General features: G+C 39.1%; 3 protein-coding genes across 9 annotated transcripts; 2 read left to right on the forward strand and 1 right to left on the reverse strand.

The window, feature by feature from the left end:
• The first annotated feature begins 4,239 nt into the window (after positions 1–4,239).
• On the forward strand, positions 4,240–90,114 carry LOC116257349 (alpha-aminoadipic semialdehyde synthase). 7 transcript variants are annotated; one of them, XM_031633990.2, is made up of 26 exons: positions 4,240–4,396; positions 5,396–5,550; positions 6,343–6,592; positions 6,671–6,757; positions 6,861–6,990; positions 7,376–7,549; positions 18,917–18,999; positions 20,572–20,682; positions 22,008–22,083; positions 25,967–26,138; positions 27,318–27,414; positions 27,592–27,758; positions 43,836–43,893; positions 44,112–44,252; positions 48,048–48,377; positions 51,129–51,209; positions 60,744–60,809; positions 70,382–70,499; positions 76,380–76,509; positions 77,406–77,485; positions 87,413–87,571; positions 87,649–87,907; positions 88,281–88,389; positions 89,047–89,208; positions 89,449–89,518; positions 89,749–90,113. In XM_031633990.2, exons 3-26 carry the CDS (start codon positions 6,344–6,346, stop codon positions 89,805–89,807), a joined length of 3,168 nt encoding a protein of 1,055 aa, XP_031489850.1. In that variant the 5' UTR covers positions 4,240–4,396; positions 5,396–5,550; position 6,343; the 3' UTR covers positions 89,808–90,113. The 7 variants fall into 7 exon arrangements, with proteins under 7 accessions (XP_031489850.1, XP_031489846.1, XP_049934665.1 ...); XM_031633986.2 differs by lacking the exon at positions 5,396–5,550; XM_050078707.1 differs by lacking the exon at positions 5,396–5,550 and having other exon boundaries at positions 4,241–4,395; positions 6,333–6,592.
• On the forward strand, positions 63,111–64,344 carry LOC126410216 (uncharacterized). The gene is made up of 2 exons (XM_050078710.1): positions 63,111–63,957; positions 64,238–64,344. The coding sequence occupies exons 1-2, from the start codon at positions 63,111–63,113 to the stop codon at positions 64,273–64,275; spliced, it is 885 nt and encodes a 294-aa protein (XP_049934667.1). The 3' UTR covers positions 64,276–64,344.
• A 5,396-nt stretch (positions 90,115–95,510) lies between the features above and the next one.
• Positions 95,511–96,976, reverse strand: LOC116256984 (uncharacterized). The gene has a single exon (XM_031633548.2). It carries the CDS (start codon positions 96,912–96,914, stop codon positions 95,820–95,822), a length of 1,095 nt encoding a protein of 364 aa, XP_031489408.1. The 5' UTR covers positions 96,915–96,976; the 3' UTR covers positions 95,511–95,819.
• Positions 96,977–106,414: the final 9,438 nt, after the last annotated feature.

A 106,414-nucleotide genomic window follows, 5' to 3' on the forward strand; every position in this document is an offset into this window, starting at 1 on the left:
GCTAGCTCAGTTGTGACACAAAGAAAAATGCAGAAATCTTGACCTGCTCTCTGATACACATCTGAAACAAGAAATTAAGGTAAGGGTCGATTAGCTGTTGTGGATTTTTTTATTGCAGAACTACAGTTGAAAATTTATTGGACTTATTGAAATTCCTAACATGTTCACTGATTATGAGCAGTTGTTTGTTCATGATGCGAAACCTAAAGAGATCTATGATCTAAAATACAAATATCGAGATACAAATTTGAGTTTAAGATGTGATTCATGAATGATCTAAATCTATACTTTATGATCTAATTCGGAGATCTAAATCTGAGTGTTGAAACTGGAGTTTCGGATATATGGAGCCAACTAAAATTGAAAGCTGAGTTTAATTCTGAAATCCAAACTTCTGTCATAGGGAACAAGTACACGCCCTCAAATATGAAATTTGGATTAAGCAAGACCAATCAATTGTAGTCTTTACTACATATACTTTTCATTAAAGTTGTTTGTCATGAGTTTTAGTAAGCATTTAATAAAAGAATTATGAAATAACTTGGTGAAGACTTGCAAATTTCAAAGGCTATAATTTCTTTTATTTACTGAGAATTTCACACCAAAAAATTCATGTTGACAGTGAATATTGAAGTATTACAACTAATAATTTAAGTCAGTTGGTGTTTTGGACATAAGGCGCCAAATAGGATAAGGATAGAAAATCCTTGAATGGTCTAGCCCACAATATCTTGTGCTTCTACTTCATTATTGTGTTTGATAGATTTATTGCCTTTTCAGTATCTGCAACCCCAAACAACTCTCACAAAGAAGAATAAAGCCCTCAAAAATGAGAATGCACAAAACAAATCGGGTTCCCTTTTTCTTTAAACTCATCTTTTGAAAATTTTCAAAAACAGTACACAACATTTAAATCGCTTTTTTTAAGCTCCTGAAACAAGTACCAGTGGTTTTTTCATTTCTTTTTTATTTGGGTTTAGAATCCTCCACTTCAAGGAACCCAATCCAATGCAGCTCTTCATCACTGACTATGTGGAGGATCTCACTAAATCAGCAATAGAGCATGACACTTCATGCTTTGAATGAGACAACTCTTTGGTCATCATATCGACACCATAGTCACTATATGAATATTTTTAAACTTAAGTTGTTTTGCTTTTAATACATTGTCTATCCAATGATACCTCACATCAATGTACTTTGATCTTGAATGAGAAGTAAAATTTTTGTCCAGAAAAATCACTCTTATTGTCACAAAATTAAGTTCTTGCATAAATTTCATCAACAACAACAATTTTCTAGCGTCTGTCATTGCAATAAAATCTACCTTTGTGATAGAAAATGTCACATACTTCTGAACTCCATGCTATCATAACACTGTGCCACCTGTTAAGTGATTATGTAGCTAGAAATGTACTTTTTAGGATCTATATCACATGTCATATCTAAATTTGTGTAACCTACCAAAGTAGGTTTCTGCTTTCCAAAATAAAGACAAATCTGCTAGTGTCTTGAAAATATCTCAAAATTCATTTTATAGCATTTCATTGTTTTTTATCAAGATTTAAGAGAAATCTACTGGCAATTCTACTGCATCAGCAATATCTAGACTCATACACACATAATATATATCAAAATACTAATAGCTGTGTGTCCTTGTTCTCTTTATTAGTAAAAGAACTCTATTTAAATTGTACTTCAAGTGACACACTCACTTCATTAGTCTTGTCCCTTTTGAATCTTTAAAGTACCTTTTTAGTGTGCGCCTCTTTTGTGATAGCAACAACTTATTTGTTTTTCTATCATGAATAATCTTCATGCTCAAAATCTGATTTGTGAGTCCCAAGTACTTCATGGTAAATGTTTTGCCTCATTCTTTCTTCAAATTTACAATCGTTGAAGTATTCTTACCAACAATGAGCATGCCATCACATATAACAACAAAATAAAAAAATCATCATTTGAAAATTTCTTAACAAAAATGTAGTTATCTAAAGTAGTTTTCTTATACCTATACTTTCCCATGAAAGACTCACTTAATTCCTCTACTCGAACTTAACAAGAAAACCCATGACCATCCAATGGATCTCACAACATATAAATTTTGATGCACACAAATGCGGCAAACAACAAATAATAATAAGCTCAAGAAAGATAAGAGAAAGACACCAATTTTGACATGGAAAACCCTTTCAAAATGAGAGGCAAAAATCATAAGATTGAAAGCAACCCAACAACAATCCACTATCCAATAGAACATAACTACAAGATGACAATAGATAGTGTCTACACTCTCAAAACCAAATAATCAGCAAAATAGAGAGAACAATGCAAAATGAAGTGGCAGAAGATAAGCTAATCGAGAGTGACATCGAACCCTCTTTCTTTTACCCTAATTTATACTAAACAAAAACAAAGGAATGAAACAAAAATCTCAAACAACAATGGAAGCTTCCACCTGCTCAATGTGTCACCTTTTAATCTTTCTAATGGCTTGAAAAACAGGAACTCTTCCCTTCTGTTTCTCACTTTTTTCCAAAGAAGAACTCCCAAGGAAGAAGATAGCCCTCAATGATGAGAACACACAAAAAGTCGGGCTGCCCTTTTCTTCAACTCCATCTTTTGAAACTTTTCAAAAATAGTCCACAACATTTTTTGAAATTTCTTCCTTTCAGACTCCCAAAACTAATGGGGCGATTCTTTCTTCTTCTTTCCTTCTTTGAATTGGGTTTGGATCATCCACATGAGGGGACCCAACCCAACATTCTTCAGCTTAATTTTGGTAATATCTAATTTAGTGGGATGTAAATGGAATCAAATGAAAGCAAATGCAACCTATTTTGTTTATAAAAAAACTACCTACCTAATGTGGGGGGCAAAGACTAAGTCCATCCCCATATTTGTGGCATTTGAAGAGCTTGGTCCAACAACCTAGGCATCACACATTTTATACATTATCTGAAGCTATTGTAGACGTAGAAGATGCCATTGAAGACGATCTTGAGGATTGGCATTAGAAAACGTGCCCAAATGCTTCCACCATGTGGCCCAGCAAGGTTCGACCCATCTACATCAATAGTCCACACATTTCCTTGTTCAATATGAAGACGCACTTCTTGACGTTCCGCAATGTATGACTACTAACTTGGACGCCTCCTTAGATACAATTTCTAGATTGCTTGGCATATTTATTACACTAGTCTATGCACTCCTCACAACCACTACATTATTTATTCTCTTTTTTGTGGTTTTGGGCAACTTCTTCAAAGTCGGCTGTTGAGGACAACTAGGGGTGGAGTCAGGATAGGGCTCGCAGGGGCCTTGGCCCTACCTTAAAAAAAAAAAAATTAAAATGTTCATGTAAATTTTAAAAAATTTCACTTGTTTTATATAAAAAATTTTAAAAATGATATTTCCACTTATTTTCAAATTTAAAAACTTTAATGTCAAAATTTGAAAACTTTAATTTGTCCCTTGTCATAAAAAAATTCTAGCTCTACATGTTGCATCTCAACTGTATTCATGCAAAACAACCAAATATATGGGCAGGGCCTGCATCAATGCCATCTCAACGGCCTCCTCTTAAGCTCAAAGAAAGGCTACTCGTTTAGTTTGTACGGCCACTCTGAGTGCCAAAATGAGGGATGTAGACTATTTATAGTTTCAACTCATACTTAGCTCTGTTTTTCTAAAACCAAATTGAAATCTAACCAGCATATGATATGATCTTTATGTGTAATTATCAGACTCAAATTCAAATTCAAATGCAATTATGAATCTACATCAAATCTGAAACTCATCAGTCATTGGTTCTGAATTTCTTTGCTAAATTCAACTAGATGGATTCAAAATGAAATTCGTAGTCGAGGCTACAAGGTACGTTTACATCCTGAACAAAAAAAAATGATATGCCACAGCCAAATCAATCGGCCGGTACTACGGGGCCTCTCAATCTGGACAAGATGCTCTATAATATATCACAAGTGGTAAGCCAAGAAAATTGAAGAAAGAATACTGTCATTAAATGTCGGATTTGGATCTCAATCTAAATCAGTCGCTTTCGCTAGATAAAGGTTAGGTCGTGGATAGAACAAGCACGAGTTCTTAAATTAGGCTGTTTTTTTGTTTTTGTCTACCAAATTAACCAAAGACAGAAGGGAAGCAATCAATTGCCGCCACGTTGTGGGCAAAGTTGTCATTACAACAGCATGTAACCGTAAAAGCCTGCAACTTGGGGTGCGTTAGGCTCCCGATGAACCTTCCGTGCAGTGTTTCTCTTCCTCCCTGCTCAACCTTCTCTTCCTGAAGGGTGAACTGCTGAAAGCTCGAACTGTTTATGCTTTCTCTGATATTCTTCTTCCCTATCAAATTGTTCCTCAAGATCAGGGGTTTCAAGGTGCTGATCTCTCGAATGTTTTAGAAATTATTTCCTTTCGTAACTGAACGTCTCATCTTTACTTTCCGCTGGTGGTGTCTCCCTCATTTTTTTGCTCTCTTTCAAGAAGTATCGACGTCGCGAATGAGGTTCCGTCGTTTTAGGAAGGCTTTCTTTTGATTCTGGTTGGTTGATCCATTAGAGTTTTACGTTTTGGTCCCATGCATGACGATCTAGATTGATGCTACTTTTCTTTAAAAAGAATTACATTTGCCCGATTGCTGTATGCAATCTGTTTTACCAGTTGACTGTAATTGTTCACGATTACTAATTCACTGACAATTATTCCGTTCTCCTCCCTTATAAAATAAAACGCATTTACCATCTTAATCATGTTTTAGTTTTCCTTTTACTATGTTCTGTGAACTGAATCTCGAAAATTTCGTTCTGAAAACAACGCAAGGGGCCTTACTGATTTCAGCATTATGTTGATCTTTTTTCGGCTCTAGTAACTCAGAATTTCTTAAGCCGTTTAGCAGAAGATGATAGTGGTCTCCACGATCGGAATTGTCAGACACATGAGTTTCTGCTATACGTCAATGTTTTGATTTAATACCGGTGCTTTTCTAACGGGAATTTCCTTTTGTAGTACGGACGTACAATTTTAGTTTATTATACCTCTTGGTACCAGATTAACACTCATCGATCATAATGATTTTTTATGCTAGGCTGCAATGCCATTTTAGTTATGTTGAAGTGCCTTTTAGCTGTTTGATGAAAGGAAGCTAACCAAAATACATTCTGCCTGAATTTTATGCGTGAAAATTCATGACAATGAAGATGTTGCATCTGCTTTCTGTCAGCAGTAGACCTTGTCTTGACTCATTAAGGAGTGATGCTCCTGAAAATTGAACATGGCTTCCTATTCAACCAACTCCAACTCCTGTTTTTTTTTTCTTTTTTTTTTATAAGATTATGTGGTGGGCAAAAGAATCAAATTGAGTTACTGGTTTTCTGCAGATGTCTCTTTCTAGTTGACTAAAGGATTAAATTTGAAACCTTCAAGCTGAAGAAAGTAGACAGTGTAAGATGTACCCTTGGTATTCAACCTTAAATGAGAGTGTAGTGTACCTAATCCAGGGTCCCAGACTTGCTCCTTAAGAAAAATGCTTTAGGTACAATTTCTTTTTCATTATTTTTGGGTTTTCTTCCGATTTGAGATTCATGGATTACATATTAAACTGCCCTTTACAGTTAAATGCAGATATCCCTGTCTTCCTGTTATAAAACACAATATCAATCTCAAATACGAATTATCCATGGATTTGGATTTATAGATTGATTGTACATTTCTCCACTCTCGTGTTTGCCTGTTTGGATGACATTGTGATTGCTTGTTAAGCACGGGCCCATATTTTACACATTTACAACTCAAATGCTATTTTCAAGTCAGTCTCACATATGTGATGTTGCAGGCTTCCTTCATTAAAAAATACATATCGTTGCTGTCTGACCCAGGCTTAAGAGCTGCTTATGACTTTTGATAAGATTTTTGACAAATCAACCCAAAACTGTCCTGAATGAAAGTACCTTGATTTGAGAAACCCAAAAATGTTATTAAGTAGGTTGCAAAGTGGAATATTCGGTATCCATTCTTCACAAGTTTCTAGGTACAAGATTGCTCCCTAGCTGTCCCGACAAATGAAATGTTACAACTTTTCATATATTTGTACGACGCTCGAAACTGAAAAGTTCTTTTAGAAGTGCATTACTAAGGAAAAGCTTCATACTTTAAAATTGCTTTGGTCCTTGCATCAACTTTGACTTCATTAGGATGGAAATAGTGAAACTCCTTATGCCTTCATTGGTAAATTTTGAATTATTTATTTCAACTTCTGCAGTAATCATTCTGTTACTTTTACGTTGTCGTATTTGGATGACACTAAGGTGACATGTGGATAGTGCAGGATGAATGGAAATGGAGTGGTTGGGATACTCTCCGAGTCATGTAACATATGGGAAAGGAGAGCACCTCTTACTCCATCGCACTGTGCCCGACTTCTCTGTGGTGGTACAACCAGAAGTGGAGCCAGTCGCATAATTGTACAACCATGCACGAAGCGCATCTATCATGATTCCCAGTATGAGGACATAGGTTGTGAAATCTCTGATGATTTGTCAGAATGTGGCCTTATACTGGGTGTAAAGCAGCCTAAGGTGCTGATGCGAGCCTTCTTTTGAAATGACGCTGATATAATGAGAAAAAATGGTGTTAATTTTTTCCGATTCTTGCAGTTGGAGATGATCTTACCTGATAGAGCATATGCATTTTTCTCCCATACACACAAAGCTCAGAAAGAAAATATGCCTTTGTTAGACAAGGTACTGTACTTGAACCACTTGCAACTATTTTATGTGAATTTCCTGTTCATCTGACTCAATCATGAATCTGGGAATGACCTTTAGAGTATTTTATGCTATGCAGATTCTTACAGAGCGGGTTACATTATTTGATTATGAGCTTATTGTGGGTGAAAATGGGAAAAGGTTGTTAGCATTTGGCAAGTATGCTGGAAGAGCAGGAATGATAGACTTTTTAAGTGGACTTGGAAAAAGTGAGGATAAATAACAAACTAGAAAAATTTTCTTCTTAACAATATTTCCCTTTTAAGAGGTGAAAATATGCATCATTGTCCAACTTTGGCAACAAAGTACCCACTAATTTTAGTCTGAGTTTCCATTTCAAGAAGATGGGTGGACGACGTCATCATTTTTCTGCCTTTGCCCCTACAAATTTAGAGGTTGTTTTGAGGCACTGTGGTATACTCTGAATGAAGGAATTAATAACTTACAGAATGCAGAAGTACTTAGAAACATTTGGAATGAAGTTTGCACTTTACAGAAGCTCAGACATGATTTGAGGGCAAAGTACTTCATTTTATAAGTTTTTTAGTCTCTACTATGTCAAATGCTTGTTGAGGGCTACTTTTTTTTTCCCAGGATATTTGAATCTTGGATATTCAACACCTTTCCTTTCCCTCGGAGCATCTTACACTTATCCTACCTTATCTGCTGCTAAGGCTGCAATTATTGCTGTTGGTGAAGAAATTGCAACATTTGGACTGCCATCTGCTGTCACTCCTATAGTCTTTGTTTTTACAGGCTCTGGCAATGGTAAGAAGTGTAGCCGTAAATGTTTCTTAATAATTATGCATTTTTTTATGTTAAAGGTAAGCTGATTAGGACCTGTAGTCTTCACCCTTTCTTTTTTGGTTTTGTTTCTACAACTTTTTTTTTCTATTTTCAAAATCAGGAAAGACTTTACCTTGATATTTTAGATGAAAGAAGCATGTGACACTTTATTGTCGTTATTTTCTAGAGAGCTTCCCATCAGCCCAAATTGAAGTTTTGATACATGCTGATTCATTGAAATGTTTGACCAGCTTCTGTTATGTCTAAGGCTGACTTTTCTTATTTTTCATATTTATTGATGATTTTACTAGGCATGTGTGAATGTATTTCTTGAAGCATCAATGTAAAGCATTTTCATACTTCAATTTTTTTTTTTCAACTAGGAGAAGTTAATTTGAAACAAACATCAAAATTTTTACAACTGACTCTGAAGGAGTATATATGTCAAACTTATTGAAGAACTATTTACAGGAAAATGAAATCTTTTTGTCCAGAAACCCAGAAAAATTGGTGTTTCAGAAACAAAGCATCGTCATATCATCAAAACCACAAGAAAATACTTTTGTTTTCTAAAAATATTACCAAGAATTTTTTGGCTGAGGCAGCACGTACTTCTATTAACTTAATCAACAAGATGCCTTCTAGAACCTTATGCAAGATATCATCCTTCCGAAAACATTATGATATTGAACCAAACAACGACAAAATTGAAACTCTTTGGTCGTAAATGTTACATTTTTTTTAAGTCATTGGAAATTCTGAAAGTCAAAAAGGTTATAGATGTTATGACATGGACAAAGATAAACCTTATGTCTCCTGCAAGTTATTTTTGTTGAAAATAAAAAAGGATTTGAGGAAAAGGAACCCAAACATAATATAGAGTGTTCTTTCCTACATGAACTATTACATTGGCATAATGAGGATGATCAAGCAGTACTCCATGATAATTATCCAATTTATCAAGATACTCCCAATGATATTGAGCCATTTTTAATTACCTGTAACAGGAGAGAACAGTGTTATAGAACATGTGTTTTATTTGAAAAAGAACATGAAACAAAAACATTAAAACAGGTTGGCTGAAGCGAGTGGGAAAAACACATTTTTTTTTGGAAAAAATGCTAAAATGAAAAAACACGTTCTTTTTAAATTTTTCTCGTTTTTTCCATTTTTTGTGTTTTTTTATATTTTTTACATTTTTTAGCTACCGGATTTTTATTTTCACATTTTTAACGCACTACTTTTAGGGTCTAATCTTTTGTGACTTTTTTAAAATTTTCCAAGATTTTCCCAAGAAAAATAATTTTTCCATATTATATTTGAGAAAAACCTCACTATTTAATACTAGACTTGGGCATCGGGTCAGCCCGGCACCCGAAAACCCGAGCCCAGGTCAGCCCGGCACCCGAAAACCCGAGCCCGGGCCTAGGCTCGATACTTGAGCTCAGGCCTGGCCTGATTAAAATAAAAAGTATTTTTTAAATATAAAAAATTTAAAATTTAAATATAAAATATATTTTTAATAATACAATATATATTGTTATTAAATAAAAAATAATAAATAAATTAAAAGAAAAAAAAAACTAATCGGGCTGAAGGCCCCATTGGGCCGACCCGGACGTGCTTTTTGGGCCTGGGCTCAGGCCCGATCGGGCCGGGTACTGGGTACCTGTCAGGTACCCGGGCCTGGGACCAGGCTTATTTAATACCAGAGAACGATATTTGTGCCAATGGGAGAGAGACATCCAACAATGGTTGTATAGAAAACGCTAGCCCTAGGCCCATTATTGGAAGATCAATAATATGTAAATAAAGCTATTACATAGTTATGCAACTCAAGGCCTGTAAAATATCACAGGACTGGATAAGAAGAGAACGAAAACCTCAAGCAGCAATAGGGAGCAGCATATAAATGACTGGGATTAAGATGCTATTTATATACAAGAGAAATAAGAAGAAATGAGAAAAAGGGAGCCAAGATCTAGCCATTCGGCTAGCTCCTCCTCTGTCAAAGGTTAACTTTGAACTAGTAGAATCCAAACATAAAAACAAAAAAAATTAAAAATAATTTAGTATAAACAAAAGAATAAAAATACAAAAAAGCTATATACAATTATATATGTTACAATTATATATGTTAAATGTATATATACACATATAAATATGTAGTCATACATGCATTAAACATATACGATTATAGATGAATTGCACGCACACACACACACACATATATGTATAGATATGTAGTCATACATGTAAATCAGGCCCAAAACTTGACAAGGTAAGTACTTCAAGAGATAAACTCTTGTGGCTTCCAACAACTTCAATAAGTAAGTCAAAATAAACCTCAACCTTGAGGAAAAGATAATATATATTAAACCCATACTAAAACCCACATCTTGTCATGAAGCTGTTCAAAGTCCTCAATGAATAGAAACCAGAATGCTGAATTGAATGCCATAGAAAATGCAAGGTTTGGGAAATTCGCTCCCTGCCTTTAGGTAAGAAAACCATAGGGCGTATGTGGGTTTTCAAAGTCAAAATCCAAAGTGATTTTCTCAAAGATTCAAAGCAAGTTTATTTGCTGAAGCTTATTCTTAAGAATATGAAACAAATTATGAGGAAAAATTTGCCCATGTTTCTTGTGCGATGTCTATCAGAACTCTTTATATTGGTATGTCCTCCTATTAAGCAATGGGCTCCTATGTTAAATAAATTTTACAAAAGCATGTTTAAATGGAAAATTACATGAGCAAGTGGTTTTGGAACCTCTCCCTGGACAAAGTTGATTGGTTAAAAAGGCTCTTTATGTGTTGAAACAAGCTCCCAAGGCTGGGTACGATAAATTTATTAGTGTCACGATTGAGCATGGTTTAGATCATGCTATTTAGACATTCCTCTTTTCATTAAAAATTCAACTAATGGATTGCTTTGCTCTTTAAATTGATGATATGATCATCACAAAAAGTTTCAAAATAGAGTGAAACAAATCAAAAAACTTTTGAAAGGTATGGTTCAGATGTCTGATTTGCATTTCCTCAAATATTTTCTCAGTATTGCACCTACTAATGCTGATTGAGGAGGTGATCCTAATAATTAGTGTCCCACTACTCTTGGGGATTCCAACTGACCTCTCTTGGCTCGATAGAGGGACTAATATGTCTGTTTTGATGTGTGCTTCCTAGAAGCTTTTCAGCCATTGTGAGTACATTCTTTGATGCCTATTCTTCACATTTTTGTTGGTTGATCTTGTGAGCTTTGAGTGCTTCTCCTCTTTATGGAAGATTTCAGATATTTTGATACTTATTGACATCTATATCTTGTGTGTGTGTGTGTGTGTGCGTGCATAGAGGGCTGAGTTTAATGTTGCAGACCATGAGTATATTTCATGCTGAAGGCTCTCTTTCCAGTTAGAATAGAACAATATGACATGCGTTTATTGTTACAGCCGGCAGCCTTAGGGAGAGACACGTTAATCCATTTACTAACCCTAATCTCCATAATAAAGAGATTAGGGTTGAAGAGAGATTTACAAAGTACATCAACAGAAAATAGAGGAATGTATAAAGAGACCTCCTAACTATTAAATATTGCAAAGAACCACCTACAAACATAAACTCTTATAATTCAACACTCCCCCTCAAGCTGGAGCATACATATTAATCATGCTCAACTTGTCACAACGTCTAGAATAATCACCAATAGGAAGAGCTTTAGTGAAGACATCTGCAGCTTGATCTTTTGATGATACATGAATGGTGGCTATGGTTCCTCCTTGAACAAGATCCCGAATGTAATGGCAGTCCATTTCAATATGTTTAGTTCTCTCATGGAAAACAAGATTGTTCGCAGTATGTGGCTGCTCGATTGTCACAATATATCTTCATGGGAAGCGGAATCGACACACTTAGGCTAGATAACATGGATTTAGCCCAAGTCATTTTAGCGGCAGTTTGAGCCATAACTTTGTATTCAGATTCTGCACTAGATCTTGACACCACACCTTGCTTTTTGCTTCTCCAGGATATAAGGTTGCCTCCTACAAATACACAGAATCCTGTGGTATGATTTCCTGTCTTCGACTGAGCCAGCATAATCAGCATCACTATAGGTTTCCACTTCCAGGGTCTTGCCTTTTGTGAACAAAAGTCCTTTGCCAGGAGATGATTTCAGATATTTTACCACCATTAAAGCAGCATCCCAATGAACTTTCCTGGGTCTTTCCATAAATTGACTTAGTTTCCCCACTGCAAAGCTAATATCTGGTCTGGTCACGGTAACATAGAGGAGCTTTCCAATAAGACCTGTATGATCGAGAATCCACTAATTCTAATTGCTCATCATGAAGATGTATGTGTGGATTCATAGGTAGATTGGCTGGTTTAGCTCCTAGCATCCCGATGTCCTGCAATAAATCAAGAACATACTTTCGTTGAGAGAGAACTACACCTTCTCTGTTGCGAGCCACCTCTATTCCCAAGAAATATCGTAGATGACCAAGATCTTTCGTCACAAAATGTTTTTGAAGAAACAACTTTGTATCAGAAATTTCTTGATCGGAGTCACCTGTCAGGATAATATCATCAACATAAACCACTAGAACAGTCATACCCCTGGAGTTCTTCTTGATAAACAAAGAATGATCAAGAGGGGATCTCGCAAAGCCACACTTTGAGACTACCTCAGAGAACTTGTGAAACCACGCACGAGGACTCTGCTTTAGTCCATAAATAGCTTTCTTCAGTTTGCACACTTTTTCACACTCCCCCTGTCGTTCAAACCCTGGTGGTTGTTGCATATAGACAGTCTCATCAAGATCACCGTAGAAAAATACATTTTTTACATTGTTGAGAAAACGTTATGTTTATGTTTATGTCTGCCAAATTTTGGGGAGATGCAATCTTAACCGCATGTTACCTAATAAATAGAATGTCTTCCTCTTCAATAGACAACAAGATACCCATTCAGATCCTTTACCCAAATAAGGCCTTGTTCTCTTTACCTCCACGGGTATTTGGATGCACATGCTTTGTACATCAACTTGGACCTAATCGAGATAAACTTGCTGCACAAGCAACTAAGTCTGTCTTTGTGGGATACTCTCGAAATCAATAAGGGTATCGATGCTTAAATCCTATATCTAATCGAGAGTTTGTCAGTGCTGATGTAACCTTCCACGAGTCTTCTCCGTTCTTTGCTGCTAGCTCTTCAGATTCTCAGTCTGAGATGCCCTCCTCTTTTCCACTTCCAATTTCTCCTATTCCACTTGAGTCCATTTCGTTTATTTCACCTCCTACTTGTCCCAATTCCTCCAGTCCACGGTTTAAGGACCCTCCTCTTATATATTCAAGAAGAAATCCATCATCTAATGACCTTGCACCGTCTTGCTCTCGAGAGGTACGTAATTATGTTTTACACAATATGCCTGAGTGTTCCATTGATGCTTCTCATCCTGATGATTTACCTATTGCACTACGTAAAGGGATCAGACAATGTAGTACATCTCATTTGGGAAATCATATATGCAAATTTATTGATGCCTTGTCAACTACTTCAGTTCCTATATCTCATGAACAAGCTCTTTTGGATTCTAAGTGATACCAAGCGATGAAGGAGGAGATGGACTCTCTTGTATCTCGCCGTACTTGGGATCTTGTCGAACCTCCATCTGGGGCAGATATTGTCGGCTCAAAATGGGTCTTCATTATCAAGTATAATTCTGACGGTACAGTTGAGCGATACAAGGCACGGTTGGTTGCAAAAGGGTACACACAGACGTATGGTATTGATTTCTTTGAAACCTTCTCTCTTGTGGCATGTTTGGGTACTATACGACTCATTATATCTGTTGATGTTCATCATGGATGGAATATGTACCAATTAGATGTCAAAAATGTCTTTTTATATGGGGATCTATCTGAAGTAATATATATGCAGCAACCACCAGGTTTTGAAAAACAGGGGGAGTGTACCAAGGTATGTTTATTAAAGAAGACTATATACGGTTTGAAGCATAGTCCTAGAGCATGGTTTCAAAAATTGTCTGTTGTTGTATCCAAGTTCGGGTTTCATAGATCTCCTTTAGATCATTCATTGTTTATAAAAAGGTCTTCACAAGGTATGGTGGTTATGGTGATATATGTGGATGACATCATTTTAACTGGTGACAGCGAGCAAAAAATACAAGATACAAAAGCGTATCTCCAACAGCACTTTGTCACTAATGATCTCGGATCCCTACGTTACTTCTTGGGGATAGAAGTAGCAAGAAGTAAAGAAGGTTTAGTTCTTTCCCAAAGAAAATATGTTCTTGATTTGCTCCAAGTGACAGGTATGACTGGAACCAAACCTGCATCTATTCCTATGAACTCTCGTATTCACTTATATGATGATAAATCCGAGCCTGTGGATAGCAAGTCATATAGATCACTGATTGGAAAGCTACTATATGTAACCGTAACTCGGCCTGATATATCCTTTGCTGTGGAAAAATTGAGTCAGTTTATGGACAAACCAAGAAAAGCACATTGGGATGCAGCCATGCTTCTATTGAAATTTCTAAAGGGTTCTCCTGGAAAAGGTCTATTATTTAAAAAGGGTTCATCACTCCAGATAGAAGCTTATTCTGATGCAGATTATGCAGACTCTATTGATGACAGAAAATCTACTACGGGATTCTGCATTTTTGTTGGAGGTAACTTAGTTTCTTGGTGAAGCAAGAAACAAGCTGTTGTGGCTCGATCTAGTGCAGAGTCAGAATACCGAGCCATGGCTCAAACGACAACTGAAATTACTTGAGTGAGAGCCATGTTAGAAGGCCTTGGAATTCAAATACAACTGCCTATTAAAATGCACTATGACAATAAAGCAGCTACTCATATAGCCAATAATCCTGTCTTTCACGAACGGACCAAACATATCGAGGTGGATTGTCACTATATTAGAGACTTAGTTCAAACAGGGATTATTTCTACTGAATATGTTGCTTCTCAAGATCAAGCTGCAGATATATTTACTAAAGCTCTTCCTATATCTGATTTTACAAAGTGTTGTAACAAGCTGAGCATGATAGACATCTATGCTCCAGCTTGAGGGGGAGTGTTGAAAAAACGTTATGTTTATGTTTTGAGGTTTTTTGCAGTGTTCAAACTTTTATTAGGTAGTTCTTTGAATTTTTAAAAAACTTTATTGGACTCTTTATGTAAAGGGTTAAACTTAACCCTAATTACTTTTTTTTATTATATGAGAAGAGTGGGAGCCGTAAGAAACTAACGAGCTCTCTTCTCTCTCTCATTCTTCTCTCTTGTTCTCTTTTCTCTACCTTCTCTCAACGGTTCTATCCTCTACGTCTTCGTTCTTACGGACTCAACAATGAAGTTCAACAGACATCAAGCTGGTACATGTGCCAGTCATGGTATACAACCACAGAGATGATAAGACAAATGGTCCCCAACCGAACAACAGGAGAGAAAGTCTCGAAGAAATCAACCCCGTAAGTTTGTGTGTAGCCCATAGCAACCAACCGAGCTTTGTATCTTTCCATAGAACCATCAGAATTATATTTCAGTGTGAATACCCACTTGGAGCCAACAATGTCACAATTAGGAGGAGGATCAACAAGTTCCCAAGTGTCTCGCTGAACTAATGCATCCATCTCATCTTGCATAGCCTGTCTCCATTGAGTATCTAATAAGGCCTGTTGGTGACAAGTAGGAACTGCATGGGCCGCCAGAGCTTGAATAAATTGTTGCATACTTTTACCAACACCGTCAGTAGAAACAACATGAGATATAGGATGCAGAGTACATTGTCGCTTGCCTTTGCGAAGAACAATAAGTAAGTCCTGATAGGGATCAGATGGACTAGGTATACTCACTTCAGATGTACTTACCTCCTGAGAAGCGGTTGGGAAAGGATCATGAGAAGGGTCTTGTCGATGTGTGTAGACTAGCGGAGGATCATGAAACTTAGACAGTACAACGGGAGAATCCCCAGATGGAGACTCGTAAGGGAATGACTCCAAAGGAATAGGAGGAATAGGTGGTGGGTTAGATGACAGTGGCATCTCAGTAGAGGGAGGTGAGGAACTATAATAAGGTTGAGGGTCAAAGCATTTGTAACCTTTATGATTCCTGGAATAACCAATAAATATACACTTAATGGCTTGGGCATCCAATTTATCACATGTGGGTCCAAGTATGTGAACGAAGCATGTGCAACCAAATACTTTGGGAGCTACTGGAAACAAGGGTCGTTGTGGGTACACAAGTTTAATGGGAAACTTATTTTCAATGGAGGATGAGGGTAAACGGTTGGTCAAGTAACAGGCAGTGAGGATGGCATCTCCCAAAAAATATGCAGGTAGATTAGTATGAAGGGAGTGTGCCATATTTAAAAGTTGGCGATGTTTCCACTCAGCTACGCCATTTTGTTGGGAGGTATAGGGACAAGTAAACTGAGGAGAAATGTCATTATCAAAGTAAAATTTCATTAAGGTAGATGTCTTAAACTCAAGAGCGTTATCAGTGCGAATGCTTTTAACAAGAATACCAAACTGAGTCTTTTTTTTCAACAATAAGGTTCTTGAGAGTAAATATGACTTCAGACCTTTCTTTCAAAAGAAAAACCCAAGTGATTCGAGAATAATCATTAACAACGATAAAGAAATAACGAAATCTAGACCTACTAGCAACTCTGCTAGGACCCCACACATCAACATGAAGAAGATCAAAATTGTCCACAACTGGATGGACTAAGTCTTAATGAATAACTGCTATGGGTGTGCTTGCCAAGTTGACAAGCCTCACACTAGAACGACTCTGGAACTGATAGATGAGGAAGTAGGTGGCGGAGCTTGGAGACAGATGGATGACCAAGTCTGAGATGCCACTGGAAGGAGGAGGACAATGAAGAAGTCGAGACAGCTACAATACCCACAGAATCAGACAGGAAGTAGATGCCTCCTTATAGCTTTCACCAATCGTCTTCCCAGTTTGCGAGTCCTGAAATGAACATACACCAGAGTCAAATGTAACACAACAATGTAAATCATTAATCAATTGTCCAACTGATAAAAGATTAGTGGGAAACTTAGGAGCATATAACATATTAGGAATTGTCATAGACTGAGAAATCTTAATATCTCCATAACCCATAATAGGAGACCATCTACCATCTGCAAGTCTCACATGACGTGTCTGAGGTAATGACTGCAGCACGATAAACATAAAAGTCTACTACAAAAGTGCATCGATGCTCCTGAATCAATAATCCAAGTATTACCTGTATCATGTGGAGTAGTATCAACGGACATACCACTGTTTATCATAATTGTAGAGGCCGGCGGTTGAGTAGATCTCTGTGCTAAGAACTCCTCATACTCTGACTTGTTGATATTCACAGTCACAGTCTCAGGATTGGAAGAAGATAAAGACCCCTCTACTACTGATGAAGCTGCCTGGATAGATCCAATAGAAGACTGTAATGAATTTTTGCCCTGCTTAGATGCAACACCTCTTCCTATGGGTATAGCGGAAGGACGACCAAGCTTATCCCAATATCTATCTTCCAACTTAGGAGCATCTAACTTTATAGTAGAGCCATAAGAAAAGAGATTGGCTCATATTGCATGTCTGTCTTACCTTCAGTGGCCATAGTGCACGACTTGACAATGTGATCTTAATATGGTGGCACTATGATACAATCAAGAGTATAGCGTGCAACAATCAACTTGAGAAAACTTAGGCAGCAGATATATATATATATATATATATATATATATATATATATATATATATATATATATATATTTTTTTTTTTTTTTTTCTCGCACCAAAAGCAGTCCTTAAAAAAAATTTCTGTGAACTTGCTGCTCAATAAATCAGTCCACCAATCACAGCAATCAATAAATGAACAAGGATATATGAACTAGTTATTCAAAACAGGCCACAGGCTTCTACGTATCCACATATGCATATAAAAAAAAACTTTGCTATTCAAATCAGTCCACCAATCACAACAATCAATAAATGAACAGGAATATATGAACTTGCTGTTCAAAACAGTCCACCTGGCTTCTACGTATCCACGTAGGCATAAAAAAAAACTTTGTTGTTCCAAATCAGTCCACCCGATTATAAAACAGACATTCAATCTGAAAAAAAATACCCAATGTGCGGCTACTCCACTTGCAGCCACTTTTCCACAGTCAACAAAAATATGATAAGAATATGGTCCACGTGCATTAAATCTTCCACGAGCCCAGATCTGAACAAGAATTCACATGCAACTACTTTTCCACGAGCCTAGATCTGAATAATAATGGAGTCCCTGTGCTGCTATTCATCAACGAAGCTAGATTTGACTTACAACTTTCCACTGCAACTCCCACGCAGTTGCTTATGCTCCACTACATCCACGATGGGGACCTAATCACACATTCTTCACACATGTGATTAGGTTCCCCTTCCACGCTGCTTCACTATCTTTCGATCAGCAGAGAGAAGAGAGAAAGGAAGGATAGAGGAAGAGAAGAAGTGGGAAGAGATGGGAGAGGAAGAGGAGAAGGGTCGCCGGAAAATCACAACAGCCATTGGCGGAGAAGGGTGGAGATCGCCGGCTCTGATACCATGTTACAGCCGGCAGCCTTAGAGAGAGAAGCGTTAATCCATTTACTAACCCTAATCTCCATAATAAAGAGATTAGGGTTGAAGAGAGATTTACAAAGTACATCAACAGAAAATAGATGAATGTTTAAAGAGACCTCCTAACTATTAAATATTGCCAAGAACCACCTAGAAACATAAACTCTTCTAATTCAACATTTATGTTATTGCAAGCTACCGTGTGAGTCAGCTTATTGTTATCTATTCTAAGTTGAAACAGAAGATTAAAAATGGTTTTACCGATTTTTTGTTAGAGTCCACATTCATTTGAGTTAGTGCTCCTTAAGCATTTGACATTATTTTGGACTTCTCTACTACTTCTAGAGTCATCAGACTTTGAACATGAACAATATGACGCCTCATATGTGCAACATAGGCCCGAGAGCATGAATGGTGCTTTTGAAATGGATCTACTTCATTTTTTGATAGATTTCTGAATACTTACATTTCATGAATTAGTAGCTACTTCTACTAAATCATGGTGAATTCCCTATGAATTTCAGATGTATTGTGTTTTATGATGTCCTGCATTTCTTTATTAATAGGAAGCCTCATCACTCTTTTTCTTTTTGAATCTCCGGTTCTACCAATAGTATTCCAAAATTTACTGATTGTTTCATGATTTGGTATGTCCAATATCCGAACATTGTCTTCTTACATGTTTAATGTATTTGGCTTATTTTAGTTTCTCAAGGGGCACAAGAAATTTTTAATCTGTTACCTCATTCATATGTGGATCCGTGCCAGCTTCCAGAGGTTGTTGAAATGGTAATTACGTGCACATTTCCTATGATTTTTCCACTGTTAGCGGTACCTGTAAATTAAACTATGACATGCGATTTTATGTGCATTGTTCTATTTCGAACTTAGGAATTTCAGCATAGGCATTCCTAGTTCCCTTTGTTTCACCAGGGTTCCCAATGGGATTGCGCTTATGAGCAAATACCTTTTGAGTACATACATCGTTGGGCTCATGCTTCATGTGCTAACTTGAATTTGTCCAAGTTCTCAACAATAGTTGAATCAGCACATGTGTTGGTTGGTTTCCCAATACTCCACTTCTCCACAAACGCCAACATAGTTTCTTGGTTGCTTCCACATAGAGTAGTCAGGGTATAGTAGCTCCACCTCTTCATGTTTGAAAGATAAACAACTGAAAACAATGAAAATGGACCTTTCAAAAAAGTAGCCCAATAGCTAGTTCATGGGTTTTGTCAATGTATTTTGACCAAAACCTGATGAAGAAAAGGACATAAAATAAAAATAAAAACAAAAACTTGAAGGGGACATCACTGAACACAAAAATAAATATTGGCATATTCATACATGTATATACATGTATGTCTCTATTTGTTTTTCTGTTTTCCTTTTTTATGAGCTTATTGCCTTGCCTTATATATATTTTGTATTTTTTCAGTTTTCTTCTTCTGTACTTTTGTGATTTTTTTCTTCCTAAGGTAGCAATGACTGGCTCCCACTAGCTAGTTCCTCCTCTCATTTGATTACATATTAAGGAATGAGACTTCCTTGCCTGGTGAGGCTTTGAATTATATTTTACTAATAGAGAATCAGAGATAATTTTCTCCATTCTTTCTTTTGGGGCCTTAGTGCACCACTTGGTTTTGTTTAGCATGTTTTAGAGCATTCATCAGTGCCGCTTGTGCTTTTGGAGGTTGGACATATATGCAACATCCTTCATAGTGTGAGTTTTCTTGAAGATATCGAAGCCTTATTTGCATAATTGTGTTTAGCTACTTGACCCTGGTTGAGACATTGATGCAAGCAAGAATGTGAGTTATGATAACATCATATCCTACCTTCCACTTTTCCCATTTTTTCTCATACTTAACTACAACTTTGTTTCTTCCAGCTCCTTCTAGTCCCTTTTTTTTTTTCCATCTATAGTTTTGGTTAGGAGTAGTTTAGGTTCCTTTTTGTAACCAGCAACAAGTCCCTGTAAGCCTTTTACTCCTAATGAAATGTTCCCTAGCCCATTGAACTTAGTTGTATAACCCACTTATATTCATAGCCCACCTGTTGCAATATTAAACTTCCTAGCTTATTTCCATAATAGGCCCTGACAGCCAGACTGACAAAAAGTTCCTTCTTTTATACAGTATTTAATAGAAGAAGCTTGTAAGTTTTAGATAAATAAATTAGGAATCTAAGAGGTTTTCTGCTATTCTTAGGTTTAAGTTGTTCTAAGTAATTGTCATTTTTTTTTAGTTTATAACTTTATTGTATTGGAAGCTACCATTTTTTGTGATGGTTCTCACATCTTATGAATTAATCTTCTTTAGCACATATAGCTGGTCATGTTGCGTAGATGCCTTTTTTTAGGACAAAAAGACTAGACTGCATGCATCAAGGGGAAGCTTCCAATTGTATGGATGTGTTGTAACCTGTAAAGATATTGTTGCACCCAAGGACACATCAAAATCTTTCAACAAGGTAATCTATCTGATCGACCTTTATTTTCTTTAGGATTCAGTAAAAGCATGAGTATATTTCCTTATGTTATTGAAAATCAATATGTATAAACTGCACTAACCGTGGTTCCCGTATTTTTATTCTTTTGCTTCTGAAGATATTTATATCTTAATCAGTTAATCTTATATTAAGCATGACGTGGACCTCTTCATCTTATTGTGGCGAACCCTCAACACCTGAACGCCTTTGTTTCTCTTGCCCGCAGGTAGCAGGGGCAGAACTATAAACTTCAACTGCAGGGGTTTTGGGTTTTCTTGTGGGCCGGGGGTGGGGGGGGGGGGGGTTGTGGAAGAGGCATTATGGGTTAAAGTCTTTTCAGTATTTCTGGGAGAGGCAGGGTTCCACCTTAAGAGAAATGCTTTCTCCAATGGAAATTGGCATCTATGCTTTAATATACTGGTTAATGAAAACTTCCAAGCTGGAAAGTTTCATGACTGGCTGTTAATTTTCCGTTTTCTTGTTTCTATTCTCTTTCATGTTCTCTTCCTCTCAAGCAGTGGTTCGGTTGCTGATAGGTCCTGATTTCTATTATTAACAATGGTGGAATTCTTAGTTACCATCTTGGTTTTCCATTGCTTTAGTTTATTTAATGCATTGAGTAGCAAAGCATGAAAATTTTACTTTTTTGTTTTGGAAAAACTGTTATACATAATGTTCCATTGGAAAATTGTGGTTTACATCCACTCGGCAATGAAAACTGCACCTGTTGAAGAAATCACATTATCACATACGAGCCTTCTAACATGTAATTTTATCTTTTCCAGCATTCCATCCATGTATCTCTTCCGTTATATAATCAACCCAGTGATTGAAAATATTGAATATCTTGTTTCAATCAATTACAAGAAGCCCTTGTTTGGTCCACCGTTTGCATAATTCTTGCCTCGATAACATCTTCATTGTTGTTTTCGTTGTTGTAAATGTCATCAGAGCCATAAATCTCACTTTTAGAATAAGGATTGGAGTTGTCATAATATTATTCTCTATTTGGACTTTCAAATACTGATCGAAGTACTGCTTGACTCACATCAGCATCGTGGCATTCTAATCATTCTGCATAAATCAAAAGCTGCTTCTATAATTTCCATGGAACAAGTATTAACATTTTTATTTTCTGTTTCTTCAATTTAACATCATTTTTCCATGTGCACTTATTTTTTCTTTTCATGATTTTAATCTCATTATTGAACAAACTTCAGTTTTTGCATTTTGTGGTCACAACATACATGCATATTGTACTCGACATTTGATCTGTTGGCATGCTAATTTGACATGCTCTTCTGTAGGTTGATTATTATTCACATCCAGACAACTACAATCCTATTTTCCATGAAACCATAGCTCCTTATGCCTCTGTAATAGGTATGTAAATGGTTACAAGTAGAAGATATAAATCATGAGTAAACCTTGCTACAGCAACTTTTATCTCCCCATTAATGTGTATTATTAATCTTTCCATGTGAATTTTTTGTATTAAATTTATTTTCCTTTCATATCTTCAGTTTATTGTGAAATTGGTGAAACTTATAGATGATAGGAACTTTGACAAATTCATGTTAAGTACTTGCAAATGTATATTCCAATTCATTTTTTCAGGACAGTTCTCATCATTCCTTGCCCTTTCCCATTACTTTACATGAATGTTAAAATGAGCCTTTCCTTTCATGCAATTTTGACACCTTGAAACTCTCATCCATGATGCAGCCTTCTCTTAGTGCAAACTCTGTTCTATGTTAAACTTAAGACTGTGGTCCGCCTCAGAAGTGTTAGACTCAGACAGCACGTTCAGATTCATCACAGATCAAGCATGTTGTTCAATAAAGTTTACAACTCAAATTATAACGTTCAAAGAATGCAAATCTGAGCTCCCAATATTCCTCAAGTAATGAATCTTTGCCATGCACCTCACATGCCCTATTATCCATTCCTTCATGTTCAAAAACCAAAATAATATCACCTAAAAATTTTAAATTTTTTGTTGGGGTGACAATAGTCATGGTTCTCGGTGTAAGTGAACCTGAAAAAACAGATAAATACAAAAGGAACTCACGGTATATACATTCATAAAAATAAATGTTCAAGTGATAAGCGAAGCTCATAAAGAAGTGCCAACTAATCGTGCAAAATAAATAAGATAGGATGGGTATGGTTTTTCCAATATAATTTCCACGTAGTAGGCTTGATATCGTTGATTACTAGAATCCATGTATCCATATAAGAAAGACATTCAATCTGATAAGAGTACACCCAACTTGCAGCCACTTTTCCACAGTCAGACACAAAAAGAAAAAAAATGATAAGAATATGGTCCATGTGCAGCTACTCTTCCACGAGCCCAGATCTGACTTAGAACTTTCCAATGCAACTATCACGCAGTTGCTCACGCTCCACTACATGCACATTGGGAACCTAATCACACATACCTCTCACGTGTGATAGGTTCCCCTTCCACGCTGCTCCACTATCTCGCGATCAGCAGAGAGAAGAGAGAATGGAAGGGTAGAGGAAGAAAAAAGGTGGGGAGAGATTGATAGAGAAGAGGTCGCCAGAAAGTCACGTCAGCCGCTGGTGGAGAAGGGTGGAGATCGTCGGCTTTGATGCCATGTTACAGTCGGCAGTCTTAGAGAGACAAAAACATCTTCTTTACTAACCCTAATCTCAATAATAAATAGATTAGGGCAAAGGTAGAGACTTACAAATAACATCAACCAAAAATAAAGAAATGTTCTAAGGGAACTCCTAACTATTAAATATTGCAAAGGACCACCTAGAAACTTAAAGTCTTCTAATTCAACAGAGAGGAAATACGATGAATGATGATTGGAGAGAGAAAAAGTAGGTGAGAGAAAAGAAAGGTGAAAAGCAACTTTCAAAGTATATAGACGTCGAGTAAATATGTGGGCTGATGTAGGAGCTGTCATATAAACTTGATTGATGGTTTAGAAAGTGCTGCACATAAAGTTACTTTTCCAAGGTAAAAGTACGTTTTTTTTACTTATCCTTCTGAAAAAAATAACTTTACATGTAAAACAGTGCAATCCATCAATCAAGTTAATAAGATGACTCACAATTAGTCCACATAGTCCTCATATTTACTTAGTCAACCTATTTCATGAATTATATGTGTGCATGAGTTCGTATATTGAAATATCATTGACATTTGAAAACAACTTGTAAACTTTATTGAAACCGTATCTTATTGGTTGTCCACGGATTTCATTATTAAGAACTGTGTCTACAGCTTCTTCTACCCATTTTTCCTGACATATTACTTGACTAATGTCAATTCGATGCCTAATCATTAAAATAGTCTATCTCAAATAGGTGGACAGTGAGATTTTTCCCTCTCTTCCATCTTTTTCTTTAGTGGTGTTTTTTAATGGTCATGGATTAACATGGAGAGGGAGAGAGAGAGAGAGAGAGAAAGTCGTGTGTCAAAGCTTCGTGTTGAGAAAACTTACTGTTTTGCATTTGAGGTTTTCTGTATTTTGGAAGTTTAGTATTAGGTAGTTTTCTGAATTTTAAAGTTTTGTTGGACTCTTTATGTAAAGGGTTAAACATAACCCTAATCATTTATTATTTAAAGGAAAGGGAGAGCCGTAACAAGTAGATTGCTCCTTACTCTCTTTCCTCCTCACGTTTTCTTCTTCTCCTTCTTCTCTACCTCTCTAAACAACACTTTGAAGTGAATTGGAGTTGAAAACAACAACTTCACTATATGATGGTAGCTAAGTCACACAGATGCTGCAAAATGACTGCCGCACCCGTGTCGACACGACTTGGGTGCGGGTGTGGCCCGGATTTATGCACAACACAAGTCAACAAGAGTCGTGTGCGGCTGACTGCACCCGGCCATTTTCGTCCATTTTGGACACGCACCCAACTCGCATTTGACTCGAGTTGGGTGCGGTCAAACCGCTTCAAGCCTATTGTTGGCCTTTTTCAATCTTTTTATTTAAAAAATTTTTTAACGTTAAAAAGAGGGTTTAAGGCACGATCCTGTACCCTCTTCCTCTCCTCGTGTGTACTTCTCCCATGTGTGGGTTTTGCTGGTTTTATTGAATCATCCAGCGGAATGGAAGGTCATTTCCTGTGACTGAGTGGGTTGAACGACTGCTAGCGGCGATGTGCGACAGGGGCGGAACAGAAGATATTTCATAAGTATTATCGTCTGCATTTTTCTCACCCTTATTTCTGGCAAAATGGCGGCTTTTCTAGCTGTCTCTGGTTTTTGCCATATGCACTTCTTCATGGCATTCTTTAGTTTGTATTTAATTTTGTTGTGTCACCGATTCAATTCATGGCTCACAGCACAGGTGCTTCTATTTTTTTCTTTTATGCTTAAATCAATAAATGTTCACATTTGACTGTTAGTTTTTTCACTTTCTCAGTTTTGTGTTTTGTTGCAATGACTGTTATTTCTTGTTTAGCATTTTTTTTCCATTTCTGTGTTCTGTCCTGTTTTTGTTGTTTTTCGTTAACTTGATTTGTGAAAGACTGAAAGTTTGCATGTTTATTTTTTTGGTTTTCACTTGTCTATGTTCTGTCCTGTTTTTGTTGTTTTTTGTTTACTTGTTTAATGTTTGTACTTTGTACTTTGTAAGCATGTGGATGCTTTGTTTAGTGTTTGTACTTTGTACTTTGTAAGCATGTGGATGCTTTGTTTAATGTTTGTACTTTGTACTTTGTAAGCATGTGGATGCTTAACATGTTACATTCATATCCACAATACATTATGACTTATAAATATATCCACAATACATTATGACTTATAAGTATGTAATATATTATATTCAAGTAGACTATAGTGTATACTCTTAATTTCTTAATATATATATATATATTTATATATAACTATAATAAATTAATAATAATAATAATAATACTTTCGCCACACCGCCGCACCTAAATTTTTGGGGATGTGCCGCTTCGGCACCTGCACCCACATCCCGCGCCTATGTGACATAGGATGGTAGACATAAACAAGATGCAGTCACTACCCTTAGTTCACATTCCCTGGTTTTTCACAATTATAGTACATATGCATGAGTATGCAAAAAAGTGGCCATCCTTTCTGTATATTCCTAAAGTTCTTTTATTTAACCCATGGTTACAAATGATGCTTTGCCTGGGTTGGGCATGTAGTATATTTTTCCATTAATGAAGCACACTTGCATGTATAGTAGACAGAAACATCTCATGGTCCTGTCATGGAATACTTATTCTTACAAATTATGTATGGCAGTCAATTGCATGTACTGGGAGAAAAGATTTCCCCGACTCCTCACTACTGAACAGTTCCAAGATCTAATGCAACAAGGTAGCCCGCTTGTTGGGGTTTGTGATATCACATGTGATATCAGTGGTTCACTTGAATTTATTAATCAAACCACTACAATAGAGAAGCCTTTCTTCAGGTATCGTATAAAACAGCCTTTTGGAAATATTACTTGCATATATTCAGTTTTTATTTCTGTTCTCACTTGACATGTTTCTGCAACACCTATCTTTATTTTCTATTCTCGAAGGACTTGAGGGATTTTGATATTCCACATATCAAACAATTCACATAGATCTCAAAATATTTTACATGAACGATTTGAAGAATCTCAGCTGCGGAACCTTCTTAAGTCCACTAGTTAAAAAAGCAGGAAACCAGACTTAGAAGAGTTCCACTGTCCTTTATGAGTGGATGCTTGAAAACCCACTGCTGAGACTAGTTTCAATTTTGAATGTTTCACAAAACCAAAGTTGACTTTCTAAATAATAAAAGAAGCATGCGAATTTTTTTGTTATTTTACACCTAGAAAGTATGATTTCCTGATCTAAGTTGCAAAGGTTTTACCAAAAAAAAAAAATCTTGTTCTCATCTAAATCTCTTGTCTCCATCTTTTGGGATTCCATACATGGTTGGTGGCTGACTGAAAATTCTTGAAACTTGACCATACTTCTGATATCTCACTAAAATTTTTGTCACTTGACTGTAGCCTGTTTTCTCTAAACTTTTCAAGGCCTCAATTGATCTGGCCTGCATTGTCTGCATGATGGTATTTAAGTACATTAACATATAATTTGCATGTGAAGCAAAACAGTGAATTAAGATTCCATGTGGTCATTCATGTCAAGGTTAAAGTGGTTGCTTTATCGTTGCTGTAGAACTAAGATTGTTAATTTTTTATGTTCTTGGATGACATGAGTTGCCCAACATTGAACACCCTATCATACAAGGCCACCTTATGCCATTGTATTGGGCTTTGTAATGCAGTAGAATGACCAAAATTATAACTAAATTTGTGGAAAAACTTTTCAAGCCAACAGCAAGTAATCAGGAAAATGAAGAATGATGGCCCATATTGTGATGAAGCAATAGATACTAGAAGAAGTCCAATTAATTATTTAATAATCATTTTAGAAATTGCTAGTTTATGTTTTATCTCCAGAACAACGTGTATTAGATGTTTCCTGGTCTCGTAAGTTGAGGGGATGTACTTGAATATTATCAAATTTTGTTTGTCAGATCCCTGAGAACTTGAAAATTAATTTGTACTTCTTTTTCCAAAGATCAGTCCTTGCATAGTAACTGGTTTTCTTATTAGGTACAATCCTTTCACAGATTCATATCATGATGACATGAAGGGAATTGGTATAATTTGTCAATCCGTGGATATTCTCCCAACAGAGTTTGCCAGAGAGGTAATACGTGGTTTTTTTGTTATTTTTGTAAATTTGTGGATAATGTATTCCCCATGTTACATAGGAAGGTTTGATGCAATAGTGTTGCACCTTTCAGTGTCACTTCAAAATACGTTCTTCTGCTAAAATCTCTCTCCTTTTCCTTTTTCCTTTGTTGTCCTTTTGGACTGGGCGAAGGCAACCCAACACTTTGGAGATGTTCTTTCCCAATTTGTAGGTAGCTTATCATCCACGAATGATATTTCAAGCCTACCTCCTCATCTAAGAAGAGCTTGCATATCTCATCATGGAGTCCTTACCTCTTTGTATGAGTATATTCCCCGGATGAGAAATTCTGATTCACTGTAAGTTTCTTTTTCTTGGCTTTTTCATCATTTTTTGAGAACAAGTTTCCATTGGGTGAATTTCAATTAGTTTATTAGTTTAGATTGCTTGTCCAGTGGGTGATATGCAGGCGACAAGGCTATGTCAAACTTATGTTCATTTTTGCTTGGTTTTGTTTAGCTAAGTCATCTAGGTAGCGCTGTAGGGGTATGGATATGGGTTTGGGTACAGGCACGGGGAAGTGGGTATGGGTACAACAATTTTAAAAAATCTTGGTACAGGGGTAATGCAAAAAAAGAGAGAGAGAGAGAGTGTGTGTGTGTATATATATACAACACATCATTAAGACAATCTTTAATGTTTCCTTTCATAGTTCCTACATATAATCTCAGAAAACATAAATAAACTAACAAAAATATGGTGAAAATATAAGAAAAAAGTGAAAAAAATCTGGTTTGGATTGGTCTAAGCATATCGACAGTGTACTGCCATATCAGTATCAGCGTACCGCTGTACTGGTACTGCTATGGGGGCATAACCCACATACCTATGTGACTTAGGTTTGAAGCAAAACCACACCTGATTTTCTGCACATTTTTCACCCATCAACAAACTGAATATGCATGCAATGTAATGACCCTAAATTTTTTGGACAATTCTGTTTTCTGTACATGGTAGAAGGAACACTTAGGATTATCACAACTAAAAATAAAAAGCCTCATTTTACTGAATTAATGAAGTCAACTTTTCCAAAAATAAACCAGAACAGGCATAACTTTGTATATTCAGAAAAATAAAACTCTCTTCCTAAGCCAATGATTATGTGTTGGATATTATCATCAAGCATCTAGCTGCGCGCCCTCTTTCTCTCCTATCCTTTAGCTCATGTACAGTGTGAGAATTGTGAAGTTTCCATATGGTGAGTCCAACCCTTGACCTAACCCAGTCCAGCCTATGGCAAGTGAAGACAACCTGTATGACTTCTAAATAATAAACAAATGCATGCATAACCATCGACAACTTATAGCGTGCAAGAAAACCTACAGGTGTAGATCTATGATAGTGATTGGATTATATAATTCATCACTGCCATACATATACATATGCGTGCTTTTTTTAGTGTTTTGTTATTTGTACCTGCATGTTTTCTTTTGAATATGCACTATGTAAAGCAGAGCTCAAATCACTCCAAACAACCCCCATTGCACAACAAAAAAGCTGAAGCCACACACCTCTTGAAATAAATGGAAATATATTGATGAAGAGAAATACAAGAACCTAGCTCTCAGACCTTAATCATACATAGGATATCAGTCCCTTATTTATAGAGTGAAAGAGCATAAGAGAAAAAGGAGAGAAACTAACTGTTGGACTAGTTCCGATGGCGAGAAATCTAGCTGTTGGAACTAGACAATAGCTAGTTCAACTCAACCAAAAAAGAAGAAGCAGAAAAGAAAAAAAATGAAAAGTGAAGGAAAAATAAGATACAAAAGAAATCTCATGTACAAGTATGCATATACATACATATTATATTGACATGTCTATAACGATCTCCAAACATACAAGTTAGAAATAATGTATAAGTATAGAAATTCTAGTACGTGATTTGATACTGAAGAAAAGGCCAATATATCAAAACGGCTGCAACAATGCAGTGACGGGAAGGACGCAGCTCAAGAAAACTGAAGAAACAGAGAATGCGTAGAATGGCAAAAGCTTTTTGAACAGAGAGAAAGCTGCCTGCGTCATTTCACCATTCTGAATGCTTATATGCAGGTTCTGCTTTAAAGAATCGTAACAGAATAATTATGACATGTACAGAGAATCTCTTGACCACAAAGAAATCAAATTTCTAACAAAGTACTACACATGCATCTGGGCAGTGGGCCTCTCACACACTAAAAGCTTCTTGATATTTCCAGACTGTTTCACCAAAATTAGTCAACTCATGCCTTTTTTAATTCTTCAACACACCCTCATCAAACTGGGCATGTAAGTCACACCCAGATTTCTCTTCAAGAAACATAACTTCTCCTTTGCTAAAGATTTAGTTAAGATATTAGCCACCTGCTTTCGTAAAGAAATTGTTGAAATTAGGAAGTTTATATTTAAATGTGGTAGTTTTCTGATTATTTAAAAGTTAGAGTCTTCTTTAGTCATTTATATCTTTTTGTGTCTCTCTTGTGTAAAGACACTAGCCGACCCCTATTCTCTCTTTAAATAAGAGATTAGGGTTAGCAATGAAGACACGATAGTTTGTTCTCACTCTCTCTCTCTCCCTCTCGTTCTCTTCTTTTGTTCCCTCTCTTTTCTCCATCTTCTGCAACATGGTATCAGAGCCGGTTATCTCCATCCTTCTCCGGTGACGGCTGATGTTATTTTCCGGCGACCTCTTCTCCTATTCTATCTCTTCCTATTTCTTTCTCTACCCTTCCTTTCTCTCTTCTCTCTGCTGATCGAGAAATAGTGGACAGCGTGGAAGGGGAACCTAATCACACGTGAGAGGTATGTGTGGTTAGGTCCCTAACATGGATGTAGTGCAGCATAAGCAACTACGTGGAAGTTGCTGTGGAACAGTTTTTCTTTTTCTCTCTGATCTGGAACGTGGAAGACTGAAAAGGGTTGTATCAGAAGCTTCTTAGTTGCTGCTGTTGAAGAAGAAGTTCAGGCCAGATCGCATTGGTTGTTGCTGTGTGGGAGACGACAAGTTCAATTCTGAAATGTGGATCATATCAGATCTGATAAATATATATATATATATATATATATATATATGTATATATGTATATATATATTAATCTCTGGACGTGGATACATTGAAGCTGTGGACATCAACAGAAATTTATATGCACAGCTGTGAGGGAGTCTACATTGGTTAATGTCTTAAGGACGTTTCTCTCTCAAGACTGTCGGCTGTAACATGAACATTTGGGGACCTACACAATCTATTGGTACTTTTTTTCTACTCTCTCACGTCTGATTTTCTAGGGCAGACTTCTGTGAGCAAGTCTGCTCACATCTTGGGAAGATTTGTTTGCTCAAGTTAGGGTTTCTTAAAACCCTAGGTCGATGCATTCTTGAAGTCGTGTGGAGGAAACCAATGTCGTGCAGGCAAGTCTGATTTTTTTTTGTAGAAGTCGTGGAATGATGCACAACACTGTTTTCGTAAGTCGTTGAAATCTGAGGTCACGTTGGAAGGTCTGAAGTTGTCTAAAAATAAGTTTTTTGTTGGCTGTCGTTAAGTCTGTGCACAACTTATGATATTACTGCTTACGTTTGACTTTGAAAAATATACATATACTTAGAAGATGTTGGCATAATCATCGTTGTGACATTAGTGGCATGTGGCAGTGGTGCTGCGAGTGATATTGTTGAGTTCTTTGTTGTTGAGCAGCCCCTTACCTGACTGATTAATTATAAGTTGGACGTTCTTTTGTGTGTTCAAACTGCTGCAAAATTGTTTTGGTGCTCCCTACTGTGTTTAATATGGCTGAGATTAGCAAACCAGATGGTGGGAATAATTATAAAGGAACTGGGAATCCCTCCTTTTTTGGATCTACAGTCCCAGTTAGCATTGACAAATCTGAGTATGAGCAATTTTTGGCACACAGAGTCTCACAGGCTTCAACTTCCACTGTTTTTATTGATCGAGCTCTCTCTACGGGTACATCCACGCTTGATTCAAGTATGTCTTGGATTATTGACTCAGGAGCATCGAGACATTTCTGCAGTAGACCTGGTTTGTTTACTATATTGCATAGATTTTCTCAGCCACGTCATGTTAAAATTGCAGATGGCAGAATGTCACCTATATTGGGTTATGGAGATGTGAAGCTTTCTCAGTCTATGACCATTCCACATGTCTTATACGCTCCTGAGTTTCCTTCCAATTTGCTCTCTGTTAAATAGTTGACTACTAATTTACACTGTCGCATTATTTTTGACCCTGGTGCATGCTCATTTCAGGACTTACAAACTGGGAAGACTATTGGTGGTGGCTATGAAAAAGAGGGCGTCTACATCCTGTCAGTCCCTATGGGCCTTGCTGCTACCTCTTCTACATCAGATTCTACATCATTTCAGTGGCATCTCAGACTTGGTCATCCTTCGGGGTCCAAGCTTCGTTCCATCCTACCTCACCTTTCAGTCCCAGAGTCATTTCAATGTGAGACCTGTCAACTTGGCAAGCATACTCGTAGTAGTTTTCCTTCGAGTCTTAGTCCATCAAGTCAAGGGTTGTTTGATCTTCTTCATGTTGATGTGTGGTGTCCTAGCAGAGTTGCTAGCCGATCTAAGTTTAGGTATTTTCTGGTTGTTGTTGATGATTACTCTCGAGTTAGTTGGGTATTTCTTTTGAAAGAAAGGTCTGAAGAAGTACCTATTCTCAAAAACTTGATTATTGAAATAAAAACTCAGTTTGGTTCTCTGGTTAAGTGTATTCGCATTGATAATGCTCTTGAGTTCAAATCCTCTATCTTAATGACCTTTTATGTTGAAAATGGTATCTCTCCCCAATTTACATGTCCCCACACTTCACAACAGAATGGAGTTGCCGAAAGAAAACATAGACAACTTCTAACTGTTGCTCGTACCCTAATACTTCATAATCATGTACCTACATACTTATGGGGTGATGCCATACTCATGGCTACCTAACAAATCGTTTACCATCATCATCCATTGACAACAAAGTACCGATTAAACTTGTTTATCCCAATCGAAGTTTATTTCCTGTTGCACCAAAAGTATTTGGCTGTACTTGTTTTGTTCACATTCTTGGGCCCAAACGTGATAAACTTGTTGCTCAAGCCATTAAGTGTGTTTTCATTGGCTATCCTCGAAACCAAAAAGGGTACAAGTGCTTTGATCCGGTAACTCACAAAGAGTATATCAGTGCGGATGTCACTTTCTTCGAGTCTTAGTCCTACTTCTGTGTCATCTGAGATGACATGTCCTATTCCTCTACCTATCCCTCCAGTCCCGTTGCAGTCTTTTCCCTCTCCTACTTTGACAATGAATAGGTTCCAGGACCCTCCATTGGTATACACGCGTCGGCAGGATCCCTCTCATGGTCGACCATCAGAATCTTCTCAAGGTGTGACCTCCATTGAAGTAAGTATACCTGACATTGATCCTTCTCAGGACTTGCCTATAGCCCTGCACAAAGGCAAGAGACAGTGTACTACACATCCAATCTCACAATTTGTTTCCACTGACCACCTTGATGACAATTTACAACAGTTTCTTCATGCTATGACAATTCATACTGTACCAACTAGTCATCAACAAGCACTACTAGACTGTAAATGGTGAAAAGCCATGCAAGATGAGATGGATGCTCTCTTATAGCGTGGTACCTGAGAATTGGTTGATCCTCCTTCAAATTGTGATATTGTTGGCTCTAAATGGATCTTTACAGTCAAGTGCCATTCAGATGGGTCTGTAGAGAGATATAAGGCTCGATTAGTGGCTAAGGGTTATACCCAGACATATGGAGTTGACTTCTTTGAGACTTTCTCTCCTGTGGCCAGGTTGGTTACTATTCGGCTCATTATCTCTGTTGCGGTATACTCTAATTGGCCTATGTATCAACTGAATGTAAAGAATGTCTTTCTCTATGGTGACCTTGAAGAGACTGTATATATGCAGCAGCCCCCAGGGTTCAAGCGACAGAGAGAGTGTAGAAAAGTGTGTCGTCTGAAGAAGGCAATATGTGGACTTAAACAAAGTCCTAGGGCATGGTTTCACGAATTATCTGAGGTCGTTTCACAGTGTGGATTGGAAAAATCTCCTTTGGACCATTCTCTATTCATCAAGAAGATCTCCAAAGGTATAGTTGTTATGGTAGTTTATGTTGATGACATTATCCTGACAGGTGATTGTGATCAAGAAATTTCGATCACAAAGACTTTCCTTCAAAAGCACTTTGTCACGAAAGATCTTGATCACTTGCGATATTTTCTTGGGATTGAGGTTGCTCATAACAAAGAAGGTGTAGTGTTGTCAGAGGAAATATGTACTTGACCTACTGCAGGATACTGGGATGTTAGGAGCCGAGCTAGCTAATCTCCCGATGAATCCACGTCTTCATCTTCATGATGATCAATCAGAGCTAGTAGATTCACGATCTTACAGGTCTCTTATTGGCAAGCTTCTATATGTCACTGTGACTAGACCAGATATTAGCTTTGTTGTTGGGAAACTAAGTCAGTTTATGGAAAAACCTAGAAAAGTCCATTGGGATGCTGCATTGATGGTTTTGAAATATCTAAAGTCATCTCTGGGCAAGGGCCTCTTTTTCAAGAAAGGTGAATCTCTATAAATTATTGCTTACAGTGATGCTGACTATGCAGGGTCTGTTGATGACAGAAAATCCACCACAGGCTTCTGTATCTTTGTTGGGGGCAACCTAATATCATGGAGAAGCAAGAAACAGAATGTAGTTTCGAGATCAACTGCATAATCTGAATATAGAGCAATGGCTCAAACGGCTACTGAGATGACTTGGGTTAAGTCTATGTTAACAAATATGAGTATTGAAGTTCCTCTTCCTATGAAAATGTACTGTGATAACAAGGCTGCCACTTACATTGCAAATAATCCAGTATTTCATGAGAGAACAAAGCACATAGAGGTCGATTGTCATTATATTCGGGATCTTATACAATGAGGTGTTGTGTCTACAGTTCATGTAGCTTCTGAAGATCAGGCGGCAGATATGTTTACTAAGGCTCTTCCTATTGGTGATTTTTCTAGATGTTGTAACAAGCTGAGCATGATTGATATCTATGCTCCAGCTTGAGGGGGAGTGTTGAAATTAGGAAGTTTATATTTAAATGTGGTAGTTTTTTTATTATTTAAAAGTTAGAGTCTTCTTTAGTCATTTATATCTTTTTGTGTCTCTCTTGTGTAAAGACACCAGCCGACCCCTATTCTCTCTTTAAATAAGAGATTAGGGTTAGCAATGAAGACACGATAGTTTGTTCTCACTCTCTCTCTCTCTCCCTCTCGTTCTCTTCTTTTGTTCCCTCTCTTTTCTCCATCTTCTGCAACAGAAATATGATGAGCACATATTACTCCATTCTTGACTAGTTCATGCACTAAGTGGTAGTCCATCTCTATGTGCTTGGTTAGGTCGTGCATGATAGGATTTGCAGAGTTATGTAATGCTGATTTGTTATTGCAAAGCAACAAAATTGGTTCTGTTATGTGTACTCATAAGATTGCTAGATGATCTTTCAACCAAAGCAATTCACCAGCTGTGATTCTCAATGGATGAACGTGAAACTGTATGTTGCTTCTTTGTCTTCCCAAAAGTCAATGCTCCACCCAATATAGCTTACCAATTAGAGTTCAATACGATTTTTTGTCTATAACCTCAGATTGTTCATCATGGAGGTGAAGTTTGGCCTCATAGGAATAGATGCAGGCTTAGTCCCCGGCATACCTGTCTCTTGTGATGGATCTAGCACATATTTTGTTGAGATAAAGTCACTCCTCTAGTTTTAGCAACCTCCATTCCCAAGAATTAACGAAGAGCACCTAGGTCCTTGGTCAAAGTGTTTTTGCAAATAGTGTTTACTTTCAGACATCTCCTTATCGGTGTCTCCAGTCCTGGAGCATTGAATGCAGTGACGTTAAGGACAGGTACCCAATACCTATTATTGAGGAGTTGCTTGACGAACTCCATGGTGCCACCCATTTCTCCAAGTTAGATCTACATGCAGGTTACCATCAGATCTGCGTTGCTGCAGAAGACGTCCTTATAATGGCCTTCCATACGCATGATGGGCATCACAAATTCCGGGTTATGCCATTTGGCCTAACAAATGTTCCATCTACATTCCAGTCACTGATGAATGACATCTTCAGGCCTTACCTTTTCAGGTTCGTGCTACTTCTTTTTTGGATGATATCTTTATCTATAGCGTAGTGGAGGAGATGCACCCCCAGCACCTATGGATTGTGTTGGCGATGCTGCAAGAACACCAGCTCCATGCCAAGCTGTCCAAGTGCTCCTTCGGAGTGCCACAGCAGAGCTAGGTCCTACATTTCGCATAAGTCCGCCAATGAAAGGGAACTCATAGCAATTGTCTTAGCTGTGTTTAAATGGAAGTATTACCTGCCCGGCCGACACTTCCAAGTTTTGACAGACCACCGCAGTCTGTACTATTGCCTCAAACAACAGGTCTTGTCTCCTACATTGCAGAAATGGGTCTTTAAGCTGATGGGATTCGATTTTGACGTCAAGTTCAGGAAGGGAAGAGAAAATATGCAGCAGAACTATCACAGGCTAGTACACTGCCCGACAACCTCTTCATGGCCATCTCTCAGATACAGCTTCCTCTGTAGCACAAAATTAAGGAAGCCCACCAATAGAGTGAGTTAGTGAGGTGAATCAGGAGTCAGCTACAAGACAGCCCCATACAACGTTATGGCTACGAGTGGAAGGATCCATACTTGCGATATAAGGGATGGATCTTCATTCCCCTGGATTTTGATCTCCCACAGTTTCTCTTGGAATATTTTCATGATGAAAAAACCTTAGGTTACGGTGGGACAGAGAGCACTTATCGCCGTTAGAGAGCCACCTTCTTCCGGCGGGCATGAAAAGGGTGGTCAGGGAGTATGTTAGAACCTGTGATGTATGTCAAAGGAACAACTCAGAGATAATGAGACCTGCAGGTCTGCTGCAGCCACTGCCAATTCTTGAACAAAGCTGGGAAGACATTTCGATAGATTTCATCGAAGGGCTTCTGAAGTCGCAAGGCTACTATCTTGGTGGTTGTCAATCGTCTGTCCAAATATTCACACTTTATAGCATTTTCACACCCATACACGGCAAAGGCAGTGGCATGCGCATTTTAAGATACAGTGGGACGAGTTCACGGCCTTCCTCTCTCCATTGTAAGTGATCGGGATTTCCTGTTTCTTAGCTCATTTTGGAAAGAGTACTTCTAGCTACAGGGAACAAAATTACAGATGAGCATGGATTACCATCCACAATTGGACGGCTAGTCAGAAATTGTTAACAAAAGCCTTGAAACCTACTTGCGCTGCTTCGAAGAGCAGCGACCCAAGCTACGGGCTAATTACCTACAGTGGGCAGAATTTGCATATAACACACGCTGGCACTCTACCACAAGAAAAACACCTTTTGAGGCTGTTTATGGCAGACAACCACTGAACCTTAGGCATTAGCAGCCAGGGTCTACCAGGGAGGAGTTCGTTGACATCCAGCTCGGGTGCAGGGATGCCATCTTCAAGGACCTCAAGCAACATTTAGCAGCATTCAGAAACAAAATGGCGATCCAGTATAATCGACGGCATTGAAACCAATAGTTTCAGGAGGGAAACTAGGTCCTTCTGCGACGACAAACTCACTGGTCCATTAAGGCCCACAGGGTTCTCAGAAATTGGGACCAAAATTCTTCAGCCCCTTCCAGATCAAGAGAAAGATAAGGACCTTGGCATATGAACTGATTCTACTTGAGGGAAGCTTGATTCACTGTCTTTCACGTATCCAAGCTCAAGAGCAGTCACCGTCCACCCTACGAAGAAGAAACAGCTTCGCCCGTCCTGATGGAACCCTCATCTAGCACACCATAGAGGCAATTGGGCATAAGGAAGACCAATGTAGTTAGCAGACGACAGACGGAATGGCTGGGGGAATGGTCCAATCATGACGAACTTTCGGCCACATGGGAGTCAGCTGAAGAGATACAAAGACATTTTCCAGAGTTTGCACTTTGAGGACACGGTGATTGTGAGCCGTCAACCCGGTAGACGATGGTAGTCATAGAGTTAGTAGCGGTTTAGAGTTGGGACTAGCGGGTCAGACATAGACTCAGTATGTAATAAACCCAACCGAGATCGAGCTGTATATAAGCCGAAGGGGGTTAACCCTAGAAAGGGGAGATGAGGGTAATCACTGGAAGCTGGGCTTCTAGCTGCTGGGTCACGTGAGTAGTGTGGCTGGCTAAGAGGCTTTAAGCCCTTAAGCAGCCGAGTTTTCCTCTTGTTAGCGGAGAAGCTAACACAGACAAACCAGGAGAGATTGGATAAACGGTAACATGTCAAATGCTATACAGATCGAGTAAACGTGCTCTTCTTTGAGCCTTTCACTGTTCTTTGATGGGTTCTTCATAGTATAATCTTGAAGATGTACCTATGTCACATGGACTCTTCAAAAAAGGGGCAGCACCCACGTCAATGTGACGTGGGTGCGGCTTTGACTTGCTCCCCAGTGATAGAAATGTAGCACCAATATCTGTAACCCGAAAACAGCACTCACGCAGGAAGAGAGAGAGAGAGAGAGAGAGAGAGAGAGAGAGAGAGAGAATGAAAACAAGAAGAAACTGAGGAGAAGAAGCCGTAGCCAAAATGGTTTGCACGGCCTCTATTTATAATCTCATTTTCAGAATTCTAAGAGTCTCCAATCGTAGAATCCTAGGAGATTTCACAAGCTCCAAGGACATTAATTACATCATAGAAACCTAAGAGACTTCACATATTACAAGGATATTAACTACAACATAGAATCCTAGGAGACTTCCCATATAACAAGGATATTAACTATAACATAGAATCCTAGGAGACTCTTCACATGTTACAAGGACATTAAATATTTTAACACATTCTACAAGGAGGTGGAATCCTAAGAGACTCCTCTTCAACGTGCTGGTGAAGGATTTATATTTTAACACCCTCCCTCAAGTTGTGCATGGTTTTGCACCATGTACAACTTGCCTTTTAGAAACCAGAATCGTTCCTTTGTTAATCCTTTTGTAAATAAGTCTGCAACTTGTTCATCTGTACGAACATAAATAGGCTGAATTTCCTTGTCTTCCACCTTTTGTCTAACAAAGTGTTGATCAATCTCAATGTGCTTTGTTCGACCATGTTGTACGGGATTAAAGGCAATGTTAATAGCGCTTTGATTATCGCACATTAACATTGATGTTTTAATCTTTTCTCCAATGTCTTCTAGCAAATGTCTAACCCATGTAACTTCAGCAGTACCTGCAGCCATGCATCTGTATTCTGCTTCAGTGCTGGATCTTGCTACTGCCTTTTGCTTTCGACAACTCCAAGACACAAGATTACGTCCAATGAAAATACAAAAACCAGAAATGGACTTTCTTTGATCGGGATCTCCAGCCCAATCTGCATCTGTGAATGTCATAAGTTGATGTCCAGTAGTTATATTTTCACTCTTACCATAAACTAAGCCATCTCCTGCTGTCCCTTTAAGATATCTTAATATTCTTTTGACAGCATCCATGTGAGTATCTCTAGGTGCATGCATAAATTGGGATACTTGATTCACAGCATATATAATATCTGGTCTAGTAAATGTAAGATATTGAAGTGCCCCAACAATACTTCGATATTGCGTAGGATCTTCATATAACTCCCCATCTTGAGCACTTAGTCTTTGATTTAGAACACTAGGAGTTCCAACAGGCTTACAATCAGACATACCTGACTTTTTCAACAAATCCAACGTGTATTTCTGTTGTGTCAATGTGAGGCGATTATTGTGCCTATCAATCTCCACTCCAAGAAAGAATCGTAAATCACCAAGCTCTTTCATTTTGAAGTTTTGCATCATCAAAACTTTAGCTTCTTCTATGTGTTTTTCTGAATTGCCTGTGATAACAATATCATCAACATATATAAGAAGTAAAGTAAATATGTTTTCCTTTCGATAAATGAAAAGAGAGTGATCTAGAGGACATCTCCGAAAACCACATTCTTGAATCTTGCAAGAGAAACTGTCAAACCACGAACGTGAGGCCTGTTTAAGTCCATAAATAGATTTTCTTAGTTTGCAAACCCATGCATGAGAGTCTCCTTTTGTGTATCCTGGAGGTTGTTCCATATATACTTCCTCCCTTAAATCACCATGAAGAAAAGCATTCTTCACGTCCATTTGATGTAGTCTCCATCCATATTCAACTGCCAATGATATAATCACGCGAATTGTTCCCATTTTGATCACAGGGCTGAATGTCTCATCATAATCTTCTCCATATTGTTGTGTAAACCCTTTTGCTACTAACCTTGCTTTGTGTCTTTCTATGCTACCGTCAGGTTTGTATTTAATTTTGTATACCCATTTGGAGCCCACTACGTTCTTTTCGTGTGGCCTCGGAACGATCTCCCATGTTCCACATTCATGCAAGGCATCCATTTCTTCTTTCATAGCTTTTCTCCAATGATGTGATTTTGATGCTTGATCAAATGAAGTAGGTTCTTCCTCCTTGCCAACTTTTGCCATGAATAACTGAAAATCAAGTGATAAAGAATCATAGCTAACCCACCTGTGAATGGGATGACGAATGCGTTGGGATCTTCTAAGGTGGGGCATGTTGTCTTCTTCACTGTGAGCATCTCTGTCCCTTAGTCGTCGACTGTAGATAAGACCCGAATATCGATGTGCATCGTTGCTCTGTTCATTATTGTTTTCGTGATGACTTGATGACTGTGTTGGATCTTCTTGATTTTCACTTTGAGCCATATCCGACGGTTGTATTGCTCTCTCTGAATCTTCACTTTGAGGCACATCATTTTCTATAACAGGATCTGCATTGAATAACTGTGTACTGGTCCAGGGATCATAAGATTCAATGGTCATAGGCATTTCATTTGTATTATCAAAACTATGTTCATCAAAAATGACATTTCTTGAAGTTTTGATACGTTTAGTTGTTGGATCATAGCATCGAAAACCTTTATATTCATCAGCATATCCAACGAATCTACATTGAATAGCTTTGTCTTGAAACTTGTTCCTCAAGGCAGCATCAACGTGAACATAGCATACACAACCAAAAACCTTCAAGTTCTTGTAATCAGGTTGTTTGCCTAAGAGTGTAAAATATGGCGATTTAGACATCAAGAGTGTCATAGGCAAACAATTTATTATGTATACAGCAGTATGGAAGGCTTCAGTCCACAAGAAAATGGGCACATTAGTATCATGCATCATGCTCATGGCGCTTTCAACTATATGTCGATGTTTCCGCTCAACTACACCATTTTGTTGTGGTGTGTAAGGGCAGGAAATTTGTCTAGTTATCCCTTTTTCACGTAGAAATTCAATAAAATCAAGCGAGGAATATTCTCCCCCTCCATCACATTGAAAATGCACCACATTGGATGAAAATTTAGTTTGAATCATGGCATAGAAGTTTCGAAATATGTGAGGTACTTCTGATTTGTGTTTCATGAAGTAAATCCAGGTGAAACGTGAGTAAGAGTCAATGAATAAGACATAATATCTTGACCCAGACATGGAATCAATAGGGGCTGGCCCCCATACATCAGAAAAAATAGTTTCAAAAGGTTTGGAAGCCCTTTGATTTATATTATGGAAAGGTAAAACATGACTCTTACAAAGTCCACAACTTGAACATTTTTTGACACTTGAAGTAAGAGGTAAACTTGATCTTGGAATGAGACTATCTGTGACAAGTTTTTCAATGAAATGTCGACCACAGTGTCCTAGCCGACTATGCCACAAATCAGACTCCAAAAATTGGTTAGGGCCCCTTACTTTTGATTGAAAATGGCAAGAACTTGGCACTGATGATGCATTATGAGAAAGAGAAAATGTCTTCAATCCTATATCAAAAGTGGATGAATCCTTGGGTAGACATTCCTTGAGGACGTACATATTCCCTTGACGCTCCCCTCTAGCGAACATTTTCTTCGTTTGGAGGTCCTTGACATAGACAGAAGAAGGTGTGAATTCAACAGAAGAGCTTGTATCATCAATGAGTTTAGAAATGGATATGATGTTCTTTTTGATATTGGGAGCAAGAACAACATTAGACAGTGATAGAGACGAGGATGACAATGGAATATGTGCATTTCCAATATGTGTAATAGGATGAGATTTTCCATCACCTGTTATAATGCAACTTCTACCGTAATGAGGGGATAAGTTAGTCAATTTACCTGCATTTCCTGTCACATGGGTAGCTGCACCTGAATCCAAGAACCATTCTCCCTGCTCATTTTGCTTTATAGTCATCTTTGAGAATGCGGCCATCAATAGCTGTTGCATATCTTCAGCGGTGGATTTAGAACTTTGTCCTCCTTGTTTATAATCATGTCTTACCCCTTTGTTTTTATTTTGAGGATTAAACCAACATTGTGCCTTCATGTGTCCTTTCTTGTTGCACTGAAAACAAATTGGTATTTTTCTTGAAGTATCCAAAGGAGACATACCTTGGTTATGTGGTGTTGGTAGAATGCCACGACCACCATGGTTGGAGTTCCCATGACTCTTACCAAACTTTACATTCATAGCCAACACATTTTGGGAGTTCCCTTGATCAGTCCTTTCAATGACTCTTTTCATATTCATTTCATGTTGGAGAAGTTTACCTTGTAGTTCGTTGAAGGAAGGCAGAACAGGAAGGACCTCAAGAGCTGTAATAAAAGCATGATAATCATGCCCAAGTCCATTCAAGGTTTGCTGCACCTTTTCCTTATCAGAAATGTTATTCCCTGAGGCAGCAAGTTGGTCTGCGACGGCCTTAATACGCCCCAAATAATCCATGATAGACGTTGAACCTTTGCTCAAGTTCTGAAATTCTTTCTTTAAGTACATAATTCGAGCTTCTGATATTTGGGAAAAGGTATCAGCAAGGGTTTCCCATAATTCTTCTGCAGTACAATCATCAGAAACTGAAAGTAACACTTGTTGAGATAAAGTGGACAAAATATACGCAACCAGACTTTGATCACGTCTCATCCACATAGCATGTTCAGGATTGTTGTCTTCATGAACATCAATAACTTCTCCTGCCTCATTTTTTATTTCCTGTAAGACGGATATTGGTGGAGCCTTTGTTGAACCATCGAGATGTCCAAAGAGGCCTTGACTTCTTATGAAAGGCATGATTTGCCTTTTCCAGATCAGATAATTCTCATGGTTGAGTTTTTCGGTAATAAGGTGAGGAAGAAAACTTGAGGACATGCCAGAATGCGAAAGGTTTTCCATGACAGCAGAAAGGAATGGTATATAGGTAGAAGATGAAAGGGAAAGAAGACACGATATAACAAGATGTGTCCTTGGTAAGCAAGAAGAAAAAGGAACAAGAATTGCGCAAGAGAAAAGTAAATTCAGGATAGAGACAAGATGAGAAAAGAGTTCTAACCAGATCAGACCTGTTTGGGCATTTCGTTTGGTAGAGATAACGTAACCTGGCGCTCTGATACCATGATAGAAATGTAGCACCAATATCTGTAACCCGAAAACAGCACTCACGCAGGAAGAGAGAGAGAGAGAGAGAGAGAGAGAGAGAGAGAGAGAGAGAATGAAAACAAGAAGAAACTGAGGAGAAGAAGCCGTAGCCAAAATGGTTTGCACGGCCTCTATTTATAATCTCATTTTCAGAATTCTAAGAGTAATCGTAGAATCCTAGGAGATTTCACAAGCTCCAAGGACATTAATTACATCATAGAAACCTAAGAGACTTCACATATTACAAGGATATTAACTACAACATAGAATCCTAGGAGACTTCCCATATAACAAGGATATTAACTATAACATAGAATCCTAGGAGACTCTTCACATGTTACAAGGACATTAAATATTTTAACACATTCTACAAGGAGGTGGAATCCTAAGAGACTCCTCTTCAACGTGCTGGTGAAGGATTTATATTTTAACACCCAGCTGCACCATATTCGATTCCCTTTCATTTTTTTTTTCCTTTTTTCTTTTTCTCCTCTCTCTCCCTCTATGTTTTTCTTTACAATAATAAAAGTAAAAAACAAAAAAGGACAGAGATTCTAAGAAACAACCATATAATTATATATATACACCTCGCTGCACCCCCACAGCGAATTTTTTTGGGATGTGCAGCACTGGCACCTACATCCGCAGCTGCATCGGGACCTACACCCAACATCCATGTGACATAGGATGTAACCTTCATTGAACTATGTCAGGATTTAAGACGTGCCCATTATGAGAATGTTCTGAATTTTCATTTAATTTCAACAGAAAATCACTAGTTGTTTAGGCATGTTAAGCAGCTTTATATGTATCTAATACTTGGTATTGTGCCTTTCAGTAACATTTCACAAAATATTTCCTATAAGCAGTTCGGCAAGAAGAAATATGCCACGATGGTGAGGGCTTACTCTTCTTATCCTTGTTTAGTAAATTGAAGCTAGCATTTTTTTTCCTTTTCTATTAGAAGCCTTCTTATTTGATGGTCGACAACCATGTAAAGTTTCACATTGTGTGCTCGTTCAATTAAATATGTTGTGTGGTGATTTTCTATTTTTTTTATTAGAGTTTCTTTATTCCACAAAATCTTACATGCTGCTGTCTGAAAAACTAACAGGTATCGCTGACTGGACACTTGTTTGATAAATTTTTAATAAATGAAGCTTTGGATGTTATTGAAGCTGCTGGTGGATCCTTTCATTTGGTCAGATGTGAAGTTGGTCAGAGTGTTGATGCCATGTCATATTCAGAGCTTGAAGTAAGTTGTCTTTAAGTTCATCAGCTGTGCATCCTTGTGATATATCTTTTGTGATCATCCTTTACCACTTTTTGATTCATTTTCTTGACATTCAAATGTTTTGGCATTTGGGAAACTGCATGTAGTCATTGAAATGGAATTCAGTGGCAGATAAAATTAAGAAAGAGCTATGTATTGTGAAAAATGTGTGGCTATGCTATCGGAAAACTGAAAATGACAGCTTAACTGGGGGCATCATATCTTTATTTATGCAAAAGTGCTTAAGAGACCATAGCAGACAAGCTCAATGACTGTGCTGTGGGCTGGTTGGTAACATATCAACTTGTTGAAACAAAAAAGGAATAGAACAGTCACCAAGCACAGATTTAACGTGGAAAACCCCTTCACTAGAGGGAAAAAACCACGGGTGAGGAGGACTAGTGCCCACTAGCAGCCATACACACTCTCTTCAATATTTCATTTACACAGAAAATTTAGGGTTTACAATGACATGAGTAGAGCCTTAAGAGGAATACACACTGGACCGGGTCCAGGCCCCTACACTAAAACACATCAACACTCCCCATCAAGTTTGGCAGACATATCAAACATGCTCAACTTGGATACATTTTTCTCAAACAAAGTAAAATATAGGGCTTTAGTCAGAAGACTCAGAACATCAGCAGTTTGGTCTTCAGACTTCATGTATGGTAAGATTAATTCTTTAGCATCAATTCTCTCACGAATTAAGTGACGGTCAATCTCAACATGCTTTGTTCTGTCATGTAGCACAAGGTTGTTGGCTAAGTTGATCGCAGACTTATTATCACAATACATCTTCATTGGTCCTTCAGTCTCTATTCTAATATCAGTCAACAATACTTTCAGTCATAGTAATTCAGATACTCTCGTAGAAACAACTCTATATTGTGAGTGGGAACAAATATCTTGTCTCTTCCTCCGCAAAATAATAAGATTTCCCCTCAAGTAGACACAATACCATGAAGTAGATCTTCTAGTATCCACACAGCCTGCCCAATCTGCATCGGAGTACCCTTCAATCTCAATAGCCCTTGTTTTACATATAGGAGCCCCTTGCCAGGATTTCTCTTCAAGTAGTACAAGATCCTGTCAACAACCTTCAAGTGAGCATCTGTATGGGCATGCATGAACTGACTCATCACATTTACAGCACAGTAATATCAGGTCTGGTGAGAGTAAGATAGATCAACTTTCCAACGAGACGTTGATACCTCCCTTGGCCTCTTCACAAAGAGGTTATCCATCCCTAATACTAGGCTTGTGTCCAGAATCCAGAGGTGTAGAAGCAGGTCTACACCCTAGTTTTGTTGTCTCCTTCAGTAAATCCAAGGTATACTTCCTTTGATTCAGTACAAGGGTTGTACCTGATCTAGCAATTTCAATACCAAGAAAATATCTTAGTTTGCCAAGGTCCTTGAGATCAAATTCGGCAGCCAATAAACCCTTTAATCTTGTTATCTCATCTTCATCATCGCCTATAATAATCATGTCATCAATATAGACTAACAAAAGAGTGACTAACAAAAGAGTAACTTTACATTCCTTCCTCATCACAAGTATAGTATGACCTCCATTTCCTTGATTGTAGCCATGTTGTCTCATTACAAGTCTAAGACGTTCAAACCATGCTCAGGGAGATTGCTTGAGTCCATATAAAACTTTTTTCAACTTGCAGCATTTTCCTGGTTCTTCATATCCTAGGGGCATACACATATGCACCTCCTCTTCAAGGTCTCCATTGAGAAAAGCATTCTTAACATCAAGTTGATACATCTTCCACTCCTTCATCACTGCTAGAGAAATGATAACTCTAACAGTCTTCATCTTTGCAACAGGAGCGAAAATCTCCAAATAATCAATTCCATATTTTCGACTAAACCCCTTAATGGAAGCTCTTCATTTTCAGTTATGTCTGAATGTCTTTCTCAACTGGTCTTTTCCGAGCACGACTTGGGTCATCCAGGGAAGAAGTAGCATTGGGATTAGGAGTAGAATTCTCACCATCAGTCACCTCATCTGTACGAACTCTTCGCCTAGAGTAAACCTGCCCAAACAAGCGATTACATCCTCCTTAGTCCTAGTAGGACACCCTTCATCCCTCTCATGTTCAAACACATCTATAACTGGTTGACTCTCTTTCCTCTTATAGTCCATAAAATCTATGAATTGAATCTCTTAACTCGGAGAATACTCTTCCCCTGACATAGGCTTCTCCCTCTGAAGATGATTCTCACCAAAATAAGAGACATGTTCCAAGAAGGTGACATCCTTGGTAACATAAACACGACCAGTGGTAGAATCAAGGCACTTATACCCCTTTTGAGTAGGAGAATACCCAACAAATACTCCCTTAAACAACCTTGGATCAATGTTTTTAACATTAGGACTGTGATCATGAATAAAGCAAACACATCCAAAGACACGAGGTGGGAGGAGAAAGGGTTGACGACTCCCTAGAAGCATAGAATGGAGAGTCTTCCCATTTAGCACACGAATAGGCATACGATTAATCAAATATGCACAAGTGAGAACAGCATCTCCCCAATATTGTTTTGGGAGATTCCTTTGAAACAAGAGGGCCCTGGTGACATTAAGCAACTGACGATTTTCCTCTCAGCTACCTCATTTTGTGGAGGGGTATAGCTGCAAGACGTCTCATGAACAATCCCTTTTTTTGAAGGAAATCATCTACAGATTGACACACATACTCACGAGCATTATCAGACCGAAAAGTCTTAACAGATCCTCCATATTGGGTCTCCACAAGAAGAATGAAGGTCTCTATGACATGAGACACTTTGCTACTGTCTTTCAGCAAGTATATAAAGGTACTCCTTGAGTAATCATCTATAAAGGTTATAAAGTACTGAAAACCATGACGGGTATGAATTCCCGAAGGCCCCCACACATCAGAATGGATCAAGGAAAAGACTTCATTAGCACGACTGGTGGAAATAGGGTATGAAGCCTTAACATGTTTAGCAAATTGATATACATCGCAAGATATCATAGACATGTTGATGCAGGAAGAATCAAGATTAAAGAGTCTTAATGCAACTGTACTCACAACTAAACTAAGACTATGCTTAAACTAACTAAAACTCAAGCAAACAAGCAAAGAACAAGAACAACAGAAGAAAACTAAGAAAACACTTAATTTCTTTCAAATTGTGATTGATTGCCTTACAAAATCACCCAATGTCCCCTTTTATAGAGAAAGGGGTGGATTGTGGATCTGAATCCATTTACAAGTACTGAAATTCTAACTAGATCGAATTACAAGTTTTGGTTATGTTTTCATCTTGCATCAGACTCCCCTAGTTGGAAAAGAATAAGCCAATGATTCTATTATCATGTTTATTTCTTTATGCAGGGGCCTGCACTAAGGTTCTTCTGCCTAGTTGAGTGGCTCAATTGCTGCTCAGACTGAAGAAGGCTAATTAATCTTGTTGCTCTTCTATATCACATAGTGCATTTAAGGACAATAAATCTTTGACGATGATATGTTTGCCTGCAACCAACATCATTATCAACAAGGAGAAAAAAATATAAAAATATTATTATGTACCAGCTTCTCAAAACATGTAATTCTGATACCAAGATAAAGCTTTTATTTGGGTTCAGCATATCATACAAAAGTCATTCACTGCTTATGAAGCTTACTGTTATTGATACATTTATTTTAAGCATGGACATTGGAAGTTTTTGAAACTGTAATGGTATATCTTCCTTAGCTGCATGTTTTTTACTTATATCTTCTGAACCATGTGACAGGTTTCTGCTGATGACGGTGACCTACTTAACCAAATCATTGATTCTCTTTCTTCTCTTGCCTGTAAAAGGCATGATAGTAGAGAAGTAAGAAGTATCTTTTCACTGAAGGTTGGCAAGGTTGATGCAAATTCTGCTGTGAAAGATCACACAGGAAATAGGTCGGCAGTTCTTATTCTTGGAGCTGGGCGTGTCTGTCAACCTGCTGCTGCTTTTCTCTCATCAAGTGGAACTAGTGAAACAACTTGCGATGTATCGTTTGTTAGTGAAGTTGAGGGCCTAAGAAGGATTCATGTTATTGTGGCATCTGTCCATCTAAGTGATGCTCAAAAGGTAAGTTTTTACGAAATGATATTGTTCTCATAACATCGGAATGATCACCATCCTAACAAAACACGACTGATGTACAATCGAGTTGCATTGCTCGACATGAAATATAGATAAATTACTAAGCTATCATTTATCTGCCTGACCACCTATGTAGATTCATCTTCGGATTTGTGCAATAACAGTCATAACCAGCCAGTAAGAACATGTTACGCAAAGCAATTGTTGACACCTGTTCTGGATCACACACACACACACACACACATATATATATATATATATTAGTGACTCTGGCTTTTTAGAGTCAGCTAGCCATTTAACAAAGGTCATCCATCTGAACTAGATGGATGGTTGAGAGAAAACAATGAGAAAAAGGTGTGACTAATATTAGATGACGAAAATACCCATAACTTTTTTCTCTTTGTTTTTCTCTCCAAGTGGTGTAGTGGCTGGGGCAGAACCTACAAGAATCTGAGAAGTGAAGGTCCCTCTACCCTGAGAAGTGGAAGCAGGACGACCATGTTTGTCCCAACACCTATCTTCTAAATGTCCCCATTTTCCATAGTAAGTATATTGAAATGGCCTCTTTCCCCTGCACCACGACCTGAGCCTCTTCCCCTTGTGACCTGTTCACGCCCTCCCGACACAGCTAAGGCAGCAGCAAGAGCCTCACTCTGGTGCTGAGAGAGAGAGACCGCCAAACTACTGAGTCTATCATATGCCTCAGCAAGATCTGGAATCTCTGCTCCAGTAAGCATCTATACTTTAGCTACCTCAAACTTAGGTGATCGACCAGCCAAGAACTTTGCCACCATTGTCTGTTTGAAATGCGTCTTATAGCATGCCTGACAAGAAGGCCAAAGGGCCTTCAATCGTTCATACGTTGCTTTAACTGAAGCAAAGTATTGAGACAATTCGAAGTCACCCTACTGCAGTTTGAGCAACTCCTCCTCAACTTGTAAATTTTTTTAAATATTCTTGTCATGAGAATAATCCTGCCTCAAGACTGTCCACATGTGTTTAGCAGTCATCTAGTAAGCAAGGGTAGGAGCAATATCAAACTGCAGACTATTCATAATCCATGACGTAACAATACTATTATATTACTTCCATGTGGACTATTCATAATCCATGACACAACAATGCTATTATCTTATTTCCATGTGGTATACTTCCATGTTTTAACAATTGGTTCATCTTCTTCAATGATGTGGTCTTTCCGATATCCTACGACAGACATCAAGAACATACGCGACCAAATTTCATAATAGAACCATAAAAGAAGGGATTCCCAACAAGTTTGTATTCATTATGGAACTCAATCTTGGTGTTGTCTGCCATATTAGACTGCTGTCCAAGGTCCCTCGTGAAACACAAAAATACCACTTTATAACATAGAAGGTTGGTCCATGGCAGACAGAAAACTTGTCATCTCTTTTCATGCTCCATTTAACTCCACATGTAGTTCACGGTAGTTTGATCACATATATCAAACCTAACATCCATGCCATGCCACCACTTGAGGGTCTGATCATGTATTCCACATCGACATGATCAGCCTTCTTTAATGCTTACTGCTGTTTCCACAATCAGCAGGAGGCCATGATAGAGAAGACCAGGTGGGGAAGAGAGGAGAACAGAGAAGAGAGATGCCGGAACTTAGCAAGGAGTCATCGGCGGTGATGGAGAGGCTGTTGTGTCACCAGCGATCACTGGCGACAAGGAAAAGATGTCTGCACTCTGATACCATGTTACAACTATTGTTTTTGGAGAGAGAAAAACTTATTTGATACTCATTAATCTGCCCTAGTCTCATGTTAAAAGAGAATTAGGGTTGTTACGATCAGAGAGAGAGAGAGAGAGAGAACAAAAGTTCTCATTAACTTTACCCTAATCTCAAAGTTAAAAGAGATTAGGGCTGACGGTAACAAGAATTACAATATTAGTCCAACAGAAATAACATAACTTTAAAAGGCACCACACTTCAACTTCCTAATGTTGTAGAAAGCCTCTAACCGACAGGATATTTAACACTCCCCTTGAAGCTGAAGCATAGATATCAATCATGCTCAGCTTGTTACATTCTCTCAAGAAATCGCTTATGGGAAGAGCCTTGGTAAAAATATTAGCTGCCTGATCTTCAGATGGGACATGAATAGTACTAATATCTTTTTAGTCAGTGCATTAGGATTGTATGGGACCTGCTTATGTCCAAAGGAGGACTCTCTTTCATGTGATCTTCAAAAAAATCCATCCAGCAACAATTAGTGTCCATGAAAAAACCATAAACCGTTGCTAAAAGTACCATGAACTGTTGCTGTACTACAAACTGTCACCAACTTTGTTGTGGTGACTAGTTATTTAATGACAGATTTTTAATTTTTAGCTGTCTAGCAACATCCGTCATCCTGCAGATTTGAACTCTCCTATATATATATACACATATGATATATATACACATATGATATATATATATATATATAATTTATTTTCTGGTTGAGCTAGACTTTTACTGCATTGTTTCTGATATTTGGTGTGCTGATTTCTACAGCTTTGTGAGGTTCTTTAGTAAGTTTTCTTCTCATTCAGTCCTATGAAAATTTCATGCCATAGTGCCTTTGTGTGAAGTCATTTATGTGGCTGTTTAATAGCTTTATTCACATATAGGTCATGAAAATGTTCTTAATGGAACATTTTGATCTTTGCGTGCCTCTTTTTTCTACTAGACTTTTTCTTTTTTTGCTGTTTCTCTTTTAGGCTGTTGAAGACATCCCAAATGCAGAGGCAGCTGCTCTTGATGTAATGGACAAGGAAGAATTATATAAGTATATCTCTAAGGTAACTGCTTTTATTATTTCTAGCAGTTACATGTTATCATGCTCGTGTTTCAAATAATTATTTAACTATTGTTGTTTGATTAGGAATTAGTTTTTCATTCTTCAAGTTCTCAAAACTCTTGCTGCAAAGATGCAATCAAGTTATGTTAAATATAGTGAGGCCTATGTGCACAGCCTCTTCGTTTGTTTCCTATGCATCCTTCATCCATTTGACTTTCCTGGTCAAACCAGTTTAATGGTAACGTACTCTTGTTAACCTTTAGTAATTATGAATATGGCAAGGTGGATATATATATATATAATATATATGAGTGAATGATGACTTTGGTTCTCTAGAGTCACCCAACCATCTATCCAAGGTCATCCATGTGAAGTAGATGGATGGTTGAGAGAAAAACAAAGAGAAAAAGGTGTGATCAAATACTAGATGATGAAAATGACCATCATCTTTTTCTTCTAGTTTTTCTCTTAACCATCCATCATGTTGGATTGGACAGTCCCCGTTAGATGGCTGGGTGACTCTGAAAAGCCAAAATCACCATTCAATTCCAAGAAAATTCAAGGAAGAAACCAAACTAAATGACAAAACTGTATTTTATAAATGCTTCACTGACTTATTCTTAGCCTCCTGCTAACGTGACTGATCACAAGAGAAAGAGTACCCTGAGAAACCCAAACTCAAGCAATTGTAATTCAAATCAGACTAAGGTTAGATTTTAGCAGAATATCATGAACCTAATCTGACCATGGTTTGAGCTAGGGGTATCAAATTGATCAGAAATGGACTATTTCTAGGAAATGACCCTGCCGGCACTCCTAAACTAGGTTGAGTTGAAATGAGATAAGCTGAGCACTGGTAAGCTGGAAATGATGCCTTGTTTATTCAAATCGAGTTCAAAACAATCCTAATTGAAGTTGAATCGTCCCTAATTCGCTGGTTTCTATGATTTCCTAGGAATGATGGACAAAATGGTAAAATGGCCTAGGGGATCATCCTAGAGGTTAAAGGTTATATGGATCTGAGGTGACACAAGCCCAGGACAAGGTAAGACATGACAGACTAAGGCCATTTTTGGGTAGAGGGCCAACATTGGTTCAACACGTTTGGAAAACAGTTAGAAAAATAATTCAAAATTGTTAGAAAATGATGCCAAACCAGTTTGGAGAACAGCCTGAAACAAGGGATAGATGGCCAAGCAATTGATGGGGTTGGAGAGGAAAATTTGGGATGTTTACAAAGGTGTTCTATGTTTTATGTTGTGTTTGTCACATCTCCAATTTTTGTAGTTATTGTGCTTTGTGTATTTAACTAAAAAAGTTGAAGTTAAATTTGGCGTGACACAAAAAATGCAACTAAAATCCTCATTTTAGTGCCAATTTTGATGAAATATGGTCATAAGCTCTTTCATATCATGAGTTTTAAACCGTAAAGACTTGGATAAATATGCATGCAATTAATTGATAAGCTATAATGCATTTCATCTATTATCACTCATCGCATGTCTCAGACTCTCAACACTCAATTTTGGTGTATGAGAGAGATATCTGCTTCTTATTGCATGTCTAAGAGATCATCAAATTACTAAAAGGTATACAAATCTTTAGTGGAGCAGCTGGTATTGGGGTAACCCTAGTTGGCACAAAAAAATTGAAGTTAAATTTGGTGTGACACAAAAAACATAACTAAAATCCTCATTTTAGTGCCAATTTTGATGAGATATGGGCATAACTGCTGGACTTTTAAACTATTATCACTTCTCATCTATAGAATCTTCACACCAGTGGATCGCATGTCTCAGCATTGTGACAATATTACCCTAATCCCATATTAAGGAGGGATTAGGGCGGCAACAGAATTACATAATAGGTCCCTATACTGAAATGAAAATAATAAAGAGGACCTCTATCAATAATAAAAACTGTTAAGACGTGTTTATATTCAGTTTTAGGTTTAAGAGGGTACTTTTGTAAATAACTTTTTCTTTAGATGGTTCTCTTGTATCTTCTCTCTCTCTCTCCTCTAGTCTATATAAAGAGGAGTTAGGGCAGATTTCGAGGTTAATCAAAGTATAATCTTCTCCTAATTTATCATGGTATCAGAGCTCCAGCCGCCTCCTCCTCAGCGCGTCGTCGCTGATTGAGCGGCGCCAGCCGCTGCCTGATCACGACCGTCGCTGCTCTTCCGCCCGTCAGTCCATCTCCGCCCGTCACTCGTGTCCGCCCATCGCCGCCGCTTGCATCGCTGCTCTCTCCGCCCGTCGCCGCCTGACCACGACCAGCATCGCCCGCCGCCGCCTGCTCGCGTCTCGCAGCATCTCCGCCCGTCGCTGCCATCTTCGCCCGTCGTTTCTGCCTGCTCTCGCAGCATCTCTGCACCGCCGCTGCTTCGCTGCTGCCCTGCACCGTCGCTGCTCTCCACCGCTGCTCCGCTGTCGTCTCTGGTATCTCTCCTCGTTCTTCTTCGTCGGCTTGTGTCTGATCAGCGTTGTCAGCTTGTTATTACCTCCTCTTCCAGCCGATCAGCCTTATGGATTACTCCGTGCGTTTGACTGCTATTGCTTGATGATCAGCATGTTGTCTTTACATATGTGATTATATTCCTTGTTGCCTGCACTTCTTATTCCGTGGCTCGGTGTCCTCCTTTGTGTTGAAAGATGTCTGAAATTAGCAGTGGAGCTAATACTTCTTCCTTTGCATCGTCGGGAGAGATGAAGAATTCTCCATTTTCCAGCATTATCACCAAAATGGATGGGGGAAATTACGAGATGTGGGCCATGCAGGTAAAAAGAACCTTGATCGCTCATGAGAAGGAACATCTCATATTGGAGCCCGAGCCCGTACAGAAGGTAGGAAAATATACTACTTGGTTTAAAGATAATTCGTTGGTTATGGTATGGATTGTTGGTACTCTTTCTCAAGACATTGCAAATGAAGTCTTGCATAAGGAAAGTGCAAAGGATATGTGGGATTCCCTTGCAGCCACCTATTCACAAGCAAGGAATGAAACAAGAATTATGCAGCTTCATCATGATATTCATCAGATGCGACAAGATGGTCGACCTCTTCGTACTTATTATTCTAGTCTCAAGTCCATGTTTGAGAGACTAAATAGCTACTTTCCTGCATGTAAGTGTGAACAACAAAAGGCATATAGAGATATGCTTATGGTAGGGGTATTTATCTCTGGATTAGACTCTGTTTATGAATCAGCAAAGAATCAGATGCTCACTAGTCCCTCGATTCCTCCTATTGATGAGGCTTATAGTAGGCTAAGCAGAATTCCAATCCCTGCGTCGACTGTTCTTGATACCACTTTTGCTATGCTTGCTACTCGTGGCAGAGGTGGGTCCCTCTTTGCCAGAGGACGAGGATACCGTGGTCGTGGCAATACCACTTCGCGCCCAGTATGTCAGTTTTGTCATCGCATTGGTCACACTGCAGATAAGTGTTGGCAGAAACATGGTCGTCCAGCTGTTGCAAATCAGACTGTATTTACTAATTCTCCAGAGCAGCCTAAGAATCAGCATACTGTTTCCTCCAGTGAGTTACGTGCAGATGATATTATCTCTCAGTTGAGAAACTTGATTGGTGATAGAACTCAACAAGCTCCTGATCCGACCACCTCTACTATCACTACTGCTGCCAGTGCGTCTTCATCTGGTATGTATTCTGACTATACTCCTGCTACTGACACTACAGATTGGCTCATTGACTCAGGTGCATCGACACATCTCTGTGGAGACAAGGCCCAGTTTACTTCTTATGTCCCTACTCCACCTGGTCGCTCGGTTATTCTAGCAGATGGCAAATATTCTCCAGTTGTTGGACATGGAGAGGTCCAACTTACTTCATCATTGCTGTTGCAACATGTTCTTCATGCACCAGAATTCCCACATAGCCTACTGTCTATCAGTCAGATTACCAGAGATTTAAACTGTCGTGCGATATTTGACTCCTCTTCTCTTGTGTTTCAGGATATACTGACGGGCAGGGTGATTGGCAGTGGCCGTGAACAGGGAGGTCTTTACAGGCTAGTGCATCCCTTTCCCTTTGCTGGGTCTACCTCTTCAGGGTCATCCTCATCCTCGGCTTATACTTGGCATTTACGTTTTGGACATCTACCGTTTCAGAAACTGCTGCATGTTCTTCCTCAACTGTCTCCTAAGTCTTCTTTTCAATGTGAGTCTTGTCAGTTGGGCAAACACCATCGGTCATCCTTTCCTTCGCGGCCCAGTAGAAGTAGCCATTCTGTGTTTGAGTTACTTCATTTTGATGTTTGGGGCCCGAGTCGTACACCTGATCTTCAAGGTCATCGATATTATCTTGTTGCTGTCGATGACCATAGTCGTGTTAGTTGGGTTTTTCTTATGAAGAATAAATCTGAAGTGGGTCATGTAATCAAAAATTTTATCAATGAAATTCTGACTCAGTTTGATACTTGTGTCAAAATTGTGCGCTCTGACAATGCTCTTGAGTTCTGTGCTTCCTCTTTAGAACAATTTTTCAGGGATAAGGGTATCATCCACCAAACCTCTTGTGCCTATACCTCCCAACAAAATGGGGTTGCTGAAAGGAAACACCGTCATATTCTTGATGTTGCCAGAACCATTATCATACATAGCCATGTTCCTCATTCCTACTGGGGAGATGCTGTTCTCACAGCATGCTATCTTATTAATCGTATGCCGTCATCTGTGTTGGGAGACCTTATTCCTATCTCTGTCCTCTTTCCTGACAGAGACTTGTTTTCTGTTCCACCTCGTGTTTTTGGATGTGTTGCCTTTGTTCAGTTGCTTGGTCCTGGGAGAGATAAGTTGTCTCCTCGGGCCATCAAAACGATCTTTGTTGGTTATTCCCGCACTCAAAAGGGATATCGATGTTATGATCCTTCTACTCGTCGATATTATGTGAGTGCTGATGTTACATTCTTTGAGTCAACCTCTTTCTTCTCCCCAAATGGAACTCAATTAAGGGCGCCTGAAGTGAATGATGAAGTCCATTTTCCTCTACCTCTCATGAGTTGTCCAAAACCAGTTGATTCACGCTTTGGGGCTGTCTACCAACGTCGTACTAAACCTGTTGCGCCTGCTCACTGTGCACCTGTGCCTTCACCCAGCACGCCCAAGGTCATTCCTGACACAAACTCTGCTGACAATTTTTTATGTAATGATGACATAGGAGAATGTCACGAGCAGGTTCATGCTCCTAATGAACTTGATATGCCCATTGCTCAAAGGAAAGGCAAACGCAGTTGCACTTTGCATCCTATCTCTGGTCACTTATCCATGGATAGACTCACTCCTATGTACCGACAGTTTGTCAAGGGGCTGTCGGCTATTGCTCTTCTACAGAATCCCATGGATGCTCTTTCTGATCCAAAATGGGCTGCAGCTATGCAAGAAGAGATGGATGCTCTTCAGTCTAGAGGCACCTGGACCCTTGTTACTCCTTCAGCTGATGCAGCCATTGTTGGTTGCAGATGGGTCTTTACTATCAAATACAGAGCGGATGGCAGCCTTGACAGATATAAGGCTCGTCTGGTTGCTAAAGGCTATACCCAAACTTATGGGGTTGATTATTATGATACCTTCTCTCCTGTGGCACGACATGCCTCTTTACGGATTCTCCTTGCTGTGGCTGTCAGCAAGAATTGGTCCCTATCACAGCTTGATGTCAAAAATGCCTTTCTCTATGGTGACTTACATGAAGAAGTGTATATGCAGCAACCACCAGGGTTTGTTGCTGAGGGGGAGTGTCAGAAAGTGTGCAGATTGCGAAAGGCGATTTATGGTCTGAAACAGAGTCCTCGAGCTTGGTTTCAGAAATTGTCAGAGAATATTGAGAATGAGGGCTTCAGACGTTCTTCGGCCGATCATTCCCTCTTTGTCAAGAAGACTTCTACAGGTACGGTGATAGTCCTTGTCTATGTTGATGATATCATTGTTACAGGGGATGATGATCAGGGGATTTCCAACATCAAGGATGTCCTTGGACAACACTTTGTCACCAAGGACCTTGGTGAACTACGTTATTTCCTCGGTATTGAGTTTGCCAGAAATCGAAAAGGTCTTATCATGTGCCAGAGGAAATACGTTACTGATGTTTTGCAAGAGACAGGGATGCTGGGGTGTCGACCTGCATCCACGCCTATGGATATCAATACCCGCTTATATGATGATGATACTGAAGATGTTGATGCGAGACAGTATAGAGGGATTGTTGGGAAGCTCCTATACATCACTGTTACTCGACCTGACATTGCCTATGCTGTTAGCAGAGTGAGTCAATTTATGGATAAGCTCAAGAAAGTTCATTGGGATGCTGCTATGATGATTCTTAGGTATCTAAAGAATTCACCAGGAACGGGACTCTTCTTTCAGAATGGTACCTCACTCACTATATCTGTGTATGTTGATGCCGACTATGCGGGATGCCCCTCAGACAGAAAATCCACCACTGGATTTTGTGTGTTTATTGGATCCAACTTGGTTACATGGAAGAGTAAGAAGCAAACTGTGGTTGCCAGATCGAGTGCAGAATCTGAGTATAGAGCTATGGCTCAGGGTACTGCTGAAGTTATGTGGGTTAGATCCCTGATGGTGGATCTTACTGTCGAAGTGCCTCTTCCTATGCAATTGTTATGTGATAACAAAGCTGCACGGTTTATTGCTAATAATCCGGCTTTTCATGAAAGAACCAAGCATGTTGAAGTAGATTGTCACTACACCAGAGACATGATTCAAAAGGGGTTTGTAAGTACCTCACACATTTCAACTACAGGGCAAACGGCTGATATCTTTACTAAGGCTCTTGCAAGGGGACCATTCCAAAGCTGCTGTTCCAAGTTGAGCCTATTTGACATATACGCTCCAACTTGAGGGGGAGTGTTAAGATGTGTTTATATTCAGTTTTAGGTTTAAGAGGGTATTTTTATAAATAACTTTTTCTTTAGATGGTTCTCTTGTATCTTCTCTCTCTCTCTCCTCTAGTCTATATAAAGAGGAGTTAGGGCAGATTTCGAGGTTAATCAAAGTATAATCTTCTCCTAATTTATCAAAAACAACATTGTGAATTCTACTAATTGACTAAAATCCTCCATATACAACCTATTTTGTCAACACTCCCCCTCAAACTGGAGCATAGATATTAACCATGCTCCACTTCTTATAGCATCTTCTAAAATCTTTAATTAGAATAGGCTTAGTAAATACTTCAGCAACTTGGTCTTTTGAGGACACATGGATGGTTGATATAGCTCATGACCATACTAGGTCACAAATTTAAGCCTATCCACCTCTATATGCTTCGCCCTCTCATGGAATATTAGTTTGTTGGAAATGTAGGTCAATGTAGGTGGCTGCCTTATTATCATTATCTCATTTTCATAGGTAACTCCTGGACTTCTAAACTATTCACATCCTTTTTATGCACGTCATTTTAGCAGGCATCTGGGCCATTGTTCTGTGTTCTGATTCAACACTAGATCTGGCCATAACAGCTTGCTCCTCCAAGAGGTAAGGTTCCCACCAACAAACACACAACAGCCTATAGTGGGCTTTCTATCATCAATGGAACACGTAATCAGCATCAAAGTAAATTTCTACATCCAGAGAAGAACCTCCTTTGCCAGGGGGAGGACTTGAGATACCTTAAAATCATAATGGTTACTTTCCAATGGACTGCCCTTGGCTTGTTCACAAATTGAGTCAACTTCCGACTATTAAGTTTATGTTTGGCATGGTAACACTTACATATAAGAGCTTTCCAATCAGTATCCAATATGACTTCTTGTCCATAGGCTCAAACTCATCATCATGCAGTTGTAACCAAGAGTTCATAGGAATATTGGCTGGTTTGGGACAAGTATACATGTTTCCTGTAGTAAATCAAGTACATACTTTCTCTATGAAAGGACAGGCCCTTCTTTATTCCTGGCTACTTCAATCCCCAAGAAGTATCTAAGAGGACCAAGGTCTTTGGTAAAAAAATGTTTCTGTAAATAGTTCCTTGTTTCTGCAATCTCATGATCAGTGTCACTAGTTAATATAATGTTATCTTCATAAACTACCATTACTACAATACTTTTTGCACTCCTTTTTATGAACATCAAGTGGTCCGAGGGAGGCCTCTGAAAACCGAATTCTGAAATCGTTTCACATAGTTTACAACCAGGCCTGTGGGCTTTGCTTCAAGCCATAGATTGCCTTTTTCAACCTGTACACCTTTTTACACTCCCCTGTCCTCATATGCAGGTGGTTGTTGCTTGTAAACTGTTTCAAACAGATCACCATATGAAAATGGATTGGAAATTTCTTTATAATCACCCACTGGGTCTGATTTCTTGCCCTCTTACTTACTCTTGCTGTCAGTCTTTGATAGCTAGAATATAAAGAGAACGTTACCCACCAAAAGAAATCAGCCTGCAATGTAGAATAGAATGATGCCCTGATCTTCCCCTGATCACAGGATAAACGTCTAACAAAGTCTGATCTCAAGCATGAAGACCAAAATCATCAACTTATGCAGCCACAAGAATAATATATATTGCAGACTCAAATTTCCTAATAACTGGCAGAAAATCCCAAATCTGGTGGATATCAATAACAAGGAGAGCAGTGCATAGAACAACGAATTAAACTCTGCATCAAATCTGAACAAGTAGCTCCAACTGACGTGTGTGTGTGTGTGTGTGTGTATATAGCAACACCACAAAACTTCATGTCTTTAATGACAAAGACAGATCTAACCAACAATAACATTTACTTAATAAATCTGTATATATTTCCACACAGCTCCCACAACAAACCTAAAAAGCAACTTCAACAGAAACGTGAAACAAGCTAACCTGTATGAGGTCAACTTTGTACTAAGTGGCTCGACTCAGCTCTCCTAGCATTCATCCAGCACGAATATAATGAACCATGCAAGCTGGAGTACTTTTTTTCAGCAACATCAACTTCAACTAGCCCTCGATCTAGGTTTTTTTTTCTTTTTTTGGATTCAGGAAACCCTAGATTGTGCTCAGCGAACACGATCCAAATGTGCTTCCAATATATTAAAGAACTTGAAAAACAAGAATTAAGAGGGAAAGGAGAAGAAAAAGGAGAAATAGAAGAGAATAACAGTTTAGGCATCAGCAGCTCCCAAAAGTTTCGCTTTGATACCATGTTGAGTAAGACAATAGAAAAGAAGAGAAAGAAGACGAGAAAGAGAAAGAAAGTGTATCATCTCTCTACCCTAATCTATCATCTCACTACCCTAATCCCATCTTAAAGAGGGATTAGGGGTGGCAACATAATTACATGATTGGACCTGAAATGAAAATAATAAAGATGACCTCTATCAATGCTAATTTACTAAAAACCTCCCATATATGACCTATTTTCTCTACAAAAATAATTTTGGCGTATCCAATATCTGCACATTGCACCCATATGGATCTATTTTCATGTAATGTGTATTTGAGAACAAATTATATTCAAACTCTTACATATCCAGCCCTTGTGCTTAATTATCGTATTTCCTTTTGTTACAGGTTGAAGTTGTGATAAGCTTGCTTCCACCCAGTTTTCATTTTGTTGTAGCAAATGCATGCATTGAGGTACTTCTTTAACTTTTCCCTCATGAACTATGTCACATGGGTGCTTCTAAATGGCTGCCGCACCCTTCTCGCACCCATGTTGATGCTGGTGCTTCTCCAACGCGGCACATCCGATTCAGTCAAACTGAATTGGGCCAAAACTGACCATTTTAAATCTTAGTTGTTAAGATGTGGACTAGTCCATGCCTAGGCGTCACCTAGGCATGAGTCCACACCCGTCACCTAAGTTCATCATTTAGGCGACGACGTGTTAGATTGGCACCTAGGCTGGTGCCTAGGTTCGCCTAGGCTGGACTAGGCGCTAGCACACCTACTCTATGGGAAGGTGAAAAGTCACCTTCCCTTCATATTAAGTCCTGTAAATTTATTATACACTGTTATACCATATATACTTATATTATATGCAGTTATATAATATAATTTATGTTCTTTAAGTACAGTTTGCTGTATGTTAATTACATATTCTATGTTAACTCATCAATGGAAGTTCCAGCCATACGTTGAGTACATATTCTATAAAACCATGAATTTTTGTATATATATTATGAGCTCTAAAACATATTTTGTGGAATGTATGCCTGATTTCTTACCCATGTTAAAACCTAGGTTTATGGTAAACAGACCACCAGTTCTCTTGTCTAGTGCATGACTAGTAATCAAAGAAATACGTGGAGACCTCACTTCAACATATTCTGATGTTAGAGCTGCAAAGAAACAATATGAACTATGTAGATGATAGTCCACACATGAAGCATAAAACATTTCCTAAATTACTATGTTATAAAAATCCCCTTTGATGCATATACTTATCGATTCATGGTCACCAAATATTCAATGCCTAAGTCACAAAGTAAAAAATTTGTTAAATATCGGTAAATTCCTCTTCGTTTACATACTAAATGCAATTCTTGACTATGGCAACTAATTTTAGCTAGATATGACTTGATTACAAAAGAGCTCTCAAAGAACTGAAGTGTTAGTGACAGAATAAAAGTCTGCTAGATATTGGACGCCTTTTAGGTCAGACGTGCCTAGGCGCCTAGGCAGCACCTAGCACCTTGACAACTAAGTTTTAAAATGGGCACATAACTAAAATATCTCTAATGCATAAAGTTTATATGTAATATAGATAAGTAAGGCTGATACACAGTTAAATAGCTATGTAACTGTTAAAGATACAAAAAGGGGTTTTCTGAAATATTAGGAAGTTAGGGAGGATCTCTTTAAATGTTTTGTTATTTTTAGTGGACTTCTCTTGTAATTTTCCCTAACCCTAATTTCTTAATAGAGATTAGGGTCACGTAATGAACATCCACTCTTTTGCCGCCTCTCTCTCTCTCTCTCTCTTGTAACATGGTATCAGAGCAGGTGTGGGAGTCGACAGCAGGGTGCGCTTTCCGGTGACCTTCTCCGGCAACCATCTTCTCTGGCGACAATCTTTCCGGCGAACAGCCAAGTGAGTTCCTTTTTTTTCGTCCTCTCTCTTGTCACCGCTACTCCTTATTCCCTCTTATCACCCAATAAGGAGACAGTGAGGGAATAGGGGTTGGGCGTGCCGTGTGAAGGAGGACCTGATCACGCCTATGTGGAAGGCGTGATCAGATCCTCATATTGGTCGTATGAAGCAGACTATTGTGGATGCAGCGTGACGTGTGACGCTGTGGTTTGTGATGATCGTAAATACAATTTCGGTAAAGTCAAGCTGCGTGAGGTGTTGTGGATGCTTTGTGGAGTCTATATGCTGCTTATAAATTCAGTTTTTTGAATATGATCAGAATTTTTCTATAGATCGTGGATACAAATTCAGTAAAGTAAGGCTGTGTGAGGACTGTTGCTGATCCTTAGTACAAGTTTTTGTTTGATTTCGTGGATTTCTTTGACACGTGGACAGGAAGTTTTATGAGAACTAGCTGCTGTTATAAGTGGCAGCAGTCTTCAGTCATTGGGAGCAGCAGTCTTTAGTCGTTGGGAGTTCATTCTTGTTTTTGTCATCGGCTGAACCAGATCTGAAGTGACAGTAATTTCCTAGCCCTCTTTCTTTAAACATTTGCGTCAATCTGGTCTTCTTTATTTACTATGGCTGAAAACAGTAAATCTGAAGGGTCTACTGACTACAAGATGGCTGGGAATTCATTCTCTTATGGAACCACGATGAAACTTAATGGCTCGAATTATGAAATATGGTCTAGGGTATTCATAATGTGGGTGGCTGGTCATAGGAAGAAATATATTCTTGAGGAGGATGAACCTATTGAGAAAAAATGAATATATGCTGCGTGGGATGAAGATAATTATATTGTTATGTCTTGGATTATGAATAGTATGGAGTCTCATATAGCCCCAGCTATTGCATATTATACCAAGGCCAAGGATATGTGGTCTTTCTTGAGAAAGACATACTCGCATGCCACTAATGTAATCAAGATCCTACAACTAGAAGAGGAGTTATGCAACATTCGACAAGGGGATCATGACCTATCTCAATATTTTGCTACTTTGACTGCTGCATATGAACGGTTAAAGGCTCTTCGTCCACCTTGCCAGCATTGTTATGCATCACACGTTGAGACTGGTATGGTGGCGAAGTTTTTATCTGGCCTATCTTCAGAATACTCTGTGGCAAAGTCTCAAATTTTAACAGGCAGTAAACTTCCAGATTTAGCAGACACGTATAATAGGCTGAGTCGTTTTGCAGCCACTCTTTCTCAGACTACGCATGACACACCAGTCTCTGCATTTGTGATATCAGGAGGACGGGGCCCTAGTTCTTTTGGAGGCACTAGGGGACGTGGTACAGGCTGTGGTGCTGGACGTGGCAGATTTCAGTGCTCTTATTGTGGCAAAATTGGTCATCTAGAGGATCGTTGTTGGGACAAACATCCTCACCTCAGGTCTAATGTTTCCTCTGGACGTGGTGGAGGTAGAATCACCACAAGCAGAGGTCCTTCTTCATCCCAAGCAACTCATTCAAAGGCAACAATATCTATGGTTGAGTCTTCTACTGATCCTTCTATATCTATGTCATATTCTCTTAACCTAAGTAAGGATGAATATGATCGTGTTCTCGCTCAGAGGTCTGCCTCTACATCTACCAATGCTGCTGTTGTAGATTCAGCATTCTCTGTTGGTGCTCCTACTGCTGATCCAGGTATGACATGGATGATAGACTCGGGCGCTTCTAGACATTGTTGTAATCAACCAGAAAATTTTTCATCATTTGTCAGATTTTCTACACCACAGTATGTTAAGCTGGCTGATGTTAAGTTGTCCATGTTTTGGGTAGCGGTGATATTTACCTTCCACATTTAGGCACTATTACACATGTGCTATATGCACCTCAGTTTCCTGTTAATTTGATATCTGTGAAGCAGCTAGCTATCGACTTACAATGTAAAGTCATTTTTGAATCTGACTCTTGTTCTTTTCAGGACTTACCAACTGGGAAGATGATTGGTGGCAGCCATGAGCATGAGGGCCTTTATTTTTTGTCAATCCCAGTTGATGTTGCTGCATCTTCAGTCCCTTCCAAGCCTTCTCCCTTCCAATGGCATCTCAAACTGGGTCATCCTTCCGTACCAAAACTTCGTCGCATGTTTCCAGACATTCCTGCATCAGAGTCCTTCTTATGTGATGCCTGCCAGTTGGGCAAGCATACACGGAGCAGCTTTCCTTCGAGTCAGAGTCCGTCGAGTCAGAGTCCTTTTGATCTCATTCATGTGGATGTATGGGGTCCTAGTCGGGTTCCTTTTCGATCATGTTTTCGATATTATCTTGTTCTAGTTGATGATTTTACTAGAGTCAGTTGGGTTTTCTTGTTAAGGGAAAGATCTGAAGTCATATGTATTCTTCAAAAATTTATCAAGGAAATAAAAACTCAGTTTGGACTCATTGTCAAAAATATTCGCACTGATAATGCTCTTGAATTCAAGTCTTCCATTCTACTTCAGTTTTATGCCGACCATGGAATTCGACCTCAATATACTTGTCCACATACGTCCCAACAGAATGGTGTAGCCGAACGCAAACATCGGCAACTCCTAAACGTAGCTCGTACCCTCATGTTACATTCTCACATGCCTGCCTATTTTTGGGGTGATGCTATCCTTACTGCGTGTTACCTCATTAATAGATTACCCTTTTCCTCCATTCAAGACCGAATTCCAATTCAAATTCTATATCCAGGGCGTTCATTATTTCATTTACCTCCCAAAGTTTTTGGATGCACTTGCTTTGCACATATCCTAGGCCCGAACAAAAGCAAACTTGCTGCCCAAGCCATCAAATGTATCTTTATTGGCTATTCAGCCAATCAAAAGGGATACAAATGCTTTGATCCCTTGACCAAGAAAGACATTATCAGTGCAGATGTTACCTTCTTTGAGTCTCGTCCTTATTTCCCTCCGTCAAGTCCCTCTTCATCTGAGATGCATGCACCTATACCTCTTCCTATTCCACCAGTGTCACTTGAGTCATTTCCATCATCTCAACCTAGGTCACATGAACGTTTTCTTGAGCCTCCGTTGGTTTACACTCGTCGTCTAGGTCCCTCTCTCAACCGTCCACCAGCATCGTCTCAAGAGGTAAGCTCTACTGATAAGACTGACTCAGATTTAAGTGATGACTATTCTGCAGCAGATCTCCCTATTGCTGTTCGCAAGGGCAAGCGATAGTATACCTTACATCCTATATCTAATTCTGTCTCTACTGCTCATCTGAGTACACACTTAGTACAGTTTGATCAAGCTCTATCTAGTCATGTTATCCCGTCCTCGCACCATCCTGTTAGATCCACGTTGGCGACAAGCTATGCAGGAGGAAATGGATGCTCTTCTTTCTCGGGAGACTTGGGATTTGGTAGACCCCCCAACACGCTGTGATGTGGTTGGCTCACGATGGGTATTCACCATCAAGTATCATTCTGATGGGTCAGTTGAAAGGTTCAAGGCCCGTCTTGTCGCAAAAGGGTATACTCAGACTTATGGTGTTGACTTCGACCTTTTCGCCTGTGGCCCGGTTGGGCACTATTCGCTTGATTATCTCTCTTGCTGTCCAACGAGAGTGGCCCCTTTTTCAATTGGATGTAAAAAATGGCTTTCTGTATGGAGACCTTTCTGAAATCATTTATATGCAGCAATCACCTAGTTTTGAGCGACAAGGGGAGTGTTCCAAGGTATGCAAGTTAAAAAAGACTATTTATGGACTCAAACAGAGTCCCCGTGCATGGTTCCAAAAACTTACTGAAGTGTTATCTAAGTGTGAATTTCGCCGATCCCAGCTTGATCACTCATTGTTTATCAAGCGAGGCTCAGCAGGACTTGTGATATTGATTGTATACGTGGATGATATTGTTCTTACAGGGGAAAATGATCAAGAGATAGCTCAAACAAAGGAGTTTTTACAGCAACACTTTGTTACGAAAGACCTTGGACAACTTCGTTATTTTCTTGGTATTGAGGTGGCTCGTAGTAATAAAGGAGTTGTAGTGTCTCAAAGAAAATATGTTCTTGATCTTCTACAGGAAACGAGACTATTGGGGGCTAAACCTGCCACACTTCCCATGAATCCTCGCATTCATATACATGATGATGACTCAGAGCCGTTTGACTCTAGATCTTACAGATCTCTGATAGGGAAACTGTTATATTTGACTATCACTCGTCCCGACATTAGCTTTGCTGTGAATAAGTTGAGCCAATTCATGGAAAAACCCCGAAAAGTTCACTGGAATGCAGATCTAATGATTGTAAGATACTTGAAATCAGCCCCGGGAAAGGGGCTATGGTTCAAGAAAGGAGAATGTGTTGACATCGAGGCGTATAGTGATGCTGATTATGCTGGATTTGTAGATGACAGGAAGTCTACTACTGGTTTTTGTGTCTTTGTGGGCGGTAATCTTATTTCCTAGAGGAGCAAGAAGCAGAATGTTGTGGCTCGTTCTAGTGCTGAGTCGGAATATAGGGCTATGGCTCAAACTACGGCTGAAATGTCGTGGGTTAGATCACTACTTGTAGAGTTGGGTGTCTCAGTGAATCTCCCAATGAAGATGTATTGTGACAACAAGGCAGCTACATATATCGCTAACAATCCTGTCTTCCATGAGAGGACTAAACACATTGAAGTGGATTGCCACTATATTCGGGACTTAGTTCAAGAAGGAATTGTTAGCACTATTCATGTCTCCTCAGAAGATCAGGCAGCAGATATTCTCACTAAAGCTCTTCCCATAGGCGATTTCCTGAGATGTTGTAACAAGCTGAGCATGATTGATATATATACTCCAGCTTGAGGGGGAGTGTTAAAGATACAAAAAGGGGTTTTCTGAAATATTAGGAAGTTAGGGAGGATCTCTTTAAATGTTTTGTTATTTTTAGTGGACTTCTCTTGTAATTTTCCCTAACCCTAATCTCTTAATAGAGATTAGGGTCACGTAATGAACATCCACTCTTTTGCCGCCTCTCTCTCTCTCTCTTGTAACAGTAACAAATGATTTATATATGTAGAAACAAAATGAAGAGAAGAACACGATGTAACGTGGAAAGACCCTCAACAAGAGGAAAAAACCCACGGGTGAGGGAGGACTGGCGCCCACTAGCAGCCAGACACTCTCTCTCTCTAAGAATTTCATTTATATTCTTAAAGGAGCTATAACAAGGGTATAAATAGAACCCAACATCGTTACAAAGCGGACCGGGTCTAGACCTAGACCCAAAACAACTAAACCCGTCAACACTCCCCCTCAAGTTAGGCATACATATCAAACATGCCAAACTTAGATACATTTCTCTCAAGTGAAGTTGAAGACAAGGCTTTGGTCAGAACATCAGTTGTCTGGTCTTCATATTTCATGTAAGGAAGAACAAGATCTTTAGCATCAATTCTCTCTCGAATGAAATGACGGTCAATCTCAACATGCTTTGTTCTGTCATGTAACACAAAGTTGTTGGCCAAGTTGGTTACTGACTTGTTATCGCAGTACATCTTCATTGGTCCTTCAATCTTTATACCAATATCGGTCAACAATACTTTCAGCCACAAAAGCTCAGAAACTCCCATAGCAACTACTTTGTATTATGTTTCAACACTGGAACGAGAGCAAATGTCTTGTCTCTTACTCCTCCACACTACGAGATTCCCTCCCAAATAGATATAGTAGCCTGAGGTGGACCTCCTGGTGTCAATACAACCTGCTCAGTTTGCATCTGAATAACCTTCAATCCCAAGAGTGTCTTACTTAACATACATGAGACCCTTGTCAGGAATCCTCTTCAAGTAGCACAAGATCCTGTCGACAATCTTCAAGTGAGCATCCGTGGGAGCTTGCATGAATTGTCTCATCACATTCACAAGAAAGGTAATATCAGGTTTAGTGAGAGTAAGATAAATCAACTTCCCAACAAGACGTTAATATCTTCCTTTGGCCTCTTCACAAAGAGGCTCCTCAGTTCTAAGACTCAGCTTGTGTGCAGCATCAAGAGGAGTAGAAGTAGGTCTACACCCTAGTTTTCCGGTCTCCTTTAACAAATCTAGAGTGTACTTCCATTGATTTAGCACAAGGCTAGTACCAGACCTAGCAATTTCAATGCCAATGAAATATTTTAACTTACGAAGGTCCTTGAAATCGAACGCGATCGCCAACAATTTCTTTAACATAGTTATTTTATCTTCATCATCACCTGTGACAATCATATCATCAACATATACCAACAACAGAGTAACTTTTTACTCATTCATCTTCACAAAGAGTGTATGATCTCCATTCCCTTGGTGATATCCATATTGTCTCATTACAAGTTTAAGTCGTTCAAACCATGCTCGAGGGGACTGCTTAAGCCTATACAGAGCTTTCCTTAGCTTGCAACATTTTCCAGGTTTCTCATATCCTAGAGGCATACACATATACATTTCCTCTTCAATGTCTCCATTGAAAAAAACATTCTTGACATCAAGTTGGTACATCTTCCACTCCTATATATATATATATATATATATATATGTAGTCCTAAATTTTTTCAAAAATTGCCGCATGCGCGTCCATATCCGCACCTGCACCTGCACCCATATGACATAACTTATGAGTTTATACACTAGGTATATCATTACCATGCATAAGATTATATATTAAAGGGACAAGCTGAAGGAAGGAGAAATGGAGAACCAAATGAGTTTGGAGTGAGGAGGCTTCATTATACAAAATAGATAAATAGCATGTCTAACAGTCTAAGGGTGTAGCCATCTCTCTTTTTTCTTTACTTCTTCCTGAAAACTGTCTATTGGCTCTATTCAGTAACTCATCTATATGTGTGATTGCTTGATTTCTAAATTCATCCTTGTCACTTCAAAGTCTTTGTTGTCTATTCAATTTCACACTGTAGCAATGATAAATTTTTAGTTTATATATAGTTCATGAGCATCTAATTATTATTTTCATAGTTGGGCTTGATGGTCATTAGGTAATCTTTTATAAAGTAACCACAAGAAATGTCCTAAAATACAATAATTTTCAAATTTTTTAATCCTATTTGAATGCCCTTATTATAAAAAATGCAATGTAGTTCTTTGAGATTTTTCACATTTCAAAACATTAAATGAACAGTTTAGATACTTAAATAAGGTATGCATTCTTGGGATCTGTACTCCAGATAAGTTGTACCATTGTCACTGATATCACTGATATTTATCAGAATGTTGCCACAATAATTACCAAAAAAGTAAAACAGAAGAAAAGCATAATATTTCCAAAATGAATTGCTTATTGATCATACTATAACATTACAATATTTTCCCTTTTTTGAGAAAGAAAACAAACCAGTTTTTCCTTTTCCTTTCATGTTTGAGAATTTTAAATGACATTTTGAATCCTTAGCCATAGTTTCATGAATTTTCTATTAATTTTATATTAGTCATTTCTTTTGAAGTTCCAAAATTTTTCCAAGAATGATAAATATCCATTCAAAACAGCTCCTATTGATAATCGAAGGACGATCTTTGTACGGTAGTATCTGCTTATCTGTCTATCTGAGGTCAGCTTTTGAAACATGTGGCAAGGTCTTTTGATGATCCAAAAATCAAACTTTGTTGATTCAAGTAATCATTTATTTTTGGTGAAAAAAGTACAAAAGAAATGGAGTTGTTTTGGTAGATTTCTGTTCTTGCTGAACATGTCAACATCATTGGATTGGATTAAGAAAATTTGGAACGTGGAAATACAACATAAATTCATGCACAATTGATTGTGGCAATTTGTTATGTATGTCTGTATTTTTTTTTTTGCTTTTATGTTCATGCCTACTGCATTCTCAAAATACATGCACACACATATGTATACATGTTTTTATTTATGTTACAATTTATATATGTGAGGATCTTATGCCACGCATCCTAGACTTTGGTTCTGCCATGCTATTATAATTTTCTGGTGTGATGTGGCGGTGCAATACCACAAAGAAACCAAATTATACGTAAAGCACCACAGGATCTTGATTTTGTAAAGCTGGAGAAAGAGAGCCATCCAGTATAAATTCGTAGGCAATCTGGTGGAGATAATAACTAATCTCTTTGTTTGCTCTCTGAAGCTGAAAAAGCACCTTGTGACTGCAAGCTACGTCAGTGATTCCATCTCACAGTTAGATGGTGCAGCTAAAAGTGCAGGCATCACTATTCTATGTGAGATGGGTCTGGATCCTGGAATAGGTATGGATGCAAGGGGCCTGATTTATATATGCCTTAACATTTCCTTGTGCCAAAAAAATTGATGAGTTTTATTCCTTTCCATTCTTTGGTTGATATGTGGGTCTCTTTCTCCATGAACATACTTATTAGAAGGTAAAGTTTATCAGCGATTCAGTATGGAAAGTTAGCCGGAAAATTTACTTCAATCTTGATTTTAGGAGTCTTGCGTTCTTGCATGTGTTGCAAATAAATAAGAAAGTTCATTTACATAAATGAAATCTGATAGAAGATGTTCATAGATTGCATTTTTCTATAAATTTTGTAATATTTAATAATCTCTAATTGCTTAATGTTGCCCTTTATTTGACAGTGGAATGTGTTGAAGTTGAGGTAGGTTTTAGAATATTAAAGAACTTGACAGTTCTTTAATTATTTTCACAAAACTTTTTGTTTACATTGTAATTTTGTTTTTACCCTAATTCTCCCTTAAGTAAGGGTTAGGGTACGTGATGAATGATAAGTTGGACGTGTTTTCTTCTCTCTCCTTCTCTCACGACAACATGGTATCAGAGCCAGCGGCGTGATTACTTCAGGCTGCCGGCGACTGGCAGATTTCCGGCGATCTCCTCTCCGGTGACTGTCAGGTTTCTAACCCCCAAACTCTCTCTTCCTCTCTCTTCGGTTGATGGGCAGAGACTGAATCTCCCTCTCTCGTTCTTCCTCCTCTCGTTCTTCCCCTTCTCTCGTCTCTCCATCTCCTTTATCATCTCCTTCTTCTTCTTCCTTCTATTGCTCGTTGGAGGGTGGAATCTGATCACGCCTATGTTGAACGCGTGATCAGATCCACTAGTGGAACATGGTGTGGTTGCTGGGATCCTGTCGCTGCTGCTGATCAGAAATTGCTTGTTGCTGTTTCTGGTTGTGGATAGCTGTTGCTGATCGGGGAGATGGTTTATTGATGTTGCTAATTGTGGAATAGCAAGATGTGGACTTGCTGTTTGAGAGTTGAGGTTGGGAACAGAAAAAGCAGCGGCAGTCTTCGTCTCATCTAGACATTAAAATCTGTGACTGGATTTTCCTGCCTGCACGTTCATCTTTTTTCAGCAGTCTATATTAAGTGTGCAGAGATTTTATATTAAGTGTGCAAAGATTCTTTTCTTTGATCTTCACTATGGAGCAGAGGGATAGTATTGTTGATACACAAGGAGAATATAAAGTCTCTGGGAATCTTCTTTCATTTGGGTCTACCGTGAAGTTAGATGGCTCAAATTATGAAATCTGGTGTCGCGTATTTATGATGTCTGTTAAGGGGCATAGAAAGAAACATGTTATTGAGGAGGAAGAACCCCTAACTAAGACCGGAAAATATTCTACATGGGAGGAAGATAGCAATATTGTGATGTCATGGATTATGAATAGTGTGCAGGCACACATCACTCCTACAATTACTTATTATACCTCTGCCAAGCATATGTGGGAATTTCTGAAGCAAACTTATTCCCATGATAAGAATATGAGCAAAGTCTTGCAGGTTGAAGAAGAACTTCTTAAACTCCAACAAGGTGACTCAGATCTGGCCCAATACTTTGCGTCAGTCAAATCAGCCTATGAGAGGCTCAAAGCCCTACGTCCCCCGTTTCAATCATGCTACAAAACCCACTTTGAGCAGCACATGGTGGCGAAATTTTTAGCTGGGTTATCTCCTGATTTTGCAGTGGCCAAAGCCCAAATGTTGACTGGGGCTGAAATTCCAGACCTTGCTGAGGCCTATAATAGGCTAAGTTCGTCTGGCGGTGACTCTATCTCCATCTTCAACTGATGCACCTTCTTCAGCATTAGCTGTCCCAGGAGGTCGTGGGCAGTCCTTAGCCATCTCAGGAAGCCGAGGACAGACCTTCAATAGAGTGAGAGGAGGTCGTAGTTCAGGAGGTGGACGTGGTAGATTTCAATGCACGTTCTGTGGAAGACTTGGTCATCTAGAAGATAGATGCTGGAATAAACATGGTCGCCCTATGATCCGAGGCTCCGAGTCATCACAGATCAAGAACTTGTCTCATATCCCAAAAGCTTCACATGTTGAAGATGACCATACAGAATCAAATGTAGAAAATGTCACTGTTAGTATGAGTAAATCAGAGTATAAACAATTTTTGGCTCAGAAAGCTTCATCTTCCTCCTTGGCGTCTACAGTTGTGGGTGATTATGCTCTTTCCACCACTATGCAGAACCGAGATCCAGGTATGTCATGGATTATTGATTTTGGAGCCTCCAAGCACTTTTGCAGTAGACCAAACTTATTCACCGTGCTTCACCATTTTCCTCAACCTAGACAGGTGAAGCTTGCAGATGGGAGATTCTCTCATATTATCGGTTGGGGCAGTGTGAAAATTTCTGATTGTTTAACTATGAATAACGTGTTGTTTGCTCCTGATTTTCCCACTCATCTTCTCTCAGTTAAAGGGCTAACTCATGGTTTGAACTGTAGAGTCATTTTTTATCCTGGTTCGTGTTAGTTTCAGGACTTACGGACTGGAAGGATGATTGGTGAAGGCCATGAACGAGGGGGAGTCTATTTCCTGTCTGCGGCCATGGACATAGCTGCTACATCAGTTCCATCCAAACCTACCAGTCCCTAGTGGCATCTCAGACTTGGGCATCCATCAGTGTCAAAACTTCGTTGCTTGTTTCCTCAGCTTTCCATGTCAGAGTCACTTCAATGTGAAGCTTGTCAACTTGGAAAACACACTAGGAGTAGTTTTCCTTCGAGTCTAAGTCCTTCGAGTCATAGTATGTTTGATTTTCTTCATGTCGATGTGTGGGGGCCTAGCCGTACTGCTAGCCGGTCTAAATTTTGGTATTATTTGGTCGTTGTTGATGATTTCTCTCGTGCTAGTTGGGTTTTCCTTTTGAAGGAACGTTCTGCAGCTATATGTATCCTTCAAAATCTTATTATTGAAATTGTTAACATATCGTGTATAGGGAACTGGGTCTGGATATAGACCCGGTCCCATGGGCACGGGTACCGAGAGTGGCTCGGTACCCTAGGCGGGTCTCTCTCTTATTTAATCCCACTTATGGTGTAATTGTCGATTAAGTGGAATAACATTTTCTCTCTCCTAGGGTTGCGGTTGTGCCCCTAGGTTAAAGCTTCTCCGTGGTTTTTCACCTCTTTGAGGTTTTCCACGTATATTGTGTATTTCTTCTCTTTCTCTCCATCTTGGTGTGTGTTTCTACATGGTATCAGAGCCAATGCGTGAGAGATCGTTGGTGTGCTAGTCGTGTTTCCGCCGTTTTTCCGCCGCTGCTGTTTCCGCCGTTTTTCCGCAGCTGCTGCGCCGCCGCCGTCCAGTGCTGCCGCCATCCAGTGAGCGTTTTTTCCACCGCTGCTGCGCCGCCACCGCCCTCCAGCGTCGTCGCCCTCTTCAACGTCGCCGCCGTCCAGCGCCGCCGCCGTCCAGCGCCGCCGCCGTCCAGCGCTGCCGTCGTCTAGCGTCGCTGCCTCTTGTTTGTCGTCTCTGGTGCTGGGTATTCCTTCTCCTTGGTGATTGTGATGGCCGATGAGATGTCCTTCAAGATCGATGATGCCCTAGACTCGGGCAGCAATACCAAGAGCGAGATCTTGCCTGTTCAAGTCACCTCCATCCGGCTGAACAAGGATAACTATCTCTCTTGGTCTGCTGCCCTAGAAATTGGGATAACCAGTCGTGGTCGCCTGTCCTACATTACTGGGGAGAAGCCTGCACCTTCTAAAACCGATCCGCGATGGGCTACTTGGGCATTGGAAGATAGTCAGGTTAAAGTATGGATTATTAGTTCTGTTTCCGCAGATATTCAACCTCAGCACTGGATCTAGAGCAAACTTCCTGCCTTTTACTTCTCCATACAACGAGGTTACCCCCCAGAAAGATGCAGTACCCTGTGGTAGACCTCCTAGTATCAGTACATCATGCCCAATCTGCGTCAGAGTATCCTTCAATATTAAGTTGGTCTTGCTGAGTATAGAGTAATCCTTTTCCTGGGTCATTCTTTAGGTACCCCAACACTCTTTCTGCACTCTTCCAGTGACAATCAGTAGGAGCATGCATAAACTGACTCAACACATTTACAGCATAAGTAATATCAGGGCGAGTAAGAGTAAGATAGATGAGCTTACCAACCAGCCTCTGATACCGCCCTTTTCCTTCCTCATCTAGGATGTTGCTAGTTTTGATGCTTATCTTTGTACCGGACTCCATTGGAGTTAGAAAGGGCCTACATCCAAGTTTGCCTGTCTCCTTTAGAAGATCCAGAGTGTATTTCCTTTGGCTCATAACCAGCCCTGTATCTGACCGAGCAATCTCTATCCCCAAAAAGTACTTTAGTTTACCCAAATCTTTAAGATCAAATTCAGCAGCTAACCTTTTCTTCATCTTCCTTTTCTCTTCTTCATCGTCACCTGTGACTATCATATCATCAACATACACAAGATTAAAGGGTTTACTCTTTACTGGCAATCAGTCAATGTTGATGGTAAGGTTACCCTTTTGTTAGTCTATGTTGATGATATGATTGTCACAGGCGATAATGAAGATGAGATAACAAGATTAAAGGGTTTACTCTTTACTGGCTGTCGAATTTGATCTCAAGGACCTTGGCAAACTAAGATATTTTTTGGGTCATGTACGAACCTTGTGCTGAATGAAATAAAGTATACCTTGGATTTACTGAATGAGACAGAAAAACTAGGGTGTAGACCTGCTTCTACTCTTCTGGATGTTGGACACAAGCTCAATATTAGGGATGGAGAACCTCTTTGTGAAGAGGCCAAGGGGAGGTATTAACGTCTAGTTGGAAAGTTGATCTATCTTACTCTCACTAGACCAGATATCACCTTTGCTGTAAATGTGATGAGTCAGTTCATGCATGCTCCTACGGATGCTCACTTGAAGGTTGTCGACAGAATCTTATGCTACTTGAAGAGGAATCCAGGCAAGGGACTTCTATATATGAAACAAGGGCCTATTGAGATCGAAGGGCATTCCGATGCAGACTAGGTAGACTGTGTTGATACTAGAAGATCTACTTCAGGGTACTGTGTTTACTTAGGGGAAAATCTTGTTGTTCGGAGGAGCAAGAGACAAGAAGTTTGTTCCTGCGGCTGAATATAGAGTTGTTGCTACGGGAATGTCTAAATTACTGTGGCTGAAGGTATTGTTGACTGATATTTGAATAAGAACTGAAGGACCAATGAAGATGTACTGTGATAATAAGTCTGCGATCAACTTAGCCAACAACCCGGTACTACATGACAGAACTAAGCATGTTGAGATTGATCGTCACTTCATTCGTGAGAGGATTGATGCCAAAGAATTGATTTTATCCTACATGAAGTCTGAAGGCCAAACTGTTGATGTTCTGACTAAAACTCTTCCTTGTACTCTGTTTGAGAAAAATGTATCCAAGTTGGGCATGTTTGATATGTATGTCCAACTTGAGGGGGAGTGTTGACATGTTTTGGTAAATGGGTCCGGGTCTGGACCCGGTCCAGTGTGCGTTCCTAATTAAGCTCTACTTATGTCATTGTTAACCCTAATTTTCAGTGTGAATGAAAATCTAAGAAAGAGAGTGTCTGGTTGCTAGTGGGTACCAGTCCTCCTCACCCGTGGTTTTTTCCCTCTAGTTGAGGGGTTTTCCACGTTACATCCGTGTTTGTTCTTTGTTCTTCTCGTTTTACTGTTTCAACAAAAACCATATTGACTTGTCAATGTTGCATGAATCTCTAAAAATTCGACCTCTCTTCCTGGCTACTGTGATGGGAAAATAATTAATATCATGTTTTTTGTTGCAACCAGACTTGTATTATAGATGACACAGCAGTCTAGATGGGTTCTAATATTCATTAACAAGCTTTTTTGCTTCTAGATCATATGATGGCAATGAAGATGATTGATGAAGCACACGCTACAGGAGGCAAAATAAGTTCATTTGTTTCATATTGTGGTGGTCTTCCTTCTCCTGCAGCAGCAAACAACCCATTAGCATATAAATTCAGGTGCATGATTGCAAGTTGCAACTCCTTTGCTCCTTGACTCAAGTCTGCTTGAACAGTCTTTTCTAGAATGCTAGTTATAAACCATCTCCTAGATATACTTTACTTTGTTGTGTGAAACCGAAATAAAACAAGATTTCTGTTTTTATTGTGATATGACTTGATATCCAGTCATTTTACTCTTGTTCGTTTGTTGGATGGTGTGGTTGTTTTTTCGTTCCTCTTAATAAACCCCTATTTTGAGGGGATCTAAAACTTGCTTTTTTTATTGTCAATGGTCTTCCTAAATTTCAAAATTGTTGGCACCATCTTTGGTTCTTCAGAGTCTGGTTTTTAGATATGGATATGATCCGTAGATCCTTGTACCTTTTCATCACTTTTGTAATTTGTACTACTTATGCAAAGTTTCTTCTCGGTCCATTTTATGAAAGGGAATGGGTCTTTTATAAGTCAAGGAAATTGCAACCCATTTTTGATATTTATGGATTCAACATGATGGTCATCATTTGTTTCTTTTCCATGCATGCATGCAATTATAGCGGCTTCCTTATTGAACATGGTGATCCTACCTATGGATTATGGTTTCTATAGAATAGTTTGTCCATCTTGAGGCTTTCAGTGACTTATAGCGACAAGTTAGATTATCAAGGTCCTTCCTTCTTTGGAAAAAATCAAACTTTTACCTGTCAACCCAAGAATAAGTCTGTATGTTTACATACAAAAATGTCTGGAATTCGAGGCAAAAATGAATGGCTTGGATGTGGATACCCATCAACAGGATTATAATGCGTGTTTAATTTTTTCCCTCTTTATTGCTTAAGCTCATTATTGCTTTCTTATTTACCTTCTCCTGGACATGTGATTCCTTAAATTGAAACTATCATTTTATAAATTTACAGTTGGAATCCTGCTGGTGCCATCAAGGCAGGATGCAACCCAGCCATTTTTAAGCGGCAAGGAGAAACTGTTAGTGTAAAAGGTGAGTTACCTATCCTCTATATGGTGTTAAGGGTGTACCTGTAATCATATTGAGAATATTAACACACTTCTACAGAATGTTAAACATAACATTGTGGAACTGTTGCCTGTTCTGTTGTTGAAGATGAAATTTGAGTCCTAGTAAGATCGTAGAAATCATCGAGTAATGGTATCCACACGAGAACAAATATTGGAGAAAAGGTATAATAATCTTAAGGTCGTTCATGGTATAAGTGCAATCTGCAAAAGTTTGTTCAATTAATACTTGTTGCGGCAGAAAATAATGGCAAAGAAAGAAAGGATAGAGAGTGAGGAAATAAAAGTTCGACATGTCTATTGACCCTAGTCCCTGATTAAATAGGAATTATTAAAAAAAATAGGTAGCAGAATATATTTTTCAGGTTTCCTAAAACAGCCTTAAAATACATATCATGTTTCTTTCAACAATAGTCTCACACTGATGTGCATAAACGACAGTGAGAAGAGCATAATAAGTTGTATTACTTTTAATATTTAATGTGCCCCAAAAGCATAAACGAATAGGACATACAATACAAAATTCATGGTCGAAGAAGGTTAAAGTGTTTTTGACTACCTGCCCTGGTGGGCTGTTATCTGCCGGTCCAAGAAGCAAAAAAGGGGGCAGGGCAGGGGGGGTGGGTGGGGTGGTGGTAAGGCACAGGGAAGGGGGACAGGAAATGAAAAAAGTGAACATGGGCTGTTCGACTTTCTCCTCGTCTTCTGTGATATATATATATATATATATATATATATATATATATATATATAAATGTATATATATTGTTGACGTGTTTTATTACGGGTCTGGGTCTGGACCCGGTCCACTGTGTGTTCCTGTTAAGGCTCTACTTATGTCATTGTAAACCCTAATTTTCTGTGTGAATGAAATATTGAAGAGAGAGAGTGTCTGGCTGCTAGTGGGCACCAGTCCTCCTCACTCGTGGTTTTGTCCCTCTAGTTGAGGGGTTTTCTACGTTAAATCTGTGCTTGGCGACTGTTCTATTCCTTTTCTGTTTCAACACACATATATATATATATATATATATATATATATATATATAGGAAAGCAGGTAGGTAACAGACATTTGGTGGGAATTATTTACATTGTGGATTTAAACCAGACTAAATGGTGGAAATTAAGCTGCAAACCTGAGTTGTTTTTTAAGAGTCCGAAATACCCTTCAAAGAGGTTTCATTAATGAAACTCATTTGCTTCCGTCTCTCTCTCCTCCCCCCATTTGAAGGGTATTGTGGGCTCTAACTTTTGTATTTGCAACTTAATATCAACCATTTGATCTCCTTGAAATCGACAACCTAGATGATAATTGGTAGGTTTAGTTTATGAGGGGTCTATGAGCTCCCAGTTTTCCCATATATATATATATATATATATATATAGTTTTTTCCCTGCCAGGTTTTTTTTAAAATGCTCCTCACCCATGTGACATAGGCTATATATTATGTGGCTTTTTTGTTAAATGTGGATACTTGCCTTAGACTTGTCCTGATGTGCTTCACTATTGCCTATGTACACTTGAGGCTCCCATGTCACTATTTCCAAACTGATGGGTGATTTTCAGTCAGAAATCTAAAGAACATGTTTGCAATTGTAAGAATCTTCACAAAGTACTCGTCTCTCCGTATGCAAAACAGATATGTTGAGAAGAGAGGATGAAAGAAGACGATGGAGGAAAGGGAGCAGCCGGCTTAACACAGCCCTGCGTTCCTTAATCTTTAATTAAAGAATAACCCTAATAGGTTACAACAGATTTGTACATAAAAAGATAAAATATTACAAGAGAGCCACCGCCTAGTAACTTTAGGCGTGTGGATATAAGGAGAATGGATCGGGCCTGAACAGACCCGATCCCCATACGCTAACAGCTCCGCTCAAGTTGTGCATGAGATTTGATCATGCACAACTTGTTCTTCAAATCTCAAAAATGCTGCCCTGTGAGACCTTTGGTAAGAAGATCAGCTATCTGTTCATTGGTGGATATATAAGTAGGCAAGATCTCGGCTTCTTCAACCTTCTGACGAATGAAATGTTGATCAATCTCTATATGTTTGGTGCGATTATGCAAAATGGGATTGAAAGCAATTTTTATCGCACTTTGATTGTCACATAGTAATGATGACCGAACAATAGGAAGATTGAGCTCCCCAAGTAAATGACGTAACCATGACGCTTCAGCCGTCCCTGCAGCCATTGCTCTATATTCTGCCTCAGTGCTAGATCGTGCAACAGCACACTGCTTTTTACTGCTCCAACAAATGAGATTAGAATCAAGAAAGAGACAGAAACCTGAAACTGATCGTCGGTCATCGGGATCGCCTGCCCAGTCGGCATCAGTATATGTATATATGCTATGTCCAAGAGAAACATTGGAACATTTGGTGTAGACTAGTCCATCTCCAAGAGTAGCTTTGAGATATCGTAGGATCCGCTTAGCAGCATCCATATGTCCTTCAGTGGGTGCATGCATGAACTGAGAAATCTGATTTACAGCATATACTATGTCTGGGCGAGTAAAAGTAAGGTATTGTAACATACCAACAATGCTGCGATAGAATGTGGGATTGGAATATGCAGCAGTTCCATCAGATGCAGTCAATTTAGTATTCAAAACACTGGGGGTAGTGATGGGTTTGCAATTAGTCATACATGCCCTATCCAAAACAGCAAGGGTATACTTGTGCTGTGTAAGAGTCAAACTATCATTTGTCCTGTCAAGTTCAACACCCAAAAAATATCGTAATTCTCCCAGATCCTTCATCTTGAATTCTTGCTTCAACATACCTTTAACATAAGATATATGTGAAGAAGAATTCCCAGTTATAACAATATCATCAACATAGATAAGTAACAAGGTGGTAGCTTCTCCAGTGCGATAGATAAACAAAGAGTGATCGAGAGAGCTTCGGAGAAAACCAATTTGTTGTATGTGATGAGAAAAACGATCAAACCATGACCTAGAAGCTTGCTTCAACCCATATAGAGACTTGTGTAATTTGCAAACCCATTTTTGAGAATCATGAGTAGTGTAGCCGGGAGGTTGCTCCATGTATACCTCTTCCTTAAGAATTCCATGAAGAAAAGCATTTTTGACATCTAATTGATAGAGAGGCCATCCATACGAGACTGCAAGAGAAATAATGACACGGATTGTTCTCATCTTGATGACTGGACTGAATGTTTCATCATAATCTTCCCCATATTGCTGAGTGAAACCGCGCGCCACAAGTCGTGCTTTATACCGATCAATGCTACCATCTGGTTTATATTTCAGTTTATAAACCCATTTGGATCCCACAACATTCTTAACATTCTTATCAGCTGGACGAGGGACAATCTGCCAAGTCTGACATTCATGCAAGGTTGCCATTTCCTCATTCATAGCTTCAACCCAACATTTTTCCTTACTTGCATTGTGATAAGATGTTGGTTCCACCTTTTTGCTGACTTCTGTCATAAACAGCTGAAAATCCAAAGAAAAACTGTTATAGCTCACCCATCTATCAATAGGATGTCGCACGCGTTGTGATTGGCATGGAACTGCAGTAGGAACTGATCGCCTAGAATATACCAGGCCTGAGAACCGATTATGCATAGGTGGCTCACTGGGCTGAGAAGATGAATGCATGCTGTCCAAGGAAGTAGTGCTGCTCAAGGAACTACTTACAGATGTCTCGGGCTCATTAACAACTTGCTCATTGTGCTCAGTCAACATTGCTGCCCCTTGTCTTAAGATTTCAGCATGAAGCCAAGTATCATAAACTTCATTTTTGTCCTTGAGTGTCACAGAAGTAGCCTTGGGATCCTGTAACCTGTTCTCATCAAATACAACATGCCGTGAAATATGTACACGCCCAGTTTTAGGATTGTAACACCTATAACCCTTGTAATTTTCTGCATACCCTATAAATCTACATAAAACAGCACGATCTTGAAATTTGTTTCGCAAGGAAACATCAACATGCACATAGCACACACATCCAAAAACACGCAACTCCTCATAACGTGGCTGCTCTTGGTGTAAAAGAAAAAATGGTGATTTTCCATCAAGCAAAGTCAATGGCAATCGATTTATAACATGTACAGCCGTATGGAAAGCCTTGGTCCACAATGTCATAGGTAAGTCTGTTTCATGCATCATGCTAAGTGCACTTTCAACAATGTGCCTGTGTTTCCTTTCAGCAATTTCGTTTTGCTGAGGTGTATGCGGACATGAAATTTGTCTAGTGATCCCATTATCTAGTAAGTACTCAGTAAATTCATTAGAAATAAATTCACCACCACCATCACATTGAAAATGCACAATATTACTGGAATATTTATTTTGAACTAAGGCATGAAATTGAGTGAATAGGCGAAAAACTTCTGATTTGTGTTTCATGAAATGGATCCAAGTATATCGGGAATATGAATCAACAAAAATGACATAGTATCTACTCCCAGAAGAAGAAGGAACTGGAGCAGGCCCCCAAACATCAGAATATATGGTGTCAAAAACCTTTGGAGCTCTTTTATTTATTAATTGAAAAAGAAGGGCATGGCTCTTACAGATATGACAACTCGAGCACATGCTGGACTCACTGACATAACTCAGACTGGACTTATCTAAGAGCCCATCTGCAACAAGACTTCGAACAAAAGATTGACTACAATGAGCTAACCGGCCATGCCAAATGGATGGTTTATTATACTCAGTGACATTGACTTCACTATGACTTGGAAAACATGAATCAGAAGGGTGAGATTTTGACATCTGTGGAGCTCCTTTAAGGACATACATATCTCCTTTGCGAGTGCCCTCAGCGAATGTCTTCTTGGTTCGAGCATCCTTGACATAAACAGAAGAGGGTGTGAATTCAACAGAGGATTGAGTATCATCAATAAGCTTGGACACTGAAATAATATTTTTCTTGACACTTGGAACAACAAGAACATTCTTTAATGGAATCGAAGAAGAGCCCATAGAAATTTGTACATTTCCAATGTGTGATATTGTGTGATGGGAACCATCTCCCGTGACAACTGAGCCTTTATCTAAATAAGGGAGAGCACTAGAGAGATTACCTGCGTCACCAGTAACATGGGCTGCTGCTCCAGAGTCCACATACCATTCTCCTTGCTCGTTTTGTTTCAAATGAAGCTTAGACAGGGCTGTCATGAGGAGTTGTTGTACGTCTGCTGAAACATTAGATCCAGATGATGATGAAGCTGACCCTGCTGCTGCCTTGTTCTCACGTCTAATCTGATTATTTTTGTTCTGCGGGTTGTGCCAACATTCTGACTTTACATGTCCCCTCTTGTTGCAATAGAAACAAGTCGGAACCCTTCTAGATGTGGCAGATGTAGTGTTCATGCCCTGTGGTGTTGGGAGAATCCCTCTTCCCATTCCTGTAACGCGCGGCGTTTGGGCGGAGCGGGTCGGGTCAGGGTCCAGACCCGGACCCTAGCCCCACGCGAGAGGAGCCCGACGCTGTCCCTCCTCCCTCGCATTCTCTTCTCCTTCGCTTTCCTCTTACCGTCTCTTCCTTACCCACGACCGGAGCTCAGGGAAGAAGGCGACGGCGGCGGCGGCGGCGACGACGGCGGCGTTGAGGTGAACCCTGTCGTCCCCTGCCTCTTCCTCTCTTCTCTTTTCTTCTCCTTCCCGTTTTCTTTCCCTTCTCCCTCTCCCACCGTCTCTCGTCTCCCCTCTCCACCGAACGACCCTCCCTCTCCCACTGTCTCTCGTCTCCCCTCTCTACCGAACGACTCTCCCTCTCCCACTGTCACTCGTCTCACTCTCCACCGTCTCTCTCTCTTCTCTCCCGTCCTCTCCCCTCACTGCCTTCTTTTCCCCTTTTGACCGAACCCTCTCCCCATTTTCTGCTCGTTTTCGATTTTTCTCCAATCAAGTACTTTCTCTCACTGATTTTCACTGTGCTATCACTGTTGGATCCGTTTTCAGCTTGGGGATTTGTCTTCCCCCTCGTAACAGCAATTAGAGAAGGCCTTGGTAGTGGCGGCATTGGAGGATTTTAGCCGTTTGGGGACCACTTGGACGCGTGAGGTGGCTGCCGGGAGGATTACAACAGTTTAGACCTTCAATCGGGGTGAGCAAGGCGAAATTGAACCTATTTTTATGATATATTTCTCTTTGGAACGCTCATAATTATTGGTTGAGCATGCTAGAGCTTTGAATTGATTATTTGGAACACATGTTAGTGATTTCGTTTTTGGGGAAAAGCTTGCGATTATGTTGGGAAGCGAAGATTCATATTTTGGATGATCATTTAAGCATGATAGATTAATTTTCGAAGCATTAGGGGAGACATGGTAGAGTTTGTGAGGTTGAGGGGAAGATTTAGGACCGTTTTAGTGAGCCTGTAGCACGCGTTTTTGTGAACGGGTGCATCTTGGAGTTAAATAGGGATAACGTACATAAGTTGGAAATATCTTTGGGGTAGACGCCTTGATTTAAGAAAAAGGGAATTTTGAGAAAGGCGTTAGTGATAGACGGATTGATGGCTTTGAGTTTTGGCATCTATTGGCACAGCTAGGAGTGGGAAGTGACCCTATTGGAGAACTTGTGGGTCGACACTACCCGTCGACACCCTCTTGAGGCGATGACGCGTGTCTCAATGACCTTGTTTTGTTTTTGTTTGAATTGTTGAGGTTTGTAGTAGGAATCTTATCTTGTGTTTGTGTCTGCAGGTTCACCGGGTACGTCCCGTCGACCTTGAGTTACCGGATTCGAAGCTCGAGGCATTTTGAAGATTCTTGTGAACGCGCCACAGGTATGGCGACATTCCAGGCAAATCCCTGCCTGGGCAAGTGAATGAATGTGTGTTCCTAGGATCATGGGATCCTAGGATTTGTGATATGAATTGATTGAGTGTTCCGTGAATGAATATGTGTATGCATGTACATAAATTGATATATGATATGAATTGTTTTGAAAGACTTATAGTAATTGTTTTGATAATGTTACGCATTGCATGTGCATGCTAGAATTGATAACTGTTTAGGACAGATGAGGCGGGGTATCGAGTCGAGTGTCTCCTCGACCCCAATGGTGCATTAGAAAGCATTCTAGCATGATAACTGCATAGGACAGCTACGAGCCCACCACAGATTGAGACTACTTTCTGTGGTTTGGCTAAGTTTTCAAAGATGTGATTGTTATGATGATGAATGTGAATGTTATGTTTTTTGAATACTCATTGCCGCGGGCAATGATGCAAATGTTTGCACAGTGGGTAGTTGTACCCATATTGTTATGACGGCTAGCCAAAACTGTTGTGGTTATGTGTAACCCTCGTGTGGAGGCAATTGGAGGTGTGGGTTCACTCGTGAAGTGAACCAACCTCAGGAGCTAGCCAGTTAAATGTGTTTGTGCAAGTATAAGTATAAGAATGAAAGAATAAGAGATGAGAGGCCAGTGGGATGTGACTATGTATATGGGAGTTGTCCCACTTTCGCCACTGGTCTCGCCTGTTCGGAGCGCAGGCGGTGCAAGGCCCCAGGGTACTGTTGTGTGATGTGCTTGGAGCGTAGGCTCCCGCCTTCCCAACCTGGGTGTCCTAGGGAAGGCTGAGTATCTCTCCTTGGAATTCACACATCCATGGATGAGTGCTCTACCGCTGCAGCGGATAGATGGATCCATACTGTTCTGGGCCACCACGGGGGTTGTCTCTCGGCTGTGGGCCGCCCGCGGTGTGCACGTGCCTGTGTTTGCACCCACAGGAACTGTAAATTCACTGATAGTAATGAAACTGCAATGTATGTGATTGAAATATATAGGATTGTTGTGCATGTGACTGTTGTGCTTATGAATGCAAGTGACATGTTGATGATGCCTTGCATGTGATTGAAATTATGTTATTGTAGCCATTGAGTGGCGTCTGCATGTCGTGTCTTGACACGACATAATGATAGATTGTTCTGATGTTTGTTTGTGTACTGAGCCCGACCTAAGAGGGCTTGGACTTTTCCTGGCTTGTTGCCATACTGCGAAGGCTAAGCCTTCAGTTGTTTCCTTTTTTTCAGGTTTTGGTGTACCCGGGGCAGCAGGCTGAGCAGATGGCTACACTCACGTCCTACTGGGGAGGTTTTGGGTTTTGTTTTGTTCTTGTAGTGCCGGCGCGTCGGGTTTTTGGTTTTACTGATGCCTTGTTTTTGATTAGGCATCGATGTTGTGATTTTGGGGCATTTTTGTCAAATGTACAATTGAATTGAAATGCTATATAATGGAAAGCTTGCCCCATTGTTTTGAATTGTATGGCTCATTCCTTTTTGAACTATTGTGTAGTCACACCTCGATGTTGGATGTTAGAAAAAAAATGTTTGAGTGTCAAAAAGGTCGGGGTGTGACAATTCCTGCCTGAGGAATCCAAGTACGAGTGCGATTCCCTTGCAATGCATGTGTCCTTGTGATCAGTACATTGTGACTGTTGGAAGGAATCAAATTCTGTCACTGAACACGACTAGCTTCGTGTTGGAATAACTTAGCCTTGAGATCTTCGAAAGATGGAAGAATAGGTAGGACTTCCAAGGCTGTGCAAAAAATATCAAAATCTGTTCCCAGTCCACTCAAGGCTTGTTGCACTTTGTCCTTGTCGCTGACGGGATGTCCAATGGCAGCAAGTTGATCACTTACACTTTTAATTTCATTCAAATATTCCAAAACAGTACGCGTCCCACGCTTGATGTCCTGAAATTGCCTTCTTAACTGCAGAAAACGTGCTTCGGATACTTGAGAATACGTGGTGGCAAGGGTAGACCACAACTCTAGGGCTGTTAAATCATCATCAATACCTCCTAATACTTCCTCTGACAAAGTAGAAGTAATATAGGCAACAAGGGACTGGTCGTGAGCCAGCCAAGCTTCATACTCAGGATTATTTTCAGTAATGGTTTCATATTCAAATCTGATTTCACTCATAGCCGCAGCCCCAGCAGCTTGATCTCCCACTACGGTCTTCTTCACTTCACGGTCAATATACATAGGAGGTGCTGGAGTGGTCCCATCGATATGCCCGTAGAGTCTATGACTTTTGATAAAAGGGACTATTTGACGTTTCCAAGTCAAATAGTTACTATGATTCAGCTTTTGAGAAATAAGTTGGGAGAGAAAGCTGGAAGATAGAAGAGAGGGGGTCGGCTGATCCATAATTGATTTAGGGCAACGACAGAAATTAGGGCAAAACGATGAGAAGATTAGGGCACAACGATTAGGACAAATCAATTAGGGCAAATCACGCAAGATTTAGGGCAGAAACTGAAAAGAGGGATGATCACGCCAGAAAAGAAAGAATTGAGGGCAGATTAGGGCTAATCACATCAAACTGAAATCACTCACCGGAGGACGATGCAACCTGGCTCTGATACCATGTAAGAATCTTCACAAAGTACTCGTCTCTCCGTATGCAAAACAGATATGTTGAGAAGAGAGGATGAAAGAAGACGATGGAGGAAAGGGAGCAGCCGGCTTAACACAGCCCTGCGTTCCTTAATCTTTAATTAAAGAATAACCCTAATAGGTTACAACAGATTTGTACATAAAAAGATAAAATATTACAAGAGAGCCACCGCCTAGTAACTTTAGGCGTGTGGATATAAGGAGAATGGATCGGGTCTGAACAGACCCGATCCCCATACGCTAACAGCAATTAGACTACTAAAAGTTGTTATGTAAGTTAAGTGAGCCTTAATTACATGGTGCTGTAGTTTTAAACAGTATCTCAAGATGACCAAGAACAGGTCCATAAAAAATTCAACCGTGAAGGTTTTAATGTCAACTCCAATGGACTATTCAATAGGAATATATCTTAATTTGATATGTCCTCGTACAGATTTCCTTGGTTATTCAGTACCAAATGCTTACTTGGACTTGTAACTTTGTTGTCTTTGTAGGAGATGAACTTTATGACTTTGCTACCACAATTCGTTTTCCGCATCTTCCAGCATTTGCTTTGGAATATATCCCTAATCGTGACTCCTTAGTCTATGGTCGCTTATATGGTATCATTGATGAAGCATCAACTATCTTGCGTGGGACACTTCGTTATGAAGGTGGGTACCTTTTCATTGATTTGTTTCAAGCAAAGTACCTTTCTCTCCTTTTTTTTTTATGTCCAACAATCTTCCAGGATTCAGCAAAATAATGAGCAGCCTGGCAAAAATTGGTCTTTTTGACACTGAAACACATCCACTACTGAAGGAAGAGCTGAAACCAACGTTCCAGGAGTTCCTTGGATATCTTTTGAAGTTTAGTATGAAAGAAGACTTACAGAAGCCTGCAGACTCGGTTGTTTTGGCATTGGAAGAGTCTCAAATGGTTGAAAGACTGACTATGCTTGGTCATTGCAAAGAAAAAACTGAAGCAGAGAAAACGGTTAAAACAATCAAGTGAGTTAATGGTGCCATCAGATATTTATTCATAATCAAGTACAATGCTTGCACCTAGAATTTTACAAATTACGACTCATTTGGCAGAATAGTCACCTTTGTTCATAGCTCCATGCTCCTAGTTATCAGTCTTTAGGGGCCTCAAAAACCTAAAGCTAAGAAAAATTATTTTTGTCCTGTGTTGGACAAGTGCAACAAGCATGGGTCTGATGTTCTCCATGGACTATCTTATCCATGAGTGGCTCTGCAAATGTCCAACTCCAGCTGTTTGTAGGTTGAAATGGAAAAGTAATGTATTGTGAATCTTTTCTGAAGCATGAAAGGTATTGTAACATCACTAGCCAGCTCATATAGTTGTTTTCTTTGGTGATAGGTTTTTGGGTTTGGATGAGGCCTCTGAAATTCCAAAATCTTGCCAAAGCCCTTTTGATGTAGTCTGCATGCAGATGGAAAAGCGGCTCACTTACACTGAAACAGAACAGGTAATTGTCTTCCTTTCTGATCCCTTGCCTGTTCTTACTTGACTTGTTTCAGTGATAGTTCTGATAACATGTAATGAAACCATTTACAGCTCATATACAGCAGGGATAGTCAAAGTTTTCCAGATTGTCTTAGGTCACAATTACTTGGTCCAACTTTTTTCTTTTTTTTTTTTTTTTGTTCCTGGTGGAGCTGACTTCCATTTTTTTGGGAAGCCAAAATTAGCAGCTTCATGCAGTTGAAGTTCAATGCAGAAATTTTTTTAAAATGCGAAGCAATAGAAAGATCAATTATTTATTCCAAGAAAGTTCTTCTAGCTTTTCTAGAGATTTTGCATTGATCTCAAAGAGAAAATCTATTCTTTAAAGTATTAATGATGGATTTATCTTTTACTGAAAGAAACTTGTCAAGGTTTCATGAAGGTCCGTTTAGATTTTCTTAATTACCTTTTCCAATTCCTGGGATAAAAGAAATCCTTGTAAAGATGAAGCTTCATCCCCAAGATGTACACATGGAACTTATTGTAGGCCTGCTCAGGCAAACGCAAGCATGAGCAAGCATATTTTTGCTGCCTCCAATCTATTGTTTCTTTCCTTCTATCTTTTTCACACAGACAAATAGCAAGACAATGACATTTCTCATCCGTTTCCTTGATGTAGGATATGGTACTTCTACACCATGAAATGGAAATACAGTTTCCTGATAGCCGCTCATGCAAGACCCACCAAGCAACACTATTGGAATTGGGAAAAATGGAAAAAGGAAAGATGTCTGCTGCAATGGCACGAACTGTGGGCATTCCAGCTGCTATTGGAGCTCTGGTACTACGATTGAACATCAATTTTGCTTCATAGAACATAATATACCTATCAGTTTACCTTCTACTTTTGCTAGTTGAGAAGGTCCTTTACTTTTGTGTAATCAGTCTACCTGCTCTTCTAGCAACACATTTCCCGCATCCATGCCAACAGCGAACATTATTGAACTTTTGCCTTTAAAGTGCTATACATTTTGCCAGTTTTTCTCCTTTAAGTCTCATTTATCATTCTTAATATCAACAGCTCCTTCTTGAAGAGAAGATCAAAACAAGGGGTGTCCTCAGACCTGTTGAACCAGAAGTTTATATTCCAGGTAGGACATTGTTTTCTATGAACTCTACTTAATACTTTTCCTGCCAAGATTAATTACTTGAGCGGCAGGAAACATCTGACATTTTCTGTTGATTCCATTGGCAAAGTTAATCATGTGAAGCTTGTTAAACAGTACAATTTTGATTTAAGTCAAAATTGCAGCTTAGACAGTTCTGTGCGTTTACTCATGCAATTTGTAACAATTGTTTTATCTTTGTTCTATTTTCTCAGCTTTGGATATTTTAGGAGAATTGGGCATCAAGCTGATAGAAAAGGTTGAACTCTCCTGAATACATACTTGAGTTTAGATGTGCGGCAATCATTCATTTGCATCCTGCTGAAGACATACAAATATAGTCAAGTGTTCTTCTGGTGATTTTGTTGTTGACAAGCAATTATTTAATGGAAAGTCTGTCGAGGGCCTCGTATTGTAGTATATACCTCAAGCCTCGCAATTTCCTGGACAATTACAAAGTTTTTTGAATTTCTCATTTACTATATGTTACTTCTACGTTTTCAAATTGTGGATTTGAATGTTTCGTGAGATTTATGATTGTGTAACAAAAAAAAAAAAAAAAGTCCCTTCTTCAGGAGTATTTTGTATTCATCAAAAGGTTGAAGGCGTGGAACATAGTACGAGTCTAATTGTTGCTCGGTAGTTCGCATGATAATAAGGTGTGGATGCAATTTGTTACTCCTGCGTTACTTTCGATGTTTCGAGTGTCGATCTGCTGTTTTCAGAAAAGATGAAAAAAGAACGCGTTGTTTTTCAAGAAGGATATGTATGGTTCATGGCGAAAAAAGAACGCGTTGTTTTTCAAGAAGGATATGTATGGTTCATGGAGTATCCACACGGTGCTTCCTCTTACGTCCATTGTCTGGTACATGATACTTAGCTCTGGATTTACTTGGACTCATCATTCGAGAGAATTTTTCAGTGCCAAAAGGCTTTGTTTTGTGTTTTAGGTCAATACATTCATCTTATAGGCAAACCCGTATATGTGAATATACAAAAATTAGATTGCTTCCCTCGTATGATACATTTCTTCTAAGGTCGTTTATTAACCGCCATGTTACAGTGGGCATGCAAATTTATCATTTGTAGGTCCGTCCATGTCCATGTGATTCCCCATTGCTCCCGCCGAGTGAGGTAGGGAAATCTAGAAGTTGTCCGCTATATGTTGGGTTAATTTCAATTTTAAAGAAGGTAAAACTGTGCAACTGCAGCTCACACTTAAGGTTAGAAGTCACGCTCTAGTGTGTTAATTTTTTGGGTCGTAAATGGTTGCAAGCATGACATGTTAAAGAATGTGACATAGGTTCGTCTAAATTCTAAAGCAAGGCAAAACTTTAGGGGTATAAGTACATAGCTTTAGAAGTTTTAATTCGAAGACAGTTTCCCATAAGCAAGCATTAAAAAAAAAAAAAGAAAACCCTATTGAGAGTGTCTTGCATACACCTCCAGCAAATTGGAAACCCCTTTGCCGGTGTAAGTTCTCTTCCTATCCCACAGATAGGGCTAGCAATGGAGCTACCATCAGGTCCTTTCATGGCGGGGCAGTAACTTGGTCAAATTTATTTTGTTTTCATGGCCTTGGTCTTCTTCTCATGTTTCCTCAAGAAGATGGACGAACTTTTTCATGATTTCTTGTTGATAATTTGATTTGTGGCCATCATGTCCTTTCACATGTAGCGCTTGGAGGTCTCTCTCTCTCTCTTAACCACCCCAACCCACCCCCCACCCCACAAAAAAAAAAAAAAAAGGCCCTTGCATGTCACAATTGGGCAATAAGTCCTGCCATCATTGAGGTTCTGCCAGTGGGGTTCTGAGTTCTGCCCAACTGACGATGTTGCTGGAATTTGGGATTAAAACCAATTTTCGAATTGGTTGGGATGCCATTGCGATCCTATGCAGATAACTATAAGAACAAATATTTCATATATATATATATATATGAACAATTACAAGTTATAGGTTAGGTTCAATTTTATTGATCCGACAGGAAACAATTGGGACTCCCCCGTCCCTACAGCACTGGAGAAGGAAGCAGGAAACAAAGAAATAACAAGTTCAACTTAGGCCTCTTCATGCTTCGCTCCTCTCTTAGGCTACTTCTTGGTTTTCTTCTTTGGAGCCTTCTTCTTGTAGCCCAGTCTTGCCACGCCTCTCTGTCTGGGAATACTGACAACTCCACTAATCCATCTTCATTGGGCTCTAGTCCTCCATACAGTTGGTATCATTGCTTGATCATGAGCTACAAACCCTTCAGTTGTTCTACCAACCTCTCACATAGTGGTAGCAGCTTCATTGATTAGTCCACCCAACTTGAAAAACGTGGGGGCTTCCACTCAATGGCGTTCACTTGCCCTGCAGGTTCTTGCATCCCCAAACACTTGAGACTGTCACTGAGTGTCACCTCTTCTAGCTGTCGACGCTCGGGACCTGTACTATACATGCAAAATCATAGGTTAATGAAACCATTCTTCTGGAGTCTCAGTTAGGACGGTTGCAATCATCCCTCAATAATGCAATGTAGAGGGAATAACGTTAGCTTCAGGAATCTGTAGTCTTCTGAGTAGCAAATTGCCTGAAGAGAGGCACAAAGGAGGATGATGTGAACCGTGTAATTAATAGATAAATCTAGGTAAATGTACCTCTTAATGGTCTGATAGTTGTCATCAAACCCACAGGTTGTCATATTGTTTGTATAGTTCTCCTCCTTGATCCCAAAGACTTTGGTGGTCATGTCTGAACATATATTTAAGCTACTACCCCGTCGGTGAATACATGGAGAACCGTCATTTTTCGGGCCCACACCATAATGCATAATATATTATTTTGAAATTAATGGGGCTTCAGAACATCATCTAAAAATGTAATGGACATGTTGACTATCACTGAGTTCACTGTCTAGCCCAGGGTCTCCAGGTGGTGTTGGACTTACCTTTATCTTGCTAAACACATGCTTCATGACTCGGCACTAAGTAGGAGAGACATTCATCAGATCTAGCAGAAAGACGTTGAGAGGGATGTTTAGCCACATGTCATGCTGCGCTTTCTTCCACAGCTTTATGATTGCATATGTTCCTGTGGCGTCTTCTCAACCTTTCTCTTGCATGATTGAGACTCCTCAGAATTCTGCTTGGACATTGCAGGGGCTTCCTTTGGCTTGTAAACTAGTTTCTTAACGGGCTTCAACTCCTCAGAATGAATCTTTAGAACCACCATTTTCTTCTTCAAAGCCTGAATGAAGACCAATAGGCTCTAAACAGGCTTGCGTCTGATAACTGTGAAGATCATGTCTTCATATATGCAGGGCCTGATGTGGTCCTACATGCAAAAGGTGTGCGCAGTGCGCACTACAACAACTATGTTCTTCTGATGATTGAGGAAGCGATTCGTTAGGACTTCACGGGTACCGCCCTCTAGTGGTAGCTCCTTGAAGATGCAATCATGTATGACATGCTTTTAGAGATGCAGTTCTCTATACTGTGGCTGACGGCAAGGTGGAACTTGTAGAACTGATATGTCCTCTTGCTCTTTTTCTCCGGAGGGAAGCCACCTTTTGTAATTTGCAGAAATTTTGGTATAGCAGATATTCTAGGATCTCTTCTCCCTTTTGTCCTAGATAGGTGAATTCTCAATTGTGCATCCAACCTGAATATTTTCATTTTCTGACTTGGACGGTTAGAGTTTGGTTTTTTATTCTCCCACTGTTCTGATTATCATTACTGTTTTGTTTGGCGTTATTGCTCTAACCAATTTCACCATTCAAATAGCCATTCTTAATTGTTATATGTACTTGCTCTAGCTTTTTGGTGAGTTTATAAAAAGCCTCAAGTAATTATGCTATACAAGATGTTGACTGAGATGGTCTTTGAATCCATCAAGGATCATAGGAAGGGCATGATCCTCTGGCACTAGTGTTTTCACCTAGCTATTGACTGATTGCCAATGCTAGATGTAGTCCCTCGCAGTTTCTTCCTGCTCTTGCCATAGGTTTATGAGGGTGGAATTGACTTGTTCTTGTCAATCAACATATTTTCCACCCGGTCGAAATCCTTGAGCTGTGTAGGATGCATGCGCTGCATGTACTTATTATGTTGCCTCCCCTTCTAGGGTCAGTGGAAAGTAGACAAACCAAGCTTTATCATTGTTACAAAACTTTCCACATTTCACGAAAAAGATAGCCCAGATGCATGTGAGAGTTCTCTATACCCTTGACCTTACTGAATTTATGGGGATAACCCTCAAGGTCTTCATTGTTCAAGCCCTTACAAAAGTCTTTTCTCGTGTAAACTCATTTGCCCTTTGTTTTGTATTAGATGATTTTCTCTGTTTCCTTCATTCTTGACTATATCATGTCGACAGACTTGCGAGAGGCTCCTTTGCTTGAGCTTTCTTTTTCTTGAGGTAGGTGCTTCAGGATTGTTTTGTATAAGCTTTTGGAACATTTTCTGGAATATCAGGAAAATTTTTGGGTTTATTCTTGACAATTTTCTTGATCCTCTGTCCCTTCTATTACCTGGTTTTCTAAGTTTTCTTCTTTCATTTCCTCTCCCTCAACATTTAGGTCCTTCTTTTTCACCTTAGGTTTCGTGTTTGGGGCCATAAGAATTTGTTATACTTTGCACCTACGATACAATAGTTTAGTTCCAAAAACGAAAATAAGCATGGTTTTGAAAATATCATTGTGGTTGTAGAAATTATAGATAGAGGAATAAAAAAAAAACACAATGAAGATCGAAACAATACCATTAAATAATCATTGTTTCATGAGACTTTTTAAAAGAACAAGGTTAGACTCAGTGGTGGATAGAAGGAGAATAGACACCCGCCTACCATTCCATGTATGCTCTCCCCAGAGAGGGCTCTCTTTCTCTCTCTCTCTCAATATATATATGATCATACTCTGCCTTTGAGCTCTTGCCACTAAGAAGCATGAGGTCTCTACGTCTCTTTAAAAACTATCTTGCACACTGCTCCGTGTGAAAAGAAATTGCAAAAAATGATGATATCTATCTTCTGTAGAGAGTCTATCGGGCCTTCTAATCCTCTCCTTATGGGAGTAATCCTAGACCACTTGTTCCTCTGTCACATCATCTATCATTTGCCTACACACGTGTAGAAAAAGGATACGATTACTCGTGGGCCTAAAAGTTTGCTCCTGTTCGACCACATGCTTGTAGAACCACTCCCACAGGCCTGAGAAACAGTGTCCTGATGTCATGAGTGCCTTCTCCATTGGTGAAACTAAGGAGGTCAGCTGCATAGATGAACATGATCTGTTTGATCTTATTTTGTGTTGTCTTGGTTTGCATCATCATCCCGTCAACTATAACCCCAAACACTATTTAGAAGTCCAACCAAGTTGACGTGTCAAGCTCCGTCTCTCCCGCCTTGAGGTCCCAAGTCCGAATGCATGGTAGTCTAAACAACAGCTACTTGTGGTAGTAGACGGGCGGAGCCAGGGCGGAGACAGGAAGATCATTTGTCAACTTTATAGATGATTACATTTACAGCCAGTCAGATTGAATATATTAGAAAAGAGTTTGATTCAAAGATATTAAGTGCAGAGTGAATCAGTGATTGAACATAAAGACATTAATGGAGATTGAATCTCACCTTGAGCACATTGAGCAATTATTAAGAACGAGAGACGTACACATTAAATTTCATCACTGTTTTAGTTAAGCAAATGAAAGGTATTGTATTATCATAAGTAATATATAATAAATTTCCATTCCTCTATGCCCCTCGCATGGTCGCATGATCTATTCGCTAGTGTGTATATTAGAGACAAGTGTGTATATTAGAGACATACACAATTGATGCACTTTGGAAATGTCATTACTCCAATCCTTTTCTTTTGCCCATCACATGTGAATGGGAGAATGTTGGCTTTACATCTGATACATGCCGATAGAGTAACACCCACACTTATCTAGGAGAACAACTACCACTTCAACCGTACCAGAAATGGATACAAAACTTAAGAAAGTAACTACAACATCAATATATAAAACTGCGGGAGAACAGAACAGGAGAAAGTGACAAGCTTGATCTTCTTTGTGGTTCTCACTCTGTGCTCTTCTTTGAGTGTGTGTTTGCTCTAAAGGCAATACATGGATATATACACTGTTGATATACTTGGAATCGAACCACAATTACTTATATCACGCAACGAGAACTCCTCCAAGTCGGTACCAAGAAATAGAATAGAAGTCGAATGAGGTTTTATCCAAATAAACAACAAATAGGAAAAGGAAAAATCTCAAACCTAAAGTAAAAGAACCCAGATTCAGTTAGTCTTCTTGTTCATGCTCTTCATCAAGGATCCCATCTGCAACCTCCAAAAGATGACGTAGCCAAGGCCTATACCAAGCAACACAAAGGCCCAAACGTGATCTCCCTCTGCCTCCTTTGGGAATTCAATCTCTTTTAAGAAGCACTGTTCCTCAGCAGCTCCATCACCACCATTCACCGTCCTGAACAAGACATAGACCTTCTCTCCCTCCTTCACTGTAACATCAATAGCTGTTAAATTATGCTCCCACTCCAGCTCATCAATGATGGTGGCCTCTGCCCAATTATCTCTTCCCTTCAGCAACCAAGCTATCCTCTCCCCCACCACCACAAGGTTACCGTCCGAACGGCGGACAGAGCCAATGGCACCAGTCACGTTCCCGCCAGAGGTCAGCACTGATTTCGTCACACCATCTTCAGCATCGATTCGGAAAATTCTTCCCGAATCCTTCTGTGCCACCAAGAGAAACCCGTTGCTTACGAAGACTATCCCCGTGAGCCCCTGCCTGACGGACTGCGATTCCGCTTCTGTCAGTCGAAGGATCTGTGATGAAGATAACACCGATAGGATGCCATCGGGGTTGCTCTTGTAGACCAGGTTGGCAACAGGGTCGGTGATGAAGGCATTGCCGTAGAAATCGGCAGCAGCAGACGCGGCAGCACCGGGAAGCGGGGTGAGAGAAAGTCGGTGCAGGGTGCGGAGATCATAGACGCCGAGCACAGAGGAGACGCGGCTAAGAGATGGGCTGACAACGGCAATGAGGCGGCTGGTGTAGGGGTCAACAGCAAGGGCCATGATGGCAGAATTCGTGGGGAACTCATTGAGGGTCGGGATGAGGGGTTCAAGGTTGCCGGTATCGGAGATGGTGAAGAGTGAAGGGTGAGATGGAGAGGCGCCGCCAACGATGAAGCGGCGGTGGGCCTTGTCCCACGCAACGGCCTGCGGCGAGAAGGAGGAGGAAGTCGCAGGAGAAGACGTGGGTATGGAGATGGAAAGATGGTGGCGATGGCCCCCGACGAAATCAGGGCCGATGAAGAAGAAGGTGGCGAAACCAGTGATCAACCAAAGTAGCACGACGGCGGAAGCCATCGCTCTCTCCTGACGGGCTCCAGGGAGGGCATCGGAAGCGAACAATTATCGGTCTATTGGGAGCTAAATAGATAAGTATGGATGGCTTTTTCCTTGAAGATAAAGATGAAATGCAAACTTACTAGATGCAGACCAAATAGCGAGTCTTGTCAAGACACAAACTTCGAAGTAGTTGCTTTCTTTGGGAAGAGTACTTATTGGAGAATATGATATTCATAACCTGCTGTTTATAGGTGTTATTCAAAAAGAAGCGTTCAAACAAAGTTTGAACCGATAAAATTGATATTATGAAATTGATTTAAAAAAGTTATTGAGATTATTAATAGTCTCAAGTGCGTGGGACGCTCTAAAAAAGTGAGAACTAGACCCCTGGAAGGAGCTTGGGATGCTGGGAAGGAATTTTCAACAAAATGTAAAAAAACGTTAAAAATTGTACATAGATTATTATGAATCAAGATACTATAGCATTTATTTTATGAAAGGTTCTTTCTTGCTCACACGAGTTAAAGAGACACATCTTTGAGATTCAGTTTCTTAACAATGTGCCAAATTGTATTTTTCATAAACTAGTTCAATCAACTCATCAAGACTTATCATGCTGTGTACATAACAAGAAGACATGTTAATGTCGTCTTCACCATAAACACATTGTGCTGTTGTCCATTTTGTGAAAGCATAATCATCCATCTCTATGTTGTTCACAGACAAGTATTCCCTGGTCGATGGATCTCATCAAACTCACTCTAGAAAGAATAAATTGGTATGTGGGCGATTTAGTTTCCTGTCTTTGAAATAAAAAAATATGAAGTATAAACTTTAAAACGATATGCCATTAAAATTATGCTGGCCTTCATTGTTTAAGTCTCAGGCTTTATTGTGATCCTCCTCCAAAATCAATCAAAACACTAGAACCGTCTCCATGCATATATTGTCTCCATATTTATCTGTGTGATCAAAGGCTGGCTTTGGGAAAAGTGTGGCCCACTCTATACATTGTCCTCCTCTCTGGGAGTAAAAGCCAGGTGTCAGTTTGAGTAAATTTTAAAATCTGCCAAACATATTTTGAATTTGAAATATACTTGTTCATATTTTGACATATGAATGAATGATTTAATATTGGAGTGGAAGAAAAGATCCTACGGCAAAGAGCACCTAACTCAATGCTCAAACTACCATGCTGGTTCTTGCCATTTTCAGTCAAGGCTTGGTCTTTCTTAATTCTTACTACATGAGTTTCTTATTCAAATATAGTCAAGTTCTTTTTTCCCCTTTTTTCCTTTTCGTATTGGGAGTTAGACTTTGTTACAGGTGCAAAACTATGTGAGTAATGTTGTTTGAGTTTGTTTAATATGAAATTGCAAAATAATTTCTATTTTAAGTGTTGTTTGTTTTTTTTTTCATAGGGAACGACAAAATTTTGTCATTTTTTCAATGGTATTGTAAACTGGATGGTTCCTATGTGTTGAAGGAAGACAACCTGTAGTTTTTACTCAACAAATTGGAGGATGCACAAAAAGAATTATATGTACACGATGGTGGAGCAGCTCATGCACGGAGCCATGATGAAGAAATAACTAATTGCACAAATGGTTTAAATATTTTAAATATCAATGTCAATGTCAATTGGTGAATATGCATGTACTCCTCCGCTTTTGCAATGGTCTTGGGCAGAGGGGCAGAAAGGACAATTTTCTACTTTGACAGTCTATCTTTCCTTACTTCTGCCCATGCCTGCAAATTGTTCCCGAAGCATATCTTGTGGTCTGCAGGGCCTCTTCCCTGGGCTAAGCTCCATGCTTGGTTGATTCTCTATGATCACATTTAGATGCTATGTACATTACAGCATTGGGGTTTTTCACTTGCCAGTCTGTGTGTGCTTTGTTAGGTTGCTAAGGAAAGCACATAACATATTTCTTAGGATTGCGTAGAAGTAGAATGCCTATACGCTGCTACTTGGCAACACCCATCACCTATTGTCTCCACATCTTTCTTTGCTTGGGACCTTTTATTTGGCCCTTCTATTGCTCGTCGGTCGTGGAAATGACGCTTCCTTTGGTGCACCAGGTTGTTCCCCTTTTGGTGGCGTACATCGACTGCCCGGAATGATGTTTTCTTTTGTGGCATTACCTATGACTTCCATGGTCTATTGCATGTGGTTTGCTTGGAGCTCCTACCAGTTTTTAAGGCACATCACAAATTGACTCTATGCTTTTTTTAATATTTCACTTTTTATTGTAATTCTAGTGTTTTCTCATCCAACTATCTTGGATGTGCTTTCATTTAATCAAGTTCTGTCCAGCTCTCTCTTTCTCTCTCTCTCTCTCTCTCTCTCTCTCTCTCTCTCTCTCTCTCTCTCATCCTTTGGTCTTGTCAAAAAGAATTCCCAACTAGCACTGACCAGTCCAGATGAACAACAGACTGTCCTTTCTGGAAGGAGGCCTTTGGAATTGCAGCGGCATCAGATGGAGTGGAGCTCTTTTAGTCTCCCAAATGTCTAACAAATTTTCACGATAGCTTTTTGTGCAACACAAAATTTTTACAAGTCCAACTGACCATTTTACCTTTCCCATGAGATCTCCAAATGAATTTCAATAACCAAATTGCAAGAACAAGGGGCCATTTGTAAGCCAAGCAAGCATTTTTCATACCAGCATTGAACACCTAAACCTAGATCACCAGGTCGGCCAAACAAATAATTATCATTTTTCTCATGTCTCCTGGCATTGTACCTAGAAAGTAAAGATTTTCACCAAAGTTTCTGAGAATTACCTAACGTTTGAGTAATTAGGCCATTTCTCAATTTTGCATGAACCCAAGAGTCACTAGAGTTAGCTCACAAGAGTTATTCTAGCATGAAACCAGCTCCCATGTAGCTCAAAACAGATTTCAAAACTTAAAACTATGATCTCTACCTTAACCAAGTCAAAACAAGTTTACTTTAATGGAGAAAAATGTTTTTTTCACTGATTTTGAGTCACACTGCCTAACTTTCAGTCATATACTAACTTACATATTTCTATTGGGTCTCTCTTGTTTTTAGGGGTTTGAATTGAATTTGCGCTCAACCCAGAAGATTGTACTAAAACCAAGCTATGACTATGTTTATCATGTATAAATCAAACTTTCTTTTGTTTGGTTTGAGTTCATTCGTCCTGGTTTCAGTTCAATTCAATTTCAAGTGATTTCTCTCTCCTTTTTTCAAATGTTTGAGTTGAATTTGAGCTCAACCTGATAGAGTGAGCTGAAATTGAGTTGAGAGTATGTTTATCATGAGTAAATCATACTTCCTTGCTTCAATTTGAGTTCATTCATCCCAGTTTGAGTTCAATTCAGTTCTTAGTGCTCTTTCTCTCACATTTTCAGGGGTTTGAGTTGAATTTGAACTCAATCTATTTGATTGAGCTAAAACTGAGTTGAGATTATGTTTATCATGAATAAATCAATACTCTTTTAGCTTGGTTCGAGTTCAATCCTTCTAGTTCGAATTCAATTCAGTTCTGAAGGCCATGTGTTTGTTCCTAGTGTTTGTAACACTTTGTAAATTGTTGTCAAATTCAATTCTGCAACATTAAAGCAAATTTTCTTTGATCTTTCAGCTTGTCTTTATAGGTAAGTGCCCTCAGCTCCACTTGTGAAAATTTCAATAAAAATCTGATTTTAATGGCCTACCTTTGTTTTTCTTTATAAATGTGCCATATAAGACTTGGTAAAAATGTATTTTTGATTTTTAGAACAATCAAAGGAATTTCTCAGCAAGATTTTAACTAGAGCCTAATTTGGAACATGACCATAGGTTGGTTTAGTTAGATCAAGAAAAATCATTCAAAACTCTAGAAACATACATAGGGGTAAAATGATCATTTTTTGAGCCATATTCTTCTACATAAACATTGGGTATATGTTTCATATACATCAGTTTATGATTTTCTTTGATCCTAAATCCTTAGTTCAAGCCCATCTCTTTATTTGAACATGTTTCAGTGAATAATCACACATAAGGGTATTTTGTTCATTTGCCATAATACACGTATCGTAAAACCTAACTTAGGAGCCACATAGACCTAAGTTAGTTGTGCATAAATATTTCATGGATCTGGTCGGCTGAAGCCCAAGCTTAGCCTATCCCAATTCTACATTTTTAGTGATTTTTTCAAAGACTCCACCTAGGCCAAGCCTATGCCTAGCTAAGGTTTGAACCCAATTTTTTTTAGAAACTAAACCTGACCTAAGTCCAACCACGTCATATAGCTTGAACCCACCTAGCCCAAACTCAAGCCAGGTCCTTGTCCTTGCTATTTTTAGTTCCCCATTTCATACTTCTGATCCAGATTATATATCCAAGTTTTATTTCTATGTCTGGATTTGATATCCAAGTCTATGTTTGGATTTCATATCCAAGTCTCAGACCTGTCTATCTTTATAGATCCAGATCCATTATTCTCCTTTCAGATCTTGGATATTGAAATAGCATATCAGATCTATCATCTAAAATTTTCTTTGGATCAGGATTAGGATTTGGGTATCGGCATCAAACCCAGATCTAAAATCTACATGTGAGCTTAATGTTCATTATATCTCAAAAATGTATTGTGATTTTCTCACTCTTTGCTTCATTTCCATTTGCATGTAAGTAACTTGGGCTAGACAGAATCAAAATAGGTATATATATGTGGCTAGGATGAACATTTTTTAATTTATATCAAGTTGTAGAATAGGCTTTAAAAGTATGTTTTCTCCTCTTTGTATTCTCACTTTGTTCACTCAATGTCAATCTAAACACTTTATCAAGAATAAAAAAACACTTTTTCACGCATGCATGGCCTTTTACGGAATTGAATTTAGAGTTTGGACAAGTTCACAGTGAGTAAAATATGATTGAAATATACTTTTAACCAATGGTTTGGAGTGTTGAAGAGGAGAGAGAACTCCAAATATTTAGTCCCAATCGAAAATCCCAAGGGGGTTTGCCTATTCTCTCTGCTATAAATAGGGCCTTACACCCCCTTCTCAACACACGCTTTGAGCTATTCCTTGAAAAGCCCAAAAAGTTGGTAAAATTTCTACTAGGTACCCAAAAAAGGGGTCTAGTTCAAAACAAGTTAAATTTTTAAGAGAGCCTTGGTCTAAATCTTAGTTTGGGATGTATTAGCACTCAACCTGGACCAACTAGACTTAATGTGGGGGTCGTGGGAGCAAGCTCAGCCAAGAAAGCAACTTTAGGTAATTTCATTTTCCCTTTTCTTTCTTTTCTTATTTGCAGTTTTGTTCTTTTTCTTATGCATGTTTAGTTTAGTTTTGCTTTTATCATGTCTAGTTTAGTTTTCTGTTTGCTTTTAACATGTTTAGTATTTTTTACTTCATACTTAGCTTAACATGTTAGATCCCAAAATAATACAAATTGGTGTCAACTTAGATATAGAAGAAGAAGACAAATTTGTTCAATTTCTCAAAAGATACAGGAAAGTTTTTGCTTGGACACATGAAGACATGTCTAGAGTAGACCCAAAGCTAGTAAAGCACAGGCTAATTCCCAAGCTAGGGAACCACCTAATCAAGCAAAAACTAAGGAAGCTGGATCCTTGAGTCAAAGATAAGGTCAAAGAAGGACTAGAAGATCTACTCAAGGACAAATCTATCAAAACCATTGATTACCCTAAATGGCTTGCCAACATAGTGGTCGTACGAAAGACAAATAGGAAGGTTTGGATCTGTATCGATTATCAATCCTTCAATAGCCCAACGGTGACTCCATTTGCCCAATATCGACCTACTGGTTGATAGTACAATAGGTCATGTCATGTTCTCCTTAAAGAATGAAATTTCAAACACAATCAAATCAAGCTGACTTTTAAAGTTCAACCCAAGATGTCATTCATCACTCATTGGGGGACTTTTTATTACATAGTAATGCCATTCAAATTGAAAGTTGTAGAAGCAACATATCTAAGAGCCATTGCTACTATATTTTATGATCAAATGCACAAGTTTATGAACACATATATAGATGATATTCTAGTCAGGTCAAAGACATGATATGATCATATTGATGTTTTGCCTCAAGTTTTCAATAGGTTACTTGAATATAAGTTGAAATTAAATCCTCAAAAATGTCTTTTTGAAGTCAAATCAGACAAACTCTTGAAATATATGGCAAGTCAACAATGTATTGAAGTAGACCCTGCTAAGGCTAAATCCATCACCGATATACCCATGCAATGACTCTGGAGGAATTATGCAGTTTACAAGACATCGTGCAGGCAATCTGATGATTTATTTTTAACTTGGCCTTAAGATATGAGCAATACAATTAGTTGCTCCAAAAGGGCATCAAGTTCAATTGGAGCCCATAATGTTAGAAATCTTTTGAGCATATCAAGCATTATTTACTGAATCTTTTAAAGCCACCAATCTTGGACGTCCCTTGCTGTTATACATTTCTGTTAACCACTCCGCTTGTAGAGGATTTTAGCACGATATGAAGAAGGTGAAAGATAAAGAATATGTCATCAAAACCTAAGAAATATCTAATGATGAAAAAAAACATGTTTCTCTCTTGTTTGAAAGTGTCAAAAATTGAGACACTATGTGATCTCATGTGAAGTTGATGTGCCTTCAAGATTAAATCCTCTTAAGTATATTATAGAGCAGTCATTTCTCAAAGGAAGAATCGCCAAGTGGCAGGTGTTTCTTGATTTGGAGTACATTTCTCATAAATTTGTTAAAAGACAAACATTAGCTGATCAACTAGAAAATTTTTCATTAGTTGAAAAGCCGAAGGCCAATAATGAGTTCTTACATAAAAAAAAAATTATACATTGAAACCATTCAGTGCTAGATGATGTCCTTTGATGGCTCCAAGAACATGGATGGAACATGCATTGGAATTCTACTACTCACCCTTGAAAAGGAAATGATTTCTTATTCTCTTAGGTTGGAATTCACATCCATTCACAACATGCCTAAATATAAAGCAGTGATACATGGACTTAAAATGCAACTAAGTTTTAATGTAAAAAGGTTCAAGCTTTTTGTGATTCTCTACTCACTGTGAATCAAGTTAATGAAGAAAGGAATGTAAAATATTTTAAATTGGTACCTTATCAAGAAGTCATGCGGGCTTTGGTCCAACAGTTCGAGGAATTCCAGCTATTTCATGTCAAGAGGGAGTTCAATCAATTGCAGACGGTCTGGCCAACCTTTGGTTCATTATCACGTTAAAAAAGAATGAACTACGCAGAGCTTTCGAGTTGGGGAGACTGACTCGAATAGCATGCCATCCTATAGAACAGATAAACCAAGTAGACTCAGATGAAGCTTCTTGGTATTAGAACATCAAGGATTACTTGGGTGAATTTCTCCTCAAAATGCCAAAGAAAGAGAAGAGAGTAATATAATGTAATGTTAGGTCGATATTTCATTTTAGCAGGGATATTATGCAGACATGGTTTCAATTCATAATATTCATACAGTCGTGGTTTTAGCTCAGAATATTCATGATGGCTTGGCAAGCAGGAAACTCAAGAAATGATCTAGGAAGCCTATGAAAGAATTTGAAGAGGATATGCAGGGATACAAAATTTGGTCAAACAGCTAATTTGTGAAGGCTACTACTTGCCAACTATGTTAAGAGATGTCTGAAATGTCAAATTCATGCAGATGTGATACATGCTCTTCCAGCATATCTACATTTTGTTGTATCACCGTGGCCTTTTTGATGTAGACATTTGGTGTGGTAGACCCCACTAATCCTCATACATCAAATAGACACAAATATTTCTTTGTTGTGCATGTTGTCTCTTTCATTCATAAGAACATTTTATGCAAGTTCGGCATACTACATGACATCGTGTTCGACAATGGAAAACATTTTAAGAATGAAATGATGAGTGATTTCTATTCAAAGCTTAGGATCAAGCATAATTTTAACACCCTCTTATCCACAAGGAAACAGCCAAATGAAAGCAATAAACAAAATCTTGATTTAGATCATGGAAAGGACAATGGAAACTAGACAAGATTGGCATGAAAAGTTACATAATGCATTATAGGCTTACAGGATAACGATCAGACTTCCCACCAATGTCATTCCAACAGAACTGGAATATGACACAAACATGGTCCTTCCTTTACATGTGCAAAAGCTAGCCTACAAGTTTGCATCAGTTATTGAATTACCCATTGACCAATATCAAAAGTAGCAGATGTTACAACTAGATCTGTTGGATGAGAAAAAATGGCGAGCAGCAGAACACACAGAAGCATATTGACAAAGGGTAGCCCAACATTATGTCAAATCAGTAATTGAGTTGAGTTTCAAAATCAATGAGCTGGTTTAATATCAACAATTCTTAGAAGAATCATTCTCGTGGGAAATGGGCCTCAAATTGGGAAGGTCATATGTCGTAAAGGAAGTTTTGCTTCACAATTCATATCAATTGTTTGATGCCGATGGTGTTGAATTGTCTGAGCCTGTAAATGTTCTTCTTTGAATAAATTCTATGTATAATATAGTTCTATCAAACTTTCACTCTCAACACAATTTGCACCCTCTTCATGGGCCTTACTAGGTCATCATTTTAATAAAACCCCACAATTTGCAATAAAATGGCTGCAACAAGCTTCTCAACAAGAAAAGTTTCAAAATTTTCAAAAATCAAGTATTCTCCTCCAAGTATATACTAATTTTTGATGTTTTGTAATGTTTTCAAAAGACTACAAGCTTTCAAGCATACATGATTTTTTTTTCAATTTCATACTTTATTGTATATATGTTTTCAAATTTTGCACTTTGGGTCAAATAAATTTCACAAGACATTTTATGCTTTGGCACACCATTTCAGTGCTTCAATGCATATAAGTTTTTCATATTTTGCACTTTAATGCAGATATGTTTGTCAGTTGCAAACATAACATGGAAGAATACCAGCCAAATACAACACGTTGAGATGGTAAGTTGACTATATGTGTACATTGGAAGTTGAATCTCCAACATTAGCTTGGTTGAGAGACCATGAACTTGCTGAACAAAATCAACTTTTATCTTATTTCTAAGAAAAAAAACTTTGAAAATGGGAGATTTGTTCAATTGCTTTTTCTCAAGAAGTCTACTTACAAAGGAGTGTTGAACCTAGTGAAAAGTTCATCTTACTGCCAACTTCATTCTCAATATTGAAGTCGAACTCACCAATCTCAACCTCATTCCTTCACCATATTTGTTATCCTCGGTTGTAATTCCCTTTGTAAGAGCTACATTGACGATTGTTAAACATGTTTTTGGTCTCACAAACCATGTTGTCGTTGGAGATTCAACCTTAGAACTTTTAGTATTCTATCATGATAAATGAGCATATCCTAGAAAGTCATGTATAGTTCACATCAAAGCAACATGCAAGTGAAAGTGTTCACTTCTATAAATATCAAATGTGCACACCTCATCTTTCCATAGTGTTAATAATTCATCTACAAGCAGTTACAAAAAGGCATCTGTGTTATATGTATTG

The sequence above is a fragment of the Nymphaea colorata genome, chromosome 7 (assembly GCF_008831285.2).
Source record: "Nymphaea colorata isolate Beijing-Zhang1983 chromosome 7, ASM883128v2, whole genome shotgun sequence".
Classification (NCBI taxonomy): Eukaryota; Viridiplantae; Streptophyta; class Magnoliopsida; order Nymphaeales; family Nymphaeaceae; genus Nymphaea; species Nymphaea colorata.

Excerpts from the sequence above, each read along its gene's own strand:
- LOC126410216 (XM_050078710.1), top strand. The coding sequence starts at position 63,111 with ATGTCTTGGATTATGAATAGTATGGAGTCTCATATAGCCCCAGCTATT. Across the intron at positions 63,958-64,237 it reads TGCTCCTACTGCTGATCCAG|GACTTACCAACTGGGAAGAT; the intron begins GTATGACATGGA and ends TGTTCTTTTCAG.
- LOC116256984 (XM_031633548.2), bottom strand. The coding sequence starts at position 96,914 with ATGGCTTCCGCCGTCGTGCTACTTTGGTTGATCACTGGTTTCGCCACC.
- LOC116257349 (XM_031633990.2), top strand. The coding sequence starts at position 6,344 with ATGAATGGAAATGGAGTGGTTGGGATACTCTCCGAGTCATGTAACATA. Across the intron at positions 44,253-48,047 it reads TGTCATATTCAGAGCTTGAA|GTTTCTGCTGATGACGGTGA; the intron begins GTAAGTTGTCTT and ends ACCATGTGACAG. Across the intron at positions 51,210-60,743 it reads TATATAAGTATATCTCTAAG|GTTGAAGTTGTGATAAGCTT; the intron begins GTAACTGCTTTT and ends CTTTTGTTACAG.